Source organism: Budorcas taxicolor, chromosome 15, assembly GCF_023091745.1.
Source record: "Budorcas taxicolor isolate Tak-1 chromosome 15, Takin1.1, whole genome shotgun sequence".
Taxonomy (NCBI): domain Eukaryota; kingdom Metazoa; phylum Chordata; class Mammalia; order Artiodactyla; family Bovidae; genus Budorcas; species Budorcas taxicolor.
The window spans coordinates 75,241,879-75,381,528 of record NC_068924.1 but is presented as its reverse complement, the minus strand read 5'-3'; the positions used below and the strand labels follow the sequence as shown (position 1 = coordinate 75,381,528).

Sequence of the window (139,650 nt, the reverse complement as noted above, 5' to 3'; positions counted from 1 at the left end):
GTATTCCAGTATTCTGGCCTGGAGAATTCCACGCACTGCATAGTCTATGGGGTCGCAAAGAGCTGGACACAGCTGAGCGACTTTGACGTGGGTCAGAGTGATGGAGTGTTAATGGACTGATATTTGGGGCGTGGATTACTACTCTCTTTTCCAGCCACACTGTTATCTGACGCAGTGAAAGTGTTGCTGTTACCCAAGTGAGGTTTAGATTTTTTTTTCAATCTGTGCTGCAGACACCGTGTGGAATCTTAGTTCTCCAACCAGGAAAAACGCGTGCCTCTTGCACTGGAAGCCAGAGCCTTCGCCACTGGATCTCCAGGGAAGTTTTCATGTGGGAAACCGGTTGCCATCTAGTTCAAGGAGGTTAATGTGTAGGCTTAGAGCAAGAGTGACATTACTCTTGTAATTACTCTTGAATTACTCAAGTTCCTTTATATAAAGGAAAAGTAAGACAAACTTGAGGTAGGCAGGTATCTGGAATATGTGTTCACAGGTAGCCAAGTGAAATAGAACAGGGTCTTGGTACTACACTTAGAATCAAAAGCAGTTTACACAGTCAAGAAGAAAGCCCAATTTAGGATTGACGAGACTGTTTTAGACTTTGTTAGAGTTCTGTATATCTGAACAAGAATTAAATTGAAATCTGTTCAGGATAATGTAGAAGAAACGGTTGAAAATTTTATTAACAGTGAAAAGCAAAGTCTAGAAATGAGTGAGAATTTTTAAAGATGCCTGAAACTTAGAATTAATTTCTGGCCAAGGATCTGGAATTTGGCCTCAAACCATCATTTCATTTTGTGATGTTTGTCCTCTTCCCTCTGATTTTCTTTTTAAGAAATGCAGTTCTTTTTGCAAAAGACAAGTGTCTATTTTAAACCTCGTTATGTCTAGGAAGTCAGTTGTGTGGTTCTTATATTTCGCCTAGCACATCTTCTGTTTCTGAAATATCCCACAAGTAATATTTCCTCTTCCAGTGCAGCCTAAGCTCTGGCAGTTTCATGTATCTTTGCCAGAATTAAGAAAGCATCTTCTCTCTTGTTTGGCTCAGAAACAGTCAAATTCGAAAGGAAAAGTGAGGCAGGTTTAGCTATTCTGACTTGGTACCAGTTCTCTGTTCTTTGTACAGGGAAGGAAAGCATCTTGCCCTAATTTGGTATTGGGCCTGAGTTTTTCCATGAAAAGGTCCTGAGGCTTTTTCTGTAGCCGTAGTACTCTGAGCGTGTGCTAAATTGTTTCACTTGTGTCTGATTCTTTGCCTGTCAGACACCTCTGTCCCTGGGATTCTCCAGGTCAGAATACTGGGAGTGGGTTGCCATGCCCTCCTGCCGTGGATCTTCTGACTCAGGGATCAAACCTGCGTCTCCTGAATTGATGGGCAGGTTCTTGACTACTAGCGCCACTTGAGAAGCACTGTTTTTACGAGTTTATTTTGTTAGTGTGTGTTTAGTAAATCATGCTCTTGGAGTTTTGTTTTGTTTTCCTTTTTCTTCTCTTTAAATACTTATGTAATTTATTTGGCTACACCTAGTCTTCGTTGCGGCATGTGAGATCTTTTAGTTGCAGCCTGCGAGCTCTTAGTTGGAGCGGGAGGAGCTAGTTCCCTGATCAGGACCTGGGCCCTGTGCTGGGAGCGTGGAGTCTTAACCACTGGACTACCTGGGAAGCCCCTCCTTTTTCTTCTTTTAGATGTGAGTTTTGTGAGTTACCCGATCAGTATGTTAAACTTAGCAACAGGATCATCTGAAAGACGCTTGTTAATGTTAATATTTCCAAGTGTTAATTAGAAAGAGAAGTGAATGGGAAGTTTACAGCCCCATCCCCCAAAAATCAACCATTTTAATTTCTGCCGACGAATAGGGTTTTGCTTTTATGTCCTGTCTCAGTGACACTACGATAGCCTAATCATTCTTTTCTTTTCTCTTCCTTTGTAGCATTACCAGGAGTGTGACAAGGCTGAGGTATGTTGAAGCCGGTGTGTATGCTTGAGCACGTTTTCCCCTCAAGCCGCTGCTGTTTGTTGTCCTCTTTAGGAAAAGGGACAAGCAGTCAGCTTTCCTTTTATCATGGAGAATGTTTTTATACAGGGTGGCCACCAGTGTGTCCAGTTCTGTTGAAAACCATCACGATAGCGATCTTTCATTTTGATTTCCAGGAGTCAGGATCTGGAAATGTACAGAAAGAAGTTTCATCTTCCTTTGACCGGGTTATCAAGGAGGTGAGATGATTATGATCTCTCTGAATCAGAGCAGAGTGGCAGTTATGGAATCAGGACCATCAGGCCCGTATGTTCAGTGTTCCAAGGGAAATTAAACCTTCGATTTAATACGGGCTTTAGTGCATGCAGAACAGAAAGAAAAACGCATTGCTTGCTGTCTGGAATTGCTGCATTTCCAGGAAGCATATTTTGCCCACTCATTTCATCTTTAATATTGAAGAGGTTTCTATTGAAACTTCTTATAATAGAGTTGAAAATCTCTGGCCCAAAAGTGTTAACATATAGTAGCCAAGGCCCTGGATGTGATGGACACTATATATCTAGAAATGCTTTTACAACATCATTCTGACTTTGAAATGCCCTCATGATTCATTTCCCACCCCTATCTTCTGCCATTGGAGTTGGTTGCATGCCTAACTTAATAATACTCTTTTTTATTTCTTAGTCTTGACATTATTTGATTGTCGATAGTAAGGTCATGATTTTCAGTAAAAGCTGCCTTCAAAAACATACTGTGGCTTTCTGGATGGCACAGTGGTAGAGAATCCACCTGCCAGTGCAGGAGCCTCAAGAGATTTGGGTTCGATCCCTGGGTCGGAAAGATCCCCTGGAGAAGGAAATGGCAACCCACTCCAGTATTCTTGCCTAGGAAATCCCATGGACAGAGGAGCCTGCTGGGCTACAGTCCGTGGGGTCACAAAGAGTCGGACACAACTGAGTAGTGACTGAGCAAGGAGCACAGAGATACACGTATTAATATGTGTTTTGTATTTTCTGAACTGCATTGAGTTCATCCTGCGGCTCTTAGAACTACCATTAGAATAGAGGTGAGGGATCTCTTAACTAAGTGCAAACATGAATGGCAGACCTTCTGTATTTACAACCTACCTCCAAGTACTGTGATTGAATTTTCTCACTAACCTCTTTACAGAATCCTGGGTAAGAAAGATAAGCTGGAATAAATACAGGAGCTCCAGGATACTGCGTAGTTGGTTACAGGGTTTTGGTCGGAAAAAAAAGTTGTTCTGCTGTCCTCAAGATGTTGGTGTTGATTAAACAGAGCCTGACATTTGCCTAATGTAGACATCAGAGTCTCTGAAATCACTCGCAGTGAGAGAGCCGCTTAATAATCTAAACACAGTCCTCCGAGTTTTATTCCAGCCAGGTTACCACACCTCCTGCATTTCCAGCATAGACCGCCAGGGAAGTCCCTTTACCTGTTTCTTTGTTTTTGTTTTTCTTTGAGATGATAGTAGAAATCTGCTTTACAGGGTCGTTCTGAGACATGACATTGAAACCCCTGAGTGGAAGCTGGGCTAGAATGAGGTGGTGTCATACTGCACCCTGTTGGGGCTGCTCACCCTGACTCCAGGAAGGGCCTCCAGGAAGGGCAGGAGTGCTGTGCCACCACTTTCTTACCCTTCAGTGCCCACCCACGTGACTTCTTACAGGAATGTCAGTGTCGTTTTTTCAGATTTCACAAGTGTGTGTGTCGATTGTTTCTAGACGACTCGGGAGATGATGGCCCGTTCTGCTGCTACCCTCATCACGCACCCCTTCCACGGTAGGTGCGCAGCGGGCAGCTGAGATTCGGCTGTTTATCTCTCTCTGTCATGACCTCTCCTGTCTACGTCCATAGGTGGACACGAGAGTTCACTAAAGTGCCTTGCCTGTGTGTTTTTGGTTTGCTTGTTTTGGTTTTTATCCAATTTACCCAGATACCAAAAGTGTCTGTAGGTGGGCAAACCTTTTTTTTTTCAGGGCTATTAAAATTTATCTGGATGTAGGTTAAAAATCTTTCCTCTGTATTCTTTAGTGATCACTCTGAGATCTATGGTACAATTCATTGGCAGAGAATCCAAGTACTGGTAAGTGTTTCTGTTTTCAAGTGTTACGGAGATCTGTTAATGCCAAATACTTTACATGTCTGTGATGCCTTAGAGCTTGCAAAGCAAATTCATATATCTTATATCATTTGACCTACACACCCCCACACACACCCACACCCCCCCACACACACACACACCCCCGAAGCTAGAATTCACCCTGACTCCCTGTGACTACACCCTTAGGTAGCAGTATCTCCCCTTCTGTTTCTGAATTCATCTGTCTTTGCGGAATGAGGAGGGTAGAAAGCGGAGGGGGCTGGGGGTGTGACCTTGTCCAAAGTGGCAGTTGAACCTTGTAATCTGAATGTACTTTACCTTTCCTCCTTCTAAACCCAGTGGACTTTGTGACTCCATAGCAACAATCTATCGGGAAGAGGGCATCCTAGGATTTTTTGCGTGAGTAAATTACTGATTTGTGGGTGTGATTTTTGTGGGAGTAGGAAGCTTTAATGAGAATGAGGACATGACTCCTTGTTTCAGCCTCAGGGAAAATGTACTCTCTGGGTTTATTTCATGTTAAACTGTGTTTTGGCCCCTCTGACTTAAATGTTCTTGCAAGAGATCCCAAACTTTTGCTCTGCACATCTGAAATGGTTGAAAGGAGAGGGTTTTTTTAATTAATAAATTCATTCCAAGTTTCTACCGTCATAGTAAGTTCTCAGTTGCTATACAGTTGATAAGATGAGGAAAGTTCGTTTTGGAAAAATGGAAAGCTGTCTAATAGGCGTCTTTCTTATCCTCAGAGTGTGTTTGTGCACCGTGTTCATTCCCTTGAATTTACTTGAGAGGAACTTAGGCTAAAGTAAATTACTACCTTAGTTCTGTTAATGACAAAAACTGCATTCTTAACTAAATGGTCCTTTTTAATTTTCAGTGTTTCTACATCGTTGATTTTTGTTTGAGTATCATAACTATTCTGGGAAATAGACAAGATAGCTATTATTATTCTCATTTTAGAGATTAAAAAAAACAAAACTGATGCTCTGGGAAGTTGATTTGCTGATAAGTGGTAGAAGTGGCATTTAATCCTTGGTCTTCGGTCTGAGAGGTAACCTTTGTCCCGTTGCTCCACACTGCCTCGCCTAGCTTACCTAGGCCCTGGAAATGTGTTTTCTGATGCCTCTCACCTGTGTCCATGTTTGGGCCATTTTCATTTTGTCATTTTTCTCATGTTTTGCATGGCCAAGTTTGGATATCAAGTAGTCTAGCAGTAATCATATTTATATTTAAGTCTCTTCTCTGAAGTAGGCAAATTATTTGCCTCCCTGATTATAGTTATTAATAGTAAAAGTTGAGCCATTGGCCATAGCTTAGAGGGATGTAGCCTTTAAAATTCTCGTTTTAAAAATGAGAATACAGGTCATTAGAGATTAGCTCCAAGAACAGTTGTATTAATTAGAATGAACTGGTTACGTTCTGGTATTCGGTTCCTTTCGGTTCTCTAGAATGTTTTAAAATCTGTTTATTTTTTAATTGAAGGATAAATAAATTATTGTATGATTTATATAAATGAATATAAATGAGTGGATTATCTTTCAACTGATCAGCCCTCTTGGTGCTTGTTTTTGTTGCTTCTTCATGCAGGGGTCTTATTCCTCGCCTCCTCGGCGACATCATTTCGTTGTGGCTGTGTAACTCGCTGGCCTACCTCGTCAATACCTATGCACTGGACAGTGGGGTAGGTTGGGCTCCTGATGAGACGCGCTGGCACTGACTTCTCAGTCCCTGCCTGGCAGCTAGCTAAGATGGCAGTTGGTGATATGAGACTCACCATTATATAGCTAAATATTAATGGTCAGATTTTCAGAGGCTAGTGGAATGATCTACACTGCTTACCTCAGAGAGAGGCACCTGGAAAGGGTCTGGCAGGGTGAACCTAAGCTTCTGCAAGGAGATTGCTTCTTTATTGATGCCTAATGTTAGAGGACACCATGAAGCAGAACAATTCTATCGTATATTCAGGGGTTTCATCTAATTGGAAATGCTAAGGGACTCTTACATTGCACTTGGTTACTGGAGTATAGAGCCTGATCTTCCCCACAGCGTCTGGGACACAGCTGGGGGTATACAGAAGGAGTGACTTGGCCCTAAGAGTACCATCAACGTGGTTTCCGGGAGATGTATTTCTAGGACATGGGAAAAGATTCCCAATCTCACTTCCTGGTGCTTTTGAAATCCTGAGGCCATTGTATTAGTTCCTAGAAGCCATCCTAGTCTTACATGAACTTGCCTGTTAATGTTAAGTCAAGGTGATCATTTTGACCACTTCTAGCCAGTCTTTTATGTTTTCATCCTGTAAATTAATTTTCAGGTTGTCAAAGAACTTGAATTCTGAAATAGACTGTTTTGATATGGGGAGGACAATTAGCTATTAATATCAGCTTAATTTTCTCACTCTTTCTAATAAAGGCTTTCTTCCTGTTACAGGTTTCCACCATGAATGAAATGAAGAGTTATTCCCAAGCTGTCACAGGAGTAAGTTTTTAACCTCTTAACCTTTGAGTAGTAGTTTTGTTTTCTTTGAAATTCAGAATGTGTCATTACTGTTCTTTGGTCAGAGGTATGAACAACCCAGTGTCCCTGCATCACAGGAGCAGAAATAACAAACCCACATGGTTTGGCGCTGGTCAGCTTCCAGTGGGGTCAGCGGGCATTTCTCAACGCAGACCTGCCCCTCTTCCTTCTGTGTCCTGCTGAACGTATACTGAGCACTTCAGTCTCTTCACTCATGTGGAGCCTTCCAGTGGTTGACTTTTGAAGTAGCTTCCATTGTCTTTGGAAAGATGTTTATGTTTTCTTGTTTTCTTCAGGGCTGTTTTGAAATGCTTATTGTACTTAGTTTTAAATGTTGAAGTTCAGTTGTATTTGAATGAGGCTCAGTCACAGAATAAGAGAAGTCTTCTGGCCTTTGGTGAAAAGGTTGCATGGTAAGAGGAGAAACATCTCCAGACTCCAAAATGCGTAATTTAGTCTTAACCTGGGATACAGAGAAAGCAAAAGCAGTGTTGGCGCATTTGACCGCAGCGGCACTAGGACTAAGCGTGAGGAAGGAGAAACATAAGAGAGGCCAGGCGTGAGTCGATAACTGAGCTGTTTTTCCCTCTTGACAGTTTTTTGCCAGCATGTTGACCTATCCCTTTGTGCTTGTCTCTAATCTTATGGCTGTCAACAACTGTGGGTAAGTGCCTTGCTTTTCTTATCCTAGTAATTGGCTGCCTGTATGCCTGACAGGCAGAGCAGTCCTGGTAGAAATTTGGCAAGGATAAGTATAGGTGATGCTATGGATAGATTCCTGATTCTTCTCTGTCTGCCCCATACACCAGCAATGCCATCAATTTATATTATAAGCAGTCTCTTCACATCCTGTTTTGAACTAGAGAAGGGCACAAATAATATTTCTCAAGTACTTATAAATAGTTTGCACTTGCCAGTAGTCTAGGTTCTTTTCTGAAAATAGTGGAATAATGATCAGATTACTCTCGCATCCTTTCCTTATATTAATCCTTATCCTCTCTTATGAACGTTACGAAAGGTATGTTAGGGATTGAATGACAGCCTGTACCTGTTTTTCATCAGGGCTTCATGGAAAAAGTGTTTTAAAGTAAGAAAAGCAGAAAATTTGGTTGAAAATGGAAAGTTTCTCGACCTTTCATGTATTGACTGGGAAGGAGGGCTAGGGGTGGGGATGGACACCGCTGATTTCCACATGCCAGGTGACTACCAGGTTGGACAGAAGCACAGTTACCATATTCTGTTTGTTCTGTGATTTGTGGATCGGCTGCCACGTTGTAGCCCAGAGCAGGCGTGAAGGATGAGAGAAGTGTGTTCTTGTCATTTGCAGTTTTTTTAGAGAAGTGGCTTCCCTGTGGCTCAGTCGATAAAGAGTCTGCCCACAATGCCGGAGACCTGGGTTTGATCCCTGGGTCGAGAATATCCCCTAGAGAAGGAAATGGAACCCACTCCAGTATTCTTACCTGGAGAATTCCATGGACAGAGGAGCCTGGTGGACTGTAGTCCATGGGGTCACAAAGAGCCAGGCACAACTAAGTGCCTAACTTTCACTTTCAGAGAAGACAAGGGTAGGAGTTACGCCTGAGTAAGAGCATGTGGTCACCGCAGTTTCACATCACTATCCATTGTCATGTTTGGAGTCTTTTGAACACCACATAGTTTTAAATTCCCTTTCTCAGCTCTTTAATCATATAATTACTATGTTCTAGTAATTAGTAATTAGCTCTAGTAATTAGAGCTTCCCTGGTGGCTCACATGGTAAAGCATCTGCCTACAATGGGGAGACCCGGGTTCGATCCCTAGGTTGGGAAGATCTCCTGAAGAAGGAAATGGCGACCCACTCCAATATTCTTGCCTGGAGAATCCCACGGACGGAGGAGCATGGTAGGCTACAGTCCATGAGGTTGCAAAGAGTCGGACATGACTGAGCGAGCTTCACAGAGAATTTCATTTGTCCACTAATTAAAGCCTAGATGTTTTAGAAAATACATAACTAAAGTTTCTCTTTATGTGTTGAATCAAAACCTAAATGCAAGAAAGTGGGATCTGTTTTGGGTGCTCAGTCTTCCCCCTGTACCAACAGAATTTGTCTCTACAGAACTGTTAAAATTGCTGCTCAGGGAACCTTCCAGGCAGAATATTTTGACCAAGATCTATTGAGCTCTTGAGAGAATGTTTTATAAATATTGACTTCGGTAACTAATCCCTTTTTCTATTTCAGGCTTGCTGGTGGATGCCCTCCCTACGCCCCAGTATATTCTTCTTGGATAGATTGCTGGTGCATGCTACAGAAAGAGGTACTTCTCTCTCATTCTCTCTCTTGCCCTCCCTCCCTCTCTCTGCCTTCCTCCCTCCCTCCTCCTCCCCTCCTCATATTTTCTGGAGTTTTTTTGCTTGTTTTCTTAAAAGTCTCTGGGATCCCAGGTTAATTCTTACAGGTTATCCTTTAGTTACCCCAGTTAAATGCATCCTTCTCAGTGGCCCATATGTCGCTCTGGCATAGCTGTAAAATATGCTGCTTAGAAAGAATCAGGAGGTGAAGAAGGAAGAATTCCTGGATGTGACCTGGAACCCATTTGAGTGGTTGCATTCGAGTTACAAATAAGGTCTGGGCAGTCAGTTATTCTGGTTATTAAAATGATGCCCTGGATTTCAGATTACTTTTTCCAACCTCATCTTCTTGTAACTTGTAAGGATATATTCTGAAATTTATTTTCTAGTATATTTAGAGAAGCTGAGAAATAGTTGTTTGTTTACAACATAATTTGCCACCTTGCTGTCAGTGGAGCTGCTCTCTCGCTTCTGCAGTCACATTAGTGGATACGGTGCCCAAATTCCAGTGTGTTCTTTGCGTTTGCTACGGGGTAGGGCATCTCCAACCAAAAATTCTTGATCAGTCTAGGCAGAGCTTTAATAGGAACCAAAATAATGAGTGGCTGTGCCCTAAATTTAACATGGAGTCACTTAGAGTGGCCATCAGTTGAAAGCTGTTTTTGAGTGGGAAGCACTTTGTAGAGGACTGTGAAGGAAAGTGTTTGAGGAAGCTCTTTGTTGCACGCTGTTAGAGCACTGTGACACCGATGAGAAAGGCCTTTTGTTCCCGGGGCTTAGGCTTCCCAGCCTGAGCTCTGAATGTAGAGGCCTAAGCTGGGGGGCTTTTGCTCAGTGGACCCAACAAGCCCCTCTGTGAACCCAGGCCAGGACACTTGGATGGTTGCCAGATAGCCCTAACATGAACATTCAACCCTCTGCTATAGAAAGAAACCAAATAGAAAATTATTAGGGTATCAGACACTTTACAGTTGAACCTTTAAGTGCTTAAGACAACGGCAAATGTTAACTGATCATTCACTGTATACGAGGCATCATGCTAAGAGTTCTCCATGTTTCAGCTCATGCAACCCTCAAAATAACCTTGTGAGGAGAGAGACTATACTTTACTGTTCCGCCTCACATATGAAGAAGCTGGGACTCTGAACAGTTAAATGATGCCAATTGTGTAGCCCACGGCCACACAGCTTGTATTTGGGGGAGCAGGATCTACGTGCAGGCTGTCTAACTTAGAGTCTGCTCAATTAAACTCACAACAGGACTGCTAATTATAAGATTTTATAAGTACTCCCTAGAGATCTGACCGTTCCGTTCAAAACAAATAGAAGCTGACATGGGGACTTCCCCGGTGGTCCAGAGGTTGACTCCGCACTTACACGGCAAGGGGCACGAGTTCCAACCCTGATCAGGTGTGCAGCCAAAAAAAAAATACAAATAAGAGCTGGCGCTTACTGCGTGTTAGGACTGTTCACGACCCTTGATATGAATTGACACACTTGATGGCCCAGCTAACTAGCAAACAGCAGAGCCAGAATCTGCCTAGGAAGATCTGTCTAAATAAGAAATCCTTGCCTTTATCCACGTGTCAGAATGGTAGGTAGTTCCACAGAGGCTCAGCTTGCGTCAGAGATGACACGTTGCTGGTCATTTCGTCATTTCGTTTCCCAGAAATATGTCCAGTTGGATGTCTTTGCTGCTTTGGACTAGCTGACCTCATTTTCACACTAGACTTTATTTGTATTTATTTTATTTTTCTTTCAGGGAAATATGAGCCGAGGAAATAGCTTGTTTTTCCGGAAGGTCCCCTTTGGGAAGACTTACTGTTGTGACCTGAGAATGTTAATTTGAAGATGTGGGGCAGGGACAGTGACATTTCTATAGTCCCAGATGCACAGAATTATGGGAGAGAATGTTGATTTCTATACAGTGTGGCGCGCTTTTTTAAATAATCATTTAATCTTGGGAAAATGGAGGTGTTTGGTGTCTGCCTTTTTTGTTCTTTTTCCCAGCACATGATTTACCACTGATCCTCCCCCTGAAATGGGACATTTTTACCCTAGGTTATTTTACTTAAGAAGTTGCATTTACCTAAAGGTACCGGCAAGTTGTCACGCAGTTTGAGTCTCAGTGTTTTGTAAAATGAAGAGAGTACAGTCCCATGAAGAAAGAGAAGTAATTCTGTAAAACTTAAGAAAATGAATAAGGCAAATGATACGGGAAGTTATAAATTACCTTTTCTTTGGTAGACCACAAAACTCAGCGGCATCCACTGGAACCTGCCTCCCACCATATTATTCTTAGCACATTCAATTAACCCTGTCTCATACCTCACAGAAAGGACAATACACACCTAACCTGCCCTAGAAAATCTGCACGCTGTTATTGCAAAGCAAGAAATTGTGTTGCCAACAACAAGAAAAAAGGACAGTTACAGAGAATTAGCAGGATTTGGAAAGGAAGTGTAATGTCTCCTTTTTGCCCCTCAAAGAAGTTCTTACTGTCATGTAAAGTATGGAAAGCAAATACTGTAGCGTTACTTGCCAGTCCCTACATTACATCATCATACAGTTCTAATTGTATATAATCTTTTGTTCTTCAGTTTTTTATTTTGTTTGCATTTTGTCATTGCAGAAGGTGAGTAGTTGTTCATTCCTCATGACACCCTTGGAAGGTGTACTTGTAATCTCACGTCCGATGGTGCCGACTTACATCCATAAGATTCTTAGACTATTGACCAGCTTGCATGTCATACCCTCAGTTAGGCATGTTAACATTCATAGTAGGGGAAAAAAATCATTTTAGAAGGAAATAAATTGTCACTCAAACACAAAGCTCTTATTTTACTCAGGCCTTTTCCAAGCAGGTTATAATGCTCTTAAAATGAGAAAGCATTTGGTTTTACTTATTTAAATAATCCACTGGGTTGTTGCCAAATGAGTAAACACTTCATTTGCTGTTTCTCAGAAGAATTCGCTACTTCCCGTCAAAGCAGCAGCACCCACAGTGTTAGACTGAGCACGCAGGGTCTCCTCTCCTCACCCCCACACCCCGAGTTTAAGAATATAGCCTGAAGCTCGTGAGTAGCATAACTTACCTTGAAATGTCTTTGATGTCTCTTTGTCTCAAAAAGCAATGTAAATTTTATATTCTATTCAATATTATCTGCATTTGTTTTAATATAAAAATGTTTTGCATTACCTACTTTTTTCCCCCCCCCCCAAAAAAATCTTCAAGTAAAGACGATCTAGGAAACTGCCATGTTTATGACCCGTGGCTTCTGTCTTCACACACGCCTGCCTAGTTGGGGAGCTGGTCTGACTATGAGAACCAGTCTTCCACCAGAGGGCGCCAAGGCTCCGGTTTTGCCTTTGAAAGTTGGGCAAAGTTGTGGAAAGTTTCACGGAGGCCTGGGATTAATCAGCACACTGGCTGATCCAGCTCACTGCATCCAAGCTATCCATCCGATAAGGGTGCTACACCTGTGCCTAGTTGTTCGGTTGTGTCCAGCTCTCTGTGACCCCATGGACTGTAGCCCCCCCAGGCTCCTCTGTCCATGGGATCTTTCAGGCGAGAGGACTACATCTCTGGTCCTCCATGAAATTTTATAAGCCATTAACATACTCAGAAGTTTATTCCGGGGCTGGTTAATGCAGGTAGGTAGGTGCTCTTAAGATACACACAAAAGAAATAATGAACTGACTCGTATGTAAATCGTGTAAACCTAGATAAGGATTATCTTGTAGGCTGTACTTGTGAAACTGGCACAGCTGGTTTGCCTTGGCGGGGCTGGGCTCAGTTGCCAGGAAATATTCCCCCTGGGGAGTGTGCTGGTCACTGAAGCTTGACTGAAGGAGAGAATGTGGGGTTTCCTGGAACTTTGGGTGCTTGTAAAAGTACCAGGCTATACAGACAACTTTAGGATGAAAGAAACTTTAAACCCAGTCCTGTGTCCCAGCTTCTCATGTTGCCTAAACATACCATAATTCTGCTATAATTTCCTCCTCTAGAAACGTCCTCCTTCCCTCTCTCCCTTGAAGTGTTCCCTATGTGGTAAAATTCAGTTCTAGGGCCGTCTCTTTGTGAAGTCTCTCTTAAGTCCTCTCAGCTGGACAAGAACTTTGCCTTCAAACGCTTCCTCCCCCAAGGCTTGTAATGATATTGCCAACTAAGCTGACAGAAGGGAAGCTGCACCCCACACTGAGTTCAGGGCTTACAGAGCAGTGGCGTCACTTCCCTCTGATCTGAAAATCTGTGGGAAAAAATTATATTGATCCCTTTAAAACAGGCCCACAGAAACAGCAGCCTCCCCGGGCTTTGTAGGAAAAGTGTAGCTGGTGAAGTGAGTGTGTGAAGTTGGTCAGTTTAAGGTGCCGTGCGTGGCAGACAAGGGAAGCGAGGAGAACAATGGTCGTGACTGTCCCGCCTGCCGTGTAAGCTTTTGGTACAGTAGGTATCTCCACTTTAGAAATAAAGAAAATGAGACCCAGGTAACTCATTCAGAATTATATAGCTAGTATGTTTCAGAGCCAAGTTCAAACCTGAGTCACATTCCAAGGCATGTTTGCTGCTCCCTAGGAGCAATGAAATGCCGAGAGAAAGTAGTCAGTCAGCCGAATGGTAAGCCGAAGGTAGTCAGTCATCTGAGGACAAGTGCCCTCCCTCTTAGTCAAATCAGTGAACCAAAGAAAAGAGCCTTCTGCAGAAAAGTGTAAAGCAGTCTTTGATCAGAAGAGACCTGTTTTTTTGCCTCTGCAGAATGATAAATAGGTGAAGCAACTGAACACAGAAATGATCACCATTGCTTTCCTAGGCTACTGGGATTTATACAGCTCGGACACTTACTGTATGGGAAGGCTTTATTCCTATGGGTACATCAGTCCAGTGTATTGGAACTCCTACTCCATCTGAAGGCTAATGGTTTTTGAAAGTGATTTATTTACATGTCAGCTCACTGGATTCTCTTTCTTTGCCTCGGCTCATGGGATCTTAGTTCTGTAACTAGAGGTGAAACCTGGACTCTCAGCAGTGAAAGCATGGACTCAACCACCAGACCACCAGGGAATTCCCTCAGTGGATTCTTCCGAAACATACTTGCCTATTGGATGGGTTCATTCATGCTGCCTCCCTAGGTGCCATGGTAATTTGTATCTTTGGACTTCTGGGGTGGGTTTTGTTTGTTTTTCGTTTTAGTTTTGGTGGAGCCATGCAGCTCTGGGATCTTAGTTCCCCAACCAGGGATCAAACCTGTGCCCTCGGCAGTGAGAACACAGAGTTCTGATCACCGGACTGCCAGGGAATTCCTCTGGAGTTTGTTTTTAAAAGTAGACAAAGATGTGTGTCTTATCTCCTCTGAAGTTTTTTTTAGGATTAAGGATGTCACATGTGACATCTCGTTTTTTTCTCCCTCTGTTGATCCCTCATTTTATTGTCTCATCAGACTTGAGAGAATCAGAATCTTGAACTCTGATTTTTGTCCTAGAGAGGAAGTTGCAAATGAAAGGTCCTTTTGCCACCAATGCCCCCCCCACACACAATTGCAGAAGAATATCTTGGCTAGTAGCAGCAATTAGTTTTCTAAAGCAACTGCTTTCCCTTCCAACCAATTTTGTCCGTATGAGTCAGCGTCCTCCTCTGTTCGCTGCCTTCCCACGCTGTCTTGGGGAGGCAGGTCTTCCAGACACACTGTCATGAGAGGAAATGTTGAAAAGCCCATTTGCCTTGCTCTTATAAGTGGATTCCTCTGCAGCCGGGGCCCCAGTCTCCTGTCTGGGATCAGTTAGTCAGATTTTGTATTAAAAACCACAGTTGTTCTGGAACCAACTTACTACCACCCCCGAAAAGAATGTTTCCAAGTAGATTCAGATTAGTACCACACACCAAAAATGGCTGAAGGACAGTGCTTTGGAAAAGGGGGAGAAACAAAAATGTGACCTGGAGGAGTTTTTGAAGACTGGCCAACTACCCGAGGGAGAGTAAGTAATGAAATAAACCCACCCCGTCCCAAATCCAAGAAGCCACCTGGGGTGAGAACACCTTTTGTAGCACTAATTTTTGCCTCCCTCAGGCAGCCAGAAGAATGGACTGTTCCTGGTAATGCCACATTTCCACGGAAAAATCTATTAGGCTTTGCGGTTTTTATTTCCAAACTGAGTAGTATGAAGAGCCAGAGGTGAGATAAGGACAAGAAGCAGAAGTGTGCCTACTGACTTTCCATCCTGTCTGCAGCCCTGCCCTGCTGGCACCCCAGAGACTGGTGAGTGTGTCCTCTGGCTGGAAGCAAAAAAGGAGGGTGAAAACGAAACGACAGAGCCGCACCTCACGTCAGACAGCTCCCCACCTCCTGCAGTCCAGCATCGCAGACCCTTGCTGCCGAGGGGACCACACTGAGAGTTTATACACACAACCGCAGCCACTCAGCGTGCGAAGCCCTGCGCAGGGGCCCTGGGGAAGGTCCTACATCTCCACGGCCCCCTGGGCCTTCCTGTGCACTGAGGAGAGGACAGAGTCTGACGAGAGCATCAGAACTAGGGAAGTTGGGAGGATTAAATGGAACCACGTGTGAAAAACCAGGGCCTGGGAGTTCCCTGCGAGTCCAGTGGTTAAAACTCCACGCTGCCAGTGCAGGGGGGCGTGGGTTTGATCCCTGGTCGGGGAACTAAGGCCCCACACTGCAGTTTTTTTCTTTGAGGCCAAAGAAAAAGTAGCAAACCCTGGTATACTTGCAGTGATGCCAGTTGAAACCAAGCTCCCTGGGATCCACAAGAGGAAGAGCTCGCATCCAGCTGGGGGCACTCCGGGAAGACTTCATGGAGGAGTGGGCTTGGAGCTGGTTCTCTAGGGGCAGGTTGGCGGGAGGGCAGCAATTCCCCCCTCTGTCGCTTGGCAGCCCTGTGACCTGGGACTAGTGATTTGATTGTATTCCGCTTCAGGCTCCTCATCTCTGAGACGAGGGTAATACTCCTCTTACGGGAGCGTAAATTTGAATCCAATGTCATAGTAACTATCTGGAATGTGGTAGCTGTTGTGATTATTTAAGGACTAGAAGGTACGCTGATACTGTACCAGTCCAGATAACGCAGGCAAAGTCACAGAACGAGGGAAGGCCGTGAGGGAAAGTGGAATTGCACCTCCATCGACAGTCCTCACATTTCTTCAGCGCTGTTTTTCTGCGCCATCGCAAGCACCCAGGACAGTCCCTAGCACACAGTCCTCAATGAACGTTTGTTCGGTATCTTGAGATTCGGTGACATCTCAGCCCACCTCCCGAGCCTGCGCTGGTGCTTTACTCCGCACTTGCTGATCACCCTGTTTCCCACGCTGAAAGCCCGGAGGTGACTCGAGTCCTGTCTAGCCCTCCCTCTCCTCAGAAGTCGGGGCTGGATTCCCAGAAGTGCCTCTTGAGTTTGTCATCCTCCCTTTGTTCCCACCGCCTCAGCGCGTCATCCCTGCTCGGCTGTGGCGGCAGCCTTCGATCTCATCTTCCCGCCACCAGCGCAGGACAGTAGGCAGTGAAGCCGGGGCTCCGTGGCGTGGTCCGGTTATGGAGGATGGCTGCACCTTTCCTCTGCCGGAACAGGCTTTTGGCGAGGGACAAAGTACTTTCTGACGTAAGTTTCCTGAGACGTCCTGCCCCAGAATCCTTGAATTCATGCACCTGACCCACGTCGGGCAGGCGGCTCTCCTCCAGCCTCTTCTGCTCTGCACATCTGTCCCTGGCTCGCAGCTGCTCTTTGTATCTGTTCCCTTCCGCTGGAGTCTTGTGCAGGAGGAGCAAAGCCGGGAGACTGGGATATTTATAAATAGAAAGTGGGTGTAGAGTTCTGCAGTGGCAAATGTTTTTTAAAACGGCTAATTCCATCTCCTCCACCATTTGAGCTTTCAAATTCCTGTCCACCTCCTCATCTTTCATCTTCTCCCAAAAGTTTCTGCACTCTCCTTGGTCAAGGCCATGATCAACTTGGAAACCACGGTGGTTAAGAGGTGTCGCCTGCAAAGAGGTGCCCCTACAGACAGCCGTACAGAGTAAAGCTGTCAAGATGGTGTAAGATGGTGCAAGATGGTGCTGGTGGTTCAGTCACCAAGTTGGGTTCGACTCTTCTGTGAATCCATGGGCTATAGCCCGCCAGGCTCCTCTGTCTGTGGGATTCTCCAGGCAAGAATACTGGAGTGGGTTGCCATCTCCTCCTCCAGGACATCTTCCCGACACAGGGATTGAACCTGTGTCTCCTGCGTTGGCAGGTAGGTTCTTCACCACTGGGGGAAGCCGTCAGGGAAGCCCTCCTTACCACCTAACGGTAGAGCATTTGCTGGCGGCCTACTGCATGATCTGCCCATAGATCCATTAGCTTCAGCCCATGAAACAGCCATATACACAAGAAACAGTCCCATTTTATTGATAGAAAAGTGAAGCTCAGGTTTAACTGATTTACCCAAGACCGATAAAGGACAAAACCAGGATCCAGATATGGGCCTGCAAACCTGGGGGATTTCTAATATGTCATGTGCATATACTGAGTTCTGTTTTTCTACATAAAAATAGGGAAACCGATTTAAACGAGGTAAAAATCAAATGATGAGAGAGAACTTGTGATCTTATAACCATGTGGATATATATATATCATTGTATATCATGGTTGCATACTCAGAAGCCCCACAGACTGGCTTAATTAAGAGATGGGATTTAGATAACTTCCCGGCAGTCCAGTGGTTAGGACGCCTCAAGTTCAATGCAAGGAGTACAGTTTAGGCTTTGGTCAGGGAACTAAGGTCCCACATAGCTCACGGTGGAGCCAAAAAAAAGGAAAGAAATTTATTGGCTCAAGCAACAAAAATGGCCAGTGGTTAACCTGTTGATTGCAAACAAAGGCCTCAGGACTCCCACAGGACACATTCCTCTGCCCCACCTCAGCCTGGTTTCCCTCAGGCTCTCTCGACGAGGCAACTAGATGATAAATAGCAGCTTCATTCACGTGGTCACAGAGCTTGTAATTTCAGAGTAAACGTCTCGTAGGGAAGTTCCGTCTGTAAAGCGTTCCATTCGGTATGTCTCGGGGATGGAGTACTCTACTGGCCAGAGCTGAGTCAGCCTCACTGAATCCATAAAGAGTCAGCCCTCTGTATCTGCAGATTCAAGGATCTAAGGGTCACGGGCGTGGTTCGTCACAGGAAGGTTCAGCAGGCACAGACATAGACTGCAGGGTGTCCGGGAGGCCCAGCTCGGCCAGAAAGGGGAAAGAAGCAACAGCATGGTCCACCAAGAACGTACGCTGTGAAAACCAGGAGCCTGAGGTCCGCACGGGATGATGGGTACTGAAAACCTATGCACGGGGGTGTGTGTGAGTGAATAGTTACTCGGTTACCCTGTCAACTCTGTAATATCCCCATTTTTCAAGTGAGAAAAAATGGAAACTCAGAGAAAATTTGCTGGGAAGGGACAGGGCTAGAATTCAGATCTGGATAAGCTTGACTCCGAATCCTGCGTGTTTTCTGTGCAGCAGAATGGCAGCCCCGGAGAAGCCTCTAGGTGAGACTGACAGGTGAGCGCTTGGCAGCTACGAGCCCTCAGGAGTCCACTTCTGCCTGCCCAGCCGCAGGGTGGGGGCTGGCAGCCGCAGTCCCGCGCAGCTCCCTGCTGAGCGCCCTTGATGAGTGCCTCTCCCAGTGGGAGGACGCTCCTACCAGGGAGCGGCTCCGCCAGCCTGATCTCTGACCATGGGAGAGGACCGCCTGGTGCTGTCGGTGACACGTGGTCCGTGGACAGGTGAAGGAAGAAAGGGGCGTGCCGGCCGTGGGATGAGTGGGCGAGACAATATATAATAGGGTCATAGGAAAATAAATGAGAGAAAACTTAGGATCTCACGTTCAGAGATTTAAATGGGAATGTGGCACCAGAGAGAGAGGAGGCTCTGAGATAGAAAATGAGGACAGCCCATCTTCCCTGATGGCTGAGATGATAAAGGAATCTGCTGGCGATTCAGGAGACCCAGGTTCAGTCCCCGGGGTGGGGAAGATCCCCTGGGAGGGGGAAGATCCCCTGGGGTGGGGGGAAGATCCCCTGGAGGAGGGCATGACCACCCACTCCAGTATTCTTGCCTGGAGAATTCCATGGACAGAGAAGCTTGGCGGGCTCCAGTCCATGGAGTTGAAAAGAGTTGGACACGACTGAATGACTAACATTTTGATCTGCAGAAAATCCTCGAACAGGAAAAGGGGAAAACCCAAAGAAACCAGCAGAGCTGTGCAGAGAGCTCCCTAACAGGCTCACAAATGCAAAGGCAGGTGTAAGAGGAGGAAGGTTGAAGTCCTTGGTAAGCTGAGACTTGAAAGAGTGCAGACAGTAAAAGACGTTCTTGGTCACATTCAGAGAAGGGGGAATAAAGAGGATGGGGATGAACGTCTCAGGTCAGCAATTGTTGGAAAGCAGGATACTCAACCCCGATTCTCTTCACTCTTCATCAAAGAGCATTTCTAAACTGGAGTGAGGCAAGAAAATGTGGGATAGAGGAAACTGAAACTCCAGAGAAAAGACAGTAAGTAAGCCCAGACACTCATTTAAACAACTTGTAAGACTTTCCTGGTGGCCCAGTGGCTTGGACTTCGCACTCCCAATGCACGGGGCACAGGTTCAATTCCCTGTTCAGGGAACTAAGATCCCACGTACTGTGTGGTGCAGCCAAAAATAAATGAAATGGTGTTAAACATTTGCAGAGAAGATCCTGGAGCCCTTGCCGCTGCACATGAGAGAGCCATGCAGAAAGGAACGGGCCCCCCGTGCCCGATGGCTGTGAATGTCCTGGTGTGAAAAGAGAACGGTGCATTCTGGAAACTCTAGGTGGGAACACTTCAAGGGAATCCCCAACCTTATTCTAGAACAGAATGAACAGGGTTTGAGAACACCTAGAAAAAGAAAGTGGCAGAAAGTGAAGAGGAACTAAAGAGCCTCTTGATGAAGATGGAAAAGGAGAGTGAAAAAGCTGGCTTAAAACTCAACATTCAAAAAACTAAGATCATGGCATCCAGTCCCATCACTTCATGACAAATGGGAAAAAATGGAAACAGTGACAGACTTTATTTCCTTGGGCTCCAAAGTCACTGCAGACGGTGACTGTAGCCATGAAATTAAAAGATGCTCCTTGGAAGAAAACCTATGACAAACCTAGACATATATTAAAAAGCAGAGACATCACTTTGCTGACAAAGGCCCTTGGAGTCAAAGCTATGGTTTTTCCAGTAGTCATGGATGGATGTGAGAATTGGACCATAAAGAAGACTGAGCACCAGAGAATTGAATTGTGGGTCATGGTTCTGGAGAAGACTCTCGAGAGTCCCTTGGACTGCAAGGAGACCAAACCAGTCAATCCTAAAGGAAATCAACCCTGAATATTAATTGGAAGGAATGATGCTGAAGTTGAAGCTCCAATACTTTGGCCTCCTGATGTGAAGAGCTGACTCATTGGAAAAGACCCTGATGCTGGGAAAGACTGAAGGCAAAAGGAGAAGAGGGTAGCAGAGGATGACATGGTTAGATGGCATCACTGACTCAATGGGCATGAGTTAGAGCAAATTCTGGGAGATAGTGGAGAACAAAGAAGCCTGACTTGCTATAGTCCATGGGGTCGCAAAGAGTCGGACACGACTTAGCAGCTGAACAACAAGAACTGAAAAGAACTGGTACCTTCACTAAAAACAAGATAATACCAACAGAAATCCAGTTTGCTATTATTTCTTTAGAAAGCCCCTAGGAACATTTCCTTGGACGTATTGTACCCTGCTTCCAGTTAGACATCAAATGTCTTTCAATCAAGACAACCAGGAAAACAGTGGCTACTCCTAGACTGCCCATCTGGTGGGCTTCTAGCCCATTTAACCACTGCACTGCTCCCCTCAGGTTGCTTATTCAAGTGACGCAAATCCGAGGAGAAGCCTTTAAGTTCATGCTTCTAGATTCTGCATTTGGTCAGCTCAGAGGTTAATCGTGTCTATCACTCTGGAAATGCGGATGGCACCACTATGGGGAGGGAAAGCTAATATTTGGGTGTCAGAATCAAGACCCTAAAATATCTTAAAACAGTGGGCTGAAACTAACAGGGTGAATTTGAAAGAAGTGGAAAGACCTGTGTTTTTCTGTTTTTTTAAAAAATCATCTGCGTTAGCACAAGATGAAGGCAGTTTGGCTTGACGGTGCATATGAAAAAGGCCGAGGGCTATCAGCTGACCTCTGGGTGAATAGGAGCCAGCAGGAACCCAGCAGCTGCTTAAAAAGATAGTGATTCTCCCTGCCTTTTTAAATGTTAGGTACAAAAGGGTGAAACAGTGAAAAGGATGTCTTTCTCCCATAACCGTTCCTCTTGCCGGGAGGCAACTGCTGTTAATGGTTTCTAGAAGATTCTCTCAGAAGTATTCTATGCACAAAAAAAGCAAATGCATACTTTAAAAAAAACAGAAATGGCAGCATACTGTGCGCTTTATTTCCTTAATATTTATTTCATAATTCATGAACCTGTTTGATTCATTACTCAAAGATATAGACCCAGTGTATACCCAGAAATGGTCATAAGGATCTCTCTCACCTAATAAACTATTACTTTAGAATTACAGAAAAGTTAGTATAATAACTAACAGTATAGCTATAACACTTCCAGCATGGAGACCTGAACTTAAAGCAATTCTCAACTAAGTCTTGAATACAAAATGCATAACATTTAACAGATTTTCCAATATATTACAATGGGTTGGTCCTAAACTCCTCTTCTTGTTTAAGTGGAAACTCATTGGAACTCTTTCAGGAAAGCATCAGTGGAAAAGTGGAATTCTGGTTTAAAAAAAAAATAAATTTTTAGGAAATTTGAGTCAGAGGAGAAAAGAGGTCATCTTATTGAAAGCAAAGGAGGCAAAATTATTTCCTTCCATAAAACTGTCTTCTCTCCATTTATAACAAGGGATGACTTTGAGGGCCAAGTACAGCCGGGGCAGACTTACGGAAAAAGAAGCCTGATGAGTAGTCTAGCCTGTACTGGAGTTCAGATTTTACATGACAGCAACAAAATAAAATTTCCAAACAATACACATGAGGATCTTAGAGCAAAAGACGTAACCAGCATTCATTCAACGAATGTTTAATATGGAAGTCACATTCTAGAGTATATAGATGAAAGATATGTTAGAAATGATAAATTCCACGAGTAAACGGAAAATAGCAAGTTGTTTGCTTTTTTTTTTTTTAGAGGTGATGGGAATAGGACTGGGTTATAGACAGTTGTTAGGAAATATTGTCTCATTTGGTGATGTTCAAGCTAAGACATAAAGGAGATGAAAGACTCTCATGTAGAAAGCCAAAAACAAAAAGCCAGCCAAGAGTTGAATAATACTGTTTTAGGCAGGGGAGCGAATGTGAGGGAGAAGAGAAACGATACATGCAGAATGCAGCTGCTATAATCCACGGCTTGTGGAGGCGATGCATGAAGAAGCTCTGAAAGACTTCAGGTGACCACAGCTTGGCCGGACTGTAGTTCAGCTACATACCAATTGCCTCAAAACAAATGTACACCTTGTTTTTTCCACTTAACAGTAAATCTTAGAGATTATTTCATATCAATATGCAAAATGACTCCCCATTCTTCTATAAAGAGTTATTAGTATTCTGTGTCTCAGAATTTATTGGATGGGTCCTCTGTTGTTATTGCAAACAGTGTTGCAGTGAATAACATGTCATTTCAGATGTGGGTGTATATCAGAACAGCTTTTCAGGAAACAGAATCAAAGAGTTGAAGGGCATGCATATTTTAAAATTTGGTAGATAATGTCCAATTATCCAGCGGTACCGGTTGACCGTCCCACTAAAAGGGTATGAATGTTTCTCCACCTCCTCACCAACAGAATATGTTATAAACCTATTGATCTTAGATAACGTGAGAGGTAAAAAAAGGATGGCATCTTATTCTGAGTTACTTGTATTTTCTTTTTTATTAACTGTTTGTACCCTTCACCCACTTTCCTACTGAGTCTTCTTTTCTCAGAGCTCTTATATAGTAAAGAAATTTGCTCTTTGTGCTATGAATTACAAATATATTTTCCAGTTTGTAGTGTGTCTTGACTTTGCTTCTGGCAGTTTGCTATGTTAATATGTTTTCCTTTTAAGCTGTAGTAAAAAGCTTAAACTTTTTTTTAATGAATTCTGGATTTTATATCATACTTCAAACTTCACTCTGAAATTTTTTTTAATATCACTTGATTTTTTTTGGGGGGGTACATTTTTGGTTTCATTCTTACATTTAAATATGTGATCTGTTTGGAATTTGTTTTGGTATCAGGTATGATATATCAGAACATCTCCTGGAGAAGGAAATGGCAACCCACTCCAGTATTCTTGCCTGGGAAATCCCACGGACAGAGGAGCCTGGTTGGCTACAGTCTGTGGGGTCTCAAAGAGTCAGACGTGACTGAGCGTGCACACGTGTATGTATATAAGATGTATGGATCCAACGTAGAGCTTTCTAGATGGCTGCCTAGTCGTTGCCATACAGTTTATTAAATCATGTGTCCTCTCTAAACTCCCACTTTTATAATATTCCAATTCCAATGTGTATTTGGATACATTTGAAAGAAATTAAAGTTTTTCTTGATATTTTAAATCACTTTTCAAATGAAAGGACTAAATATTCATTGTGGAAAATTTGGGAGATAGAAAACATTTTACAGAGTAAACTGTCCCTGAACCCACCATAACTAACTAGCTGTTTTGGTGTTCATCCAGTCAGTTGCTGCATAGTCGTATTCTGTACCTGACTGATGACGCCGTGTAAGCACCCACTCCCCCAATTTCCCAGCCCCCAAAGGTGGTGTGACCTAAGTGCCCAGAGTGGAACCAGTCATCGTCAATGTCTGCCCCAGGCCGAACTCTTCCCTTCCGGTCTTCCCAGACGCCAGCGAAAGAGGCGGAGTCAACGCTCTTGACTCTTGCAGTTTCTCTACCTGCCCCTCACCTTCTAGTCACCAGGTCCTCCATGCGTTCCCTCCAGAGACTCCCAAGCCCTAAATTATGAAGTCTTCCCAGTGTACATCCACAGAAACCAAGACCCGGGGAGAGGAAATAACTTGTAAAAGTTGGAGTGTTTTTAACCTCAAGAAACAGAGAACTTACTCAAAATGGCTCCACCCTCCTTCCATAGTGAGCGGGCCCTCGGGAGGGTGTGGAGTTACCTGTGCCTCCAATCCCCTCTGCCAACGTGGGCCAAGAAGGACCTGAAACATCAGCTCAGACGAGTCTGGGTTCGCGGGGAAACTCAGTCAGTGTGCTGCCTCTTCAGTCCAACTGTGACACGTTCTAGCTCCGCCAGTGTTCCAACTATCTAAGGCTGTGCAGTAACTCAAAAATTTCTGGTTTAAAACAGTCAGTTCTGTCCCTAGTGGATCTGGAAGTGCACTGGGTCAGCCAGGTGGGTCCCGCTTGGAGTTCTTTCGCCGTTGCCATCAGACTGTGCCTGGGCCCCGAGTCATCTTGAAGGCTTCCGTAGTCGTACCGCAAACAGTGGATGCTGGACCTCAGCTGGGGTCAGGGCCAGCTTCACAGGATGCCTTATACGACTACACAGAGTCCCACACGTGGCCTCTATGCTTGGTGTAAGGCAGTTCTCACCACCTAAATTCTTAATTTTTGAACAAAAAGCCCTGTCTTTCCATTTTGCCCTGGACCCTGCAAATCAGATAACTGGTCCTGCCTCAGGCTGTTGGCCACCACATCTACACACAGCCTTTCCGTAAGGCCTGGGCTTTCTCACATCATGATGGCTGGATTCCAAGTGTGAATTTCAAGAGAGCGAACATCAGACTGAAGCGGCATCACCTTTTACGGGTGAACCCAAGGCCTCTTAGAGGGTAGTGGTGTGGTCTCAGTATAAAAGCAAGGTGGGATGGGAGATGCCGTCACAGCTGTCTTTGGAAAATGCAATTTGCCACGTCTAGTCAGGAGCAGGCCTTGACCTCCCCATCTGCAGAAGGACCTAGGGATCTGCTTCTGGGAAAAGGGCCAACGGAGAGTTAAGAACTTGCTCCTCACAGCCACTCCCAACTTCCCCCATTCCCGGCTCTTTACCAAGTGCTCAGAGGGATTGGAATCAGGCGTCGTGGGGCCAGGAGCCTAGCCCAGGCGCTCTGAACGTCTGCTCCCCTCGGAAGGCTGAAATCTCCCAGGGAGGCAGGGACTCAGCGCCCTGACATCTGTTTCTCCTGCCAGCTTCTCTGCTTGGCTAATGATCCCTCCCCTTTTGTTTCTCCCTGGGGCTTGTTGTTGGCTTTCTCATTAGCTTCCCCTCAACTCCCAGCAAGGTCCCTCGACTCTGAGCTCTGCTAATTCCCCTGTAATCCGTCGGCAAACCAAGAAGCTAATTAAATTGTGAGCTTGTGTGCGTGTGCCCTCTGTGTCTGCAACTCTTCTCAGCCTCTCTTCCATCTGTTTCTGCCCTTTCGTTTCCTTTCTTACTAACCCTGTGTGGTTTAGATTGGACACTTTGAGTAGATTCTTATAGATCTCCCTGCCTCTTCTGTCCCCTGCCTTTCACTCTGTGGCTGGAACAATCTTAAAATACTGCTCTCGGCATTCTCCCTTCTGCTGCAGGTTAAACCGAGCTCCTTAGCTCAGCATTTAAGCCCCACACACCTTATCTGCCGCGTCTCTACACAAACCCTTCCCTCTTCAACTAGCCACACACTGGCGCATCCATGCCAGCTCCACGCCTTTGCTCAAAATTTTAACTTAGACTGGATCCCACTCCCTTACTCCTCTACCAGCACAATGTAAAATCCTCCCCGTCATTTGGAAATAACTCCTGTGACACCGCCCTGATTCCCCCAGGAGGAATTTCTGTACCTCTCTCCTGGTGCTGATCTCTTTTTACCTATTGTGGTTCTTTATACCCAAATCCTGCCGCTCTCCCTAAATGATCAGCTCCTTGAGAGCAGGATCTCTACATCCTATTCATCTCAGCTTCCTCCTGAGTACCCTATTTAACACTGTTTCAGAAAATTTCATTGCTGTCTCCTGGCCCAATGTGGCAACTGGAGCTCCAGCCTTCATGCATACATTCCAGGAAAAGGGAAAAGTGAGGGCAAAAAGAGTGGGCCTAGTCAGTCCCTTTAAACCACTTTCTCTCCTAATAATTTTTGTTGTTGTTATTTTATTTTATTTTTTTTGCCAAGCCATAAGGCATGGGGGATCTTAGTTCTACCACTGGGTATCGAATCCATACCCCCTTGCAATGGAGGCTCACAGTCTTAACCACTGGACCACCAGGGACGTCCTTCCTAATGATTTCTGCTTACATCTCACTGACAAGGCCTAGCTGCAGGAGGCACTGGGTACATTGCCTCCCTTCATACTCAAGGGCTCATTCCTCATTTTACAGATGAAACCTAAGGCCCAGAGAGTATCAAAAAATCAGGAAGGCTGCAGAGGATAGAGATCAAGAACAGGGTTTGGAGTCAGATCGACCTGACTTTGAACCCTCTCTGTGCACTGACTTCCTTACTGCTCCTGTGTGAAACTGGGTTCGTGACACCTACTTCAGAGGATGTTTAGAAATTAAATAAGGGGACTTCCCTGGCAATCCAGTGGTTAAGACTCTGTGCTTCCATTGCAGGGGATGGGTTTCATTCCTGGTCGGGGAACTAAGATCCCACATCCCTCAAAGCACTGCCATAAATAAATAGGAATTAAATAAGGGGTGAAATGAAAAAGCACTTAACATAGTTATGGTTCATTGTCTCAGTTTGAGATCCCCAAAAGTTGACCCTGAGAGATTTGGATACAAGTAGTTTATTTAGGAGGTGATCCCAGAGCAGGTTGAGCAAGTGGGGAAGTGAGGCAAGAGAGGAAAGCAAGCAAAGCCTACAGGGATAAGCAGGTTTTCCCCATGGACGACTTTGGTCCATTCTTCTGGAGTCTGAGACTGGAACACAGCTGGGAATTGAGGATTGTCCCGCTTTCAGGGGGACTGAAAGCGAGAGGATTTACCCGCTAACTCTGGACCCTCCTTGTTGAGGATTACCCTGGAGGGTGTTAATTTCCCACTTCCAGCCTGCCCCACCCTTGCCTCCATAGCTGGGAATGCCTCAGGAGAGACACAGAGCAAGCTCAGGAGCTGCCAGGAGGTGGCCTCCACGTAGACCTGGGGGCTTGAGAGGGGGCCTGGTAGCATGTGCAACACCCAGTGAAAGGAACTCGCTATGAAAATTATTACTGTTGCTCCAACTTGTTCAGGACAGAGCTGGAGCAGGCAGGAACTGCAACTGAGCCCTGGGGCTGTTTGCTCTGAACCCTGCTGCCCCCTAACTTCCCTTCCGGGGCGCCCACCCCCTAGATGCCCGCTAGTACATGGCATCCTCCTCCTCCATATCTCCTTGCCAGTGGCCACCTCGTCCCATCCCTTGACGCAAACCCTGCCTCAGCCACCTGTCTCCACCCCCCACCCTGACTCCTCTGGTGAAACGTTTTGTGGACCCAGGGAGGGTCAAATGGCTTTCAGCCTGAGACAGAGCCCCACTGGGCTTAGCTGTTCTGCCTCTAGAGCCCTGCCTTCTTCCCAGTCCTTCCACCATCAGAATCACACCTTCAAAGCACACCTTCATGATGGCAACCTCAACCTCCTGGTTCAGAAGAGGCACTGATGCCCTAAGAAGGGTTGTGGCTGCCCCAGATCGGCTTCCTGTCTTCCCCAGCCCTCCTAAGCCTCTCCCCACACCCCTCCTAGACCTTTACAGGCTGGTGAGGAGACAAAGGATAGTCTGGAAGGGCTAGACAGGGGCTTCATCCTGTGTTCCCCCGAATACCCTGTGCCCATCCAGAAATGCCTCCATCCATTCCTTTCTGTTCAGGTACATATCCATTCACCTCATCTTTCCCTCAACACCTGAAGAATATTTAAAGAGTTCATCACTGTCAACACCTTCATGAGGACTAACCCATGCTGGATTAACTGGGGTCGTGTAGGTTCTGAGAGCTGCAGGAGAGCTCCAGAGCGCAGGGGGTCACAGAGTGGCTGGGGCAGGACCAGGACTAGAACTTGGGCCTCCTGAGTCTGAGGGCTCCTGCTTCTGGCAGCTGGGAGTGGGCTCTTCACGACCATCCATTCAGCCACTGCATGCCCAGCACAGCCTGCAGGAGAGGACTGCAGCCTCCCGGAGGTGGGGTCCGAGTCCAGGGTGGAAGCGGTGGAAGGGCCCCGCAGAGTGCCGCGGTGGGACGGCAGCTGCTCCCAGCCCGGGGATCCTGCTGGGGCCTGCCCACCCGCCCTGGGCCCAGCTCGGCGGGGTGTAAGTGTCCCTCGGCAACACAGACCCATTGAGGCCTCCTATCGCCTTTCTCAACCCCCTCCCTCCTTGCAGATGCTGTGAAGGCAGCCTTCCCGCCACAAGGCAATTCTGCAAGGACACCCCTCCTTCCTCGCCCCCTCCCCGGGGACAACCCCTCCACCCCCACCGGGCTGACCCTCTGATGCCTAGGAGTTTGGTCTTCCTCCTTCCTTCCTAACCAGCCACGGCCTTTTCCGATTTGGAGGGGAGGAAGAAAACGCGGTCACTGTAAGCCCCTCCTCTCCTGGCGGCACTGACCCATTTATCCTTCTCTTCCCGCAGACCCCCTCCCCTGCCCTGAGCCTGTCCCCGCCGAACTCGCTCTCCCCTTCCGCTGCCCTTGCAGCCCCGAGGCTAGTCCAGTCTCCGCGCCCCGCTCCAGCCCCCTCTCCTCCAAGCAGGGAGGAGGCTGGGTCTCTAGACAGCCCCGAGCCACCCCGGGGCTGGGGACGGGAGTGGGGCGGGGGGGGGAGGTGGGGGGGGGGGCCTCTGCCTCAGTTTCCCCATCTGCTAACTTGGATTCCTGATGCCTGCTCTGCACACCCAGAGGCTGAAGCCCGAGGGAGGTCACGGAGGAGGACGAGGCGGGCGCCCGCGCGGCCCGCGCAGGGGGCCTGCGTGCGGTGCCCCTGGGCCCCGGCGCTCGGCGCGCCCCTCCCTCTCTCCCCCGGCCCGCCTCTGCCCGCCTCTCCCCGCGCGGGCCCGGCGGCTCGCTCTCCCGCAGTCCGCTTTCCCTCGCCGCCCCGCGCCCACCCACCCCGGGGTCCCCGCGCCCCGCCCGCCCCCGGCGCCGCCGCCCCCGCCAGGCCCGGCCCCGCCGCAGCGCGGGCGGCCAGTGCGCAGCCCCGCGCCCGCCCGCAGCCCGGACCGGATCGCGGGCGCGGAGCGAACCCGACCGACCGCCGCCCCCAGCCAGGTGAGGGCTGCTCTGGGGCGCGAGGAGCCAGGCTTCCTCCTTGACGGGAAGCGGGGGCCGGGAATTGAATCCTTTTTTTTTTTTTTTTTCCCCTGAAAGGAGGATCTGGGAGCTTCTTCCATGAAAGAGGCTCAAGGGCTTTTCATCCGAAAGGATGGATGAAGGAAGATCTGGGGGAGAGGCGGGGAGGTACCATTTTCTGAGGGATTTTTTTTTTCTTTTTTTAATGAGAAAGGATTAATTGGCTTCTTCCGTGAAAGGGGGACTCATCTTCTTGGGAGCCCGAGGGGCTTTCAAGGTAGGTGGAGAGGGCGCTTTGGGCAGAGCTTGAGGGAGGGGGTGACTGGGGAGTGGGGTTCGCTGGGAGGGTCTCTGGAATCCCCTTAGCCTGCCATGGCTGCACCTCCACGGTCGGCTCCGGGTTTCTATCCAGCGCACCGTGTCCTAGTTTTTTTTCTCTTCGAAGGTGATTGTTTTGAGCCTCACCTGCACGAAGCCAGGAACAGCCATTTCCTTCCCTGGAGCTGTGACGCCCACCTGACACCCTCTCACCTCTGACCTGCTCCGGGAAGGAGGCTTAGGGAATGATGGGGACCTAGGGATCTGAGAAATGGGCAGGGCCGGGTACCGAACACACAGGAGGGCCCTCAGGCACTGGCAGGGTGCACGAGGCGCAGCCGGCAGATTACCGAGGGTCCAGTGGGCGGATGATCCCGGGCCAAGACCTGATAGGAGAGCCGCACGGTCAGGAAGAGTTGTGATGCTCCCATATTCCCAGGAGACAAAAACGTTAGTTTTTTTGGTTGGTTTTGCTTTCTTCCCCCTTAGCCCTAGATCCCAAGACTCATTCCACTTCTCTCCCCTCCTATTTTTGCAAAAAGGGAAACTGAGGCAGATAACAGGTTGGCTGGACATATCTACGTTTAGAAGGGAAAGGTGGTGGAGAGGAAAGCACACTGAATTTGGAGCCAAAAGGCCTCCATTCAAGGCTCGCCTCAGGGCCCCAGGGGTGACCGCCGGCTAAAACGCTTCCCTTGGTTGGACCTCAGCTTCTCCCCTGTAAAATGGGAGAGGGCCCACCCGCCTTGCAGGTTAGCTGTGACACTCAGATGGGTGAAAGAAGTGCCCTGGGAAAGGGACTGCGATGAATACTGGGAGGTGCAATCGTCACTGCTGCAGGGACCCCCACTCCCCCCACCGCTGCCCTCAACAAGCGACTGGCTAGCCCAAGGGGCACCTTTGTAAGAATGAGGAAAGGTACTGTCTCTGGAAGGAGAGTGTTCAGCTGGGCTAGGGACTTGGGGGTCTTTCTTATGAGAAGCAGAAAAAGGCACACTCCCCAGCTGCAGCAGTTCCACACTGTTGGGCAAATAGGATGCGGGCCGCACTCCAGTGCCCACCTGCCTTCAGGTGAACGTCCTTGTTGAGCACAGCGCATCTGTGCACCTGCTCCTGGCACTCCTTCTTGGCAGGCCCCCAGCATCTCTAAGTGACACAAAGGTACACACACTCCCAGGGCATTTCCTATAGAAGCCCACATGCTAAGCTGTTGCCAGCTCATTTTCTTTCCCGCTTTGCCTCCACTTCAGGGCTTCAGGGAATTCAGTCCCCAGAGCCTGTGCCCTACTAGGAAGCATTATGGAGGAAGCATCTCCCTATCTTCCGAGACAATCTGAGTCAAGTAGTGCCTTCACCAAGCTTCCAGGGGTAAGGGTTACTGAACCCTAACCCCTTATGCCAAGAACTTGATCATCAACTATACTCCAATGTAATTTTTAAAAATTAGATTAAAAAAAAAAAACTTGATCAGATCAGTTTTTCCCCAAAACTGACTGCACTGCCATCCAACAGAGGTGCTCACACCTGCTATCTCAGAGCATCCTCAGTAAGGTTGTTAGGCGGATATCCTCCCCCAGTTTATACAGAAGGGGCCGTGCCCGGAGACATTTGGGAACTTGCCTAAGGTTTCACAGCATGTAGAGGAGTAGCGCTAGGACCTGAGCCCAGGTTTAGCTGCCAGTCTTGTACACCCAGCGCTCCTACCGAGGAACCAAGCTGCTGACCTCAAAGACCTGGCAAAGCCCGCTGGAACCCCTCTGCCACTGTATCCCCAGCAGCCCCTGGCTCTCTCTTTCCCCTCAGGGACCAACCCCAAAGCTCAGAGGAAAGAGTCCCTTTCTCTTCTTACTCTGATTTTGTGGGGGGAGGGAACTACCTCAAAACCCAACTGTTCTGACCTCTTCAGCGCAAGAAGGGCCCCTGGTGATTCTGGAGGTCCAGGGTGGGAGCTGACCCTTCACTGGGTCACAGGCCAGGAAACGGGTCGGTTCAGTTCAGTTCAGTCGCTCAGTCGTGTCCAACTCTTTTCAACCCCATGGGCTGCAGCACGCCAGGCCTCCCTGTCCATCATCAACTCCCGGAGCTTACTCTGATTTTGTGGGGGGAGGGAACTACCTCAAAACCCAACTGTTCTGACCTCTTCAGCGCAAGAAGGGCCCCTGGTGATTCTGGAGGTCCAGGGTGGGAGCTGACCCTTCACTGGGTCACAGGCCAGGAAACGGGTCGGTTCAGTTCAGTTCAGTCGCTCAGTCGTGTCCAACTCTTTTCGACCCCATGGGCTGCAGCACGCCAGGCCTCCCTGTCCATCATCAACTCCCGGAGCTTACTCAAACTCATGTCCATTGAGTCGGTGATGCCATCCAACCATCTCATCCTCTGTGGTCCCCTTCTCCTCCTGCCCTCAATCTTTCCCAGCATCAGGGTCTTTTCCAATGAGTCAGGTCAGGGAGCAGCTATTTCCTGCCAAGATGGGGGCTTAAAAAGCAGCCATCAAGGAGAGTGCCAGTACAGACAGCCAGTGCCTGAGTGAGCGGCATGCTAAGGGCCATGGAACAGACCAGGAAAATGTAGCCGATTGGAAGCTGAAGATAACCCCGGACGCCCTGACCACCCTCTGTGTTTCCAGGGCCCCTGGGTGTCAAGGAGAAGGGCACGTGGCAAGTGCAGCAGACAGGGCATTAGGACCCTTGAACCTGAGCATTTCCACTGGTATCTGCGAAATTTTACACAAAGGGGTCTGGTGGTTACAAAAAGAAAAAATAGGTCACGGATCTAATTGTTCACAAACTGGTGTCTGGACGAGCAGCATCTCTGCATTACCTCGGAGCCTGTGAGCAAAGGAAATTCTCAGGCCTCGTCCTAGACGAGCGGGAAAGGAAATGGCAACCCACTCCAGTATTCTTGCCTGGAGACTTCAATGAACAGAGGGGCCTGGTGGGCTACTACTGTTCATGGGGCCACAAAGAGTCGGACACGACTGAGTGACTAAGCACAGCACATCCCAGGCGAGGCAGGGGCGCGGGCCAACAATGTGTGTTAACAGGCCCTCCAGGTGACACCGAGGCCCACTTAAGCTTTGAGAACCTCTGAGCCAGTCTCGGTGTGTAGAAAACCAGAAGTCCGAGTTGTGGGTCAAGGGGGGGCTGTGCAGGGGGACCCGGCCCCCCGGCCGCCCCTCCACAACCCTCGCCTCCCTCCCCCTCGTGCCTCCCGTCCCAGGCGCCATGCTGCTGCTGCTGCTGCTGCTGGGCCTGCTGAGCCCGGCGGCCTGCGGGGCTCCGGGCCCGGCCCCGGGGTCCGCGGAGCTGCGCTCGGCCTTCTCGGCGGCGCGCACCACCCCGCTGGAGGGCACGTCGGAGATGGCGGTGACCTTCGACAAGGTGTACGTGAACGTCGGGGGCGACTTCGACCCGGCCACCGGGCAGTTCCGCTGCCGCGTGCCGGGCGCCTACTTCTTCTCCTTCACGGCGGGCAAGGCGCCGCACAAGAGCCTGTCGGTGATGCTGGTGCGCAACCGCGACGAGGTGCAGGCGCTGGCCTTCGACGAGCAGCGGCGGCCGGGCACGCGCCGCGCCGCCAGCCAGAGCGCCATGCTGCAGCTCGACTACGGCGACGCGGTGTGGCTGCGGCTGCACGGCGCCCCGCGGTACGCGCTGGGCGCGCCGGGCGCCACCTTCAGCGGCTACCTGGTGTACGCCGACGCCGAGGCGCCCGCGCGCGGGGGCCCGCCCGCGCCCGCGGAGCCGCGCTCGGCCTTCTCGGCGGCGCGCACGCGCAGCCTGGTGGGCTCGGACGCGGGCCCCGGGCCGCGCCACCGGCCGCTGGCCTTCGACACCGAGCTGGTCAACATCGGCGGCGACTTCGACGCGGCGGCCGGCGTGTTCCGCTGCCGCCTGCCCGGCGCCTACTTCTTCTCCTTCACGCTGGGCAAGCTGCCGCGCAAGACGCTGTCGGTGAAGCTGATGAAGAACCGCGACGAGGTGCAGGCCATGATCTACGACGACGGCGCGTCGCGGCGCCGCGAGGTGCAGAGCCAGAGCGTGATGCTGGCGCTGCGGCGCGGCGACGCCGTCTGGCTGCTCAGCCACGACCGCGACGGCTACGGCGCCTACAGCAACCACGGCAAGTACATCACCTTCTCCGGCTTCCTGGTGTACCCCGACCTCCCGCCCGCCGGCCCGCCGGGCCTCGGGCCGCCCGAGCTCTGATCCCCGACCCGGAGAGCCGCTCGGGGTGGGGCGGGGTGGGGCGGGGCGGGGTCGGGGCGTGCATGCCGAGCCCGGACCCGCGGCCCGAACGCCCCGCCGGCGCGAGCATGACGGCCCGCCGCGCGTGGCGGACTCTGCCAATAAAGTGGGCCTGCGCCGGCGCCTGTCTGCCGGGGTCCTGCGCTTTGTCCTCACTGCGCCGCTGTTGTCTTGGGGCGGGGCGGGAGAAGAGGGACCACCCCGGTGGGGGGTCGGCAGGCCGAGGGCAGGATTCTCCCTGGGCGAGCGAGGTGAGAATTTGATTGGACCCTTCCTGTCCGGTCTAACTCCGCGTGGGTCTCCCCTCCATGTCCGTTTCCAGTCGGTCCCTGTAGCTCTTCCCCGTTGAACTCCGATGTGATTTTTAGGGCCCATCTAGTTCCTTTTCTGTGACAAGGGACAACACCCCGCGGCCTCACTGGGTGTATGGGATTCAAGGAAACGGTACCTTCTGGCTCCCCGTAAGGGCGGTGGTGAATGCGGAAGGCAGCTGCTATCTGGTTGCCGATTCCTGCCTTCCCAGGATGGGTAGGGGGGTTTGCTCAGAGTCGCGGTTAACAAACTTATCTGACACAGAACGACACAGGGCTCCAGGAGGCCTGAACAGAACATTTTATGGGATGAGCTACACAGGATCAGAACCACTCCAGCCAGCCTCAATCTCCTCCCAACCTCACCCCCTTCTCTGAGCTTTGTTAGATGGACCAAAAAACATTTCTCACTTCCCTGCCCCCCAAAAGAAAATGTTTCTTCACCTGCTTCCCCTCATTCTTCCAACAGACAACTAAAAATGTCCAGTCTATTCTCCCAGCCTAGATGGGATACTTGAGCAACTTAGGTACCCCCAGAGCCTTGGTTGGGTTTAAAAGAGGTATCTACATAAGATTGGGCACTGGGCACTTAGGAGTTACCTGGGCTAGCAGGGTAGGAGTTGGAGGGTGGGAGCTTCCTTTTCAGCATCTCTTAAACACACTTCTCAAACACACACACTGCCTGCAAGTCCTGCCCTTAGGTCTGTGCCTGCTGGTCTGGGACCCAGAACCTGGGCCCGAGGAAGAAGATGGGGGAGGGGTAGACTGGGGTCCAGTTATACAAGGCAAGCCCAGAGACCCGAACACAGTGGCAAGAACCGGCTGCCAGATGGAAGCCCCTGCCAAAGGTGGGTCTGGCTCAGGTTGGGGCTGGTGGGCGAGGGGGAAGGAGGGATGGCAAGCAAAAGGGGAGGGGTTAGGGGAAGGAGTCAACCATGGAGGCCCAGGGCCCCAGAGGAGGGGGCTGGCCCTGGGGGCAGAAGCCTTTGCACAGGTCCCAGAGTGCTTCCTGTGCCAGGAGGGTGAGCACCTGGGCCCAGCGGCCTCTCTCCTCGGCCTCGCTGGCCACGTGGAGCCGGTAGACACAGGACACGCCTGTGAGGAGCAGATGTTCAAAGTCCCAAGGGCTAAGAGGAGGTCCCTTCCGCAGGTCCTGGAGCTGCTGCAGCCGCTGCTCAGCGCCCTCCAAGTCCCTGGGCACCTGGTGCTGCAGGAGGAGCCTGAGCCGGCGGCCTGGACGTGTGGATGCCAGTTCCTCGTCCTGGAGGCGCAGCTGCCCCACGATATCCAGCTCCAGCCCCGCCCAGAGCAGCTGCAAGGGGAGCCACGTAAGGGGTGGGCTGGGGCCTAGGGAGCAGGTCAGCGAGCAGTATTGTGCTGGGGGCCACAAGCAGGCAGTAGGACCCATGCTGGGTTGCCCCCTCCCCCAGCAGCCCCAGCTTGAGGCATCACCCTTCCCGGCCCTGAGCTCGGGGACCTCTGGATACTCCCACCCCCACGTCCCAGGCTGGAGGAAAGACCTCGAACATCACTTCCGGGGCCTCTGGCTCCTTCGGGCCACCTCCCACGCTGGTGCTGTCCGTGGGCTGCCCTGGGGCAGCAGAGAGGAGTCAGGGCCCTGCCAAGTTCCACCCTGAACACCCCAGCATCCCCAGAGTGCCCCTGAGCTGCCTGGTGGGGGTGCCCAGAAGTTCTATCTACAAAAGAACAGGAATGCCACCCCATGTCCACCTCCCCCTACACACACGCACATAGACATTCACTCTCCCAGGCATCATCCTGAACCCAGATACCATCTCGGCAAATGTCCAGGACTCCTCCTTGAACTTCTACAGTTCCCCTGGCCAAGAGCTCCAGGCCAATGAGTCACAAGACACTTCACTTCCCATTACCCCTCCCTATCATCATCGGGGGACAGCATGACCTGAAACAGTGCCAGTGACCCTCCCCAAAGGTGAAGACCCCTTTGAGAAGGACCTAGTCCTTTCCTGCTCCTCAGTAAGTGACTGTGTGCAAGACGGGAGGCCAGGCAAAGCAGGATGTCTGCCGCAGCTTCCGCATCTCTCTGGGGTGCTGCCTAACCCTTGGAATGTCTGCCCTAAGCCCAGGGCAGTGCAGGAGGTCCTGCTTTGCACATCAGCCGGAAGAAGCCCGAGGCCCGTTGAGAGCACCAAGGGCGAACCACCCTCACTTCACCTGGACCTTTCTGGTTGTGAGTGAGGCCTATCATTCTGTCCCCCACTCCACAGGACAGCCTGGCAGCTATCACACCCACAGTTCCTAAGCCCTGCTGGGCTCAGATAGGACCAAGTATTAACTTCTGTCAGCCACCAGCCTGCCTCAGCTCCCATCCACCCCACCCTAAGGCCCAGGTACCTGCATGGTGGTAGGTTGTAGTCACCCCGGGGAGGAGGCAAATGGCTACCGTCAGCCAAGCCAGGAACTGCACTGTCCCAGCCATGCTCCCCCAGGCCCTCTGAGTCTTGTTCTTCGCAGGGTCTCTCTGCACCTCCATCCGCCTGGCACACACTGGGGCTCCAGCTTTCCACTAGGCTGCTCCAGCTGCTCCCTGCGTTGCGTCTCGTCCTTCAGAGCTCAGCAGGGAGGGGCGGGCTCTGGCTTCCTAGGGGCTCTTTCCATCCCAGAGAAATGTGAAATCTGGTTGTTGGCAGTAGGAGCCTGGCTCCCAGCTTGTCAGGCCCTAAGCCTATTCCTGCCCAGATGGGCGGGATGCTTAGTTAATAGGAAAAAGGCATTTGGTAGCAAACAGCTCAGGCTTGGCCCTCCCAAAGAGGTAGGCGAGACCCCAGGCAGTAAGACTGCCTTACTATCTGTCCTCACCCCCAGAACACTGCAACTGACTCTAGCCTCTGACACTCAGTCTGGCCCAGCCTCCAGGAAGCCCCTCAGTAGCCAAGAACAACAGCCGCAAAGCGTGATCTTCCAGCTGCCTGGTGGGCTGGCTGAATGGCCCCTGGACAGGCAGAGAACTCTTCCCCTCAGGCACTCAGCCACCGGCTGAACAGACCCCAGACTGGCTGGAATGGAGAGTACTGTTTCCTGGCGACAGGTCGGCAGCTCCTGATTGTCTTTGGCCCCAGACTGGGACCCTCCTTTGCTTGTTTACAACATTCTCAGCTCAGACCAGAGTCCAGGAAGGTTCCCTCAGCCCAGGCCCGATGCGCTGTCAGGGTGCAGGACACAGGGTTCGCAACGGGCTGCAGCGCGCCCTGGTCCTGGCTGTCGGCTCTTGGAACCTTGTGGTGTGAACAGGATGAGGGTGGGTGGGAGCTGCCCTACTTTCATGGGCCCCCTGGACCCATGAGCTGCCATGAGATAGTCTGCTGTGACAAAGGGCTTTCTCCAGCAGTGGCCGAGATTCCATGCCACACCCGTCCTAAGCCCTGTGAACTGAGAACTTTCCATTTCAGTTCCAGGATGTCTCAGAAGTATATCTAGGTGTGCAAGTTACCCTGTCCGCAACTGCAGTATTTAGCCCCACTGAAACAGATTCTCAGTTTGGAAGAGTCTCTCTAAGGGAGTCAGCAAAACCCCTGCCTGCACCTCCCTCCTCTCCTGAGTCCAAGCTTCACTTCTCCTTATGGTAAGCATGCAGAAAATGGTGAGTCTAGTAGGATTTTATTTACAGGGACACTCAATTATAGGTAAGGTGCTTTCTAGGATACACATGCCTTCCCTGAAACTACTTGGCTTCAGGTTTCTTGTCTCCGGCTTCAAGCTTGAGATTCTCGGGGGGCTGGCGATAGGCAGGGAAAGCCTCCCACGGGCTGTTCAGATCAAACTTGCGGAACTCTTGAGCCAACTCCACCGGCTCGGCCACCACCCGCTTCACCTCGTCGTCATAGCGTAACTGGAAAAGAAAAAGGCAGGCTTGAGCACTGAGGAAAGCCTGTTACAGCCACGAAAGGCCCGCTGTCCCAAACCTATCCTCAGCCCCTTTACTCCTCCGTCCTTGACTCCTGTCCCAGTCCCTTTTAGTCTCCATCCTCATCTGTGTTACCCATTAGGTGGTCACAACCCAACCACCGTCTCCAATGGCCTCTACCTCAAGCTCTGCCATCACCCAGGCAGGCTTCCCAGCCCATTACCCCACATCCTATGCTCTGAGCTCCTCTTCCACCAGAACTGACCTTGCCCACCTATCCACATACTCCTTTTGGTGGGACCTTCGTTCTCCGACCAGGGATCAAACCTGGGCCCATGGCAGTGAAAGCATGGAATCCTAACCACTGGACCACTAGGGAATTCCCTCCACACACCCTGTAAGTTGATAGTAAGCATTTGCCCAGGATGAGGGAGCAAGTCAGTGGCTGAAAAGAATAAACCTAAGCTGACAAGCACTCAAGTTCAGGCCTGGGGGCCTTGGCATTATCACTGCCAAGGTGCAAGGTAGTAAACGTGGCACGACTTTTCCTGTTACTGGAAAATCAGCAGCTGGATAAGGTGAGGGCAATCCGCTGCTACAAATGGGACCATGCTAAATATAAGGAAACAGAGAGACCTGGGTACTGAAGAGCAAGGGCTGGATTGCCACCACCTCAGCGTTTCTGAAAAGTTACTTTGCTACGAAACCACGGATGTATACATACAATAATCCAGCTTCCTGCTGGAGCCTGCCACACACAGCAGTGCTGAGTAAAGCACTGAAATCCGAGGGCTGAACATTCAGTGTCTTGCCTTCTCCAGAGATCCAGGCAGGGTAAAGAGACACTCCACGTTCAGATTGTGGTGACAAACTGTGTCCTCAAATCTGCCTCGGTCATTAAAATGACCATTAAAACCATTAAAATAATGGGTGACAACAGCTGAGCATTTACAATACACCAGTTTTAAATATACACCAATTAGTTTACTACAAATCTACTGTTGTTAAGTACGACTCTTGTTCCCATTTTGCATATAAGAAAACTGTTGTCAGAGTGGAGCTCGGATAGAATGCAGTATTGATGCTCTTAACCCACCACGATCCACTGGCCATAATTCCTGCCCAGCATCCCTACCAGTCCCTCCCCCTCAAGCCTGTGGCCTACTTCCAAGGCTCCTACCTCAACATAGCCAGACAGCGGGAAGTCTTTCCGGAAAGGATGTCCCTCAAAGCCATAGTCTGTTAGGATTCTTCTTAGATCAGGGTGGTTAGCAAAGAAGACTCCAAACATGTCCCAGATCTAGAAAAAAGAGGCAACTGGCTATCACAGGGGTGAGGGGCTGCACTGCGTCCACTGAATCCAATGCGTTTTGCAACTCTGGCCCAGGTGCAGGGTCCACCATGTGCAGAGACTCACCTCCCTCTCATACCAGTTGGCTGCCTTGTACACAGACACAGAAGACTCAATGGGCGTCAGCTCATCTGTATAGGTCTTCACACGGATCCGCGAGTTGAAGCGCAGAGAGAGCAGGTTGTAAACAATCTAGGGAGAATGGAGGGAGCTGAGGACCAAGATGACCACAGGCTGAGGGGTCTGGGTCAGAAGTCCTTGAGTGGGACCATGAGGGCATAAAGTTCCACCCTGTGAACCTGCCTTCTGTCCTAAAGCGCAAAACCTCAAGATGCTCCAATACTCACAACTACTTGCAAATGCCTAAGCGACACTATAGCTCAGCCTGTCAGCATGCTTATCTTTGCTCCCACTACTGGATGTCTCCCAACTCCTCCTCCCCGCCACCCCACCCCCCATGGGACTAATACCTGGTTTCCTAATTATTCATCAAGAGTCAGCACAAATTTTCTCTCTCCCTTCATAAAAGCCTTCTAGACTGGGCTAAGTGCCCCTCCTGTGTTCTTATAACATCCCATGAATTGTATGATTAGAGTAAACTTTAAAATATATATATATCAATATGTTGAATCTACTTTGTTCTTATAGGCTTTTCTCGAGTGTAATTAACAGTCACTGTATCTGCTTCGTGGGGGTGGTTTAGTCCCTCCGTGTCTGACTCTCGAGACCCCGTGGACTGCAGCTCCCCAGGCTCCTCCGTCCATGGGATTTCCCAGGCAGGAATACTGGAGTGGGGTGCCGTTCCCTCCCCCAACAGTAAACTGCTCTCTGTGTCCTTCTTCCTCACTAGAGTGTGGGGGACTTCTGGAGGGCAGGTATTGGGTGTTACTTCTCTCTCGATCCCAGGATCTGGCAAAAAGTAGGTGACGAGGAAACAACAAGCTAAATGTACTGAGAACGTACTGCGTGCTAGCAACCTACCTGAACCATCTCCATGAATACTCACAACCACCCTGTGAGGTAGGGTGTTTCACACTTTTTAAAGATACTTATTTTGCACATAAGAAAAACTAAAGCTTGGAAAGACCAAACAAAATGTTTGAAGTCACACGGCTTATTAATGGCAAAGCTACAACTAAAACTCAAGGTCTCCCTGATTCAGAGACCCCGCGTCAACTGCTGTGTTGTATTTGTTCGACCTGAACTGAAACTAAGGCGGCCACGGTTCCCACAGGCAGCTGTCCCCCTGAAACTGTTCTGTCCCTTTGCCCTCCTTCACGCTCCAAACCTCAATCTCCTGACTGACCTCAAAACGGTTCTGCCGGGTGGGGATGTCCACCGCCGTCAAGTCAGCCAAGGATTTGAATTGTGCGTTGCTGTGATCCCTGAGGAAAGTCAGCACTGGGATGACCCCGTCAGGATGGATGCAGATCTCTAACTCATTGAAGCAGGACACCTGGCGACACAGAACAGGAGAGGAGAGGGAACAAAGCTACAGCCAGAGCAGGTAACTTCAACTGGAACCTCCTGGTTTAAGGCAGAGAGAGAGGACCAAGCTGGGATGGAGGAGTCTGTGCTTTGATTCCAGGCTGCCCACTCCCACATGCCCTGAGAACACGGCTCTTTCTTGATCTAAATCCAAACACCAGTAGTGAATATTACCTGAACTTGCTGGACATACTTGGGCAGGATTTCAGCCACATACTCTCCAAAAGCTGAGAGCTGCTTGTGGGCCACATCATTCCGTGGTCTGACAGTGGCTGGAAAGAGAAGGCATATTTTGAAAAGGAAAGTAGAAGGCAGCAATCAGCCCTGCAGACTGAGGCCTGAATAGTCTCTTGAGCTTGTGAGGCATGCTGTTCCCCAGTCAGGACTCCCTGAAGAATCCTGAGAAAGGTGGAGATAGAAAGTTCCTCTTCCACGGAACAGGAAGTGATGAAAACGTTGGGGAGATGCTACCTACACGATCCACAAAGACTCACCTATTATTACAGCTGGGGTGTTTACTTCTTCTCAAAACTTACTCCATGGTTCTTCCTTCTCAATGCCTGCAACTCTGCTAAAGCAGCATGGGTCTCAGTTCTCTTACCACACCAGGAGCTCTTTAAGTGTGAGAACTAGAACCTTTATGATTCTCTGTATCTCCTTAACATCTGGCTCATAGTAGGTTCTCAAACTAAGAACTTCAGGGCTTAAAAGTTTTCACAGATTATGTAGTTGAAACTTTTTTTGGCACAGACCAGGAAACTAAGGCCCAGAAAGGGGGAAAGATCAGGTCTCCTGATTCTCAGGTGGCTTATGTTGACTGGAACTTATCTCCACACTCATTCGTGTAACACTAAATCACTGGAGCAACTACAAACCATAGGCTGCAGAGTATTGTTTTCTCCGCCTTTGGCAGCAGGCAGGCCTTGCTTTATCACTTACTAGTGCTGTGATCCTGGTCAACCTCTCTGCACCGTTTCCTACTCTACTGTAGAAGAGCATAACACTATCTACTTCGTAAGATTGTTGTGGGAACTATGATCATTCATTAATCGCTTAGCAAGGTGCCTGGCATACAATAAGCACTCAATTAACGGGAGCTACTATTATAATAGGGCTCAGAGGCCCAGAGTCTATGCTTGTCATTTTAGAGAGCTTACAGTTGAATCAGAGAGAAAGAGAGAAATGGACAAGCGGCAACAGGGCCGTAACAGGCCCAAGGACACAAGGAGGACGCGTGCAGTCAGCTCTCCAAGGACAAGCAGAGGCTTGCCGGGAGGACGCAGAGAAAGACAGTCCAGGACGAGGGCAAAGCAAACATTTGACAAACGGAACGAACGCGGCCCCGCCTGCAGTCCCGAGAAGGGCCGGTCTCGCACATACTCACGGCGCGTGTCGGCCGCAGCGCTTTCCCGCCTCACCGGCAGCAACAGCACCGAGGGTCTCCCGGCCACTGCATGGAAAGACAGAGACGCTGAGGCGCAGGATGAGGCCTGAGGGGCTCCCTCCGCTGGGCGCGTCGCCGCTCCTGCCCCGGGCCTCAGCCGGCTGCCCACTGGTCACCTCTGGCCGGCGCCGCGGACCCCACGAGCCTCTGCCAACAACCCCGAGCCGCCGCCGCCGCCATCTTTACCGGCTGTACACAGGCAGCCGAGGCCAGGCCGGTAGGACACGGAGCCCCCAAGGGCACGGACCAGAAGCGGAAGTGTGCATCAGACCTTCTTCCGGGCGGTCGCGGGGCCAGAAGCAGAGGTTCCAGGTTCCGGGCTTCGGAATGAAAGGAGGGAAGGCAGGTGAGAAAGCGAAGCCCGCAGGTGGGGAGACCTTGAGGCGAATGTGGCCCTAGCTTGGCGTGACAGAGGCTGGAGAGAAGGCAAAGATCCTAAAGAGCCAGTCGGATGAGAGGAGAAGAAGGGACGAGAGGTCTGGGCTCCACATTCCACACCCCTCCCCCGCTCCCCGAGCTAAGCTTTTGCTGAGGGCCGGCGGGCCAGGCTAGGGGGAGGGGAAAGACAAGAACGGTTTCCCTGGCGACCGTTTCCCGGGCGACTCCAGGTGGCGAGGGGACACTGCACGTGGCGATGGGCCGCCTCTGGCCCCTTGCCGGAGACGCATCGAGCTCCGTCTCGCGTTCTGGGACGAAGTCTTGGGGAGTCATTAGGGCGAGCAGGGAAGTGCCAGGGAGAGGCTCAGAAAAGAGCAGATGGGGAGCTGAGAGATGTCCCAGGCTGAATCTCATATTGTAAGGTCTGGATTCCCTGCGCCAGGGAAGAGGAGCCTGGCTGCAAGGACGTTAGGGGTCTTCTTGTCGGGTTCTGCTGCCCGGAGCCTCCACAAGTTTTACGTCCAGGGGTTATTTGGTTGGGCTTTTTAAAATCACAGGCTTCCTCCTTGCTCTCATATGTTGACCTAAATACCAAGCCTTTTGTTACATCATGGAAAAGGAGTTTTCCATGTTTTCTCAAGGAAATACCTCGCGTAGGAAATCTTGATTTTATTAGGTATGTGATGTCACTGTGAGCGAATGAGCCCAGCTTTGATTCAGGGAGATCATCAGAGTTGTCATTAGCAGGGCCAGGACTAAGGCTAATCTGGGTCGACTGTGCCCTCCTCCCTTTTCCCTTCTCTCTCCCTGAATTGGACAGTTAGATTCATAGACTGTGGCTTCCTTCAGTTACTCAAGGTGGTGGTGTTTTACAGACAGCTGGCAGAGAGAGAAGTTGGCTACCACCATGGAATCACCAGAGGAACCTGGAGCATCCATGGATGAGAACTACTTTGTGAACTACACTTTCAAAGATAGGTCACACTCAGGCCGTGTGGCTCAGGGCATCATGAAACTGTGTTTGGAGGAAGAGCTCTTTGCTGATGTCACCATCTCTGTGGAAGGCCGGGAGTTTCAGCTCCACCGATTGGTCCTCTCGGCTCAGAGCTGCTTCTTCCGGTCCATGTTCACTTCCAACCTGAAGGAGGCCCACAACCGGGTGATTGTACTGCAGGATGTCAGTGAGTCTGTCTTCCAGCTCCTGGTCGATTATATCTACCACGGGACCGTGAAGCTCCGCGCAGAGGAGCTGCAGGAGATTTATGAGGTGTCAGACATGTATCAACTGACGGCTCTCTTTGAGGAATGTTCTCGGTTTCTGGCCCGCACAGTGCAGGTGGGCAACTGCCTGCAGGTGATGTGGCTAGCAGACCGACACAGCGATCCTGAGCTCTACACCGCTGCCAAGCACTGTGCCAAGGCCCACCTGGCCCAGCTGCAGAGCACAGAGGAATTTCTTCACTTGCCCCACCATCTACTCACTGATATCATCTCGGGTAAGCAGAGGGAGGGGGAACGCCACACCCAGCTGCGCACGTGTGTGACGGCCGCTGAAAGTTCTCCTCTAGGACAAGGGTACCCTCAGGCTCCTGGTGTTAGTTTCCGGTATTATTCTTGATAAGAATTTACTTAGATACCTTCTGAGAGAGAGATTGAGTTGACGTTTAGTAGTTAATGTCAGAGACAGAGGCCCTTCCAGAGGAAGAGATTAGGAAACTAAAGCAGCATTTCACATTATATGCAAATATCTTTTTTCTTTTTTTTTTTAAAGCTGCACTTAGCCACAAAAGGTAGTGAGGAGCTACCTGCATTTATATTCTAACCTCTCTTGTGCGTAAGTGTTCTCATCCGGTCTACACTTCGCATGTATTTGTGGGACTCGTTACCCGAGTAAATTGACAGTGAGTCAAGATAGTTAGGGGCTTCCCAGGTGGCACAGTGGTAAAAAAAAAAAAAAAATCCACCTACCAATGCAGGAGACACAAGAGACATGGATTTGATCCCTGAGCTGGGAAGATCCCCTGGAGTAGGACATGGCAACCCACTCCAGTATTCTTGCCTGGAAAATCCTGTGGACAGAGGAGCCTGGCAGACTACAGTCCATAGGGCTGTAAAGAGTCAGACATCTAAATAAGAAGCTTCTCAAGTGACTGGCCAACTTTTAGGTAACAATGCTAACCCTGCAAGTGAGGTATAACTGTACTTCAAATGTGAGCTTTATAGCCTAGTAGATTGCTTCCATGGCAAATAGGAGAATATCAAGTCATCCATTTTGATTAAGGGGAAAAAAAGGGCAATTTTAGGTTAATTTCTCATATACACACATACATATATATACATGGTGGTAGTCTAACAAAGAGATTCCCATTTTTAAAGTCACTGACTAAATTTCCCTTGTGGATCCTCAGACTGCCATTGACCATACCTTTCCTCTGACTTGCAGATGGAGTTCCATGTTCCCAGAACCCAACAGAGGCAATAGAAGCCTGGATAAATTTTAATAAAGAAGAAAGAGAGGCTTTTTCAGAGTCACTCAGGACTAACTTGAAGGTAAGGCAGACTTCTTTAGGGTTGGGGCACCATACTATAGATAGATGCATTCCAGCTGTCTTGCCAGCTTGGCCTCTTTGATGGCTGGCAAGTAAGTCTCTGGCTTAAAGCTGATAAGAGCTGGGGTGGAGGACATGTATGTGAGCCTAGAAGCCAGCAGCCTCTGGGCACCAAAGCTCCTTGAGAGAACTGCTTTCATCATTGCATGAATGACTAAAGCACCAACTCATCATAGTTACAAAAAAGGCTGGAAGGATGAGTGTGACAGGTTTTCTGTCCCAGCATAAGGTACCTGAAAGACGGTGATCAGAGGAGAGTCGGGGTGACACACAGTAACTAGAAGGGAGTGGGTCAGAGCGAGATACGAGGGTGTGCGTCTCAGCTGCGCCTTTAGCCTCGAGCTGATAGGTACGGTTTCTGACTTTAATTTCGCCGACAGGAAATTGGGGAGAACGTGCACATCTACCTGATCGGGAAGGAGTCCTCTCGCACGCACTCGTTGGCTGTGTCCTTGCACTGTGCGGAAGACGACTCCATCAGTGTGAGCGGCCAGAACAGCCTGTGCCACCAGATCACAGCAGCCTGCAAGCACGGCGGGGACCTGTACGTGGTAGGGGGATCCATCCCACGGCGCATGTGGAAGTGCAACAATGCCACCGTGGACTGGGAGTGGTGTGCCCCTTTGCCCCGAGACCGACTCCAGCACACCCTGGTGTCTGTGCCTGGGAAGGACGCCATATATTCACTGGGTGGCAAGACACTGCAGGACACCCTCTCCAACGCGGTGATCTATTATCGGGTGGGTGATAATGTCTGGACTGAGACAACCCAGCTAGAGGTGGCGGTGTCAGGGGCCGCTGGTGCCAACCTCAACGGGATCATCTACTTACTGGGGGGGGAGGAGAATGACCTGGACTTCTTTACCAAACCGTCCCGACTCATCCAGTGCTTTGACACCGAGACAGACAAGTGCCACGTGAAGCCCTACGTGCTGCCCTTCGCAGGCCGCATGCACGCGGCTGTGCATAAGGACCTGGTGTTCATCGTGGCCGAGGGGGACTCCCTGGTGTGCTACAACCCCCTGCTAGACAGCTTCACCCGGCTTTGCCTTCCTGAGGCCTGGAGCTCTGCCCCGTCCCTCTGGAAGATCGCCAGCTGTAACGGGAGCATCTATGTTTTCCGGGACCGGTATAAAAAGGGAGATGCCAACACCTACAAGCTTGACCCTGCCACTTCAGCTGTAACTGTCACCAGAGGCATTAAGGTGCTGCTGACCAATTTGCAGTTCGTGTTGGCCTAAGGCTGTTGAGGGCAGGAGCAGCTGGCGTTTGCCCTCCCTCCCTCCAGCACCTCCCTATCCAAACCCAAAAGTCCCTGGAGGCCCCCCCCAACTCGGGTATTATGTTACTTTCTGATACATGTTAGAAAGGCAGCGCCTCAGCCCTTCCCTGAACTCCTAAAAGAGTGTTCTGTCTGGGGCTTTTTAGACTAATGCTACTCAGCTGGCTGCTAGAACTGAGAGTAGGCCAGCCTGTTCGCTACCCCCTTGTAATCCTGAGCCTCACTCACTACAGATTGCTTAGAGCCCGCCTCTTCTCCACCCTTAGGCACAGCCTCCCCTCTCTACCTGATCAATGTTAATAGAAGCACCCCTGATCCTGGGACAGAAGGAAAGATGTCCAGTCTCCGTTTTTTTCTGTAGCCTGCAAAGCGGCTTGTTGGTCATTTTCCCACAAAGACTTAGGTGTTAGAGTTCTCCTTCAGGTGTTGCTTGGAAAAAATGGACTAAACCGAAGGTGTCCTTCACCAGCAAGAGGCTACACTAGAATTCAGGATGTCCGTCTCATCTCTCCGTCAGAAAATGTACACTTTGGTTTTATTTTTGGCTAATTCCAAGGAGTAAGCCAGAAAGAAGTAGAAAGGATTATTTCTGGTTAATAGCAGAAACTTTTTTTCAAACTCAAGTATATAAGGTCACTACTCTTTTAAAAGCTCTAAGATAAATCAAGAGCTAGGAACTGTTCATACAAATAAAAGTTTCTGAAGGGATATATGTGTGTTTTGAATTCTAAAGGGGTGACTTCCTAAGGGGAACTGGCTACACACCCACACACTTCTGAGTCGCAATACTGATGGAATCCCATGCTTCCTTTCTACCTACAGGATGACTGCTCCAAACTCGAGGACAGCCACGTAAGGCCAGTGGACTAGGATCCTGACAGTGGGAAAGAGCCGGGGCTGGATATTTCTCTGCCCTTCTCCTAATGCTAAACGTCTTTGAGTTACAGGGCTAAATATTAGGCACAGCATCAGGTGCACGACAGATTTCTTTGATCTCATAAACCTTCAGCCCAGTCCCATCTCCCCATGCCCCATGAACGGAAGCCACGCTAAAGCTAGCCATACAACAGTGTTATTTCAGGAAAATGAAACAAGACAAAGGGAGCAAACCTAACCACCACTTAGCACATTCCTATTAGGTCAAGTTGGGGCTTACGCCCCTCTGGTCCTGTTAAGCGTTTTCATTCTGCAGGGAGCAGCGCTGGTTTGCGTTCTTCCTGATCCCCCTGGGTCATGTCAGTGATGTGCGATGGATCTCCTTCTTGGCTGCCTCTGCAGCGGTCACCTTGTGGAACTCTTTGAGAACTTCTAGCTGGCCAGGCCTGATGTAGATGTGGGACCGGATCTTGGTGATGGCTCTTATGGCCTCCTCTGGAGTCCAGTGGTACACCTGAAGCGCAGGGTTGGGAAGTCAGAGAGAAGAAGGAGCAGGTGTTAAGGGGTCCTTGAGCTGACAACCGGTGCTCAAGGGCTCTCAGCATTTCTTTAAAAACAAAAACCATGACCCACATATTATAAGTGAAAGAACACTTTAGCCCCCTCAGTCAGCCAGTCCCACAATTTTGTGCAGCAGGCTGGTGGGTTGAGGGGGACACAAGTCAGTCTTTCTACCTAATTTCTTGTTCTGCCAAACCCTGGAAAAATAGGTTGAACACATGAAGCTGAGGTCCTAAATTCATGCAGGCCTAGGCCTACTAGATACCGTCTCTGAGCTAGGCTGTTGGTTACAAGAGTTTCCTGGAAAAGTACACAATTGATGTCATAACTTGTCACTGTGGCTAGAAAAGAGTACTTTTAAAGTTTTTCGAGGAGGGCTATCTTCGTGTCCTCAATTTATTTGTTTAGAACTCAACAGAACCAAGAAAGTAGATTTTTAGTCTGCTGGTTCAATTCTCACTTGGCCCAAAATATCTCCTGACACCCAGTTTCCAGCAAAACAGACTCCTAACGATCAAAGCTTTAGTATTGTTAAATCATATATTCACCAGGCCACAGTAATACAAGGCCAGGCCGTTGATCTTTACATTTCCTTTTACCTTAAAAACTGTCTAAATTACTTAGTCAGTGCTCTTCAGGGGCCTCACAGGTAACAAAAATAAGCTGAGGGTGTGTAACAGGAAATGATGCACTAGAGAGTGCTGGCTTCTAAATGTTTTTAAAAGCATCCCCGCTGCCAATCATCAAATCGATAGGCAAAATTCTGTGGGAGCCACTGTTTCTAGAAACGAATAACCAGGACTGTACTCTGAAATGCTTAACAAAATGTGAGTCCTCTAGAGCTGTGATCAGCACTGTTACCTACAGCACTGTATTTCCTGACATACCGTTTATAACAAAAGGTTTCTAGCCTTTTTGCTTGTATTTTTTGAGTGCCTGCTCTAGGTCAGTGTTTGACATAGTTATTTGAGTTTTGTAACACATTTAGTTTGAGGAAATTGAGCATTGGAGAGGGTAACCCGCTTTTGCCGAAGGTCACACAGGTGGCAGGTTGCAGCCTGTCTGCAAATTTCAGGTCTTTTCCACCTCCCAAAGGCCTAAAATTAGGAACGCGGCTCCTTCCAGCAAGGTCCGCCAGTAGATTGGAGATCTGCTGTATAGGGGACGAGTCCATTTCCTGGTGGCCCAGTGGTAAAGAGTCCACCTTCCAATGTGGGCAATGTGGATGCACTCCCAGTTGGGGAACTAAGATCCCACGTGCTGCAGGGCAAATAAGTCCACCCTGCAATAACAGGAGCTCGCGAGCTACAATGTAGACCCAGCACAGCCAAAATAAAAACAAAAAGAGGGACTTCCTTGGGGGTACAGTGGTTAAGAATCCACCTGACAATGCTGGGGACATGGGTTTGATCCCTAGTTCGGCAAGATTCCACATGATGCAGAGCAACTAAGCCCAAGAGCCACAGCTATTGAGCCTGTGCTCTAGAGCCCGGGAGCTCCAACTACTAAAGCGCCTGGGCCCTAGTGCCTGTGCGTGAGTGCTAAGTCGCTTCAGTCGTGTCCGACTCTTTGCAACCCCGTGGACTGTAGCCCGCCAGGCTCCTCGGACCATGGGATTCTCCAGGCAAAAATACTGGAGTGGGTTGACATGCCCTTCTCCACGGGATCTTCCCGACCCAGGGATCGAACCCAGGTCTCTTAATGTCTCCTGCATTGGCAGGTGGGTTCTTTACCACTAGCGCCACCTGTGAAACCCAAGTACAATGTACAGAGTACAGTGCCTATACTCGGCAATAAAAAAGAGGCCACCACAGTGAGAAACGTGTGCACCTCGATGAAGAGGAGCCCCCACTCACAGCAACTAGAGAAAGCCTGCAGTCAGGAGCGAGGACCCAGTGCAACCAAAAGATAAAAATTTTAAAAATAATAAAGTAAAATAAAAATCAGATTGCTTTTAGAAATAAGGAGGGGCGGGGGGCACCAGTCCAGAAGGCCCTCTCCTACCTGAATGAGATACGCAGCCACCATAGTGGCACTCCTGGAACGCCCAGCCTTGCAGTGCACGTAGACAGACTGGCCCAGCGAGTGGTACTTGACGGCAAACTGGACTCCCTTCTGGAGGTTAGCCAGGGTTGGGACCCCAGTCATGTCGACCGTGCTGAGCCGCAGCTGCTCCACTCCTGCCTTCTCCCACTCCTGGGGCCAGGTCCGCCAGCACAGAAAAGAAAATGAAAAACGCCTGATGTGAGTGGCAGGAAGAGGGACTCCCGTGAGACAGCAAAGCAACAAGGAAGGTTCGTGGTGAATGGTAATATATGCGGTATATGCTTGCCTAAAAAGAAACTTCTTCCAGAAATGTCTTTAAAATGACTGACTTACATGGTCTTTCATCAAACAACAGCAATGCTTCGGAGTTAGAATTATGCCCAAGCTTTAAAGCATTCTTAGTATTTGAATCTTTAGCAACAAAACACGAACTGTATAAAATTCATCTACAAAAGCTGCGTCAAGTTTTTTTTGCGTGACTTTGGCGCTTGTGCAGTGATCTAGCTGCAGGGTTAGACTACTCCATTTTGCAAGGCCTTCTATTTCTCTGCCCATAAGTCTTCTCTTTTTTACCACTTTTTTGGAGAGGGGTATGTGGTAGAAAATAAGAGTTATTTTAAAATTAAAATAACGCACCTACTTTCGTTAGGGCAATATTACTGCTTAGAAGGAAGAAAAGAATCAACAGAAGAAATAAGGCCTCTGGCAAACTGGGCAACTTTTTTATTTTTTGCCTTAAGACTTCAGGTAGACTTTTTGTTATTAATCTCTTCAGCAAATCAGACACATGACTCTGAATGAAGGTCAATATATTACACAGCTCACGAAATCAACCAAAAACAGCAAAATCTGGCAGTGTGTGTTTACACATCAATTACATCAAACACTTGGGGAGCCTGCTACTTAGTCACGTTCTTAGGCAGTGATTTAAAGTTCCTGAGAGTTGTACCTAGGAATGTGCTGTCTTAACAGACAGCTGGATAATGCTTCCCTGGGGCTTCCCTGGGGCTCAGACGGTAATGAATCTGCTGCAATACAGGAGTCAGTCAGTTCAGTTCAGTCACTCAGTTGTGTCCGACTCTGCGACCCCATGGTCTGCAGCACGCCAGGATTCCCTGTCCATCACCAACTCCCAAACTTATGTCCATGGAGTCAGTGATGCCGTCCAGCCATCTCACCTTCTGCGGCCCCTTCTCCTCCTGCCTTCAACCTTTCCCAGCATCAGGTCTTTTCCAATGAGTCAGTTCTTTGCATCAGGTGGCCATGCAGGAGACCGGGGTTCAACCCCCCAGTCAGGAAAATCCCCTGGAGAAGGGAACAGCAAACCACTCCAGTCTTCTTGCCTGGAGAATTCCATGGACAGGAGCCCGGTGGGCTATAGTCCACAGGATTGCAAAGAGTTGGGCATGACTGAGTGACTAACACCACTACTACTAGATAATGTTTAGCCGTATTAAAATATCAGAACCATTGCCTTGGAGATTTCTTTTCCCTAGGCTAGTGAGATAAGATAGCAGATCTCAATGCCTCACACCCAGAGACCAAGCACTTTCTGTGGCTTGCTCCACAGGACCAACCACACTGAGGCTAACAATGCATTTTGGCTAATAACTCCTGAGGTTCTGTGGGAAATCCAAGGAACTGCTATCTATTCTTTAAAAATGTATGCCATCACTGATCAATAGGTTTTAAATGTGAGTCATAATTATTTTTTTAGATTTCAAAAAAGATCTATGGTTTGAAATAACTGCATGTTCATTAGGCTCTATCAGTACAGTAAACAGGGCAGATAATTGTGCAGTGCTAACAGAAGTCAAACACTAGAAAGACAGGGCAACACCTAATAACCATCATGGAGAGTTCCACCAAAAAACCACTCACATCTAACGAAAACTAGGTTTTAGGCTTGAACTGCATTTATCACCATGCTTTGGAGTTCCACTATCATCTCTAACATATAAATGAAATTCCCTCAAATAAAAACCAAATGAATTCTATGCAGTTTTTACAAAGAGTTTTATGATACAGTTATCAGGGATTGGGGGTAGCTTTCTTTTTTACAGTTCATAGGGCCTTCGTCTTGAATATCCAACAGTGTCCGATCCATACTTAGTGCTCATTAAGTGTTGAATGAATGAAAGCAAGGCAGAGAAAAGCTGCCTTTCAGGACTTCCCTCGTGGTCCGATGGTTAGGACTCTGCTCTTCCAACTGCTGGGGTCGCAGGTTTGATCCCTTTATGGGCAACTAATATTCCACAGGCTGCGAGGAGTAGCCAAGAGAGAAACGTTGCCTTTCAAGTTCTCCTTACTGATGTGAGTAACCAAAACCGAGAATACACGTGTGCAGAAAGGAGTAATCAATGTTGGGCAACTCTACTGTGAAATACCTTTCACATCAATTTCTAATTCGCAAATTAGTTTCTACCCTCCTCTAGCCGCAGGACCAGCTCCTCAGAGGCAAAAAAGAGAAAAAAAAAAAACAAGCCTGGGACGCTCGTGTCTGGGGCAAGGTCACCTACAGCACAGCCTCCCCCGAACCCCCTCCGGGCTCGCCCAGACCCCGGAGTGGTAGAGGGGTGGCGGGCGGGGCGCCGGGCCCGGAGCCTCACCTTGGAGGAGTTGCACAGGAACCTCGTCTCATACTCCTCGTTCATGGTGATCACCCCGCGCACGTTCTCGTCCTGGACCAGCTGCCGAGGCAAAGAGAGGGCTCAGAAAGGGGCGGGCGGCCGAGGCCCGGGCGGCGCTCGCCGGGCTCGCAGGCCCCGCCGCGGCCCGGCCCGGCCCGGCTCACCCGGCGCGTCATGCTCCGCAGCGGCAGCGCGCCCAGCAGCACGGTGGAATCGATGCGGTGGTACCAGTCGCGGTGCGCCCGGCCGGGCATCTTCCCGCGGAACAGCGTGTAGAGCAGCGTCGGGTAGTAGAGCACCCGGGCCAGGCCGGCCTCCAGCAACGAGCCGGCCGCCATCCCGGCCCCGCCGGCGCGGCGCAGCGGCGACCCGCCCACCGCCGGGCAGGAGGCGGGCGTCCGCGGGCCGGGCCAGGGGGGCGGCGGGGCGGCCGCGGCCCCCAGAGAGGACGACCCGGCCGGCGCGGGCCTCTCGAGCGTCGCGACCTCGGGCCCGGCCCCCGGGGACTCGCCGGGGGCCCCGGGGACCCACACCATGGCTCGGGAGGAGGGGCCGCCGGCCGCCGTGGGGAGGGGCCCGGGCTTCCCGGGCGGGAAACGGGGCCCCGGGCCGGGCGGGCGGGCCCGTCCCGCGGACCCGAGGCTGCGAGTCCACCGCGTGTGCGGAACGGCGACCCCGCCTCCCGAGGGACGGGCTGTGACTCCTGTGCGGGGCCTGACCCCTGCGGGTGGAGCTGTGACCCCGGCCGGTGAGCCCGGGGCACCTTCGCCAACCACCGGCCAGAGCGAGGGGACGCTGACCCCACCGAAGGGCGGGACAGGACCGGGAAGAGGCTCTCTGCCAGGGAGTCCAGCGCTCAGAGCCGAAGGGATAGTAAGGAGAGGGGCCTGATCCTGGACAAACAGGGGACCTGGGTTCGTCCGGCCCTTCCCACCCCATCCCCACATCTGCCTGGAGTCCTGGCTCCCGCCTCCTAACTAAACTGCAGTAAGTATGTGTGTGTGTGTGTGTGTGTGTGTGTGTGTACATAGTGAAAAATAGATATCAGTTGAGTTCAGTCCGTCAGTCGTGTTCGACTCTGCGACCCCATGGACTCCAGCCCGCCAGGCCTCCCTGTCCACCCCCAACTCCCTGGAGTTTACTCAAACTCATGTCCATTGGGCCGGTGATGCCATCCAACCATCTCATCCTCTGTCATCCCCTTCTCCGCCTGCCTTCAATCATTCCCAGCATCAGGGTCTTTTCAAATGAAAAATAGATATAAGTGATATCTGTTCTATTTATGAAAATATATTAATATTAAAAATATTATCATAGGTAGTTTTCTGGCGATCTAGTGGTTAAGACTCTGCTGCCAGTGCAAGGAGCACCAGTTCCATCCCTGTCAGGGAAATAAGATCCCACAGCCTTGCACAGGCTAGACCAAAAATTAAATAAAGGTTTAAAAATATATATATTATGATAAACATAAAACCTACAACCTGCAAATAAGCAAGAGGAATAGTTGTCACACTGATTATTTACAGTTAAATAGCACTCTGAAAAAGTACATTTTGTGCTTTTTTTTTTCTTGCTCAATCATGTCCCACTCTTTGTGACCCGTGGACTGTAGCCCTCCTCCGTCCATGGCATTCTCCAGGCAAGAATACTGGAGTGGGTTGCCATTTCTTTCACCACATCTTGTGCTTTTTAAAACAGCTTATCTCCTTGTACAAATGACACATATGAATAACAACCGGAACATACAGGAAAGCAGAATTTAATCACCCATAGTCCTACCACCTCAAGCACATTTTTTTCTTCCAACTTTCTTTTCATGTGTTATTAAATTTTTTATAATAGTTTTATTGAGATATAATTCACATACCATACAACTTATTCGTTTACAGTGTACAGTTCAATGGCTTTTAGTATATTTGCAGAGTTGTACAACCATCACCACCATCAGTTGTAGAATACTTTCATCATCCCCCAAAGAAACCCTACACCGATTAGCATAATCACGCCCTGTTTTCCCTCAACCCGCCAGGTCTTGGCACTCATTAGTTTACTTTCTGTTTCTGTCCACAAGTTTTTCTGCGGTCTTAAGTTCTCAATTTTTTGGATGCCTATCCAGGCATGGGATTTTGGAGTCGTATAATAGTGCCGTGTGATTTATGTACACCATTTAAAAAATCACTGGTGTCGTTTTGGTAAAATTTTTGCCACCATGTTTGTTCGCTCGTTCCTTTGATTTGGCTGCTGCCATGGGGTGTGTGGGACCTTATTTCCTTGACCAGAGATGGAGCCCACACCTCACTGCTGCCATGGGGTGTGTGGGACCTGATTTCCTTGACCAGAGATGGAGCCCATGCCTCACTGCAGCGGAAGCCCGGAGTCAAGCCCTGGGCCGCCAGGGAAGTCCCCATAAGCACTTTCAATATCACCACATTATTTTTATCATTTATAACGAACCTAGTTACTGTACCATAATGTGATCATTCTATTCTTAGACATGCAGGATATTTCCACATTTGTATTATAAAATATTTTCAACATGAAATTTTTTCTATTTTTTATATTTAGAATTACTATATTAGGATACGGTCCTAAAAGTGGAATTACTGTGTCAAAAGATAGTTTACAAGTTTTGCTCTATGTAAAGTATATAAACCTTAAAAGTTTCATCCTTACCCCCAAACCCACTCTTCAGAAATACTGATTTTTACATGCATATCTTTTTCTAACATTTTGTGATGAACCTTTTCATAATAAAAAATAGATTCAACAGGGAAAATTCATATAATCACTATCCAAACTCGACAATTCATTTCATTGTTTGTTTTATCACATTCATCCACTAATCCTATTTTTGCTACATTGAGAATACATATATTTTATAAAAATTGACTCATCCTATACCTATTGTTCTATCTCCCGCTTTTTACACTCAACATTATTTATAAGTATTATGTCAATACAGATAGATGTACATTTTCTTCATTCTTTTCAGATGCACATCGTATTCCAATATATGGATTCCCATTCAATTAAACAATATTTATTGACCTATATATTCCAAACAATATTCCAATACTTAGGATATGTCAGTGGACAATATCAGTGAAGATTTTTGTCCTCTCTTGCCTTTCCTATATGAACTATATTTTGGGGTAACCAAATACCTCCAGTTGGTGAGGGGAAGTTATTTACAGCAGACTTCCTGTAAATACATATGGAAGGAATAATGAAATTAGAAACTCAGAATTGTGCATTTCAGCCAATAAATGTGGAAGGAAAGATAGGATTAGAAAGACAGCGTTTTGCAATTTCTAGTGAAATAACTGATACTGTCAACAGTCACCAGTGTATAAAAGCATTAGATAAGGTGATGATAGGAAACTTTCCCGTGGACAGATCAGGCTGATTTACCCAAACCACAGATAAATCTCTGCATTGCTGAAATCAGGACAACCTACCTGAACATCACATTTCCAGAGGTAATGCCGCATGATGTTCACAGCACCAACCTCAAAAAAGTCAGGCCTGACTTTCACCAGGACTCTAGGGCTAAAGTTCATTTGTAGGAGATGTAGGTGATAAGGCCTTCCCAGATGGCACAGTGGTGAAGAACCCGCCTACAATGCAGGAGACACAAGAGACGCTCCTTTGATCCCAGGATTGGAAAGATCCCCTCGACTCAAGTGTTCTTGCCTGGAAAATTCCATGGACAGAGGAGCCTGGTGGGCTATAGTCCATGGGATCACAAAGAGTCAGACATGACTGAGTGCACGCACACACACACACGCACACGCACACGCACACGCACACGCACACGCATAGAAGTGATAGAAAAGTGAAAGTGAAAGTTGCTCAGTCCTGTCTGACTCTGACCCCATGGTTTCTACAGTCCATGGAACTCTCCAGGCCAGAATACTGGACTAAGTAGCCTTTCCCTTCTCCAGGGGAATCTTCCCAGCTCAGGGATCTAACCCAGGTCTCCCGAATTGCAGGCAGATTCTTTACCAGCTGAGCCACAAGTGAAGCCCAGGAGTACTGGAGCGGGTAGCCTATCCCTTCTCTAGCAGATCTTCCCCACCCCGGAATCGAACCAGGGTCTCCTGTATTGCAGGCAGATTCTTGACCAACTGAGCTAAAGCCTTAGGTGATAGAAGGGTAAGTGAAATGTCATCATAGTGGAGCAACAGACAAATCCAGAATTTGGGACACCTGACAGGAACAGCTGACTCAGTTTCTGCACCAAGTCAAAAACATGAAAAAAAAAAAAAAAGCGGGGGGAGAGGGGAGTATAACTGACTCACTTTGCTGTATACCTGAAACTAATATAAGTTTGTAAATCAACTATACTCCAATGAAAATTAAAAAAAAAAAAAAAGAATGAGAGAGCAGCTACCTCAGATTAGGAGTCCTAGAGGCAAGACAACCAGAAGTTAAACACTTGAACCGTTTAGATCCTAATTCAAATTAATCAGCTATTAAAAGTCATTTTTCGAAATGATGAGACAATTGATTACGGACTGAAATAATACCAAAAAATGACTGCTAACTTGTTGATGTCATCATGGCATTGTTACAATGTAAGAAAATGTCTCTAAATATATTGACTACACGCTTACTAAAGTAAGTAGAAATAGATGGCATATGTGGGACTTGCCTCAAAATACTGCACCAAGGAAAAAAGATGGATTAGACAAAATGGCAAAATATGAATCATTGTTGAGTCAGAGTAACGTTCTTTTAAATTTTATTAGTTTCTGTTTACTGGGGCTGTACTGGGTCTTCTCTGCTGCCCGGGCTTCTCTCTGGCTGTGGCGAGTGGGGGTTCCTCTCTAGTTGGGGTGTGCGGGCTTCTCCTGTTGCAGAGCGTGGCCTCCAGGGGCTTCAGCAGCAGCAGCAGCAGCAGCTCTAGAGCACAGTCTCAGTAGTTGGGACACACGGGCCTACTTGCTTCTAGGCACCTGGGATCCTTCCGGACCAGGGATCGAACACGTGTCTCCTGCATCAGCAGGCGGATTCTTTACCACTGAGCCACCAGAGAAGCCCCAGAATGATGTTCTTTGGGGGTTCATGATGCCCTCCTGCCTATTTTTTTAAAAAGTATTTTCAAACTACAAATTTTAAATAGGGTTTTTAGCACATCAATGTGGCTTAATGAAAATGATAGCAGATAATCTTGTGTGACTTTTTCCATTAAAGATTCCACCACATTGTTGTGTGTAGGTACTATTCATTCAATTTTCCTGCTCTCTAATCCATTATATGATTATACCATCATTTACCTCCCCATTCTCCTGTGATGGAAATTTAGATTGGTGGAGAAGGAAATGGCAACCCACTCCAGTATTCTTGCCTGGAAAAGTCCATGGACAGAGGAGCCTGGCGGGCTGCAGTCCATGGGGTTCCATGACTGAGCGTGTGTGCATGAGGGTGGAGGGTGATGGGTTGGTAGCAATAAACGGGTAGAACTAAAAAAAAAAAAAGAAAGAAAGAAATTTAGATTGGTTTCCATTTTTATTAATGAAGAATGTATCAGTAAGTAGTTTCACCTTTTACGTAGTCAAATATTTTTTGTTGTTGTTATTCTCTCCACCCTGGATTTGCTTTTTAGTTTCTGATTATAATAGTAACACATGCTTATTATAAAAAATGCAAGCACTTCAAAATTACATAGTATAAAAAGTAAATGTCTGCTGCAATCTCAGCTCCAGAGAAACCCACTCTTATATGCATATTCCCCCAGGGATTTTTTTTTTTCCTTTTTAGGAACTGTCCACCAAAATTCTCTTTTTTTTTTCGGTCGAGCAGTGTAGCATTTGAGATCTCACCTAACTAGGGATTAACCCATGCCCACTACATTGGGGACCCAGAGTCTTAACCACTGAACCTCCAGCGATACAGGAATCAGTTCTACCTCCAGTGGAAGGTGAGCACAAGTAATGTCTGCAAGGACGAGGACCAGCGGATCTGGCCCGTAAATCCTCCACAAATCTCTCCCATACCGTTTTTCTCTTCTTGTGAGATGAATAGCAATGATGATGGCTAGAATCATCATGCCAGGAACCAGTTACAGGTGGCAGAGTCCCCATTAATCTGGGTCACCAAGAACTACTTAGAGCAGAAGCCACCCATCTTCATCCTCCGACTAACCAGGAATATCTGCTCTCATCTGTTAAGGGAGAGAGAAATAAATTTCTAATTTGTTTCAGCTATTTATTTTAGGTCTAACTGTTGCAACAGCTTAACTTATCCCAACGTATGTGCATTACTCAGTTGCAATGTGAAGTCCAACTTTTTTTTTTTTCTTTTTACTATACCAAATATATGTACTATAAAATACACCATTTAAACCATTTTTAAGTGTACAGTTCATTAAGTATATTCACATTGTTGTTAAGCCATCACCACCATCCATTTCCAGAACTTTCCTCATCTTCCCAAACTGAAACTCCACACCCATTGAACAAACTCCCCACGTCTCCCTCCCCTCAGCTCTTGGTAACTATCACTGTAGCTTCTGTCTCTATGTATGACCCTGAGTACCCTAGGTACCTCATATAAGTAGAGTCATATAGCATTTGTCCTTTTGTGACAGGCTTATTTCACTTAGTATAATGCCCTCAAGCTTCATCTATGCTGCAGCAGGTGTCAAAATTTCCTTCCTTTTCAATGCTGAATAGTACATATATATATATATAGAGAGAGAGAGGGGCTTCCCAGGTGGCACGGGTGGTAAAGAGCCTGCCTGCCAATGCAGGAGACAAGAAATACAGGTTTGGGTTTGATCCCTGGGTTGCGAAGATCCCCTGGAGGAGGGCACAGCAACCCACTCCAGTATTCTTGCCTGGAGAATCCCATGGACAGAGGAGCCTGGTCACATTTGTTCATCCCTTCGGTTGTGAATCCCAGCCCTTAATTAGCTTGGGCAAAAAGCTATATTGAATTTTCTTCTTCTTCTTCTTTTTTTTTTTTAATATTTATGGCTATGGTGTTGGAGAAGACTCTTGAGAGTCCCTTGGACTGCAAGGAGATCCAACCATTCCATCCCAAAGGAAATCAGTCCTGAATATTCATTGGAAAGACTGATTCTGAAGCTGAAACACCAATACTTTGGCCACCTGATGCGCAGAACTGACTCATTGGAAAAGACCCTGATGCTGGGAAAGATTGAAGGCAGGAGGAGAAGGGGACGAGAGAGGATGAAATGGGTGGATGGCATCAGTGACTCAGTGGACATGAGTTTGAGTAAGCTCCAGGAGTTGGCGATGGCAGAGTCGGACACGACTGAGCAACTGAACTGACTGGTGGGTCCGCACTGCAGTGCACAGGCCGTCTCCAGCTGCAGCAAGTGGGGCGGCTCCCTCTCTGCGGCGCTCAGGCTTCTCATGGCAGTGCTTTCTCTTATTGCCGCTCACGGGCTCTAGAACTCTGTGGGATCTTCCTGGATCAAGGACTGAATCCGTTTTCCCTGCAGGGGAATTCTTTACCACTGAGCCACCAGGGAAGCCTGAGAGACTATTTTTAATTTTAATAACTACTGTTAAATTTTCTTCTAACATCACTATATCTGTATACATCAAGCGCCTGTTGTATGTTTTTTCACAATTCTAGCAACCTTCTAAATTTAATTATTTAATTTAGAGGACTTCCCTGGCAGGCCAGCGGTTAAGACTCTGAGTTTCTATGGCAGGGGATTTGGGTTTGGTCCTTGTTTGGAAACTAAGGTTCCTACATGCCCTGTGGTGTGGCCAACAAGTTTTCTAAAAGTACACATTGTTTTAATTAGAATACCTTAATATTCACGAGTTAGGTTTGAACATCTTACCTTTGTCACTATTCCTGTTCTTCCTAGGCACTGTGTATTTCTTTCTTTTGCAGGTCTGGCTAATGGGTTGTTTGTTGTTACCCTCCCTGGCCATAGAACCTGCACAAATTCTAAGTGTATGGCTTGATAAATTTTACATATCTACACACCCATGTGAACTCTACCCAGAATAAGATATAAAACATTCCAGTGCTCCAGAAAACTCCCTGGAGCTCTCTCCAATCAATAGTCAATGCCCTCTCCCTAGCAAAGTGGAAGTGAAATCCCTGAGTTGTGTCCGAATCTTTGGGACCCCATGCACTGTAGCCTACCAGGCTCCTCTGTGCATGGGATTTTCCAGGCAAGAGTGCTGGAGTGGATTGCCATTTCCTTCTCCCGGAGATCTTCCCGACCCAGGAATCGAACCTGGGTCTCCCGCATTGCAGGCAGCCGCTTTACCTTCTGAGCCACCAGGAAGATCTAGATGTCCCTAGCAAAGATAACCTCTGTTCTGACCTTTCCTCCTTTCTCCCGCCCATATTCAAATTTCAGTTGAATAAATTCATACAGCGTATGCTCTTTTCTTGTGATTTGCTTTGCTCCATTTTATGTCTGTGCAGTTCATCCATACTGTTATATACAGTTGTGGTTTGTTCCTTTTCATTGCTATGTAAGTAGCCTGTTGTAAGTATATTCCATAATTTATTTATCTATCATTTCCAGTTTGGGCTATTATTAATAAAGGTACTACAAACCATTTTTTTGGGGGGGGGTGGGAATAAGTATTCACTTGTACTGGGAGCAGAACTGCCCTTGTCACGGGGTACAAGGTCATTTAGCTCGTTGAGTTTAGTGAAAGTCGCTCAGTCCTGTCCTTTGCGACCCCATGGACCATACAGTTCAGTTCAGTTCAGTTCAGTTCAGTTGCTCAGTCGTGTCCGACTCTTTGGAACCCCATGAATCGCAGCACGCCAGGCCTCCCTGTCCATCACCATCTCCCAGAGTTCATGGACCATACATTCCACGGAATTCTCCAGGCCAGAATACTGGAGTGGGTAGCCTTTCCCTTCTCCAGGGGATCTTCCAAACCCAGGGATTGAACCCAGGTCTCCTGCGTCTACATCACAGGCTGATTCCTTACCACTGAACCACCTGGGAAGCCCATATGTTTGACAAGAAACTTGTATTCAAAATATGTAAAGAGCGCCTCCAAAACAAGCAAAAAGACAGAGAAAAGAGAGAAAAAAGATTGAATAGGCGATTCACATACACACACAAATATCCAAATGGTCAGTAAGAATTATGTATGTAAAGTAGGCATTAGGGGGAAAAAAAATTAAACCACGATAAAATATCACTCCACTTGTACCAGAATGACTAAAATTAAAGGACTTGAAAGGGGCTTCCCTGGTAGCAGAGTGGTTGAAAAATCCACGTGCCAATGGAGGGGACGCTGGTTTGATCCCTGGTCTGGGAAGATTCCACATGCCTCAGGGCAACTGAGCCGGAGTGCTGGTGAGCCCGAGCTGCACAAGAAGAGAAGCCACTGCAACGAGTAGCCCTCGCTCGAGGAAACTAGAGAAAGCCCATTCGCCAACAACAGAGACCCAGCACAATTTTTTTAAAAAAAATCTTAATTAAAAAACACAGAAAAAAATATTTATTAAAATATTAACAGAGCCTCCTACTCCTCACTTGGTATGATCATCCTTTTTAAAAAAAAATTTTATTTTTGGCTTCAAGTCAGTAGTTGGAACACTCAGGCTCAGTAGTTTCGGCTCACAGGCTTAGCTGCTCCAAGGCATGTGGGATCTTCCTGGACCAGGGGTCGAACCTATGTTCCCTGCATTGGCAGATGGTTCTTAATAACTTCCCTGGTAGCTCAGATGGTAAAGTGTCTGTCTACAATGTGGGAGACCCGGGTTCGATCCCTGGGTCAGGAAGACCCCCTGGAAAAGGAAATGGCACCCCACTCCAGTACTCTTGCCTGGAAAATCCCATGGACGGAGGAGCCTGGTAGGCTACAGTCCATGGGGTCACAAAGAGTCGGACACGATTTCACTTTCACTTTCTTAATAATTAGACCTCCAGAGAAGCCCTCTTTCTGGGTTTTATCTCTTTTTCTCAACAAGCACACTCTCTAACAAAGATAGGATCTTAGTGTACCTATTTGTCACCTGTTTTATTTATTTGATTGTGTTGGATCTTCGTTGTGGCACCCAAGACCTTCGCTGCATCATGCCAGAACTTTCATTGCCGTGAACGGACTCCCTAGTCGTGGCCTAGCTGTGATACACACTCAGGCTTAGTTGCTCTGCAGCAGGTAGGATTCCTAGTTCCCTGACTAGGGATTGAACCCAAGTCCCCTGCATTGCAAGGCAGGTTCTTAACCACTGGACTACCAGGGAAGTCCTATCACCTGTTTCATTCACTAAGTATGTGTCATGAACATTTGCCCACAATTAAATGTTTTTTCTGTATTATTATTTGAAAAAAGCATATATATATGTGTGTGTATGTGTGTGTATATATATATATATATATAATATTCTAGGCTATGGATATATCATACTTTATCACTTTTTGTGTCAAATTTTATGCAATTCTAACAATGTTATGACCCCTCTCTAGTCTTATCCTGATTATTTTCTCAAGAAATGCTCCTAGAAAGATATGTAAACTTTCAGATTCCTCCAGACAATCTGAATTTTACTCCCACCAGCACGTGGAAAAAGGCTTGCTTCCCTGAACCCTCATTAACATTTTTAAAAACAAATCTTCCTCAATTTGGAAGGCAAAAAATTAAATGGGAACTTTTCATCCTTGTTTACCTCACATCAGGCTTTTTTTGCATTTGGACTGTTGAGTGTTTTTGTCTATATTGGGAAGCCCTTTGAAGTTCAAACAATCTGTAGTCTTCACGTTCTGCCGCCCAGCTCTGGGCTTAGTGGTAATTAGAAAGGACTGGCCCTACGTCCAGCGGCAGATAGATGGGGAAAGATTCTGGTTGCCCGTCCAGAACTGTCTATGGAGCTGGACACTGTGAGAACCAGAGAGAGAAGAGGTTAGCAGGCCAGGTGTGGCCGAGGCTCATGGCAGGGTGCAGGGCTGACTGAGGGGGAAACTGGGTCTCGTTCTGATGGGCGGGGCCATGCTCAGTAAATCCTTAATCCAATTTTCTGTTGATGGGCGGAGCTGTGTTCCCTCCCTGCTATTTGCCTGGGGCCAAACTATGGTGGGGCAGCGCCACTTCAGACACAACTGGAGATGCTCAGAGAGCTCAAACAAACCTCATGCGCACAGGGGCTGAGACAGAACTGTGTTTGAGCATCTCCTGCAGAGGTACGGGCCGGCGGTGGTCTGCCTCGGGGACACGGGCTCTGGGTGCAGCAGACTTGGGTGTGGAAAAAGCCCTCTTAGAGGAGGTTGCCATTAACCCCACCGTAGAGCTGCCAGAACGTACACAGGACTGGGAAATAGGCTCTTGGAGGGCACAAACAGAAGCCTGTGCACCAGGACGCAGGAGAAAGGAGAGTGACCCCACAGGAGACTGCCCTGGACTTGCCTGTGGGTGTCCGCGAGTCTCCGGCCGAGGCTGCTGCAGGGCTGGGGGCACTGAGTGCAGCAGTGCATCACGGGACCTTCTGAAGGAGGTCGCCATTATCTTCACTACCTCCACCATAGTTTGGCCTGGATAAATAGCAGGGAGGGAACACAGCTACACCCACCAACAGAAAATTGATTGAAGATTTACTGAGCATGGCCCCACCCATCAGAACAAGACCCAGTTTCCCCCTCAGTCAGTCTCTCCCTTCAGGAAGCTTCCATAAGCCTCTTATCCTTCTCCATCACAGGGCAGACAGAATGAAAACCACAATCACAGAAAAGGAACCAATCTAATCACATGGACCACAGCCTTGTCTAACTCAAAGAAACTATGAGCCATGCCCTGCGGGGCCACCCAAGACGGGCGGGTCATGGTGGAGAGGTCTGACAGAACGTGGTCCACTGGGGAAGGGAACGGCAAGCCACTTCAGTATTGTTGCCTTGAGAACCCCATGAACAGTATGAAAAGGCAAAAAGATAGGATACTGAAAGAGGAAAGCCCCAGGTCGGTAGGTGCCCACTATGCTGCTGGAGATCAGTGGAGAAATAACTCCAGAAAGAATGAAGGGATGGAGCCAAAGCAAAAACAACACCCAACTGTGGATGTGACTGGTGATGGAAGCAAGGTCCGATGCGGTAAAAATATGGCATAGGAACCTGGAATGTTAGGTCCATGAATCAAGGCAAATTGGAAGTGGTCAAACAGGAGATGGCATGAGTGAACATCAATATTCTAGGAATCAGCGAACTAAAATGGACTAGAATGGGTGAATTTAACTCAGATGACAATTATATCTACTACTGTGGACAGGAATCCTTAGAAGAAATGGAGTAGCCATCATGGTCAACAAAAGAGTTAAAAATGCAGTACTTGGATGCAATCTCAAAAATGACAGAATGATCTCTGTTCATTTCCAAGGCAAACCATTCAATATCACAGTAATCCAAGTCTATGCCCCAACCCGTAATGCTGAAGAAGCTGAAGTTGAAGACCTACGAGAACTTCCAGAACTAACATCCAAAAAAAGATGCCCTTTTCATTATAGGGGACTGGAATACAAAAGTAGGAAGTCAAGAAACACCTGGAGCAACAGGCAAATTTGGCCTTGGAGTACAGAATGAAGCAGGGCAAAGGCTAATAAAGTTTTGCCAAGAGAACGCACTGGTCATAGCAAACATCCTCTGCCAACAACACAAGAGAAGACTGTACACATGGACATCACCAGATGGTCAACACTGAAATCAGATTGATTATATTCTTTGCAGCCAAAGGTGGAGTTCTACACAGTCAGCAAAAACAAGACCAGGAGCTGACTGTGGCTCAGATCATGAACTCCTTATCGCCAAATTCAGACTTAAATTGAAGAAAGTAGGGAAAACCTCTAGACCACTCAGGTATGACCTAAATCAAATCCCTAACGATTATACAGTGAAAGTGAGAAATAGATTTAAGGGACTAGATCTGATAGACAGAGTGCCTGATGAACTATGGACAGAGGTTCATGACATTGTACAGGAGACAGGGAGCAAGACCATCCCCAAGAAAAAGAAATGCAAAAAGGCAAAATGGTTGTCTGAAGAGGCCTTACAAATAGCTGTGAAAAGAAGAGAAGTGAAAGGCAAAGGAGAAAAGGAAAGATATACCCATTTGAATGCAGAGTTCCAAAGAATAGCAAGGAGAGATAAGAAAGCCTTCCTCAGTAATCAGTGCAAAGAAATAGAAGAAAACTATAGAATGGGAAAGACTAGAGATCTCTTGAAGAAAATTAGAGATATCAAGGGAATATTTTATGCAATGATGGGTTCAATAAAGGACAGAAATGGTATGGACCTAACAGAAGCAGAAGATATTAAGAAAAGGTGGCAAGAATACACAGAAGAACTGTACAAAAATGATCTTCATGACCCAGATAATCATGATGGTGTGGTCACTCACTAGAGCCAGACATCCTGGAATGTGATCAAGCAGGCTTTAGGAAGCATCACTACAAACAAAGCTAGTGGAGGTGATGGAATGACAGCTGAGCTATTTCAAATCCTAAAAGATGATGCTGTGAAAGTGCTGCACTCAATATGCCAGCAAATTTGGAAAACTCAGCAGTGGCCACAGGACTGGAAAAGGTCAGTTTTCATTCCAATTCCAAAGAAAGGCAATGCCAAAGAATGCTCAAACTACCGCACAATTGTACTCATCTCACATGCTAGTAAAGTGATGCTTAAAATTCTCCAAGCCAGGCTTCAATAATACATGAACCATGAACTTCCAGATGTTCAAGCTGGTTTTAGAAAAGAAGGAGGAACCAGAGATCAAATTGCCATCATCCATTGGATCATCGAAAAAGCAAGAGAATTCCAGAAAAACATCTATTTCTGCTTTATTGACTATGCCAAAGCCTTTGACTGTGTGGATCACAATAAACTATGGAAAATTCTGAAAGAGATGGGAATACCAGACCACCTGACCTGCCTCCTGAGAAATGTGTATGCAGGTCAGGAAGCAACAGTTAGAAATGGACATGGAACAACAGACTGGTTCCAAATAGGAAAAGGAGTACATCAAGGCTGTATATTGTCACCCTGCTTATTTAAATTATATGCAGAGTACATCATGAGAAACGCTGGGCTGGATGAATCACAAGCTGGAATCAAGATTGCCAGGAGAAATATCAATGACCTCAGATATGCAGATGACACCACCCTTATGGCAGAAAGTGAAGAACTAAAAAGCCTCTTGATGAAAGTGAAAGAGGAGAGTGAAAAAGTTGGCTTAAAGCTCAACATTCAGAAAACGAAGATCATGGCATCTGGTCCCATCACTTCATGGGAAATATATAGAGAAACAGTGGAAACAGTGGCAGACTTTATTTTTGGGGGCTCCCAAATCACTGCAGATGGTGATTGTAGCCATGAAATTAAAAGGCGCTTACTCCTTGGAAGAAAAGTTATGACCAACCTAGACAGCATATTAGAAAGCAGAGACATTCCTTTGCCAACAGAGGTCTGTCTAGTTAAGGTTATGGTTTTTCCAGTAATCATGTATGGATGTGGGAATATAAAGAAAGCTGAGCACCGAAGAATTGATGCTTTTGAACTGTGGTGTTGGAGAAGACTCTTGAGAGTCCCTTGGACTGCAAGGAGATCCAACCAGTCCATCCAAAAGGAGATCAGTCCTGAGTGTTCATTGGAAGGACTGATGTTGAAGCTGAAACTCCAATACTTTGGCCACCTGATGCGAAGAGCTGACTCATTTGAATAGACCCTGATGCTGGGAAAGATTGAAGGCAGGAGGAGAAGGGGACGACAGAGGATGAGATGGTTGGATGGGATCACCAAGTCAATGGACATTCAGTTCAGTTCAGTTCAGTTGCTTAGTTGGGTCCCACTCTTTGCGACCCCATGAACCTCAGCATACCAGGCCTCCCTGTCCATCACCAACTCACGTAGTTTACCCAGACTCATGTCCACTGAGTCAGTGATGCCATCCAACCGTCTCATCCTCTGTCGTCCCCTTCTCCTCCTGCCCTCCTTCTTTCCCAGCATTAAGTTTGGGCAAACTCTGGGAGTTGGTGATGGACAGGGAGGCCTGGTGCGCTGCAGTTCATGGGGTCGAAGAGTTGGACATGACTGAGCGACTGAACTGAATTGAGGTTGCAGGAAGTTTCTGAAGACTAGACAATTCATTCTTTTTTTTTTAATACTCAGTACCTTGATATGTCTTCTTGTTAATTCAGCAATGTTTATTGATGAATCGGGGAGCTGGATGAAGGTGGTCAAAGGTACAAACTTGTTATTATAGATACTAGCAATATAATGTACGAGGTGATGACGATTGTTAGTTGAAATCTGAAAGTAGTTAAGAGAGATCTTGAGAGTTCTTATCACAAGAAAAAAACATTTTTTCTTTTTCTCCATCTGTATGAGATAATAAAGTTAATTAAACTTATTATGGTAATCATTTCACAATATATGGAAATTTAAAAAAAATACAATATTTATTGATCACCTACATGGCATTATTTTAGGCCCTGAGGATGTGAAACAGACAGAATTCCTATGCCCATAGAGTTTACCTTCTGGTGTGGGAAGAGTACAAATAAGTAAAATATGAAGTACAAAATATACTATGTTGGATGGTGATAAGTGGTTCAGATAGAAGATAGAAGCAAAGCAGGAAAGGGGGATTGGAAACATGGGGGTATGTGTGTATATTCTGAAATAGGGTAGTCAGGGAAGGCCCAACTGAGAAGGTGACATTTAAATCAAGACCTGAAGGAGGTGAGGAGGTGAAACACATGGATATCTGGATGATTCAATGGTATACAAAAGAATGGAAAAGATTCTCTGCTTAAACGGTTTCTACAATCTACAGCAGCTGGGAGACAAATATAAAAATAACTGTGGTAGTGTACATGACTGAACAACTGAAGAACAGCAACGTATGACAACCTTCTATAAGCTGTAATGGTCTATAAATGGAAGACGTTTTCAGTAAATTACACATAAAACTATTAACAAGAACAAGATCATATATCAGCATTATTTGTTGTCACTAAGTCCTGTCCGATTCTTTGCAACCCCATGGACTGCAGCACGCCAGGCTGCCCTGTCCCTCACTATCTCCCTGAGTTTGCTCAAGCTCACGTCTGTTGAGTCGGTGATGCCATCCAACCATCTCATCCTCTGTTATGCCTTCTCCCGCCTTCAGTCCTTCCCAGCATGTCTTTTCCAATGAGTCAGCTCTTCGCATCAGGTGGCCAAACTACTGGAGCTTCTGCTTCAGCATCAGTCCTTCCAATGACTATTCAGGGTTGATGTCCTTTAGGGTCGACTGGTTTGAGTATTGGGCTTTCCTGGTAGCTCAGAGGTTAAAGCGTCTGCCTGGAATGTGGGAGACCCAGCTTTGGTCCCTGGGTTGGGAAGATTCCCCTAGAGAAGGAAATGGCAACCCACTCCAGTACTCTTGCCTGGAGAATCCCAAGGAGGGAGGAGCCTGTTAGGCTACAGTCCATGGGGTCGAGTTATAATGTATATAAAATGATAAACTATACAATACAACTAGAAAATCTGATAGTGTACAATTTAAGGGTTAATTGTTTAGATCTACATGGTACTAGAAACACTGTGACTATTTTTTTTTCCTCCTAAGAGAGGAAAGAGGTGCTTCCAACACATGGGAAAACCCTTGAGGCCTGTGCTTGGGAGTCCACTTATTTTTTTTTTTGTGGTAAGGTAGGGTATAATCAGTATTTGTGGGTAGAACAGTTATTGCTCTGAGAAGCCAGATGTTTCGGAGAAATCATTTGCAAACCCATGAGTTATTTGCATGTTGTTGGGGTCAAAAGGTCTTAGAACTAAGTTTTCTTTCTTTCTCTGCATTTTACTGTCCCACAAGATGTAGAACTTGTGGGAATAAATGACGTTGACCTTTTAAACAAACAAACGAAAGAAAGAACAAACTATTGAACTATTTGCATTCTACCTAGATCCGGGGATTTCTGGGTCACTCTGAAGGAGGTCTTCAGGAACCTAGCCTTGGTTACAGGAAAAAAAAAAAAAATTTTTTTTTCACCGGAAGAAGCAGGTTAGGGCTGGAAAAATCAGTCTTTTAGTAGAACTCTTATGAGCTTCCTGGCGCTCCAAGGATTTTTGCAAGGTTGTGAGTTCACCCAGCTGATCATCCTGCCAGAGGGCTTTCGTCTAACTCTGAAAGCTTGCAGTACACTTACAGTCCACGTCTCAGCAGACAAGGAAGGCCCTGATCCCGTTGCTTATCGGCTGGGTTAGGAGGGAGGGTGTGTCAGGTGCCCAGCGCCGGCCAAACACCATCCCATTCACTCACCCATTCATTCAGCAAGTATTTTATTATGCGCATATTCAGCGCCAAGCAGAGGTCGGCGCCCGCCAGTTCGTCCGGAACTCTTGCGGGTGAGGGGCGCAGAGCCGAGAACTCCCAAGTTTTCAGGCCGGGGGTCTTCCCCGCGTCTTCCCTCCAGCGGAGTAACGAGACAAAGAGACTTGTCCTCGCCGGAACCCTCGGCCCCCAGGGCTCCCGCGCGGCTGCTTCTCCACTCCCCCGCCCGAGGGGGCGCTGCAGCGCCGGGCGCTCGGCCCGCCCCTGCGCCGGGCGCCGCTCGGCGCGGCGCTGCGGGCGGCACCGCGGTGCTACGTTCCCGCGAGCCGCCCTCCCCCTCCGCGTCGGCCCTCCCCGCCGGTGGGAGGCGCCGGAAGTGCCGCCATTTTGGGGTGTTCTGCTCTGGCGGCGGCGGCGGCGGCGGCGGGACGCGGCGGCTCCCCCGGGACTCGGCCTCAGCGGCGAGGCGGCGGCGGCGGCGGCTGCGGAGGCGCGGGCAGCAGCTGAGGCGGCGGCGGGCTGAGGTGCAGCCGCTGGTGAGTGCGGCGGCCGCGGGATAACGGGCCGCGCGGGTGGGAGGGAAGGGGCAGGAGGGAGGCGCCGCGGGGCGGGTCCGGTCCGGGCGGCCCCGCGGGGTCACCAGGGCCCCTCCCGGCGCGGCCGCTCCGGCTTCCCCGCGGCCCCTGGAGGCAGCTCCGCGGTCTCTCCCCGGGTGTCGGGGTCCTCCGCTGCCCGGGTCCCGGCGCGTGCCTCGGCGCCCAGGGGGACCCGCCCTCCTCGTGGCCTTGCCCCTTGCCCGCGCCCTTTGCCTTCCCCCTCGGGGCTCCGAGGGCTCGGTTCCCTGCCCCGGGGGTAGCTCCGTCCTCCTTTTTTCCGGCCGCCGTGCCAGACCGAGGCTGCCTGCCCGGGACACCCCTTCCCTGCGCCTGTCGCCCCACGTGTTCTCGGTGCTTATCCTTGGGGTAGGGGTGGGGTGTGCTCAGGACCCCCGCCTCTGGAGGGCCGCGCTGCTTCTCTGGAGCTTCGGGAGCCCCCCAGTTCCTCGCCCCAGATCCGCTAGGGCCTTGGCTCACCCTCCCCCCACGTCAGGTGCTCACCCAGTCATGGCCTAGTAGCTGGGCTGGATTCTCGCACCCGGGAGCTTTCTTCCTTTGCTAAAGGACCTGCTTTTGGAATTGAAGCTTCTGGCGTCTTCGGTTGCGGTTCTCCGGGCAGGATGTTGTTTTAATTCTCGAGGACGGTTGTCCAGGCTCGAAGCAGCTTCTCTTTGGTTTAGGCTCATCCTCGTAGTGGAGGGGCAGGTGGTAGGGTTTTGGTCGGAGGAGGCTGCTTAAGCAAAATGGAATCCTTTTTTTTCTTTTTCTCGCCAGCAAAGTTAATGCTGTACTTTTATTACCTTCGAGTGAGAAGGCTGCCTAGTAGTGTCACACAGCGTGGAGTGCTTTATAATGCTTGCAGTGTAAGAGGTTACAGACACCCGATGAATCCTTTGCGAGAACTTCACCCTTAATAAAGGTCTTTTAGCTTTCTTTGATGCTCTGTAGGTTGAAGAGGCTTTAGTTGGATTCTCTGGCCTTTTCCACAAGTGTGACATCTCTCGGAGGGGTATTGCCAAGTTTCAGTGTCTTCTGAAATTCTCGCTGAGGAAGGGTCGTCTCTGAGAACCACCAAGGGTTCTTTCCACTTTAATATTCACGAGTCCACTTGGAAAATAATCCAGTTGCCATAGCGTGTATAAACTATTGCTCCAGCTCCCTCCCCTACGGCTGTGTTGTTACATTCTTCTAACTTTACTTATAAGTCTGCGGTTTCTCCTCGTAAGTTAGCAAAGATTGAAGCACTGCTGGTAGGGAAGCGAAGCCGGAGCTTTCAGCTGTTGCTTCAACCAGGAAGTTGAGTTTCCCCAGCGGGCTCTTTGCTCTCGACTGTCCACAGCCTCTTTCCATTGAAAATGGCCCTTGACCCAGAGCACAGGCCTCAGCTTCTTTCCAATTATTCATTCATTTTTGCCCACGGGGTTTTCTTCTCCTCAGTTGGTATCTAGACTTAAAATCCATTCGCTGCTGAGGCTAGATGAGCTGGTGAGATAGAATAGCTTTTCCAACCACTTCACTTTTCAGATGAGGAAACGGAGCCTCAGCTTCCAGATTACTTGCTTAGGACAGTTTCAACATAGATTTAAAATATATATATATATATATATATATATATATATATGATGAGCAGTAATGCAGATTGCTCTTTAAGATGTGGTGGAACGGAAAGGACTTGAAGTTGGAAGGCCTTAATTGTCATCCCTGCTCTGTTACTAGCCGTACAGCCTGGACCAAGTGTCTTGCTTTGCACCTCAGTTCATTCTCGTCTGTGAAATGTAGGGAATCATGACTGTTTCACATGGTACCAGTTCAGCTTCAGTGCAGTAGTGTGGTATCAGAGGCAGACAGTGAAATTTTAAGCCAGAATGATTTTTTCTTCTGACAGTTATATTTCTTATAAGTTACAAATGCATTATTAAAAATGCAGATGTGCCAGAAAGGGAGAGCTTTACCCTTAGTTCCACCACTCAGAGGTGATTGGTAATGTTTAGTCTCTATGTCACTATCTCTTTTTATATGTAGTAGAAAAGTTTACTACCTTATCAAAATAGGCTTACCCTAGTTAATAGTTTTGTGATGTGTCTTTAGGATTTAATAATAGGTGATAGGCATTAGCAGCTGCGTATTAAACGGTGCTGTGTTTATAGCCCCAGCACATGTGAGCTAGGCCAGGGGCTACCCCAGCATGGGAGCTGAGGATTTGCGCTTTCAAATATGCTGGGCTGAGGAGAGGAGAGGAAGGGCAGAGACCTGACATTTATTATATGTCTGCTGTGTGATTTTTTTTTTTTCCTTTTCAAAAATATTTTGGCTCTGCTGCTGAACGTAGAATCTGAGTCTTGAATTCTGTGCCCTTTCCTGTGACTGCCACTGTAGCTTCTTTACCTTAACTTTCCTGGGAGGCCAGACAGAATACATAATGAGGAACTGGGAGGTTAAAGGTGGTGGTGATGTGCCTTGGGGAGGGAAAGAAAAGGGCTGTCACATGGAGGCTGGGGTGAAGAAGTTGGAGGAAGCAGAAGCATAGGATCCTCTCTGAGCTCCAGGATCTGGGTGCTTCCAACATATTGCTCTCTTTTCTTAAACCAGCAAATGATAGAATTTGGTTAAACTTTGTTTCCTCTGCTTTTTTTTTTAACAGCTTCATTGAGATGTAATTCACATACTGTACAGTTTTGTAGTTTTAGTATATTACATTATTTTAAAAATTGTGATAAAATCTAACACAGTTTTGCCATTCTAATCATTTTTTTAATGTGGCATAAAGCACATAACCTGAAAGTTACCGTCCTAATTATTTTTGAATGTATAGTTTTGTAGCATTAACTTGTGATTGCCAAGTGGTGTCTGACTCTTTTGCAACCAGATGGAATATAGCCCGCTAGGCTCCTCTGTCCATGAAATTTCCCAGGCAGGAAAACTGGAGTGGGTTGTTGCCGATCCCCCCTCTAGGGGATCTTCCCAACCCAGGGATTGAACCCATGTCTAATGCAGAGAGGAGAGTTATTTACCGCTGAGCCATCAGGGAAGCCCCTGGCATTAAGTACATTCATATTAATGGAAAATAGATCTCCAGAACTTTTTCATGTTCTAAATCTGAAACTATATATCCATCAAACAACTCCCATTTTCTTCCTCTTCTCCTCACCCCAGCTATTCATAACTGCCATTCTGCTTACTACTTCTGTGAATTTGACGACTTTTTTATTTATAAGTGGCTATTTGTGACTGGGTTTTTTCACTTACTAGAGTGTCTTTAAGGCTCATCTGTGTTGTAGCACGTGGCAGGATTTCTTTCCCTTTAAAGGCTGAATAACCTGTTACGTGAATATGCCACACTTTGCCTGTAGATTTGTCGATGGACACAGGTTGTTTCCGCCTCCGGGCCATTGTGATTGGCGCTGCTGTGAGTATGGCTGTGCAGTCTCTTCCGGCTGGTGCTCAGGAGTGGGTTGGCTGGAGCGTGCGGTGGTTCTCTGCTGAAGTCTTTGAGGAGCCTCCATACTGTTTTCCAAGGATTGCACTGTTACACCATCCCACAAGCAGTGCGCAAGAGTCCATCCATCTCCCCAGGCTCCCCAGCGTTTGTTTTCTTTTTTTGGCCACACCATGGGGCATGCGGGATCGTAGTCCTCCCCCGAGACTGAACCCTGCCCCGTGGCTGGAGCACAGAGTCCTTGCCACTGGATGCCAGGGTTCTTCTCTGACTATAGTCATCCTAACGGGTGTGAGGACTCCCTGTGGTTTTGATTTGCATTTCTGACTAATGATCAACATCTTTTCATATGCTTGGTGACCATTTCTATATCAGCTTTGCAGAAATGCCTGTTGAAGTCCTTCGCCCATTTAAAAAAATAAAAAAATTTGGGTGGTGGTGAGGTGAAGCTCTTCATTTGCTCTGAATGTTGGCCCATTAGCAGATGTCTGAGGCTCACACACACTTTCGCCCGCGCCTTTCCACTCTCTCGTGTCCTTTGTTTGGGCTTTTGTAGCCTGTGCTTTTGGTGTCTCATCCCAGAAACCACTGCCCAGTCCAGTGCCCTGAAGCTTAGCCCCTGTTTTCTTCTCCGAGTTTCACAGGTTTAGGTCATTCTCACCTGTTTTTTTGGCTGCTCCATGCCACTTGGCTTGCAGGATCTCAGTTTCCCGAAGAGCAGTTGAACAGGGGCCACAGCAGTGCAAGCCCGAAATCCTCAGCACTGGGCCGCTAGGGAGCTCTCCCCGGTTCAAGAGTGCAGTGCAGCGGCACGGAGCACGTGTGTTGCGCGGTCGTCGTCTCTGCCTGTTTCCAAAGTGCTTCTTCAGCCAAGCAGAAATCTGTGCCCATTAAGTAATAACCATCCATCGGTCCCTCCTCCTAGCCCCTGCTAACCTCAGGTCTACTGGCAGCCCCTGTGAATTTACCTGTTCCGGATATTTCATGTAATTGGGATTGTGCAGTATTTATCCTTTTGTGTCTGGCTTATTTCATGTAGCACAGTTTTCAAAGTTTGTCCATGTGTAGCAGGTATTAGGACTTTCTGTGGTTGAAGTCCTCTGCTGATTGAAGTCAGGGACATCTCCTTCATCTTGGTATCTTGCCCTCTCTTGATGCTCCCTAAAGGCTCTTGAATTGGTTAGAATGCTTGCTCTTCATGGGAATTGCCAATTACAGGGGGATGTCCACAGATTCCCTCAGATCTTTGAAACATATCAGTGTGCCTAAAAGTATGTAACAGTAACCCAGGTCACGATCATCAGCATCACTTCTAATTTGTGGTTTATATGTACAGGAGAAGTACTGCATGAAGAGAAAGAAAAGGCAAGTTTCTGCTCTCACTGTGTAACTTGCACGAGTGCTTTTTGTTCCAGGAGTGGGCTGGTATCCCGGTGGTGCATATTGTGTAGAGGAAAAGTCTATAGACCTGGCGTTTAATGGCCTACTTAGAATTAATAATGAATACTTTAAGGGTTAGAGCCCTCTGAAGGTTATCGTAAGCCTCCGAGTCTGTTTCTGTATATTCAGAGTATTCTCACGGTGAAAGGCTTTCTTCTTATGATGAGCTTTTCCTTGTTTATTTGGAGGCTTATAACTGATTTTGAGCTGCTTGACTGTCTACTTTTCCTCTCTGCTTTTTGGACGTAGCCTCCAACTCCTTTTTTCTTCCTCTCCACTAACAAAAGGAGCGTGATTAATATTAATTCTTGGGACGTGAGATGAACTGGAAGTTTTATTTGGTTAACTCTGTTGTTCTGAAGAGGTGTTACAGGCTTCCCAGTACTTGATGCACGGGATTTTACTGTAGTGTTAGCGAGGAATTTATATACCCCTTTTTTTTTTAATGATTTATTTAGGGTCATAGTTGCTGCGCTCAGGCTGTCTAGTTAGAGAGAGCAAGGGCTACTCTTTAATTCTGGTGTGTGGGCGTCTTGTTGCGGTAGCTTTCCCAGTGGCAGAGCACGGTCTCTTGGGCACACAGGTTTTGATAGTTTTGGCTCTCGGACTCCAGGGCACCCAGTAATTGTGGGCTTAGTTGCTCTGAAGCATGTGGGATCTTCCTGGTCTAGGGATCAAACGGGTGTCCCATTCATTGCAAAGCGGATTCTTAATGACTTAACCACCAGGAAAGCCCCTTACATTCCTCTCTTTCAAACAATATGAACCATTTTTTTGTTCAGAACTATTCCTTGATTCTTGACTATTTTTGGTAATAGTTAAAAGTAGACTGTATCATGGAAGTTCAAGTATTTCACTATATGTTTGAAATAGCAATCAACTTTATATGTAGGCCTTCTTAGCAGAACTTACAAATTCTGCTAATTGATTGCTATTAATATAATCTTGTATTTACCTGCACATCTCTTCCTAGAGGTGCCATGGCCTGCTGAAATGTTCAGAGAGCAAGTAAAATACAAACAAAATTTTTATACTAATTTTTTAATTGAGGTATGGTTGATTTACAGTATTATATGTTTCAGACGTACGACAGTGATTCACAATTTTTAAAGGTTTTGCCCCATTTATAGTTATCAAATATTGACTGTATTCCAAAACAAGAAATTTTTTAACAAAACGTGGAGAATTAATCTCATAATTGAAAGTCGATTCTAGGATTTTGGAGTTTTTAAAATTGGTTTGAAATCTGTGGTTTGAAAGAATGATGTGACTTGAATAGGGTTTATGAGCAGAGCCTGGCAGGGGTAGGTTTGACACCTCCAGCTCTGGGCCTTAAATTGGTAATATCACTGTGTGACCGTAACATTTCTGGGCTCCCCCCCATCTTTAAAATGGAGATCACCTGGAGTGGTGACGTGAGGATTGATTGAGATAGCTTGAGCCGGGCGCTGAGTCGTGCCTGGTACAGTGCTGATAATGCTGTTTCCTTTTTTCATCTGTAAAAATGGGCCTACTGCTCCTTCGTTGCTCAGTAATGCAGTTAAGCCGAATGAAAGACGCAGTTGGCATGACTCGTGTGGCTCGTGTGCCGCACATAGACGGTAGCTATGCCAGCGCTCCTTCCTTTCCCCCCTTTCAGGTGTGTTCTGTTGCACACTTTCCTTTGTTCATTGTGGCTTAGGGATACGATTGTTTCCGAAAGCCTAATTTGTGCATCTGAATTGTTTTGCTGGCAAGAGTGTGCTTTCCTATGGAAACTTTCAGCTTGTTGTCCCCTGTGGAATGCTTGGCTAATGTGGTTCCGTGACATCTTCACTTTGTGTACTTCACATGGAGTTTGTTAATAGGGAGTCTTCTGTGTTCATAGAAAACTGAAAAATACAAATGAGTATATTACTGGATTTGCTCTAGGGACACCTGGTTATAGATAACTAGTTTTAGGCTTGCGGAGAGGGTGGACTCTAATATTTAGAGTTGTAATGACAGAGGATGAGATGCTTGGACGGCATCACCGACTCAATGGACATGAGTTTGTGCAAGCTCTGGGAGATGGTAAAGGACAGAAGCCTGGTGTGTTGAACACCATGGGGTCACAAGGAGTCAGACAGCTGAGTGGCTGAATGAAGAGATGAAAGAGTTAATTGGTTGTAGCTATTTGCTTAGTAAACTATTGTATCAAGAATCCCTATCTCAGTTTGTAATTTACTGAAGACAGTTTTCTTGATGAGATCTTTGTAATTGTAACTTGTCCTTGCCTTGAAATTGGCAGTTGGCAAAGTCTCCTTAAAGTACTGGTTTTCTAACAGAGTTAATCAACAGAACTGTTGTGTAGTTTGTTTGGATTTTCTGGGGGGTGCACGCAGCTTGTGGGATTTTAGTTGCAGTTGCCCAACCTGGGATGGAACCTGGGCCCACTGAAGTGGAAGCCCTGAGCCTGAAACACTGGCCCGCCAGGGAATTCCCGTGCTCTGTAGTTACTGTTTAACCTGCTGCGCTGTGGAAGCCACGAGCATACATTTATTTTTAACTTCTTTGAGTTCCAGACCTGTAAAAATTTTCAAGAATGTTTTGTATCCATGAACTCCACATTAACTTAACACATTCTTTCTGCTAAGGAAATCTTTAATTCTTCAAAAATGTTACCTCACAGGCTAGAAGGATAAATACCAAAGTTTTTTTGGGGGGATTGCAACATGAGCAGTTTTTCTTTTCTTCATACTTGCCATTGTTTTTAAATTTTCATACAGAGAACATGACTTTCATAAAAGTTACATTAAAATTAGCCTGTATGCTCAGGAGATGAGAAAGTCTAGTTTGGGGAGACCGAGTATAAAATATCTTACATTAAATGATTTTAAAGCATTTCAATTCTTAGAACTTTGTGAAGTTCTGATGTAACCCTCAATCAGCTGACCTTTTCCCCACTTTACAAGAAATGGACTCACTTTTAGAACAGCATTTGAGTTGTAACATTTTGATTTTTCTTTTACTTCACTTAGAAAATGTGGCAGAAAATAGGAAGAGGAATGGTGAGTTCTGGTTTGGAGGTGGCAGTGAGATCTAGTGGATCTCAATTAATTGGTTTTAATATGCCTCTGTGGGGATGTGCTTGTAGGTTAGCGGTGTGGCTTTAGAAAGAACTGTTGGCTAGCTTTTTCTGACCTCCATGGCTGTGTTCAGCTTTGAAAAAATGGAGTTAAATATCACTTCCCCCTCCACATTGAAACTCCATTGAAATTTTATCCCCAGATTGGGAAATGTCTTTAGTTTGGGGATTATACAAAATGAAGTTTTCTGGTTCTAAAGCTGTTTGATTTTACAGTGTTAGACGTTTAATTTTGATAGGTCTGTAGTTTTCATTTACATAACATTGTTACTCTTCACCAGAGGAATCAGTGAATTAGAAACTGTCACCACTTTCTCATTGTTCTTTTTACCTTTTTGTTTCTTGTGAGATTGAAGCAAGCTCTCGCATGTGGGAATGTGTGATATTTTGGTGATAATGTAGGGTAACTAATAGTCTACTGTGAGCAGACTGTCTTTTTTAACCCAGTAGTTTTTGGACATCTGTTAAGTTTTTGCTAGTTTCTGTTTTGTACAAATAATTTAGGCTTTTCCCAGTTGTTTTGTGCTTATAGCTTTTGTATGTGGGAACCATTCCTCTTTTCTGTTCCAGTCCCCTCCCCACACACTACTGTCATCCAGCTCATCCTGAGTTGTCTGCGTGGTAACCGTGCTGGGTTGGGTGGGATATTACCAGTGAGACACCTGTGCTGCCCTAGCGGCCGCCTGAGCCAGAATCTAGGGGGTCCCGGGGGTGACAGGAAGTCAGGGTGGTGGTGACAGGCACCTTGAAAATGCGTGACCCACGTTCGGCAGCTGGCGGGTCACTGCTGCACTTGACGCAGGACTGCTTTGCGGCCATATAGTCCTTTTAACCCTTACAGCACGCTTTCAGCTAGGATATTCCACAGAAGGTCTTTATGTGGCAAGAGACTGTCTGTTCCTTAGGTCCCTAATTCTTAGACGTGTCGCCAAAGCGAGAGGAGCAGGCGCTGCGTTTTGTGCCCCTCGGCCCTCCCTGAACACGGCTCTATTTCCGTTTGTTGTTTAGTGCACAGCTGGCCTCTGTCATGAAGCTGTTCCTGCCCGTTCATTCTATAGTGTGTCATAGGCTATTATTTAGTATTAATATATTTTTTCAGTGAGATTTTAAGTTTCTTTTTGAGGATGCAGACTGCCTTATTGCTTATTTAGTGTATTACACATCTTCTGAGGAGTCAGGCATGCAGTCCCTACACTCTGTGACCTAGCTCTTCTTTTAACAGTTTACTGGACTGTGCGCGCGGGCAGGCACTTAGCCTAAGCTGGGCAAATCAGTTTCTCCTAGGAATTTGAGACTGGAACTGAGACGCATGCCTTCAGGGAACAAACAGGTCCACCTGAATTCAGAGAACTTGGAACAGATAGGCAGATGCCAGGGTACTGCCAAATTCAGGCTTATATCTGTGGAAGCAGGGAGGCCAGTATGGAGGGGGTGGGGTGGGGGGTGGGGGGTGGGGGTAAGATTTACCCAGAAGGAAGCGCTGCTGAGAGGCTTATATCTGTGGAAGCAGGGAAGGCCAGTACAGGGAGGGAGAAGTAAGTAGATTTATCCAGAAGGAAGCGCTGCTGAGAGGTACAGCCCTGGAGAGAGACCCACTGCAGACACGTGTGGAGCGGAAGCCTGGGTGTATAAAGGCTTTCCAGGTGTGGCCCTGTTACACTTCCTGCTTTTGGGTCCTGTCTTTTCAGTTAGTGCCTTTTTTGCTTAAGATAGTTTGGAGGAAATTCTCCTTAATTACAACCGAAAGAGCTTTGGCTAAGACGCTTACTGCAGAGCCCTGCCTAACATTTCTTTTTTTTTTATTTCAACATTTCTTAAAGTCATTTGAATCTTAGGATAGTCAAGCCTGGGATCATGGCTCTTTGGAATGTTGCCTTTTCCCCTCCACTCCCTGCCCCGCCCCCCGGGCTGCTTGGGCCTTTTCTTCCCCACCGGTGTGGTGCAGACATGCATTTGTGCTGTCCCTTCTGGTGCAGAGTGCTTCTCTCGTGCTTTGCCAGCTCAAGATGGAGGGCTCGGGCTTTTTTAAAAAACAAGTTTCTAATGATTATTTGTTTACAACTCGTTCTTAGGCATGTAAGACTGGTAATAAAGTAATACTGCTATTTAAGATAGGAAATTTAAAGTGAGCCATCATTTTTAAAGAGTTTTTTGTGAGGCATATGAATTAGATCCTTTATTCATTTTCTAGTTAAATAACACATTTGCTTGTTTCCTGATTGTTTTCTCTTTTGAGAAAATTGATGGACTTGAGTGGAACACAATAATGTGGGTTGAACGGCAGTTGAGACTCTAAACAAAGGGTAATGGTGAGTGGCTGTGTGCCCAGTTGATGGAGTCTGTCTGGTTTCAGCTCAGTTAGGAACTTCATGAATGGTCTGTAATGGGAGCATCACAGTGATGTTTTTCTGTTTGAGAAATGTTAATGAGGGGGAGAGGGAAGCTCTGAGAAAGACAGTTTAATGCTTCTAATTTGACTTCTTTTTCTTCTGCGATCATTTGGTTTCTGTTAAGTTGAAAGACTTTACACCAGAGAAATGTAACATTGCTCTATACTATTGAAACAGCAGTTAAAAAGAAATGTGGATTTGTATACAGCCAGGAAGGTATATAGATGTGCAGGGTAGGAAAAGCTGAAAGTCATTATTTTACAGTGAAACCCAAATTGTTGCGAATACAACCTCAGTAATGCTGTGCCTTCGCCTTGTGCCACAGCGTGTGTATAGTACTGAGCCAAGCGCTGTTCATAGAAGACGTTTACATTTTTACAGTCCAGAGTGCTTACTGGTATAGGGCCCTTGCACAAAGTAAGTAATCGGTAAATATTGAAATACTGTATATCAAACGACAATTTTATATTTGAGACAGTTCAGTTCTAAGGATTAGAAATAGGAAGGAAACTTTTAAGACTGAAATTCTGTGGCTCCATTTCTTTAAATCATTGTCTTCTGAAAATTGTCAGTACCTTAAAGCTCCAGAGAGTTTTCTGGGGGGAAAATAAAAGTCACTTTACATTGAAAGAATATTAAGTTGGCTGAGATTTGTACTATAAAAGCCTTTGTGTATCCTAAAGCCTCACGCCGTATGCTGCCTGGACAGAGTCAGAGGCTCCTTGACAGCCCGGATTCTGGCTCTGTTTTCTGCAGCTCCAGAAAATAAGAAAAGGAGAATCTGATACTGTTGGCAGTCTGTGCTCTCTTGCTTTTCTGGGCCAAGACATGCATTTAAAAATAAAATCAAGGAAATTGTAAACCAGTAGTAAAAACAAATAAAGCACCCAAGAGTTTGCCTCTTCTCAAGTCCTGTGACCTGAGTCTCTCTCTGTCTCTGGATGTCTAATAGTAAACTAATGTGTCAACACTCTGCTTTGGGCTTGTCTTTTGTTCTTCCAATTTAAAGTTTATGGGAAATGATCACGGAAAGACGCCATGTTTACTATTTCATTATTGTTTGTATCGAATGCCATGTTTCTTCAATAGCCTCTGGATGCAAGTCTTTTTTTTTTTTTGCTTGCAAACTTTACTGAAATAATCTGGGTTGTAGATTGTGGAGACTGGATTGGGAAACTGCTTAAAAATAACCCTCTTGGACCTGGTCTAGGAAAGCTTGGGTGAGTAAATACATCAAAACCGGATGGAGTGTTTCTGTGGAATATCCTGATGCCTGTTGTTTACTTTTAGTTGATAGTGTAGCTTGTCTCCTTAGGTCTTTTTTTTTTTTTTCCTCTTTAGACTTGTAAATTTGTAATTTGTTTTTTAGGTTATGAATTCTGTTTCAACACATTTTATCTTACTGGTGTTTATATTTAGGTTTTTCAATAATTATTAGTGTGAGATCAAAGAAAGATTTTTGTGAGTACAGGGACACGTCTTCAGCTTTTTTCCAAGTACCTTGTGGCTCTTGGGGTAATTGTGCATCAGGCCTCGGGTAGGTGCAGTTTCAGACTATTACTGTGAAATCAAGTGCTATTTTTATTAATGTTAATTTGTCTGGTGTAACTTTGCTTTGGGTTAAGTAAGGCATAGAGAAATGTTTTATTCTGAATTCTGATGGCTCCTCTTTTCTGATCAAACCGGATCCACAGATTAGCCTTGTAAATGACCTTCTTTCTTAAGGTATCTTCTAACAGAATGGGTCTCGGGGGAGCCTGAGCCCCAGCACACACTTAGCTGGGAGTGATAGTCCATCTCCCTTTGTCCATACACAGCAGTTTTGGAGGCAGACCTGCAATTTAAACTCTGTTCTGGTCTGAACAGTGTGATTTATTTGATAATAAGTTTTATTTTTATGATTATTCTCTGTGATGTATTTCTGACAAAATCGTGTAGCGAAGCTGAAATTTCTTGAGAATCTTGATTTGGAGAACTTTGAAGTCTTGATGGGAAAACACTAAATACAGCTCACGCGGTGTGGTGATCTGAAAAGAAACGAGAGCATACACAGGTCATGAGACTTCAGTGGGCTTGTGTTTATTTGCTTGTATGAATAGAGAGATTAAAACTTGACTATAACTCATAAGAGTGTCATTAAAACAGGTAATATTTTGTCAGAATTGTATGCCACTTGGGAAATGATCACAGAAAGACACCAGTGTCTCTTCTATCGTTATTGCTTTTATTGTGCCATTTTTAATAGCCTCTGGATGCACTTACAAGTCTGTTTTTAAGAATGTGTGTTCATTTTCGGCTGTGCTCAGTCTCTGGTGAGGTGCACGGGTTTCTCACTGTGGTGGCGTCTCCTGCTCTGGAGCCGGGGCTCTGGACTCAAAGCTCCTGGGCTTCAGTAGGTGCAGCTCCCGGGCTCTGGAGCACAGGCTTGGTGGTTGTGGCGCGTGGACTTAGACGCCCCATGGCTTGTGGGATCTTCCCAGATCAGGGATTGAACCTGTGTCTCCTGCACTGGCAGGCTGATTCTTTAGCACTGAGCCATCAGGGAAGGACACCCCCCCCGCCCCACTTTCTTTTTAAAGCTTGCAAACTACTGAATTAATCTGGATTACAGATTGTGGTGATGGGATTGGCAAACTTCTTAAAAAATAACCCTTTTAGACCTGCTACATTTCTTAAAGGCAGCTTGCCCGAAGAAAAAATAGATCAGGCTTTCTGAATTGGTAGATCCAGACCATCAAAAAATACTCTGACCAAAATGGGGGGAAAGCCTGCTGGATCCCCCCCCTCCCCCCGGGAATCCTAATGGGTCCCCATGGTAACAACCTCCTTGCTTACAACTTGTCATTGTAACTGTCACTGGAGTTCAAGAAAAGCCAGTATATCAAGAACTGTGTGGCATTAACTACTCTTTGGCAAAATGCTGTTGCACATTTGCAACAAGCCAGAAATAGAAAGTTAAAGGTTTAAATTTCTGTGTTCCATTAATTAGATGCTTTAAAAGGCTGCCTAATTATGGTAAGGTGCAGTAGTGGGAAGGTGGTGGGTGGCCGAGGCAGGCATAGGAAGCCGTAGGCTCAGAATGTTAGGATCTTCATTTTCTTCTCTCAGTCTTTCATTTTGAAAGAGGAAAGTGAAATGCCTTATTTAAGTTCACATAGAAGTGGAAGCAGGATTCCAACCCGTGGCTTCTAATTTTCCAGCGCTGTTCTGCTGTCTCTGCCTACACATCACACTTGCTTTGCTTCTACTTTTCAAAAACCGAGTCTCAGTTTCTGAGGTTAGGAAAAGACCTTAGAGGTCATGCAGGGAAATTTTCCACCCAATGGAGGAATCCCTCCTACAGCATCCTGAGCAGGTGGCCTCTGCCTCTTCCCTCAGCTGGGGTTTACCTGTCTAGTTAGCGACAACCCCACTTCCTAACTTCAAAGAGAAGATAGTTTTACATGGCTTTCCCATTTTAAAGCTATAAGCTTTGTTTTTCTACCTTACAAAATAGCAGTGGAAAATCAGACCTGAATGGTTTTCATTAGCCTGTTTATCTCCAGTTAAGTCATCTTGTCAGTCATGACAAGACAGAATAATTTGTTGAAGAATTATGTCGTGCCTAAATCGTAGAACTTGGAAAAGATAATGCCATATTTGGAACAAGCTAGTCCTTTAACAGCTGGGAGGGAAGAGATAATAAATGCTATATTCAGCTTAAAGTATTTTATAATATGCTTATTAATAAGATGAAATGATGGTGAGCTGAAGAGTTTTGCTGTTCTCAGAAGGCCTCAAAAGAGGCCTCAAAGTATTTTAAAAGCAAAATCAAGAGCTAAATAGGCAAGGTGTTTTGTGGGGGTTTTTTTGGTGGTACATTTGTGACCATTTCTGTCATTGTTTAGAGTAGATTCATTTACCCAGAAGTGAGTTTTGGATTCAAAACCAATATTATTTTGGTAATTATTAATTGCATGTACCAAAAAAGGATTTTTTTAGGTCTGTTTTCTGGATATCGTTGTTGCTCAGTATGCCAGTCATTTGATGTCCCATCAGTAAGTGCTTCAGCTTTTATTTCACTTTTCTTCTTTCCTAACTACTGGAAGGGTAGTAACAGGTAAACATTTAAGATTATTAGCCTGACGTTTTGTTTTTTTTAATACCTTTTAAGCAAAGCATAAATGCATATTTTCTAATAAAGTATACAAAAATGATTTGTTTCTTATAACCATGGATATTTTTTCCTCGAAGAATTTAGCATGTCTAAAAATGGAGGATTTGGCTCCAGTGTTAATTTTTCTTTTTGTCTTACCAGAAAATTAAAGTGAAAATGCTGTTGGCAGTCTCAGTAGAGAATGCTATAATGAAAATGTGGCTGAGTTTTTAGTATTCTGGAATTTCATGACCACCAGCACCTCTTGGTTATGCAGCCAGGATAATTAAGGTAATCAAATATTTTAGTCATTAGCAGGTGCGGCCTGGCTCTGAGAGACATATCTAGTCCCAGCTTCAACCCAGTGCCCTTTTCCCTCATTTACTCCAAAACATATTGTTTTTGCTGGTTCTGGTTCTTAATTCGACCCGTGGGCTTTTGCATGAAAGTTCACTGCACCGTTTTTCCTGATAAGAAAGTACGCTGGATTACAGCGTAGTGATCGAGACTAGCTGTTGGACCTCGTGTTTCGGGTGGGAGGTGGGGAATGAGAGAGGAGGGAGGAGAGGAGGAGAAGGATGAGACAGAGAGAGAGGGAGAGATGGCTGCGTCTGTGCCGAGTTGTGGGCAAGAGAACTTGCGTTGGGAACCTCAGTGAGGAGGGTGACTCATTTGGGGCATCCAGCTATCAAGTGGTAGGTCAGGGCGGGACTTTGAGTCCACGCCCCAAATTCCGTGCCATTTTCCTTTGCTTTTCTTGCTTTTAGAGGCTCAGACTCATAAAAATAATGAAAAAATTTATTTTTATAACCACTCTTTTTCATGTGGCAGTAAATTTTTAATTGTTAATCAGTCATGTAAGTTCAGTGTCTCATTTTAGAAGTTCTTACCTTGAGTTAAGGGGGAAAATGGGCATATCTGTGAACTGCTCCGACAAGGTTTGTTTGTGTACCTTACCTAAGCTGTTTTTACCTGTTTTCTTGTTAAGAAGTAGGAGTAGTTTAACCCTAACAGAAGTGGCATGGAAGTAATGGTTTTAAGGTAGGTAGCATTCATAGCACCTTCAGGTCTTTGCAGAGAAATGTATGGCATTCCTAAGGGCAAATAAATGAGGGCATCCCTCCCACGGGTCATTTACTAGATGAGAAAACTAGAAGTTGCATCCTTATTTGGTTCCTTATGAGAAATGGTGTGGCATGAAAGGCTGCTGTCTCCCTTCCCCCTTCTCCCTTCTCCCTAAGGTCTGGCCCTGATCTCTGCTCCCAGGCCCACAGCCGTCCTCTTGGCTGTGACATCACCTAATCCTAAACAGCCGCCTTCCACGAGCTCCTAGAGAGAGAGAGATGGCCAGTCTCTCCTGGCTGGCTTGCAGCCAGTGCCGCCTCACCAGGTGGTCTGCTCTGTGGCCGTGTCCTCTTGTGGCTGGGCCCACATTAAAGCCTGTCCCAAATGCCGTCTTGATATGTATGTCCTTGCTAGCAATCTTGTTTTTTAAGCCTCCGTTTACAGGTTGATTCCCAGTGGGGGCAGAACCATGTTCAGAAACTTTCTGATAGCCTGATTTTTCTTGTCTTTCATCTCTTTGCTTCTATTTATGTTCTTTGTGCCTCTTTCTTGAGCTTGCACCTTCTGCATAGCTGACTCTATTATATCATCTTTGAGGCTGCAAAATAAAAGTTGGAAGATTTGAAAGTTAAAGTTCCCAGAATAATGTTGTCGCCCACATTGCACATATGTCACATTTTGAGTTTACTAGTTAAGCCTCTAAATATGCGCTTTATATACAGTATGTGCAGTGTGATGACTTTGGTTGCCATGAGAACCTAAAAATTTTAGGCTTAAATGGTTCAGTAACAGACATATTTTTTTTCTCTTTCATTGTCTTAGAGGTAGACTAGCTTTTTCTTTGATCTAATGTACTTTTTACAAATTGAGGTATTAGTCAGTGTCTGTTCTCAGGTATCACCTCTTGCTGACAGGGTGGGTAGCTTCTTTGTTTCTCTATTATCAGTCTCCTTTATTCCAGTTTTCCATGCTCTAGTTTTTTCCCTGTCTGTCTCCTATTACTTTGCTACAGGATAGAATTAGAAGTAGGAAACTGGAAGCCTTGCCTTCTTAGAAAAAACAGTATACCTGGTAAGAGAGGAACTGTCTAGTGGGACAGCCCTAAGCACATCTACCGAATTCCACTCTCATGTAAGCCTACTGTGATAAGCTGTGGTGGTAAAATTTGCTTAAGGGAAAAAAAAATTTTTTTTCCTGAACCAATGTACCAGACGTCTTCTTTTTTTTTTTTTTTGTAATTGAGGTATGGTTGATTTACAGTATCTTGAGAATTTTTTAAAAAGAATTATGATGTTAGTCTGTCATCTAAAACAATTCAGATTCCACTTGAATTGGAATATATTATTTTGAATAATTTCTTGGCCAGAGTGACTTGTTTATTTTTGACTAAGTTTAGTCATGAAGATTCCCTTTTTTGGACTAGGAAGTAGAAGAGGAGATGACAGTATGTTAACAAACTATATATTGTTTGCTCTTTGATTCTTAAACCTGTTTTGCATCATAGACCCCCTTTGATAGTTCATGGAACTATTTCCCTACAAATACAATTTAAGTACATAAATTTTTTTGCATATATATGTAAAATTTTGTACATAATATAGTAAAATTTATGGAATCCATGAAATACCCGGGAATTCTGTAGGTCTGTGGACCCTAAACACAGACTCCTGATCTGGCCCAATGCCAGTTTTCACCTGAGAATGTGGGTATCAGGAAAGAAATGACTTGCCAAAGGCCAAACTATAGGTGTGTTTAGCCACAATCACCCTTGGTGTATATAGTTGTGATGTTTTGCATTGTGTTTATTTTTACATAAGTAATCTTAATGGATAATTAAAGCTGTGATGTCATCCAGAAAGTAGCATATTAGTCCACAGTACGCTACATTTTGGGAAATCAAAGTTCCTGTAATAGGCCCGGTCAGAATAAATTAAGTGTATAAGCCACCAGCACGGCTACGAGGTTTTTAATGAAACGTTGAGCAGTTGTGCATCTGCGCTTTGTGGGACATGCCTGGACTGCCTCTGCTGCTGGGATCCTGCTGCGCTCTTCTGCAAGCACATCAAACAGGGTGTGGACAAGGTTCTGCCTTGCACTAGGGCATCCAGGAGGTGGGATTGAGAGATCAGTTTATCTGTGATTGGGCCTTTTGCTCATCAGTACTGAATTATGTACAAAAGGCACAGAGAAGATTTCAAATGGTTAGTTTGCTTATGAAATACAGTAAAGTAAATAATTACGGTGGACCAATTAATTTTAAGGATTTGAAAGGTTTTCCTTTTTTGAGTTTTAGGGAAAGCATTTTGCTGGGGTGCCACCCAGTATGTTTGAGTATTTATGTCCCATAAGCTGGAGGATTGTGCACACACGTAAAGCAGGCATTTCAGTGATGGAGAGGAACTAGGCAGTGCTGTCTTCTCCAGAGCTCCCCTTCATGGCTGGGTGACTTAGCAAGTGTTTCGTCATCAAAGATATTAAGTAAGATACACACTCAGTATTGCTTGATTCATTGAGAGCTAAAGTACAGAATCTTTTGAGGCCATCAACAATGCATTTCTTTCATTCTCTGGCCGTGCCCCCCCCCCCTTTTTTTTTTTTTAAACCATGCATTTCTTATCTGTGGAGAGTTTACTCTGGCCACAAATGAAGCTTTTCATATATGCTTTACATTGAGATGAATGTGAATGAGTTGTTCCAAGTAGAATAATTTTTAGAACATAAACATTTGATGTTTGGGAAATACATTTTAAAAGTTATACATTGTAAAAGTTATATCAGGATTTATTTTAACTTGTAAATCAGAAGAGCACAAGAGACCCGAAACGTAGTCTGAGAGTTGGAATGAGAGTTTCATGCTGAAGACACCAGCCGAGGGGCCTTCACACAGATGCGGAATAACGTTTTTTGCATGTTAAATTCCAGAATTTAAATGACCAATTAAACCTTGTGGTGGCTGCTGCTGATCGGGTAAGACGCTGCCCTGCTAAAGTGCTCACAGTGTCTTTCCTGTCTCCTGTGGCAGGGGGATTCTTGATGTATAAGTGACTGAAATTATTGGGAGGTTCCTTGGCTGAAATAGAATCTCAAACCTTTCTTCAAGTAACAGCCTGTGTGTTTCTGTTTTTTGTCTGGAGCATGTGAACACAGTGCATGTGTGTGAGATAATTGGGCTTTCACTGGCGGCCCCCTTTCAGCAGCCATGTATGGATAAAGCTGTTCAGGTCCCTGCTCCTCCCTCCGGCGCAGGATCTGTTCTGCTGAAGCTGCTGCTGCGCTTTTCAGCTTTCTATATTTGTCCCGCAGCGGCAGGGGCAGCCCATCCTGGCTCGGGCCGGCTCAGGGCCCAGCCGCGGCTTGCAGCATGTGCTCTTACCTGCTTGCATCTGCCTTTGTACGTTTCTGTCGGGGACTGAGTTTTCAGATTAAAGAGGTGACCTGTTTGCCTTGTTTTGTATTGTTTTGTCAGTTATAAATGGTAAAGAATGTTTCAGAATCTTGAGGGTGGGGTGAGGAGGAAAGATTTGTATTATTTAACAAAGTATATTAGGGAGAGGATGCCAGACTGATAAACATAGTGTCAGAAGTGACTTTGTTCTCTTAGAAACTTTTCTCATACTAAAGTAGTAGCATTTTTTCCCTTGCGTTTTTCAGTAGTCACAAAGCCCAGTTCTTCGGGGTGAAAGTGAATTCTTTTCCTGGCACGTGAATTTCCTGATGTAAGAATTGAGTAAAAAAGGCTGAGACATCTACCTCCTTATGAAATGATCTCATACGCATCTTTCTGTAAGAGGGGCTCCCCTGTGCCTCAGACTGTAAAGAATCTGCGTGCAGTGCAGGAGACCCGGGTTCGATCCCTGGGTCCAGAAGATCCCCTGGAGAAGGGAATGGCTACCGACTACAGTATTCTTGCCTGAGGAATCCCATGGTCAGAGGAGCCTGTCGGGCAACAGTCCATGGAGTCTCAAAGAGTCCAACACAACTGAGCGATTAACACTTTCACTTTTATAAGTAGGGGCTAAGCCTCTTCCTTTGACCTTTTCTTGGAAAAGGAACTGGGAAATGCCCCATTTCTCTGGGCTTTGCAGTGACGATGCTGTTTGCACCGTTTCAGAGGGCTTTGTCTAGTCTGGGCTTACAGAAGGCTCGTGATATTTTTTTGGTGTCATGTCTATTTAAGGACATGACATGTAGACAAGAGTTCAGGTTATTCCAAAGAGTATTGGGTTTGTTATATATTTAAGGAGTACTCTCTTGCTTTGTTGTAAGGTATTCTAATTAGCCAGAAATACATACCTCATTCTTGGTCAACTCAAGTCTAAATTCAAGTTGGTTTCTTTGTTTTACACTTGCCTTTTACTCCCCTCCCCCAACTCCCCATGAGTCATAAGCATGCCAAGTTGGGAATAGACCTTGTCAGCTGAGTAGGGATGAGACACTTCTCTGCACATATTTGTAACTGGCTGGTGAGGAAGGTAGAGGACTTTAAATGCTAGAGAAATGCGTTCACTGAGGCAGCTGCTTCTGTGGCTGTGTAGTGTGGCTGCAGGGTTCCGTGTGACTGTTCACTGATGCAGTCTGCCTTTCAGTCCCTTAGGAGTCTGTTGTCCTGTGACTCATTTGCCTGTGACTTGTCCGTTGTTGCCTTCAGGGGTGTGTATTTGTGTAGGGCCTAGGACCTTGGTACTTTCTGAAATTCTGTTGAGTGTGTCATTGAGTCGGCTTCACCTTCTCCTTGGCAACTCTTAGTCCCTGTCTCATTTTACCTTTCTACTAATGTTTTCTCAGTTATACCGTGAGTCACTGTATACTCTCTTTAGGGGCTGTCACCGGAGATTAAAATCAGTGGCAGCTCTCAGATTTTAGAGCTCAGTCTCAGTAAAGGACACCATGATTTAGCACATCTCTTATTTCAGCTTTTCCTTGATCTTTTAAAAACTTTTAGAATTTCCCTAGTCTCGTTTTATTAGTTGGTGTTTTTTCATTGTATGCTTCCATAAACCCTTTTTGGTATGATGAGGGTAATAAATAAATGTTTATAAATAAATAAGTGCTTTAGAACAAGGGGTTCGGTCTTTTGTAAAGAGGGTTACACTGACACTGGACTCCTAACAGACGCAGTTGGAGATTTGTCTGCCAGTCTTTGCCTTCGTACCTCCCTCCCTCCCTCTCTTTCTGACAGGTGTTTCTGTATAATCTTAGGTGCTCCATTTTGCTGGGGTTGACATCCGCACGCTGCAGTATCTAAAGTAGATAACCAACAGGGATCTACTGTCTAGCACAGGGAACTCTGTTCAATATTCTGTAATAAACTGGATAGGAAAAGAATTTGAAAAATAATAGAAAAATATCTCAGGTGCTCAATTTTGAAGAGAAACAGTCCTGTCCTACCATAGGCGCCAGCCTCAGTGCCTGGGATAATCATGATAGCAGAAGTTTATTGAGTACCCTGTGTGTGCCAGGCACGGTTCTAAATGCTGTATATACATGGATTTTTAAATTCAAACAAACATCTTCTAAAGTAGATAGAGTTGCTGTGACCATTTGCCAGATGAGGTAACCTATAAAAAAGCTAAGCAATTCACCCAAAGCTAAACGTGGCTAGTAACGTCGAAATTGGGACTAGAAAGCAGTGGTGTGACTCCAGAGTTTGAGGGCAGGGTGTATTACTGGCTCTTAGTCCATATTTGACTATTAATTTTATTAACATTCTGAATTTTATTTGGAGATTTTTGAATCATGAGTCATCTAACCCGTTTCATTTTAGAATTTCCTTCTAAAAATGACTATAATATATGACTTTGGTTTTGCAGGTCACTGTCAGCTAATTCATTTATTGATAAGAAGCTGGAAGGCAAGTAAAGTAGTGAGCCGGCAAAGCACACCCCAGATTACTAATTTATCTCTGCTAGTGCCAGACTGTGTGTTGAAGATACTGAAAGCAGAGTTAATTTTAGCTTCTTTAACTCTGGGGCCCTACACTACCCGTCTTTAAGAGATGCCTTCGTAGGGGAGCATGGGGAGCGAAGCCTGGCAAATTTTGCCTGATCCATTAGCTGTAATCTATGTGATGGTAACAGGATAATAAATATATTTAAAAGAAATGATGATGGTAGAATTATTGGTAGGCAGAGTAATTTCAGTGGAGGGTAGCAAAAATGTTCTTCTAATCTTAGACAGTGTGATTAACTAGCGCAGAAGTGTGATTTAGACAGCAAAGGAAGAGCCTGCTCTCCTGCAGTGTTTGTCTCTCTTGAATTGATGACAGATTTCCCCTGACCATATATGCTTTTCCCTTATATATATGCTGTCCGGCGTTTGTTGTTTGCATAAATCTTGTCTTCTGAACAAGGACAAGGATTGGACCTTTTTTGTACCCCCTCTGCTTCGAGAGTTAAATGTTCTCTATGTGCATTTTTTGATGGATAGCTCTCACATTTTGTAAGGAGCTTGTTTTTGTAAAAATGAAATCAAAGCACTGACAAGTTTAATTTTGTGGAACAGTGGGATTTTTTTAGAAGTGATTTGAAGGAGGTGACAGAGATCATATAAATGGGTGTTTAAATGTGAGAAGCACTTTTAGGAGCACAGTTCGAGAGTGATGAAAGCATGATAATTGAAGCCGCTTTTTTAAAAAGTGACAGTATTAAAGAGATATATAGAATTTGCCCTAGGGCTGCACATCGTTCGGGACGCATCAAGCCATGCTGAACACGTGCCCTGATGGGCTGAAGTAAAGGTATGATTTTCGTATCTCAGGGAGCATCTGCACGGAACGAAGTGGCTTCTGGTTTTGTAGAATTATGACCTTAACAGAGAGAGGCTGCGTGGAGTTTCCTGCTTTCCGACAGAAGAGGACACGCCTCCTGAGACAAGGCCGTATGGAGGCGTCCTGCTCGAGCGCCACGTGCTGAGGTTGAGGTTGGGGCAGGTGGTGCAGGCAGGGCTCCTGGCCGCTTGGTCAGGGATTTTGGAGATGGTAGGAGTTAGATGCTAGGCTGTGGAAGGACCGTTGAATGTGATGCATATTGGGCATGTTTGCCTAAGAGTTGAAGTGAGCTCAGTGAGAGACTATTGATGTATTTGGGAGTGTGGGGATAAGATAAGGGAAGAGATAGGAAGACGCTGACTTCAATGATACCTCAAATTTGATCTTAACCTCCTGAGATTAGGAAGAAGGAGACAAGATACGGTGTGAGAAGCAGGATTCCAGATCCCTGGCCTCACTTGTTCTCTAGAGACTTCAGGTAAGGTACGGCAGGACTGTTCAGTTGAGCCCCTCAGTTGTGTCGACTCTCTGTGACCCCATGGACTGCAGCACACCAGGCTTCCCTGTCCTCCCAACTTCTGGAGCTTGCTTGAACTCATGTCCATTGAGTTGGTGATGCCCTCCAACCATCTCATCCTCTGTCGTCCCCTTCTCCTCCCATCTTCTCCTCCTGCAGGACTGTAGGATTTTTCTATTTAAGCTTGAAGCTGTTTTGATCCCTTTTTGAGATACTAGGCCAAAAGCTGTATTTATAGAACTTGTTTTGACATATTATCTCACCCTGTCCCTAGCCTTCCTTACTGGAATCCAGCTAATGTTGCACTCTGCCTGGCAGGAAGGATTGATTGAAGAAATGTACACATATATATACAGCTGAGTGATTGAAAATAGCTCCAGACTTTGTAAATAGGCCGGCTATAAGGTTTGCAGTCAATTAAGTTGCTGGAATAACTTCACATGGTGTAATTCCTCAGCTCACACGTGGTGGGTGTACTGCTGGTTCACCTGGACATTGGCTGTTTCCACATGTTTCTGGAAAGCAGGAAAAAAAATAGAAAACAAAATGCTTGGTTTGTAACAGATTGAGTTAGGATTTTTCTTTACTTTGTCCCTCATAACTTCCCAGAGTTTTCTTTAAAAAAAAAAAAAATTCTGTAGAATAGATACCACGTGTCCATATGTGGGTGATTCAGTCAGTATTCCACTGCTGCAACCGTGCTAGCAATGTTTCTTCATCTTTCGAGAGATGCTCTATTCTGTTTTATAAATATTCTATTTATTCTTTTTTTTTTCCTTTGGTCAAACTGCGCTGCTTGTGGGATTTTAGTTCCAGGGATTGAACCCAGGCCCTGGCGGTGAAAGTGCCCCTGGACACAAAGGAGTTCCCAGTCCTCTCCTGTATAAATACACCCTCCTGATCAGTACTTAGTGGTACACTGAAACTACCTTTTCTGTTTAATAGCTACAGAGGTATTGTGTCTCTATACTACTGGCAACCCACTCCAGTACTCTTGCCTGGAAATTCCCATGGGCAGAGGAGCCTGGTAGGCTATAGTCTATGGGGTCACAAAGAGTCAGACACGACTGAGTGACTTCACTTTTCACTTTCACTACAGTTTATTTAACCAGGATCCAACTGATAGGCGTATGTGTTTCCCTTTTTTTTTTTTACTGTTATAAACAATGTCCTTATGAATGGCCTTTTGTGTATGTCAAGTATAAGTTTATTTGGAGGCTGTATTTCTGGAACTGGAGTTGCTGGATTCAAAGTACATATATAGTTGTCAATATTGATATACATACTTAAGATCAATTTTTATATTTTGCAAGTGATGTCTGTTGAAGACTAGAAAGATTTTTAAAAATTTTTATTAAAGTATATTTGATTTACAGTGTTGTGCTGATTTCTGCTGTACAGCAAGTGATATATATATATTCTTTTTCATATTTTTTTCTATTATGGTTTATCACAGGACACTGATTATAGTTCCCTGTGCTGTATACAGTAGGACCTTGTTGTTTATCAGAGTAGAAAGATCTTAATGCAGTGGCAGTCAAACCGCTAGCCCAAACAATTACTGGAATGAAGAGCATATGACCTGAAAGGGAAGATTTAAAGAGACCGTCCTGAGATAAGCTGATCTGTCAAAACCAGCAACCATTATTGCTGGAGAAGAGCCACATTGCCTAGAGCAGGCAGGTGTAGCCCCTCCTTTTTTAAAGTTTTTAGGAAACATGGTGATGGTAGCTGAATCTGTAAGCCAGATATATTTCTTTTACTCTCAAAATGTTAGTTTCACCCATTTATGATCTCTGCCTTAGAAAAACATTTGTGGTCCATATCTCATTCAGTCCTTGTCTCTTTCACCTACTCAGGTGGATGTCATGAGACCAGTCACAAGAATCAGCCAATAAATTCCAAGTAGTTGTTATACCTAAAGTTTAATAATCACCTCAGAAAATAAAAGCAAACTAATATTTTGAGTGTGCCCCCTCCCCCCACAAAAAAAACACATTTTGCAAGCAGGTGTATTTTTCCAAATAAAGCCCTGTGAGTCCAGAATGTACAAGTTTCACTGGCTGGCTGTGGAACCTGCGTCACTCAATCTGGTATCTTCACTTTAGTTTCCTCGTCTGGAAAATGGGACTAAAAATGCTGAAGAATCTCTTTTGAGCACCCAGAAGATTAATTATAAAGTCATCTCCAGAAGGTTGTGTATTACAGAAATGACTCTTCAGAGACATCAAGATTATAAGGTAATTTAAAAAGTAACTCTTGACAGTGTTTTAGGGGAAAAAATCAGTCACATTCTGCCTACATGGTACTAACATATGGCACAGCCCTCATGAGCTGCACAAGTGGGCTGAAATCAAAATGCAGTTGGAGAGAGGAGCAGCAGTGACTCACTAGATGAGACAGATATGGCCTTACGGCAGGGCAGGGGAACCAAGGCGGAACTGGTGGGCTCCGAACATGCCAGATTTCAGCAGAGGATACACGAGGATTCCAGGGCAGGAGAAGGGCTGAGCCCCGCGATTCGGTGCTCCTGCAGTGAGTCAGGCCCCGCGGCCCTCTCTCCCCAGTGCCCCGACTTCTTCCACACCGTGGGGACCCTGCGCTGCCTCGGACTGCTGTGTCTTTGGAGGTGGAAGCCACTTGGGGCTTCCCTGGTGGCTGAGATGGTGAAGAAGCCACTAGGCAAATATTTTAACACTGTTATCACTGGAACATCGGGTTCAAACTAGAAAGACATGTAGAAGAGTTAGCAGTTCTGCCCGGAGAAAGCTACACGGAAGCTCAGCCACCATATGTCAATTGCTCCTGCTCCATCAGGCAGTTCTGTTGGCCAGGACTGACAGTGCTGCCAAGGAAACAGGAGGAGCTGAAGCCAGAACGAGATTCTTATTCACTGCCCCCACCCTCCCCAAACAGAGAGCTGGGTGGGGAGGAGAGGGGAGTGCTTAATGGGGATTTGAAAATTACTTAGAGATAGAGGTACTTGGGGAGGAAGTATGAAGAGGTGTGTGTTGTTTTTTTTTTTTTTTTTAAATGTATGTTGCATTTCCTGTCTGCCTCACCAGAGCACCTCCAAAATGGAATGGAGGTGAACTCTTGTTTCCATGTGTATGTAATCATGTGAGAAGGTCATGTGACTCAACAGGAGATGAAACTGCAGATCAGGGGAAGGAAGAGCAGAGCCCAGCTCACCACCATGCAGCTTCTTTTTTTTGGCGCCGTTCTGTTTTGTGGACCACTTTTTGTAACAGTTTCAGAAGATTTAATCATTATGTTGGCTTTGTCAAATAGATGTTATATTTATTGATTTCTGCATACAGATGATATTGGCAAAGTCAGGCTTTATACCAATTCTGACTCTTAATTCTTAAATATGTGCTACTCACAAGAAAATGTTTATAACTATCATGTTTTCTTTTTTTTTTTAAGTGTTGCTATATTGCATAATAGTGTTAACACTACTGAAAGTGAAAGTGAAGTGGCTCAGTCGTGTCCAACCCTCAGCGACCCCGTGGACTGTAGCCCACCAGGCTTCTCCATCCATGGGATTTTCCAGGCAAGAGTACTGGAGTGGGTTGCCATTTCCTTCTCCAGGAGATTTTCCCAACCCAGGGATTGAACCCGAATCTCCCGCATTGCAGCAGACGCTTTACCATCTGAACTACCAGGGAAGTGTATACTAAAAAATGGTTAGATGGTAAATTTTTTGTTTTGTTTGACCCTGCTGTACCTCACAGCATGTGGGATCTTTGTTTCCTGACCAGGGATTGAGCCCACGCCCCTCTGCATTGGAAAGTCCCTGTGTATGTATTTTTTACCACATTTTTTTGTTTTCAAGCTGGAGAAAAGTTGTTGCCTCTAAAGAAAAGATGAGCATACTGGCCAGTGGTGAAGGAGATGAGGTCGAGATCTGTTTATAAACTTCTCTCCTAGGGTCACAGAGAGGACACACACAGATGACTCAGTCAGTAAAGAATCAGAAATCCCAAACTTGAGTCTGAATCATGGAAATAGTAGCCACAGAGCAAGTGTCGTAAGGTGGGGAAATGGTTTTTATACACCCCACAGAGAAAGTGTCGAGTTTATCCCTGCTGACCAAGACAAGTCAGAACTCAGCCTGATATAGTGCAGGACCCAAGCTGTTTAACATGAAACAGTTTGCTTTGTGGAAGGAGATGCTCTGGGAGTGAGGAGAGTGACAGGGGGGCATTTTTTTGGTGTTTCCGTGCATCTGTTTAATTTACCTAATCACCTCTGTTTTACAGATGAGCGAAACAGTTAGTGGTTAAATAGTTTCTCAGTCTTGTGTCCACCTATTTGCTGCTGAGTTCTTTTACACATGTTATTTAATTGAATGCTCAGATCACTGAGGTGGGTTCTACTCACTATTGGTTGTGGCATGTGTGCCCAAGGTCCTGGATTAGGATCTGGTGGCAGCTGCCGTCCCCCTGCTACAGGTTCCTGAGGAAAACAGAGCGGCCAACCTGGGCAGACCCCGCTGGATTCAGCGCTAATCCCGGTGGGGCTCTGCATCAGGGAGAGCTTGGTTGGGTAGGGCAGCTCCCAGAGTCGATCCTTTCATCTGGCTATTGGCTTTTTAGGGTTTGGGGGTGGAAGAACATGCAGTTCCAAAGCAGTAAGCCCGACGTTCTTAGTGACCCAGCCACACGACAGGAGAAAGACAGACAGGAGGGCATTGCATGCAATCTAAGAAGTGACAGACATTTTTAAAAGGAGCACAATTTTTGTAAGTCATTCCTATTATTTGTTTCCTCTTCCACTTAGAGACTTGTACAGTGACTTGGTTATATTCTGGGCATCCATTTGGTTCCTTTTGAGGGGGGGTAAAGTTAAGTTCTTTTACAGGTGGGGAGACTGACCCTTAAGAGATGTTAATGAATTTGATCAGAGTCACACGTCTGAGTAACAGGAAGTTTTCACTGTTGCTGCTGCTAAGTTGCTTCAAGTCGTGTCCAACTCTGTTCGACCCCACAGATGGCAGCCCACCAGGCTCCCCGTCCCTGGGATTCTTGAGGCAAGAACAATGGAGTGGGTTGCCATTTCCTTCTCCAGTGCATGAAAAGTGAAAGTGAAGTTGCCCAGTCGTGTCAGACTCTTAGCGACCCCCTGGACTGCAGCCTACCAGGCTCCTCCATCCATGGGATTCTCCAGGCAAGAGTACTCCAGTACTCTTGCCTAACCCCAGTCAAATCTGTCAGGACCGTTGAGACTTTGGACGTTTACCTACTTACAAGATTTGCCTTAGAAAAATGGTCAGATTTGGCTTTAGGGAGCTCAGCATTTACGAAGTCTTTTCTGTGGTTTCTGCACGGGATCTTCCTTATAGACAGCTGGAGTGAAGGAGAGGCTCTGGGAAAGATGGGACTTGGAGACGAGACTTGACGATGGGTTTCAGTGTGTCAAGGGTCCAACCACCTCTCTTTATGTTCCATCCAGCTCCGTTATTGCCTGGATTCATGTGATCTTGAGAGTTACTGTGTTCCTTTGTGCCTCATCTTGTCTGTAAATGGAGATAGAATAGGCAGGAGGATTAAGTATATAAAGGACCGAAAAGCACCACATGGTGTACAGTAAATACTCAGAACGTGTTAACTTCTGTAATTGTAGCCTCTTGTACATGACTGGACATTTCTCCCTACTTTCTGGTGTACAGATTTTAAATACATATCCCATTGGTTTGAGGATGCACACACTTACTGCCATTGATGGCATCTTAAATTCCTTGATTTGTGATAACCTGTTAGATTCAAAGAGAAAAATCTGTTCAAGAAACTATTCATCTCAAAGCTAGACATAAAATTGGTGAATTACCTATTGTTTTGAATTATCCAGGCCTGTTAATCAAATTTTCCAGGAGACCTAGGGTTACCCTGAGGGCCAGAATAGGCAAACAGGTAGGATCTGCCTTGCCTCTGTCTGTCTGCCACCTGAACAGCTTTACGTTTATGTTTATGGGGAAAACACTTCATTTAAAAACATTTCAAAAATTCCTCATCTGGATCATTGTTCCGTTCTTCTTTAGCTCCCTGCTGTATTATTAACATATTAATCATGTCCAGGTTTTGTTAAGAGCACTTGCTCACAGTGGTCAGTTAGCGAGTCGTGCTGGTGAGGCTGGAGTCATGGGTTTAGGCCTCATGCAGGTCTGAGCGTCACTGAGCCTGGTGCCAGCCTCTGTACCTGGAGTCTGCCTCAGTGCACACGGTGTAAGAGCCGTTGGTGGAGATTGAGTCAGTTGACTGTCTGTCTTCCTTTGAAGGACTGTGTTCTGTTCTTCAACATACAGACCAGCAGAAAACTCTAAGAAATAAGGTTCATTACCTTGCCTACACTATGGGAGGTGTGTAGGAGATCTGAGACCTTTCCTATCAGATCTCCTTGTGAGAGGAGATACTGTTCATTCACTCTTGCATCCTTGAAACATGTCACGATCATATAAAAGTTCCAAGATATATTCCAAAACCAAATATAAATGCTTTCCAGATTGTGTGTTGTGGGATAAGTACTTTGTTTTTCAGAGTCCTCTGTCCCATCGACTTACAAAGTATAATTTTAACTCGAGCAGGTCATGCTTTGAACATGTGAATATCACAAGCAGACAGTCCTGCTCGTTTCCCTCAGTGCTGTCTTGCCCCCATCCTTGTCTCTTGCCCCCTCACCCCAACCCCACCCACCTTTTTGGTACTCCTTTTCTCCCTTGACTCTTCTTCTTTACCCCTCTTTGAGACTACTTCTGTGCCTCCACACGTGGTGATTGAGAATATGAAGATAATGTTAATGGAAACAGACTTTGTGGAGCCCCAGGGAAGCATAGAGCAAAGGCAGTTCAGGCTTCCACACAGCTTGCAGTGCATTTTGTTTGGTTCCCTACATAAACGAAAGATGTAGAAAATTCAAACCTAGGGACTTTTCTGGTGGTCAAATGGCTGGGACTCCGTGCTCCTGAGTTCGATCCCTGGTTGGGAAACTAGATTCCACTAAAGAGTTCGCATGCCACAGCTAAGACCCAGCACAGCCAGATAAGTGCGTAAATACTAAAAGAAAGAAAGAAAAAGAATATCAGTTAAAGAAAATCCCTCAAACCTAAAGCTTTTAATTTCCGCATAACTTTCCTGTCTCCCCAAAGCGTTTCTGTTCTTTTACAGACAAGGCAACAGAATGTAAGAAAAGTAAAACTGGAATGACAAAGCTTTTTAGAGAAAACACCTTGTGTATTAATCTTCGCACTGTCCTCCTTCAAGTGATGAGGGCCTGTGTGGAGGAAGACAGTGTGTCCTTTTTTTGTGCGCTTAAGTTTCCTTTAGAAAGTCTTTGGGTGACTTAGTAGGATGATTAATCTCCTACTTATGTGTGTCTGTTTAAATAAATAATTCCGTTTTCCTTCTCTCCTGGCTCTGCACTTAGGTGTTCCTAGTCCCTGCAGGGCTGCCATGCTCGCTGGGGCCTTGACGTGTGTCCTTCCTACTTTAATGTGATTGCTCCTTCTTAACAACCCCAGCCTGCGTTTAGCTCTTTGTGTCCTGGAGGTTCCCCAGCCAGCATGCAGTGTGGGTCTGGTCTCACAGGGTCACACAACAGTAGTGTTTCTCAGCTGTTCCGTGCAATATATCGGGAAACATGACTTTTATCTGGTCTTTTATCTGCCCTTTATATCTTCCAGAATCAAACTGACAAGTAGACATTTAGCTTGTTCTCTACTGTCTTAACAAGCACCCAGAGCAAGCTCAGCACAGACACTGTCTCTGTGCAAGTCTGTGCGGCCTGGGTGGGTTCTCTGTTTATCAAGAGAGATGGACTGTGGGCTCTGAAATTAGAATTCCTCATGTATTCAGTAGATTACTTTAGCTTTTGAATTCCGAGAGTAGTCCCCACCTTGGAATGGCCATAATGATACAGGATTGAATGAGGTGTTATGAACTTCCTCTTAATAACTTTTGATGATGTAGGCAGGTCCAGGAGAGTGCTTTTAGTTTTGTGTGTGTGTGTGTCTTAATGTAAACTTTACATTAAGATGGTTGGAAGCATCATTACTTCATTAGCAAAATTGGAGACTGGTTAAGTCTGTATGAAGCGTCAGTTAAGTATTCATGCACCCATTTTATGCCAGTGAAGAAATGTCTTTGAGTTCAATGAGGGTAGGTAGAGTGCAGTGTCTCATGGTGAGTTCTGGTTCTGGCTTTGTCTTTCAGAATTCTTAACACTTTCCAGCGTAGACTTGGTGACTTTCTGCAGTTCTCTGTAGCCGGGGCCAGACAGAAGTACAGCTGGCAGGAGTTGTAGATGGACTTTTGTAGGAATTTGGGCAACTTTTATAGAATCAGTCTTTACTTGCAAGATTGTTCCATATGTGTAAAAATGAAGTAGATTGGTGTTTTGGTTCCTCTGTTTGCTTTTACCTTCAGTTAACTTCCCCATCTTCTGATTTTTTTTTTTTCTGGTTTCAGTGGTTCACCACTTTCCTGGGGCCATCAGTATGCATTTACAAGGCAGGAACTGCCGGTTACTTTTGAAGAGTTTTATACCTAGCACCAGCCTGTTCAGGACGATTGTTTTGGGGAAATAGCATGGCTTCTTCACATTAATAATACGATCTTTAACTGCTCAGGGCTTGCCTTGTGGCTCAGCTGGCAAAGAATCCGCCTGCAATGCGAGAGACCTGGGTTTGATCCCTGGGTTCGATCCCTGGGTTGGGCAGATCCCCTGCAGAAGGGAAAGGCTACCCACTCCAGTATTCCGGCCTGGAGAATTCCATAGACTGTATAGCCCATGGGGTCGCAAAGAGTCTGACACGACTGAGCGACTGTCACTTTAACTGCTAAAAGGATTATACAGCCTTTAGCTTTGTGGTAGTTCCCACCCAAGAGCAGATGCTAAAAGTGATTGTTTCAGTGACCCAGATGTGCTGTAGTTCAATCTCATAAATTCTAGTCATTGATTTGCTATTTGTGGTGACATTTTGGGGTAAGCATCTTTTTAATAAACCTTTTAGCACTTTAGTTCTCCTTTTCTAACTAGATGGTGTTCTTAAATTAACTTGGAGGTGTTAATGTGATTGTGTGTTGTGTGCTTTCACATTGGGAGAGGGAGTGTTTACCTTCAGTCTTGGTGACAAAGGGGCTTTTGTTTGAAAAGAAGCTATGTATCTGAAATTGTGAGAAATACAGGCATGGTCCACTTATTTTTCTCTCCTTGGTTTTTTAGAGTGAAGACAGTAGTCCAGAGAGGGAGGTGGAAAGCTACAGGTATGGGCTAACTGCTGGGTGGTTGTGCTCTGGTTAGCTTTTTAACCTTCCTTTTTGCATGAGGCCTGTTTTGCAGATGTGAAAAAATTGCCTTCAGAAAGGTGATGGCTTTTTTTCTACATTTTGGGATTAAATTTCCTGTTCCTGGGAAGCTAGATTTTTTTTTTTCTCCTTCCCAACTTTCTCCTTAGCTGTTTACCAAGGCAGGCTTATCTCCCATTTGAACTAGCTTCTGCCTAGTTCAAATAGTTGGAGCTAGGCGGAGGGTGGAGAAGGCGTGGGGAGAGAGGGAGGGCATGTATGTATATGTGCATATATCTACACACAGCAGCTGCCTGGCTGGCTTCCTTTCCCCTCTCCACTTCACAGCTGGAAAAGGATTCGTTGCTCAGTGCTGTCCGATTCTTTGCAACCCCATCAGCTGTAGCCTGCCAGGCTCCTCTGTCCATGGAATTCTCCAGCAAGAATACTGGAGTGGATTGCCATTCCCATCTCCAGGGGATCTTCTCGACCCAGAGATCGAACCTGGATCTCCTGCATTGCAGGCAGAATCCTTACCATCTGAGCCACTTCATAGTTAGAAGACCCTAAAAGTGAAAAAGTGAAGGTGCTCAGTAAGTGAAGTCCTCCCGACCGAGGGATCGAACCTAGGTCTTCTGTGTTGTGGGCAGACGCTTTGCTGTCTGAGCCATGGTGGCTTATTGGAAGACCCTAAGTAAACTAGAACAAAGATGAGGATAAAACTCATTGAATTTCACAAAGATGATACAACCCTCTTGGAACCAGAATTTGTTCAACATACTGATTTTTAAATCAGCACTGGAACCTAAATAAAGCTTCAGCTTACAGTATATTGTTATCAACTAACAGTTATACTTAAATTCCAGAACTAGTTGGGGACCTGAAAATATGACCTGATTTAAGGGGTGGTCACAGTTTGACAGGATGATTTATTTGGTCAGGTGTGTCCCAGAAACTCCGTGGACGTCTCTGAGCTGACACTTTTGCTGAGAGAACTAAGCATAGCAGAATGTCTTTCTGCTCGGACTTTGATGCTGACTGGGGAGGAGATAGGTGATTAAAGACAGGGAAAGGAGATGGAACACTTTTAGATTTCAAAAGTAAATATTCCTCCCTTCAGTCGTGTCCTATCTTTTTAGTGTACCATATATAATTTACAGGCAAACAGTCTTAGATGTAACAGTTACTAAACTTAGTGCTTTTGGTCTTACTGTGATTTTAGATTTGGAATAGAACTTTTTGTTTTTTAAACAATACTTCTATTCCTTCTTTAACCCCCTAATTCCTTCTTTAACCCCACCACCCCCCTCTTCAGAATTTTTTCATTGTCTAGACTCTCGTGGAAACCCAACAAAGGTTTTCTGTTTTAAGATATGCTCAACTCTCACATGTTTGCAAAAAGTCTCCCACAAAGTGAGATGTCACAGAGATAATTAGCAATTTAGGTCAGTGTATTTTTGCATATGCAAAGTACTAGCTTGGGAGTTTTAGGAGACCTACTAATTACATTAGAGGTACTAAACTTTAGAAGTGAAATTCAAGTCCAGAAAGATTTTAGGCTAAATTTTAAGTTGTTCTGGTTGGTTATTTTCAAGTAGTATCAGTTCGTTGCTTCTGAGGGGATATCCAGTCCACTTCACTGTGTTAGGTTATGACTTTTCCCTGGATTTTTGCACTTTTCCTTAAATAGACTAATGACGGAGTTTTTTTTAATAACATAGGCTCTCTTTTATAATTTAGTAGTAGGCTCTCATTTTCCCTATGCTCATATAACCAGACTTCACATTTTTGCCTTTAAAAACACATTTAGGTTATTGAGGTGGAAGTATAAAATCCCTTCACCTGTCATTGAACTCCTGGTTACATCAGTCAAGATCGACAGCCTGACATTTGCACGTTCCGTGTGGGCTTTTTTGCTTAACTATACTTTGCTCTTTCTTTTGACAAATCGAATGCTGTGATTCTAGCATTTCTGTCTTCTAATCCGGTTTTTGAGCTGTTTATTCCCTTCTGATGCTCTAAATGCAGGGTGCGCTGCTCTTTCGAGGGTGTCCTGGATCCTCTGGTAGTATCCACAGGGTTCCATAGGAACACAGGGCAGAGCACCTGAGGGATTCAGGAAGGCTTCCTAGGAGAGATGATGTGTGTGTGTGTGCGTGCATGTGTGTGTGTGCGCCCTAAGGGATTCAGGAAGGCTTCCTAGGAGAGATGATGTGTGTGTGTGTGTGCATGCGTGTGTGTGCATGCGTGGGCGCCCTAAGGGATTCAGGAAGTGTGTGTGTGTGTGTGCATGCGTGTGTGTGCATGTGCGTGTGCACCCTAAGGGATTCAGGAAGGCTTCCTAAGAGAGATGATGCGTGTGTGTGCGTGCATGCGTGTATGTGTGCGCCCACGTGTGTGCCCTAAGGGATTCAGGAAGGCTTCCTAGGAGAGAGGTGTGTGTGTGTGCGCGCGTGCATGCGTGTGTGCGTGCCCTAAGGGATTCAGGAAGGCTTCCTAAGAGAGATGATGCGTGTGTGTGCGTGCATGCGTGTATGTGTGCGCCCACGTGTGTGCCCTAAGGGATTCAGGAAGGCTTCCTAGGAGAGAGGTGTGTGTGTGTGCGCGCGTGCATGCGTGTGTGCGTGCCCTAAGGGATTCAGGAAGGCTTCCTAAGAGAGATGATGCGTGTGTGTGCGTGCATGCGTGTATGTGTGCGCCCACGTGTGTGCCCTAAGGGATTCAGGAAGGCTTCCTAGGAGATGTGTGTGTGTGTATGCGTGCGTGCATGCATGTGTGTGCGCACATGCGTGTGCGCGCTGTGTCCGACTCTTTACGACCCTATGGACTGTAGCTTGCCAGGCTCCTCTGTCCATGGGATTCTCCAGGCAGGAATAGTGGGGTGGGTTGCCATGCCCTTCTCCAGGGGAACCTTCCGACCCAGGAATCGAACTCACGTCTTCTGCCCGCGTCTCCTGCATTGGCAGGTGGATTCTTCACCACTGAGCCACCTGGGAAAACCCCAATATTTAATGATTTGGGTTCTTACTGTTATAACAGATAACAGACTGATTGTTCCTACCCTCACATAATCAAGCCTTAAATTATTGCCCTTAGGAAAAAAGAGAATATTCAAGGCCAAGAAAACTGAGACAGCCAAGCAGGGGAAGAAGAGGAAACCATGCGTGTAAATTTACAGACGTGGTTAAAGAGAGACTGAGGGAAGGTTAGGGCCTTCTGTTGCAGTGGACCCTGGATTTTAGGCCTAGGCTGTGTTTCTGATTAAGAACTTTTAAACAACTGCTTACGGATAGTTTGCTATGAATAACTTTTAATTCTCCTTTTTAATTTCCCTCTGACAGCTGCATTTTTGTATTTCCATAATTGTTTTTATCGTCACTTTGTGACCTTTTTCTAAAATGGAGTGACTTGTGATTAATTTCTGTTCTTTCTTTTCCTACAAGCATGTTGAATTTAATTATACTGAGATAATTCTTGTGACCTGTTTAAAGAGAATTCCCCCTCCCCCCATGTAATAACATTTCCACCTTGTAGGTTTTTAAAACATTGCAGCCTTATCCATCATAAAATGAATTTTAAAACGTTACAACCTTTGACTCGGTAAAAATTACTATGAGGAGTACACATCCTTTGATACACTGGCCAGTACTCTCGTTATAGTTGTGATTCTGATTAAAATAGAGATGTAGTTAGGAGTCATGCATTTTTGGTGAATAATAAAAGCATAGCAACCAGTGGACTTCCTGAAAACTTGATTGATTTTTAAAGGAATCCTGGAACTAGAAAATCTAATTTGATTAACTGATCTCACACAGTTACTCCTTAGTCAGGTGCTCCCCTATAGGAAGAGGCGTGTGATCGGTTCCAGTGCTCTTAGAAACGGACCAGGCGCTCCGCCAGCTCCAGCTGGGGCTGCCTGCTTTCTCTCTGGCAGTCGGGCTCCGCGAGCTCTGGGTGCCGGTTGCAGGCTCCTCACTGGCAGCCTGGTTCTGCTTCCTCAGTTAATAGGGTGGCAGAGAGCTCCTGTCACTTCTGTCTCTATAGGAGATCGGGTGGGCCAGGGTCTCTGACAAAATGGAAAGAGCAGTTACCTACTATTTTAGTTCTAACTTTTGGGTGGTTGTGTCTGGATACTGGACAGAAGACACAGCTTTTACCTTTCTCAGTTAGATGTAGACAGGTGTCAGCCTTTGTTAGACAGACTGGAACATTTAGACCTGTGCCGTGACATAACTGCCTTTCATTATTTTTTGTTTTAACGTCATTCTGTATCTTTCGTTCATTTGTTTACCTCTTTACATAACTTCTTTTTTTCAAAGTTCCCTATATTGTGATCTGAGCTTGAGTGAAGTGAAACCTTTGAGGTAAGGCAACCCTAATGGTAAAAATGGAAAGAAGTCCTGTGAAATTTGGGAGCCTTCAGAGATAGTTTTAGAGTCACTGCCTAAATATTGAAATGCCACCATTTGTTGTTTGGAGGGATGTGGAGCTAAATTGAGAATGAGAGTACCACATCTGCCTTGACTGCTAAGTTTATCTATCTCTGCTGCTCACCCATAATAGAATTTTTCTGTGCGCATTCATTAATCTTGGTTTTAGGAACAGTTTAAAAGAGGGCAGACAGTGAAGAGGCTTGGTCTACATTCCTCTCTCCTTTAAGTATTTGAGCGTTTGTCCCTGGTAGGCCCCAGGTCTTCTTCACTATCATCACTGTGGTGGCTTTTGTTTGTTTTTCTTTTGTTTCTCTAGAAAGGTCAAAATACTGAATAAACTGTTTCTTAGTACTCTGTCAAGAGGCAGAATATACTATTTTTATTTTTTGTTTTTTAAATTTTCTGACAAATTAAGATTCAGAGTTCCTAAGGAAGTTTTGCCTTGTGCTCCCTAAATGAACGCCACCGCAGCAGCAATTCTTAAAGCCCTCACTGCGATAAAGACCATCAAGAGGCAAAGTTGGTCCAGCGCAGAAGGTAATATTAATATAAGAGCAGTATGCTTCTGGTGGCCAGTTCTTCAGCCAGCTTGTCTCTGGCCTGCTTCTGATGGGTGGTCTGAACCATTTAAGGAACTCCTTAAATGACTCTTTGGAGGTTAGTTTGGAACCCAAACAGTGCGTTCATTCCAAGGCTAACCCACCCAGTTCTTTCTAAAACGTTTTCAGACTACATGACGTGAACTGCGCCCCCCTTTTCCTTGTGCTCAGGTAGTTCCAGCTTGGGGGGTTCCTCAGAAGCTGCTCGGCAGGGAGCAGTTTGGAAGATGGAAGCAAGTCTGTGTCTCTTCTGCTCTGTTAGCCGCTGCTCTCTTCATGGGTCTGACACTGTTTATCTGACAGTGCGCTTAGTACTGCTTCGCCAGGGAAAATCACACAAAACCAGCCTGGCGCATCAGCACTTCCATTGTGTGCGGGGCTGAGCCTCCCTCCACATGCTCACACCCCCTGTTTAATCCCCTGCTCCCTGCCCCTTCCCCAGTCCTGCCTGCTTCTGTGGCACTCACTGCTGGCGTCCCTGAGCTCCTGTTTCCACTTTGTGTTTTTTGTGGGGCCCAGGAAGCTAAAGCTGTGTATATTTGTGGATCAGACAAGTGCAGCAAGTTAATATCGTTGGCTTCTGAAGGGGAGAGTGAGGTGATGGCTGCGTTTAAGTTGGATTTCCTTCCAGAAATGATGGTGGATCATTGCTCTTTGAATTCCAGTCCTGTGTAAGTATTTTTGTTGTCTAATATTTATCATAAGTAGAGGACTTGGGCTGTTTTCTTTGTTACTTGATAAAATGAGTCCCTTTGCTTAAAAGAGGGAAGAAAAAGACTGGGTGAGGAAGCCAAAGTCCGTACTATTGTTATTTTCCTATTGTAGTCTGATTCTCTCATTACTGCTGACTTCCTGTAGCTGTAACTAAGTTTTGTACATAAGGATGCATTTGATATATGACCAGCAACATCAGCTCAAGTGTGCTGGGCTGTTAATTCCTTCTGTAGTTTTCCTATCTGATAGATTCTAAGGTATTTTTTTAAACCTTAGATTTATTGCTTTGGGTTGGGTATACAATTTCAGATCATCTTTTGGGAAGCTATTTATTTATGTATGTTTTATTTCTAATGATCTAATTTTTATACTCATATCACAGAGTGATAGCTAGGGTGTATTTAGCAGTGTATACAGAATACTGTATTGATGTGTAAACTAACCCTGAATCTTGACCCTCCCCCCCACCAACTAATTGAACACGCAGCACACTGTGTGGTTTTGGGGACATCAGATGTGCCCCACCCCAAGGACGGCAAACTGAATTAATCTCGATTGGCAAATTGCCTAAATAAATTTTGAACGTAAAAAATGAGAAGCCTAATCAGTTTGCGTTATTGTTCACCGTTGTATGCAACTAAAATGCCAGCCTGGCTCTGAGTTGTACCTGTAGGGAGCCTGAATTCTGGGCTCTGTATAAAAGAGCACACTTCTAACCCTTGATTTGAGTTACTGTCACCAGGCTTCAGAGTACCTTGTAACCTAAGTGAAAGAGACTTAAGTCATTCAAAGCCAAGAATATTAAATGGTAGAATACCCCCTAGATCACAGGGGGAGTGCAAGTCTTTGACATTAGGCCTCAGTGTGCAGATCTGCCTTGGGATTCGGTGTAACAAGTGTGGTGGTAGCAGATTCTCAGCAGTTCTTTGTGGGATAGTTTTGGGGGCCTCAAACAGAGTTGGCTCGCTCATTTGAAATGGGTCCTGCGCCTTCTCTGTAGTTTCCAAAATAATGGTAATTTAGAAGTGTCTTTTTATGAGAGTTCTCTTCACTGATAAAATAAAACTTTAGCAGTAGATTACAGGTGAAATCACAGTGAATGCTGTCATAAAAACTTACTATATAATAAAAATATTCCCACATACCAGATGGACGATCCCTAGAGTGAGTTAGCTGTCTCCCGTTGTCTGTGCATTGCCGTTGCCTGGTGTTCCCTCCTCCGATCCAGTGCTCTTCCTCAGCCTGTTTCCTCATCTTTTACTAGGTCGGCCTAATTCAGTATCCCATGAGATCTGGATCATGGACCACTCTGTAAAAGTCACCTGGAATTAAAAATGCAGGTTCTGGACCCACGCACTGATAATTCTCATGCTAGAATGGGCCCAAGAATCTATTTTAATAGTGTCCTGTGTGGTTTTTATGTACACTGAAATATGAAAACTAATGGACTTAGTACAGTGCTCATTCTGAGTAGAAGAGAGTACTCTGTTAACATTATTATTTTTTTCCAAGAGCATTTGCTTTTGTTTTCATCATCCATCTTCACAAAAACTTTGTGAGGTTAATTGGGCATAGGCTATTGCCCCTATTTTACAGATGAGAAACCCAGCTGAGAGAGGCTATGGCTGACTGAACTGAGGACAGTTGGTATCAACCTTGAGCCTAAAATACAAGTTTGATGGTAGCCTCTTTGTTCTTTGCCTGCGGGACTTGGCTTCCTCGGGTGCCATTAAGCAGTTGTCCCCCGCTCTTCTCATGACTGCAAGCCCTCTGGCCCACTCGCAGGGGCACCACACGAGTGGAAAGAAGAAGGTTCTGGAGAATGGTGGGTGCTTGCCACCTCTTGGATTCTCAGCTCTTCTTTTCACTCAAATTGGTTTAGCAGTTGGCTCGATACCACTGGTTTTCTCTCTGAAGTGACACTGCCTGGGAGTAGGACCTAGCAATGTATCTGTTCCGCAGTTTCAAATTACAGCAGACAAAAATTGCTGCAGGAGCTGTGGAAGGGCTGAGGGGGCCCGCTCCCTAGCTCCCTTTCTTGTTTATGGAAAGAGGTGTTGCCGATACCTACTCTGTGTAATAGAGGAACAGGGAAGCTGAGGGGCACTTGGCTTGCGCCCTGGGACAGAGGTGTTCTCTAGGCTGGGGTCATCTCTCAGCCCTGACCTCTTAGCGTCCCTGTTGTTTAAGGGGGCACTGGTGTGCTTCTCTGATCCTCAGATCTTTATGACTGTCCCCTGATGTCCCTTGAGTTCTGTGTACCTAGTCTCGTTCCCATAGAGAACAGCTGGTAAGTAACTTAGGCCGGTGTTTCTGGGTCCTCTCCATGCTGATGCTCTTCTGTGCACATTGTGAGCCAGAGGGCCAGGTCAGGGCCACAGGTGTCTGGAGACTGGGGTGCAGCGGGTGTTTACGCCTGCTGGCGAGGTAGACGGAGTAGTAAGCATGTGAGATTTTTCTGCCTGTGTGATGAGCAAACGGAGGCCACCGGGTAGTAAGAAGGGAAGAGGGGAAGTGAGTGAGTAAAGATTTTGGAAATGATTTTTGAACAGTTGTGAAGGTAGTATTTGCCAGCTTATTTGGCTACAAGGAACAGATTCCACTCAAGCTAGTATATATGAAAGGCTCTTCCTGTAAGGATGCAATGGGCTGGACTATAATATATCAGGAACTCTACCCCTCAAAGACGCGAAAACTCCAGCTTTTGGAGCCAGGGCACACGTTCGGCTGTCTGCACGTGCCTCTGCTGTTCATCTCCTGGATGGTTTTGGTTGCAGTGTGACTTGGCTTTGCCATTGCCTTTCCAGGATGTCTTGACACCGCCCGTGTCTCCCCCGTCCCCCCCCGCCCGCCCCGACCGTGCAGGTATAATTAACACAACACAAAGTTTACCCTTTTAAAGTGCACAGTATCAGTGATTTTTTAATTTATTTTTTACTATATCCATAAAGTTCTGTGATTATTACCACTGTCTAATAACAACTTTTTCATCACCCCCAAAAGAAACCCTGTACCCTTCAGTGAGCATGCCCTCCCTTTCTCTCCGCCTCTAGTTCCCATTCCCAGGCAACCACTAGCCTGCTTTCTGTCTCCATAGGTTTGCCCATTCGTTTCACAGACGTAGAATCACGCAATATGTCACTTTTTGTGATTGCTTAATGTTTTCAAGCTTCAGCTGCGTTGTAGCATGACTCCAGTTCTTTCTTGCCACTGCCCTTTCATCTTAGCTTAGCTCTGGCTGTCCTGAGTTGCAGCTTTTCCTCTTGCAACTTCATCACTGACTGCCTGTTTCTGTCAGTGGGTTCTAGGTTCTGTAGAGCAGTCCTGGGCAGCAGAACTTGCTGTGACGTTAGAAATGTTCTTCTGAGTAGTCCCTGCTGGTCCAGTACTTAGGACTCCAGGCTTTCACTCCTGAGAAGCTGGGTTCAACCCCTGGTGAGGGAACTAAGATCGTGTAAGCCACACGGCATGTCCCCACCCCCCAGAAAAGTCTTCTGTCTCTGATATCCTGTGTAGTCGACACTAGTCACATGTGGCTAGTGCCAGTTGAGAAACTGGATTTAAAAAATTAAATAGTCACACGTGGCTGGTGGCTGTTGTCTTGCTCAGGGCAGCTATAGGGTCTTGCCTAGCCGGCCTGTGCTTCTGTTTTAAGCATAGGGCACAGTCTTGGGTTTCTAGCCAGCCGGTGGACCATCTTGTTAGGTTAAGATCCGCCTCCTGGTCTCGTCATCAGGGGCCAAGGGATGGGAAAAAAAGTGGAACAGAACATTAACTCTGCCCTCTGAGCTGGGAAGTTTTGATAGGAAAAGGTGAAGACAGGGGTTAAGAGTTTTGAATGGAAGTGTACTTTGGCGACACAGCTCTTTGGTTCCCTGCCCCGTCTCTTCCAGATTGGGTTTCCCTTTTCTGTGGCGGGTTCCATCTGGAATCAGGTAGACAAGACAGCCTCTTGTCCTGATCCCTCCTAGTTTCTCATTCTTAATGAGTCGCGAGTTGCTGCCAGAGCCAGAAAGATAAAAAGAAGCGGATACCATGCCTCTTCCCTGAGATGCTGGCTGCCTTCTCGTCTCCCTTCTTCCCCTGTTGCCGTGGGCCTGCTCTCCTCTATTCCACCCCACTCCCCGGTCAGCACTCCACTGGCTGGCAGTGCTTCCACAGAAGATAGGAAGGTATCTCCACTGACCGGCCTCTTAGGAATGACAGGGACGTCATAGGTAACTTCTCCAGGGAGTTTGTTGAATTCACTGATTCTTGAATGAATGTAATAAATATGTTTAATTTATGATTACTGACTCTGAGGAGCTCTCCATCAGTGGGCAGGTGAGACACAAATTTGAGAATGTAGTAGGTGATGTGCAGAGTAAATGCCATACCTGGATATTGTGGGATCCTTGGCATGTCACGCTGGGAGTCTCATCCCCAGGTGACTTTTTTATGTAGTGGTTACTTCTAAGGACAAGTATGTGTCCTTCTAAGGACTAGAAGTATGTGTGGAAGGTTGAGAATGGAAGAGCATTGTTGCTCATCTCTTCAGACACAGTAACAGTTGATGATGAAGTTTGTGACTGCTTACTACATGCATATGTGGTTGCTTTTCTCTTTTTTATCTCTAGCTGATACTGGCACTTACATTTCTAATTGTATCTTCGTGTGCTCCAGAGAAATACCCCGTGTTTTCCTTATTCACTGATGCATACCACATCTTGAGCTCCCCTTGTAGCTCACTCAGTTGGTAAAGAATCTGCCAGCAGTGCAGGAGACCTGGGTTCGATCCCTGGGTTGAAAAGATCCCCTGGAGAAGGAAATGGCAACCCACTCCAGTGTTCTTGCCTGGAGAATCCCATGGACAGAGGAGTCTGGTCGGTTCCCAGTCCATGGGGTTGCAAGAGTCAGACAGGACTTAGCAACTAAAGCACCACTACCACACCACGTCTAACACTGTGCTTGCGCTGTGTGAAGAAGAGCTCAGTAGTAACAGGAGGAAGAAGTCAGTCAGTCCATAACTCCAGCTGGATGATGTCCACTGCGTCTTGAGCGCGGCCTGATCATTTGCTGTGCTCTAGAAGTGCTTCTCAAACCAGTGAAGGGCCATGTCCCATCCTCCCTCCACCCAGCTTGTAAAATACAATAAGATAATTTCATAGAAAAACAAAATAATGAGGTAAAGGCTTACATTTTGCATATCTTCTTAATTTTCAGTTAACCATATGTAAAATTATGGAGTGTGATTCTTGTAAAAGTTTTCTCATGGTTAAGTTTAAAGATTGCCCAAAGTTCTTAGGGGAGTCTTCTGGTTCTTGGATAGGTATACTCAGGGGGAAGGGTGATTCAGGCAGAAGGTGGACATGAAATGAGCGGGGTTTGGAGAGTAAAGAGAAAAAGGAAAGGCACTTGTCTGGAATGCTGAATCTCCACTGAACTTTTGGATAAATCACAAATCATATAGATCGACTACATTTATGCTTTTGCACTAAAAAGCAATGTAAAAACTTAAAAGTGGTACACAGATACAGAAGGAGGGGACAAACTGAGAGCCTCCAATGTTATACAAGCTAATGGGCTCCTGCCTCTTCAGAAATAGCTCTCTGCTTCTTTATGGTCAAAACATTCTAAGCACCATTTATTTGGGTGCTGTGAACCCTCCCTGGAATAGAGATGTGATTAAAAATTAGCAATATTTTAATAAAATATTAAAGTGAAAGTAAAGTCACTCAGTCGTGTCCGACTCTTTGCAACCCCATGAACGGTAGCCTACCAGGCTCTGCCGTCCATGGGATTTTCCAGGCAAGAATACTGGAGTGGGCTGCCATTTCCTTCTCCAGGGGAACTTCCCAACCCAGGGATCGAACCCGGGTCTCCTGCATTGCAGACAGACACTTAACCGTCTGAACCAAGTGGTAATTAGAGTTGTGAAGCATGGGTGGTAGGAAGTGATTCCCATTTTTTCACTGGTCATAGGACTTTAAAAAAAATTCATGATAGAATGATTTCTGTTACAACATTGGGATTAATCTTTTAGAAGTAGCTATATTTCTGCAGCAACTTGCCAAACGTGGTTTTAAATTAAAAGGGAAAACCAGTAAAACAGTGTATTCCAAAATGCTTAAAAGGGGGGGAAAGTAGATTGTTCTATGACAGTCAAATAGTCACAGGAGAGAATACCTGCTCTCTGGTCTGTGAGCCCTTTGTGCACAGCATTCATTTTTATCAGGCTTAGGTGCTTAAATGGAATTGTTGAGAACAAGAAGTGCTTCCCACCCCACATCTGGGTAGTTACTTTGAACCAGGCGCCAGTCCCAGGTGTGACTATAAGAATACGAAACGAAACCGCTTCTGCCCTCGAGGAGCTCTCAGTCTTGCTGGGAGAGGTAGCTGGAGTCAGAGCGTGCTAAGAGCTGTTCAGTCCTGTAACCGAGCTGGAAATTCGGTGCTGCGTGAGTCTTGATGGAGCTGACTAGTTAACCTGGGGGAGAGTGTGGGGAACCCTCATAGACAAAGCAACAGGGATTGGTTTATATGAGGTTTATCTTACACTTTTTGATGTTTAGTACCTAGACATGAAAATAGCCCTGTATTCAGTTACAAGAGGTGTAGAAATTAGAGGACGAACCACTAGATTCAGCATTCTCAAGGATTTTCAAATGCTAGTCAGAAGGCAGCAGTGTGAGAAAACGCGCTGCTGCCAAGTCGTGTCAGTCGTGTCCGACTCTGTGCGACCCCGCAGACGGCAGCCCACCAGGCTCCCTGTCCCTGGGACTCTCCAGGCAAGAACACTGGAGTGGGTTGCCATTTCCTTCTCCAATGAATGAAAGTGAAAAGTGAAAGCGAAGTCGCTCAGTCGTGCCGACTCTTAGCAACCCCATGGACTGCAGCCTACCAGGCTCCTCCATCCATGGGATTCGCCAGGCAAGAGTACTGGAGTGGGGTGCAATTGCCTTCTCCTGGTGACAAAACTTACTGTTTTTCTTTTAAAGAAAAGTGGCGTTTTATTTGAGGTTGAACATTAGAAAGAATGGATGAAAGAAAGAAAGACACATTTGAACATGGTGATGTAGTTTTTGGATTTATCAAACACTGACAAAAGTTAACCATGCTAACTATTTGGAATGTCAGGTGTTACTAGTTTGGATAAATGCTCAGAATAAGATTGTGAAAAGGTGGTAGGAGAAGCACTTTGATTCATTCTGAATGGAAACTTTTAATAGTGTAAGAGTTTCCCCCATGGTTCTTGACAGTGTCAGGGGTAGGAATGAAGGCATTTAAACAGGAGTGTTACAGGTTTGTTGCGATCAGATTCGAGGAATTTGTGGACATTATAACAGTTAGAGTTGGTAAGGGAATTAACTGGTAAAATCTTGGAGAAATAGCAGCAAATCGGATTACTTGGAAACAGAAGACCCTAGAATGATGACATCATTGTTTATATAACAATCGTTTGTAAAAGTTTAAGAGGTTTTATTTTGTTTTGATTGGAGGGCCTCACTCAAGAGTACCAGGATTATGCATGAGACAGCAACACCCAAAGATTAATGTTCTAGTCAGTTTTTAGGGCTTGGAAGTCCTTTGCTTCTGTTCTGACATCTACTGAGAGAAAACTTTTCACCCATCATTGTGTAGATTGAGAATCCTGAATCCTACCCATAAGCAGTAGTCTTTTGTGATTTTGTGGACATTTTATAAAATTTTATTAGCTCTACTTAAAAATGAGTAAAGCTTTCTTTAGGAACTTTACCTCTTAAGTTCTTCTGAGACTTCTCTAGCTAGACAAGGAATGACTGACATTCGTTACATTAGTTAAAGCCCAGGGTATCCTAATCAGAATGGTGCCTTTAGTTTGGGATCAGATGGAAGGGGTGGCATAGTGAGGGACGGCTGGGGAGCTCTGGTAAATTCAATGTAAGTAGTGAAAAGAAGTAGGTTTTTTTCCCCTTACTTCTTCAGGAAGTAGTTGAGACTTTTAAAGAAAAGAACTTTCTCTTAGAAACAACATGAATACATAATAGAAATTTCATTTTACGCAGCTCAAAGAAAATGAACGGCACCCTGGACCACCCAGATCAACCGGATCTTGATGCTATCAAGATGTTTGTGGGCCAGGTTCCAAGGACCTGGTCTGAGAAGGACTTGAGGGAACTGTTTGAACAGTATGGTGCTGTCTATGAAATCAATGTCCTAAGGGATAGGAGCCAAAACCCTCCACAGAGCAAAGGTAAGGGCTTTGGGTTTATGTGTATTTGCAGTCACGCGCGTGCTCTGTCTCATTGCCAGAATGCACTTGTGGTCATGGCGGGGGTGTTGGCGGGGGGATCTGACTGTCTTTTTGTTGCAGCTATATCTCCCAGTCCAAACATGTTTAATGGCTTAAAAATAAAAGAAAATCCTCATGAGTGACATCGTGAGGATAATCTGTAAGTTGGATCTTGGGCAGTCATTTTCAAGATCTGTAAAGTCGAGAGACAGACTCATGTGAGTGTCTCATTTGATCTTGGTAATGGAATGACAGAAATAAAGTTGAAGTAAACCAACCATGTAGGTGGTTTTTTAGTATTTTAGCTAGGGTAAGTGAAAAGAGAAAGACTGTCCAGGTACTCGTGGGTTTTTGTTGGTGTTACAGAGGCCTTCTGGGATGGCTTAGCAACTAGGAGGGGCTTGTTTATAGGTCACCTGGTTGTTACAGCCTACAAAATGATCAGGAGAAGGAAGGCAAGCTGCCTCTAGAAATACCCAGCAGAGGAGAGGGTTTATAGGACTGATAGTAGATAAGGTGTTAGCTTTGCCCCTAGACACGTGCAGATATACACTTGTTTACCCAGATAACCCATTTCAGAGTGATTTTCTATGGAAGCTGTCCTCTAGTACAGAGGTAAGCAAGCGTGATTGTCGTGCTTAAACCAGCTTAATAGCGAAGGGTCTAGAGCCGAGGAGTTACTTTCTCTTTGTGGCGTAGTTAGCCAAAAGTAAAAGGCATTATAGTTTCCGAAAATGACTGTCAATGTAATATACAGTAATTTAAAATCTTAATTGCAGGGTGATTTTAAAAGAAATCTATATCATATCTTATGGGACTGCGGGCCTAAGATTTACAAAACATACCTATGCCCTCCGATCCCCAGTGAAGACACAGAGCACAGAGTCCCAAGGTCTCCTCAGTCAAGTGCTGTTGGACATGTAATTATATTTGATGAGAACTAAGAGTCCAAGAAATAGATACTAAGAGATCCTTGCTCTTAAGTCATTTTATAATTTAATAAGTGATGACTGTGTTAAGGCATATGGTAGAAACTGGCTGCAGTGTAAGGCTTGTTCTGAGAAAGGGGGAGTTGTAGACCACAAGCTGTAAGAGGGCAAGGCTGAGTCTTCGTGCCCAGCGCACTGCCTGGGCAGAGGAGGGCGGGCTGAATGGCGTGGTTCTGTGACCTTTGTAAGGACAGCCACCTTGCCAGAGAAGCTACAGGAGCAGCTAAAGAAGACAACCAGGTGCCGATAGCAATAAAGAAAATGGTAGAAAATCTCTTTTTTTTTTTCTCTTCCTTGTTAGATTTTCTCCTTCTCCCTCCCTCCCCTCTCGCCACCCACCCACCCATTTGAATAAACCCAGCCCTGGCTTTTGACTTTCAATGTATCCCTGGAGGAGGGAGTGCTCTCGTAAATTATCTGCTTTCAAAGGACTGGTTTGATTTCATTAAGTATTGTTTATTGCAGGGTGCTGTTTTGTTACATTTTACACCCGAAAAGCTGCATTAGAAGCTCAGAACGCTCTTCACAACATGAAGGTCCTCCCAGGGGTAAGAAACTCCTACTAGTAAGTGGAACCGCGGTGGCTTTGACGCGTGGAGCACACTTACGGGGGGGAACAGGGTGACTGCCACAGCAACTGATGCAAAGGAGGAATAAAGGGAATGTTTCAAGGAAGATAGATTGAAAGTGATTCTCAGCCAAGAGAATTTTGACTTGTTGACTCACATTCTGTTTTGAGGTTCTGTTGAGGAGCGATAACAAGGCAGGCGCGAGTTCAGAGACAATTCTTCCTTTCTTTGGTGCGTCGGGTCTCGGTTGGTTGTGTCATTGCGGCGTACGGACGCTGGTTGTGGCGCATGGGGTTAGTTGCTCCAAGGCATGTGGGATCTTAGTTCCCTGATCAGCAGTTGAACCCACGTTCCCTGCATTGCAAGGTGGATTCTTGGCCACTGGATCACCAGGGAGGTCCCCAGAGACAGCTCTTAAAGCTCGGTTTTGGTATTTCCCTGAGAGTCCTCATCTGTGTTTCTGAATGCCTCCAGTGTGTGTAATGCTAATAGTCACGTGTCTTCCCTTTTAGATGCATCATCCGATACAGATGAAGCCTGCCGACAGCGAGAAGAACAACGGTAAGCGAGCACGTGAGCGAGTCCTCCCCGTATGCGGTTCCTGCGGGTGTGTTTGCTGTCCTCATGGCATTTGGGTTGCATTGTGCACTGATTGCCCTTCTGTGGAGGTATAATTGGCACATGATATGTCAGTTTCAGCTGTGCAGCATGATGATCCAGTGTCTGTGTGTGCTGTGGAGTGACACTGCAGAAAGTCTCGATCTGTCACCATGCACAGTTACCAGAGTCATTCTTCTTGTGATGAGAACTCTAAAGATCTACTTTCTTGACAACATTGAAACGTGCAATGCAGTATTAACTATAGTCACCATACATCCTCGTGACTTATTTTAAAACTGGAAGTTTATGTATAATAAGCTTATTAATACTTCTTGGCCTCCTTTCCCCATTTTGCCTGCCTCCTTTCCCTTGCTCCTGACAAGCACCAGTCTGTTCTCCATGAGCTCAACTGTTTTTTTGTTTGAAATATTCATATTTAAAAGAGAGCAATGCAGTATTTATCTTTCTGTGACTTAATTCACTTAACAGAATGGCTTCACGGTGCATTCCTGTTGTCACATGGGTCCACATTTCATCTCTCATGGCTGGAGAATAATCGTGTGTGTAAAATACCCCTTTTCCTGTATCCCTTCCTCTGTTGATGGATACTTAGGTTGCTTCGGTACCTTTGCTGTATAAACATGGGTGTACATAGATCTTTTGAAGGAAGTGTCTTCATGCTCCTCAGATGAGTGTCCCGGGTGGGGTCGCTGGGTGATACGGCGGCACTCATCCCGATGTTCCGGAGACCTGTGCTCCTTTGCATAGTGGCTGCGCCACATCGGTCCTGCCAGCAGTGAACAAGGGCTCCCTTTTCTCCACAAACTCACCAACACTTGTTCTTTTTTGTCTTTTCGATAATGACCATTCTAATATATGGGATGATATCTCGCTGTGGTTTGAGTTCCCTTTCCCTGATGGTTAGTGGTATTGAGCGTCTTTTGTGTCTCTGTTGACCCTGCATTGGAAGTATGGAGTCTTAACCACTGGACCGCCAGGGAAGCTCCTGGGGAAGCTCTGTTTGTTTGTTTTTTTTTTTGCTTTTGGTGTCGAATCCAAAAAAAATCATTGCCAAGACTCATGTGAAGGAGTTTACCAAGCCCAACTCACCTAGGAGTCTCATGGTTTCAGTTAATCTGTTACTTACTCAGAATTAATGCATTTTGAGTTAAGTTTTGTGTCTGGTAGAAGATAGTGATTCAGTGCTGTAAGTAATCTGTCATCTGAGTTCTTTAAAATAAGCATGGTAAATAGAGGCGATAAATAAGAGTTGACAGGGAAACATTACAGGAACGTCTGAGAGTGAACTGGAATGCCTCTGATCTGCATAGTTCCTTACCAACCAGAATAAGGAGGGGAACTGAAGAGATTCCCTCCCTAAAAAATTAGGAAGAAAAGCTTAGTCCTCAAGAAGATAACCAGAATATGAAAGTGGACCATTAGATTCACTGAGTGTGTGTTCTGCTTCTTTTGTCTTATCAGTTCAGTGTGAGCACTCATCCTTTGGTACAGCAGTGTTTCTGGTGAGAGCAGACCTCGCTAAGTACGAGGCAGGATGCTGAGTACTTGGTGTTTAATACCCACAGCAACCTCCGAGGTGAACCAAGTTTCCTCTAGTAATCACACGAGGAAACAGGCACAGAAGGGTTAAGTAACTTCCATGAGACCCTGAAGCTACTATATTTCATCTAAGTGCTCCCGGTTATGATTTATAAGAGCAGGTGCTAAGGTATGAAACAGAATGCATCTTAAAGTCCGTGCGGTAGGCTGGAAGGCACAGCGCTCTGCTGCGCCGCCGCCTGCAGCAACGGCCAAGCGTTTGTGTTCACTCTCTCAGCAGTGGAAGACAGGAAGCTGTTTATCGGGATGATATCCAAGAAGTGCACTGAAAATGACATCCGAGTCATGTTCTCTTCGTTTGGACAGATTGAAGAATGCCGGATACTGAGGGGACCTGATGGGTTGAGCCGAGGTGGGTACACTTTTAACTTTTAAAAGTACCTTTAGTACCTTTGAAAGTACGCATCTTAAATTTGGAGTTATTTTTAATTGGATCAGTGGAGACCAGTGATCTCCAGCTGCCGTGAATGATACTATCAAGATGGAGAGGGTTGAGTATGGTGTTGTGTTTCTAGGTCCCGTCATGATTCCTGTCAGTTGATCCCAGTTCCCCCAAGGAATCTGCATTCTGCACTTAAGTGTCGTGCATTAAAATTCTCTGTTTCTGTCCTTGGAGAAATTCTGTGCCAAAGTGCGAACACCCCTTTCACGAGAGAAACTAGAGAATGTGATTCCTCCTTTATCTGTCAAGCACTTTCTCTCCTGTTTGTGCTTCCCTGATTTCTCCCTGAAGCGTGTATCGCCTGGTGGTAACACATCACCTTCCCCACTAGATCGAGAACTCCTGAAGGCAGGAATCACGTCTCTATTGGTAGCATGGCACTTGGGCACATAGTAGGTGCTCAGTAAATGTCGGTCAGATAAATCAGTAAATGAATGGATGAGCTGTTGACTCTTCTCTCACCAGGTTGTGCGTTTGTGACTTTCACAACAAGAGCCATGGCACAGACAGCTATCAAGGCGATGCACCAAGCACAGACCATGGAGGTGGGCGCAGGCGGGTGAAAGGGAGGGCTCCCCAGCGCCAGAGCGCCAAGGCCACTGAGCGCCGAGGCCCGGTACCATGTGTAGCATTTGCTTGCCCTGAAAGGTGCTGTGTGCGAAGTCACTCTAGTCACGTGCAACACTTTGCAGCCCCGTGGACTGTAGCCCACCAGGCTGCTCTGTCCGTGGGATTTTCCAGCCAAGAGTACTGGAGTGGGGTGCTGCTTCTTCCTCCAGGGGCTCTTCCCGACCCAGGGATCGAACCCGGGTCTCTTAGTTCTCCTGCATTGGCAGGTGGGTTCTTTCCCACTGATGCCACCTGGGAAGCCCTGAAAGGTAAGCCAGCTAAACATCTGAAACACTGGTGCTTTCTTTAAAGTTAGCATAGTGCAGCTAGTTCACCCTTTCAAGTTACCTTTTGCCACTTGTGTCTGTCAAAGAGGAGAATCATTTGGCACTGAATAAAATGAGAATGCAGCCCATGGGACCCTGGAAAGGAGGGTTTCCCTTCACCCAGAATGAGGAATTTGACCCTTTGGTTTTGGTGTTTTCGTAGGGTTGCTCCTCCCCCATGGTGGTAAAATTTGCTGATACACAGAAGGACAAAGAACAGAAGAGAATGGCCCAGCAGCTCCAGCAGCAGATGCAGCAAATCAGCGCAGCCTCTGTGTGGGGAAACCTGGCTGGTCTAAACACTCTCGGACCCCAGTATTTAGCAGTGAGTCCTGTGGTTTGCTTTCTGCAGGCTGTGCAGGCTCCCGGCTGTTTCTTCTCCTGCTGTCCCTAGCTAACACATATAATAGCACTCACAGCTTTTAGCGTATCCCAGGTTTTACAGAAAAATTCAGGCAACACGGTGTTCCTTGTCACGTTAGTCTCACGTATGCACTGGCTCGCTCTCTCGTCACACATCGTTGGTTATATTTTGAGCTTCTGCTCCAATTAGAGTGAATTCCTAATTTCCTAATACAAAGATTTGGAAACATGTGTCCCTGTCCCCAAGGAAAAGAATTCCTGGGGAATTCTTAGCTACCAAGTATCTCTCTCCATCTCTTTCTTTAGTAGATGTAGAGGCCATCAATAAAATTCTTCCTGAGCCTTCCATGAAGAGTATGACAGTAGATTTTCCCATTGACAGAGAGGTCAAGAGATTAACATGGACATTATTAAATGAGTATTACAGGTGTCTATTTGAGTTCACTAAATAGTAAATAGATTTCCTTTAATTTGAGTTCTCTCTTGTCAGGTTTGAGTCATATAATCCAAAAGCAGGCTCTAATTTGTTAGACTTTATTAGGTCTGCAGTGTATGTTACAGGGGATTATCACTGCTTTAACCCTCAAAAGAATCACAGATGGCACAAGACACTTAAAACTGTCTCATCTTAGAATCAGAAAGAACAAGTCATCTGTGAAGCTACCAAAGAAGGAAAACAAATGGTGAAGCCACTAGGTTAGTATGGATAGCCTAAGAATACACACAGAAGTGTAGTCATTCATTCCTCATCCTTTAACATATTATTTTACATGGAGACAGAAGAAAGGCAGTGGTTTCTGCCCTCGGTGCCAGGTTTTGGCTAATTTGATGCCCTCTGGTTTCTATGTTTCTAAAATATTAGAAGAATTATCTTTGCTGGTATTTCTCTGAAATCAGAAAGCCTAGATGGTGGTTCTATTTCTGCAGATTAAATTGTTCCTTGGTGCTAGAACATTGCTTATAAGTTGAGAAAATTCTTAGATTTTAGTCTTCTGCCAGAATGATAATGCTTTGGAAATTATCTCCATGGCGTGTGCTTGCTTTTCTTAGAGGGTTTGGCACCTCCTCTTAGGGAAGACTCACCTTTTTGTCGTCACTACCACATCTAGCGGGCACATGATGGTATATGTTGAGAGCTGTGGCCCCTTTGTTTCAGTTAAACGTGATCCCCGCGCTCAGAGCTGGTCTCATTTAGGGAGCGAGTGCCAAGTACAGTATGTGCAGCCCACTAGTTGGGACTGAGCCCGCTGGCCAGGACACCGAAGAAGACAGAAACAAAGACGTGTGAGTGATGGCCTGCGGAAGTGATAGCACGCCATCATTAATTAGGAGGCGCTAGAATGTGTCAGCCTGAAACCAGGGCAGTAGTTCTTAAATCTTCCAGGTTGTGGAGCCCTTTGAGAAGCTGAGAAAATTCTGTGTGTGCGCACTTTTTCATCCTACTTCTGGAACTTTGTGAACTTGCCTGAAATGCCTGTAGACTGGAGAGATTCATGATGACAGAGGAGCCAGGTCAGATGTTTGTAGGAATGGGTAACAGATTGAACCGAGGATCCAGAAGCAAGAATACCAGCCATTCAGTGATTGGGTTTGAATGGAACAAAAGGTTCCAGCAGGTTGTTTAGATCAGGGTTCCAGTTTGCTAGGTACAGGGTAAGGCCGTGGAGATTCACAGCTTACGGACAGGTCCTCTCGTTGTATTTGTTACGGAACACTCACTGAAAGAGAACGTTCCGTGGATGAGTGCAGCCTGCGCCGTCATTTGGTCATCTGCAACAGTGAGGTGAATGGGGCTAGATGAACGCGTAGTATTTTAGTCACAACAAGGTTGATCTAGTTACAACTTCATCGTGGCTGGTAAAGGATACTCTGAGAAAGAGCCTGAAATGGTCCCACTTGGCATTTTAAGTAGTCGGCTAAAGTAGAAATTAGGTCTCCAGATGGGAACAGCCTATAAAATAAGGTGTATGGACCTGATCAAGGAGGATTTGGGAGAGAAGTTAGACATGGCAGTCGCTCGTCTGCAGACGCTCCTGAAGTGGGCTGCATGGCTGCCTGAGCTGAGCTCGGGTCTCCCCTCGCGCTCTGTCCTCTGCTGCTGCGCTGTGTTGCCAGGGACTCGGGCCTGGCTTAGGACGCAGCTGACATGGCCGTCCTCTGCGCCAGGGCTTCAGCTGGGTTGTGCTGTCGTAAGCCTCATGTTTTTGTTGTGTTGGCTTGGGTTCTTGTCTTCGACTTTCTTCTCTCTGGGGGCCTCTGCACTCTCGCTTTGCTGTGCTGTAGAGTTATCCCAGATGCAGAACCAGCCCTCACTCTCACTCTTGTTCTGTTTTTTGGTGTAATGTCTAGCTTTATTTGCAGCTCCTTCAGCAGACTGCCTCCTCTGGGAACCTCAACACCCTGAGCAGCCTCCACCCGATGGGAGGTAAGTGTTTCACTGCTGCGGAGGAGCAGCACCAGCCAAGCCAACAGACGCAGCTAACAACAGTCTTGAGAGTTTTCTACTGTTCGTGCAGGAAAAAAAAAATTCCCACTCATTACATAAACTTGACATTAGATGAACACCCTGGGACTCATGCCTCCTCTCTCGAAGGCGGCCCGTTTAGTTACTGGTGTCATAATGCTCTGCAGCTGTCTGCTCCCCACCCCTGTAAGTCTCAAGTAAGAAGAGCTGTTAGTACCTGCAGACTGTCTGCAGCCACTTTGATAAGGAGAAAATTGCACGAATTATTTCCACAATAAAGTGACTTTTCCAGTGATTCTCAGAGGAAAAGTATAAGATGGCTTCTGTGTGTGTGGCTTGCCCTGCAGCTGCTAGAACCTCGAAAGTTAGTGTCTGATACATGTTATTCCTTAGGTAATTACTATTTTTGGTGTTAACAAACACCAGAAACTTAACTGACAGATGCCCAAGTTGTTAACAAAGACGGCTCCACAGACAAACCCGAGGCAGGGACAGGGCCGCTCCAGAGCCGCCCAGCCCCACCCCCCCAGCACTGGGATACGGCTAGGCAGGTGCATCTGAGGAAGGGCTACTCCTAGGTGAGGTGCAGCGTGCCACTGGGGAAGTCTGATGGATTCATTTTTTGTCCCCGGGACTCAAAGGTTGCTGTGTTTTCAGAAAGTTGCCAGATTGTAAATCTGTGCTGCAGCCTCTCTCTCCTCGTTAATTCCCCACCCCTGCCCATCTGCCTTTCCCCTACCTGGTGAATCGTTTGCCGCACGTTGGTGCAGTTCAGATTTTTTCTCTCCTTTTGCCAGTGTTGCTGGGTTCCACTTGGAGGTCTTCTCCTCGGAGTTTGTTTTCTCTTGTTTTTCTGATGATTAGCCTGCTATTCAGGTGGTGGTTCTTTCTTTGTTCTCTCTACTGTTGCAGTTTTCACATGTCATCCCTCCATGGTCTTCTGGATCTCTGCTACATTTTCTGCTTGGTTCGCCTCCATTGCAGAGCAGATCCCCTGTAAAGCATGAGTGAAGGCTCAGATACAGATGCATTCTCTGCCTTGGGCTTTGCCATTGTTCTCTTCAGTCTGCCTGTCTCCATGGTAGACCACAGAATCCACCCCTTTTTTTCTGATTTTCTAGTTGCCCATCCATTTATTAATGCTCACTCACTTGGGCTGGCCTGCTATTGTATTAGACATGTCTTATCTGAGGAAATGTCTAGTTTCTCAATGAGTTGAATGGTACCTGAGTCTTTTTGGAGCTCTATAGTATTGCCTGTAAGGCTTATACCTCGAATAGTTCCACTTTGGGATGAGCCTTCTGCCAGTCTGCACGGTCATTGCCGGAGTGGATATAGGGCACTCTTAGCTGCTGGCTGATCGCGTGCTTTGGATGTTGCAGGGTTAAATGCAATGCAGTTACAGAACCTGGCTGCACTGGCTGCCGCAGCTAGTGCAGCTCAGAACACACCCAGTGGTACCAGTGCTCTCACCACGTCCAGCAGTCCCCTCAGCGTACTCACCAGTTCAGGTAAGCATGTGATAGCGGCCGGGCGCCCTTGTGGGCCTTGGGCAGAATCCTACCTGAGGATTATGTTGTTCTGGAGAATAGTTAACCCCCATTTCCAAAGGGGTCAGATCATGAACAGTAAAGTCTCAAATGTCTTCTTCTGAGTTAAGAGAGCTCTCATAGTTTTCAGTTAGTTGTAATCATCGCTTCTGTGTACTGCAGGAGCGTGTTGTTTCCAGAATCATTCACTGGGGCGAGCAGAGGGCGGGGGACTTGGTAACCGAAAGCCCCCCTATAAAGAGAATGAAGAGTTGAGTGACACGGCTTGTGCTTTGGCTCCTGTTGACACGGGAAGGCAAGTGTTGGTTTGAGTTTAACTGGTGGGTGTCTGACAGCAGGGTCCTCACCGAGCTCCAGCAGCAGCAGCTCCGTCAACCCCATCGCCTCCCTTGGAGCCCTGCAGACATTAGCTGGAGCAACAGCAGGCCTCAACGTCAGCTCTTTGGCAGGTGAGGGCCAGTCCCTGGAAGTCATCCAGTCACTCTGTGCAGGTAGCACATTTTAAACTGCTCTGGTAGGGACACTTAGAGTGAATGGTGGGGGTGGCCCAGTGGAGTTAGAAATGAGCGTGGGGTTTTGAGTCAGACCTGACCCTGTACCTTAAGACCACCTTTCTAAGGGCATTTTCTCGTCTGTGAAGTGGGACTAGAGTTCTCTGAGGATTGTCAGGTAAAATGAGAATCCAGTGCAGTGCTGAGCACATCACCTAGTACAGCGTCTGACCGTGGTACACGCAGTAAACGTTGGCAGCTATCCCGATGATGGGATTCACCCACATCTATCATACAATGTATGCACTTGTTTTAGGCCCCAGGCCTGGGACTATTTTACCACATTCCATTCTTAGGAGAAAATGGCAGCGAATCCAGAGAAGAAGTGGGGCAGGTCACGTGTCAGTGGTATCGCTTCTTGTGCAGGTTGGAGGATGAGCTGCCTCTGGGTGTGGCCGTTTAGAATGTCCCCGTTAGCCATGGGCCCTGGTGACAGTCCTGAAACCTGACCCGTCAGATGGCTGTTCCTTCTCAGGGAGAAGCTAAGGAGGAGATGACAAGGTGTACTTGGGCATTTGTCTTTCGCATCAGTTGAGTCTTTCCGATTTGTCGATCCTCCTCCCCCACCCCCACCCCCACCCCCACCAAGGGATGGCTGCTTTAAATGGTGGCCTGGGCAGCAGCGGCCTTTCCAACGGCACCGGGAGCACCATGGAGGCCCTCACACAGGCCTACTCGGGGATCCAGCAGTACGCTGCCGCAGCACTCCCCACCCTGTACAACCAGAGCCTGCTGACACAGCAGAGTGTCGGCGCCGCTGGAAGCCAGAAGGAAGGTGAGTGCGGGGGGACTGGAGTCAGGGCGGGGTGGGCACACTCTCTGCACCAGCACTGAAGGGCAGGCAAAGCCCAGGAGAGCTGTTGAGGTGGTGAGGCCAGCACTGCTCTTTGGCATTGTCAGGGGTGGACTGAGAAACTGTGGTCTGCACTGGAATGTGTTCTGGTTGTGGCTCGTCTCAGAACCTGTGTACACCCTCCTCGAGTGGGGCTACAGCTTTCAGGCGAGGAAACATACTGGCCTCACTGTGTCTGGTGCCATTTGGCAGTCTGTTTTTGAGAGGAAGTCTTCTCTGTTAGAAGTCTGCTCGAGGATGTCTTCTCTCTTAGAAGTCTGCTAGAGGAAGTCTCTCTTAGAAGTCTGCTAGAGGATGCCTTCTGTCTAGGTGTCCCCTTAACCCTGTCATTTGGCGTTTTCCTAACTTTCTCATCTGTGCTTTTCGTTACTGAGGACAAACCGAAGGACGATGAGACAGAGTTACAGCCTGTGGGCTGATGGAGTGGGGAGTAGGTGCTTTGACACAAATGGTAGTAAGTTCAGGAGAGGCTTTCTAAGCAGAAAGAAGCCTGAAAGTGGTTTGTGTGAGTAGAAAACGCTGCTGACATCTCTGTGCTCTTATTTGATGGGTTTTCATAGCCAGGAGCTGGCAGGATCTAAGCGTTCATGTAGGAAAAGACAAGCATCCTCTCTTGCTTTAGCCCCTAGGAGCCCTGGTGCAGCACGCCCTCCCTGCTCTAAGCTGGACATTTACCACCTGCCCTGGGCTGTGTTGACAGGGAGCTCCTGGAACCCTGGAGACAGGCGGGGAGCAGAAGCGTGAGGTGTCCCAGTGGTGCTCTGAAGAATAACACACAGGAAAGCAGAATAGAGTGCCAGAAGGGTAGCATTTTCCGTAGAGGTTTCTCCAAATGGACGTTTTAAGCGCAGACCTTAGGGAGGGAAGGCGCGAGCCGTGTGTGTATCTCGGGGAAGAAGAGGAATGGGGCAGAGGGGCAGCAAGCGCAGAGACCACGAGGCACCGTGTGCCACAGCATCTGACGACAGCAGGGAGGCCGGGGCGGCTGGAGGCTGGCTGCACTGCCGCTGTAACAAGACTCTTCTTGAGTGCGTGGTGCGTGTATGCAACAGGCTGTACCCAGCCGTTAGAGAGAATGGAGCAGTGCCATTCTCAGCAACATGGACGGGCCCTAGAGAGCATCGTGCCGAGTGAGCTACGGCAGAGAAAGGTCAATGTGGTGTCGCTCTGAAACGTGCTGCGGATGAGCTTGCTCACAAAACAGGAGGAGTCACAGATGCAGAACAAGGCGGGAGGGCTAAGGAGGGGCGAACAGGGAGACTGAGGCTGACACACACACACCGAGACACGTGAAGCAGACCAGTGCGGACTGCCGTGCAGCACAGGGAACTCTGCTCAGTGCTCTGAGGACCTGTATGGGAAAAGAACCTCGAAAAGTGGATATACGTGTGTATACGTGTAACTGATTTACTTAGCTGCACAGCAGAAACTAACACCACGTTGTAAATCAGTTATACTCCAGTAAAAATACTTTTTAAAGCTTTTCTTTCATTGGGAAGTCCTTGAGTTGAAGAGGAAAACATATTCTGTTTTTGAGCTTTGGTTACTTATATAGTGAAAGTCACTCAGCCGTGTCCAACTCTTTGCGACCCTGTGGACGATACAGTCCATGGAATTCTGCAGGCCAGAATACTGGAGGGGGTAGTCTTTCCCGTCTCAAGGGGATCTTCCCAATCCAAGGATCAAACCCAGGCCTCCTGCATTGCAGGCAGATTTTTTACCAGGTGAGTCACAAGGGAAGCCCAAGAATACTGGAGTGGGTAGCCTATCCCTTCTCCAGCAGATCTTCCAACCCAGGAATCGAATCAGGGTCTCCTACATTGCAGGTGGATTCTTCACCAACTGAGCTATCAGGGAAGCCTGATTATTTATCATAGGCATGTATTTTAAAAATACATGTTTACTGAGGCACAGTTTACTTATGGTAAAATTCACCCTTTGGTGAATATAGCTCTGTGAGCTCTGATGAGCACATGTAGTCACTTTCCTGCCACCATAGACGTAGAGTATCTCCATGACCCCTAGAAACTCCCTCCTGTCTCTCTGTTGTCAGTCCCTGCCCCACCTGACTGGCGACTACTGACCTCTTTGCTGGCCCTCTAGTTTCTAGGCACTCTTTTGAAACCCATTTTACATATAATCTCTTTCTACTGGGTTTTTTTTTTTTTTTTGCTCCAAATGCAAATCTGCCTGCTACTATCCCAGCATGCCATCCTCCCACAGGGTCAAATTCTGCCCTCTGTCGGTGAGACAGAGCATGAGAATGGTGAACAGGAAAGAGGGGAGGAACCTGTTGCAGAGATTGCCCTTCAGCTCTCTGTGTGTTTGGAGAATCTTTTTAGTTCTCCAGACACATTTCTGTGTTTTGGGGGATGCTGAGAGTTTTAACACAGGTGGAAATGGGGCTCAGCTGGTGCGGGGGAGAGTGTGCTTGACCCTGATGCCGTTTCAGTCAGTGGGAATCTTGCAGGTCCGGAAGGAGCCAACCTGTTCATCTACCACCTGCCCCAGGAGTTCGGAGACCAGGACCTGCTGCAGATGTTTATGCCCTTCGGAAACGTCGTGTCTGCCAAGGTTTTTATAGACAAGCAGACAAACCTGAGCAAGTGTTTCGGTATGTTGGTGTTTCTTCTGGTGTGGGGAGGGTTGAGTGTCCAGTGAGCGAGAAAGAGAAGGGGCTGACAGCAGGAAGAGCTGAGTTTGACTTTGTTTAGGTTTAGTTTAACTTTGCTTTGAGTAGATTACATTACCTCGTTTTGAGCCTCAGTTTATTTTTTCATTTCTCTAAGTGGGAATGGTGATTTGTACCCACACTGTCGCTCCAGGGGTAAAAATAATGTATGGAAAATGGCTTGGCCAAAAAATACTTGAGGATACTGTGTAGATGTCAGCTGATACTGTTAGGAACCTGATTTGTTGCATGTGATGTAATTTCAAGAAGTCTTCCTGCTGAGAAGAATTGAGATTTGAGACTCAGCTCATGTAAGGATCCTGCTGCATAAGGAGGACTGAGGCTGTCCTTGCCTCTTCACGCCCCTCACTGGGTTTCTGCTTGGACACACAGGTTTTGTAAGTTACGACAATCCTGTCTCGGCTCAGGCTGCCATCCAGTCCATGAACGGCTTTCAGATCGGCATGAAGCGGCTTAAAGTGCAGCTCAAACGTTCGAAGAACGACAGCAAGCCCTACTGAGCGTGCTCCCCTCTGAGACTGGAGTGAGAGGGTCTTCTGGTAAGTGGGGGAGGAGCACCCTAATGATTCGAAGCCCTAAGGCTGTGTGTTGACAGCCCTGGACCCTGATCCCTGCCACTCTCGCAGGCACAGCTTGCCCTGAAGACTCAGCTACTGCCTTCTGTGGGAATTTCGCTTCGTACAGAGGACAAGTTTGTGCTTTGGTTTCCAGTGTTTTACTTTGGAGTTTAGGTGCCATATCCTGAGTTTTTTTTTTTTTTTTTTTTTTTCCTTTATTTAAAAGTTTGCTGTGTTTGTAACCAGTGTGTGTTGAGAAGGACCAACATCAAACTGCCCTGGGGGAGGAGGGGAAATGGAAAAACATTAAGAAAGAGAATCAGAATTTGCCCCAAACTATCCCAAGAAAGAGGACGAAGTTAGACGAAAGTGGACCCCCAGAATCTTCCTGAGCACGAGAGTGGGTGACGTGAGAACTGATACCCAACAGTTTTTGGGGGCATAGCAGGTGGGGTTGGCTTTGGAGAAGGAGAGTGACTTGAAACCCGGCAGCCCTGGGAGCTGGAGGCTGAAACTCCTCTGTAACCGCCTTCACTGGAAAGTCTGCATTCTTGCCAGCGATTTTTTAGATTCTCATCTAGGATTTCTGCCCGCTTACCTAAGAAGGGGTAACAAGTCTCTGGAAATAATGCACCTATTAAATTAGCCTAACATGCAAAAAGCAGGGATTTGTCATCCGTTACCCAGCCAGCCATTGGTGTTGGATCAGCCCTTCCTTCCTGGCTGGTGGCTCTTAGGAAGAAACAGCCAGTCAAAGGGGTCGTGTATAGTTTATTTCAACACCAGACCGCTAGACCACGGCCCATGTCTACCAGGTCCCTTTAAAGAAGGCCTCTCGGGAAGACACTGTTGGGTTTCCTGTTTTGGAATTGACCACAGCAAGGAATGTCACTTCCACCCCCAGCCACAGTTTTCTCGTGAGGGTAGATCCAGGAAGGGCTTATGGGATCTGGCAGAAGGGAGCACCTCTCCTGAGCAGAGCGATTAAAAGCCGTCGCTGGGGGAAGAGGAGCCTGCTTCTCAGTGTACCTGAGTCCTAGGGTTCCTTTGAGCCGGTGCTGCATTTCCCGGTGGCCAACACCCAGTTCTTAAAAGGATTAAGCAATCCGAGGTTGCCTCCTTGGTTGAGATGGCCCAGGCATGGCGTCTGGGTGGAGACAGGCCCCTCTTCTGCCCCTCCACCCCCGTGCTCTGCTCTTGGTGACAAAGGCAACGGCAGGACGTTTACAGCCTCCATGTGCGCTCAGTGTTCATTTACCTCAGTAGCACCCTGTTCATTTTCGTCCTCGTGCTTACAGTCAGCTCCCTGCTGCCTCCCACAGGTCTCACTCCTGCCTGTGACCCACACAGCCTCCGGGCTCAGCCTCTGCTCCAAGAAGTGCTGGTAGTGGGGAGGCCCGGGAAGGACCTGGTGTCGGGAATGTGTCCCTGGGCAGAAGTGGCCCTGTTAGGATATGACCCGCAGCCAAGGCCAGGGACCGTCCCTGGGGTCCTCAGCCTCACAGACGTCAGCCGTGCCCCCTAGTGGCAGAGGCGAGATCACAGGGGTTGGTTTGCTGTCAGTCAGACGGGGGCGGTCTCCTTGCCATTCTGTCCTCGGGCCTCAGGTGAGCGTTGACCGGCTTGCTGTTGTGCGGGTAGTTGGTGGTGGTGGATTATCCCATTGAAGCTGGGACAGCTGTTCCCTTCTCATAGTGATAACTTGGGTCTGTTGTCCTCTAAGAAACATGAAACATACTTCTTAAGCTGAACCACGTAAACTTGAATTCTGCGCACTGGGAGAAATGTGTCCTGTGTTTCAAGGATAAAACTGTTCCAAAGGCTTCCAGGGTCATGATGGGATTTTTTAAATAAATGCAAAAAATAAAAATAAAAAAGAAAAAAGAAAACAAAAAAAAGAAAAAAATGCTAGGTTGGGGAGGCGCTGTTCTGAATCCCAACCGGCTGGAACCAAGAATGTCGTTTCTATTTTTATAGAAGTTTTATACAGCTCCGGGGTGGAGAATATTTATTACCTAAATTATATCTCTGGAAAAGGCCAGGATTTTATAGAATCCAGAATGTGATTGTTGTACACACAGGGTGCTGTGTATGATTGAAACTACTGACTTTGTGGCCGTCTGCAGCCCAGCCAATCTGCCTGAGGGGGAGGCGTTAACGCTGTGAATTGGCGGAGGAGAGAGCTGTGCTCCCCAGGTTGCTGCCGGTCTCACCTTCTGTTCTGTCTTCCTCCTTGGCCCGCGTGGGGTTTTCCAAAGCCCGGAACTCCACTCTGTGCCCACCTTTGTCCCTGTCCCTCCCTCCTCCCCCATTTCACTGTTACTTGCTTACCTATTTGTCCTGGGCTCCGGAACCCCTTTGCTATTGGCATGAAAGTTAAAGGTGTAATCCGCCTGCCTCTGATACCAGACCCCGAGGTTTCCTGCCTGCTGTGGGTTCCCTCGGCTGCCCCGGCCCCGCGAATTCCCACAGCAGCGCCGCCCTCGAGCACAGTTCTCTCCCCGGGCCAAAGGTGGTGTTGTGGAGAAGCTGCTCCCCCTACAAGTCTCACGGTGTGAAAAGGGTTCAGCTCGCAGAGGGGAGACTCGCAGTCAAGTCTTAAGCAGTGCTTTTCTGTTGTGGGGGTCTCACTTACATAAACGTGTTTTCTGCTGTAGCTTTGTTTCTTCCTTGGGTTTCATCATGAAATTGATTTGCCTTGAATGCAGCCAGACACTGTCTCCTGGGTCCCGCAGGAGTGGCCAGGGCCCTCGTGGAAGCTAAGAGCTTGGATTTCTGGCAAGAGGGCCATCCCTATAGGAAGGGGGAGAAATTCTGGCCCTCTCCCCCAAAGAATTCGCACCCCCCGCCCCCCCCCACAAGCCAGCAGCTCCAGCTGTCTCTCTGAGTCTCGACCAGGAGTGAGACTCGGGAGGCTGAGGCTCTGCTCCGCCCGAGAGCTGCTTTTCAGATGCGCTTGGGCGCTTCTGGGGAAATCCAAGCCTTAGGTTCCCCGTGTCTCTGGCAGTTGGATGTTTTCTTGGTGTCCTCCATGTCCTTTTTGACTTTCCCGTGTCCATTGTTAGCATGTGCAAGAGTTCCGTCATTGCCCAGCCTCCCCTGCCCGCCTCCTCATTTCAGGGCTGTACACAGTGAGTGTTCCTGTTCTCTCTCTCTTTGTTTGGATGTATTGCTCTGTGTAACTCAGTGGGTCTCCCTCTTTCTGGTTTGTTTTTTTTCTAGATTCCTGCCGTTTGTTCATCGTTGTGCCTAAAGCATGTCGATGTGGCGTCAAGTACATCGTCCAAATCCCTGTCTCTTCAGCTTCTCTGATGCTTGAACTCTCACCTTTGACCTTGTGTTGACCTTTGATGCTGATGTGTATTTTTATTATGTTTGTTTCTTTCTTTGTTTTTTCTTTTTTCTTTCCTTTTTTTTTTCTTTTGTGCTGCCAAATTGGTTTTGCTAGAACGACTGCTGAAGGGGAAATATTTAAACTTGCATTTGAATATAAAAAAAATCTATTTTTCTAGAACTTCATAAGATAACCACTTGATTTTGTGATTCCAATTCTTTGTAATTGTCTTCAGAGCAGCCCTACTAGCACATACCGCGTGGTGTTTGTATTTCTGTGAACACACAGCCAGTCCGCTTCTAGGCTTTGTTTCTTGGTGTGTTTAGTTTTAAAGACAACTTTGGAGTAAACAATGAAATAAAAGATGTCACTAAAACCTTTGAGGCTCCTGAGCACATTTTGCTGATACAGTTTGTAGGGCTTGAGGAGACTGCATGTGTTCCTATTTTTGTTTTTTTCTGAGTTCGCAACTGCAGAAAGCCCCTGAACCCTTTTTCCTTTCTGACCACCGGCTGCAGCTGGGCCCAGGCAGCCCCCACCGCCTGTGGCCCTGCCGGGGAGCGCCCTTGTGGGGAGCCTGCGGGCCCCGCCCCCCCGGCCCCGCTGCGCCCACCCCACGCCTATTCCTGCCGTCTCCACAGCAAAATGTGATGCTTCGGGTTTTTTCTGTTTTTGTATTGTTTTTGTGTTTTTGTTTTGGATTTTTCCCTTCCTACTAAGATTGTGCCCAGAAACCCGAGCTCTGCGTGTTTCCTGCTGTTTCTTCACACCTCCGTGTTTATCACCTCCACCTCTCTGTTTTCTATAGTTTGTGCAAAAACTGACCGATTTAAAAGGGTTTCAAAGAAGCTGTTTTAAATTGTTGTGGGGTTGATTTTCCCCGGGTTGTGCTGTTGTGTTCTGAAGCGGCAGCTTCCTCCTCTCTCGCCCTTAGAGCGCGCGCCTGTGCATTTAGACTGTCTCCCCACCAGGCCTGCAGGCCTCGGGGGGCCTCCGGGGCCGGCTGCTCTGCTCAGAGACGGGTGGGAAGGGGGTCCAGAGAGGCACAGGAGCAGAGAGAGCACCCCGGGGCGGCTGTGGGCAGCAGGAGGCTGAGCGCACTTAGGGGCCCCGGGCCTCCCTCGCCCCCGGAGGCGGAGAGTGCCCTGAGCCTCTCAGAGGCGGGCCATGCCTGCACCAGGCGCCAGTGCCCCTGCCAGCGTGCTGTGCAGCCCCCGGCCCCCGCCACCCCACTCTGGCTCTTCACTGCAGCTCTGCTCTTGCTTAGCTGTTGGGGTGGGGGTCGGGGCGGTTTTTTTGTGTTTATTTTTTTTAACTGGGTGAAGAGCCAGATAGCTACTGTCCCCGGGTGCCAGGCAAGCCCCGGTCCTTGGTTCCCTGAGGGGAGCCTGCCCTCCTCTCTTGGGGCACCATCCAGCCTCAGGGTCTGCAGGGACTTGAGTGAGAATGTGCATGGTGAAGGGTGAGGCCAGAGGAGACGTGAGGTCGCAGGGTGGGTCTGTGGAGGTCAGAGGTTTGCAGGGGTGGCGTTTGGGATAGCTTCCACCCAGGCCTGAGCGGCTGGTGGGCTGGTGGGTGAGTGAGCGAGCTGGGAAGCAGGGCTGTCCAGGGAGGGGCGGGGCGGGGAAGGTAGAACGCTGTCCGCGTCGTCCTCGCTGCAGGTGATGAGGAAGGGTCTCGGCAGCGTCTCTGCCCCGGGACCGGGCAGGCAGCCTAGTGTTAGCTCGGGGGCCCCTTACCCAGAGGAGAGGGTGGCCAGGTGGAGGCCCAGTGGATGGTAGGCTGCTTCATTTCTTCAGAGGGGTGAGTGGATGGAAGGAGGCCAGGAACCCCAGCCTGAGCGAGACCGCCGCGCACCCCACAGTCTGACTGCACAGAGCGGCCTCTGTGGGCAGAAGGCGCCGAGGCTCCCCTCCCTGTGTATTCAGAACCCATGTTTGCCAATATATTTTGCTTTCAATTCCAAGAGGAGCTCTGGGAAAACCTGTGGATAAAACCAAATGCCAAATGTTGGACGTTGTTTCCTTTTCCTTTTTCTCTCTCTGATTGTTTTAATTGTTTTGTGGTGGTTTTAATGGATTTGAGACCCTGGAGCGGCAGCTGCCTTTCTGATTTCCAGCTGCTTTTTGTGAATAATTTAAAAAGAAAAAAAAAAAGAAACTTTACATTTTGGAGACAAACCTGTGTGAGTTTTTTATTGGTACAAACGTTGTATTTAACACTAGGGGTTTTGTACAGTTTTTTGCCTTTTCTACTAGAAAACAATGTAAAGTGATTTCACAATGTGAAGAGAAAAAATTGCCACTATGACCAAACGCACAGTCTGTTCTGCAGCAACAACGGGATTCAATCAACTCAAAGTCGTGATTCAGCCGTAGAAATGCTTTTTCTTTACCTTGTTTGAGCTTTTCCTTTCTTTCCTGTTTTGATTTGCAAAAGAAAATGTCTTTTTTGTGTGAACTTGTGTTGTACTATGTAGAAAATTATGGATTTTACTTTAATGGTTTAAAAAAAAAAAAAAGGCAAGAAGAGCCCCTGTAGCTTTTCTGACCTGATCACAGAGTTTGTGTAGTGGATTAAAAAAGAAAAAAAAAATTGTTACAAGTTTGGAGCAAGGGAGTATGTGTTTAAAAGGAAATCTTCCTTTTTTGTGTGTTTTTCCTTTTGTCCCAATGGGGAACCTAAAATCTGTTTTAATTGCACAGACACACGGACAAAAAGTCATTTTGTATCTGCCAAGTGTGGTACCTTCCTTTGTTTATTTGCTATTAAACTGTTTGAGAAGAACTGCCGTTGTCTTCTGTGTTACTGATTGCTGGGGCAGGGGTGGCCTTTGGGGCAGATTGGCCTTCCTGAGGAAGGGGTGGGCACTCTGGTGTGGTTTCATTTTGATGTGCCTGTTAGTATCCAGTGGGACCACCGCAGACTCCTGAAAGAACAGGATTTCTTTCAGAAAAGTGCCTTCTGTATGGATCCTGCGTTCTTCTCAACGGACCCACTAACCAGGAGGCCCTTACACAGCTTTTCGGCACCCTTCATTTCTGTGCTTCTTCCATCGCCAGTAGTGGCCGCCACCCTGCAAGACTGGCCCAGACCTGTGAGTGCAAGTCCCTTCCTTGGCTGCGGGGTTCCTGCCCCCAGGGAGGCAGCCAGCGAGCACCAAGGTACCGCGTCGGGCCTTCTCGCTCCAGACTAAAGTGCGTGGGCTCTGTTTCCCCTCTTTCTGACCTTAGGACAAGGTCACATTTCTAGGGTTTCTTGGGTTTACCTCTCAGTAATTTTAGATCACTTTCCGAGTGAGGCCCCTACCGAGGCTTCCCCTCCTGCCTCTGTGGACTGTGGATGCAGTCAGCCCCTGGGCCGGGAAGCTCGCCCCCTGGCTGAGGCATGAGCTTGTCTGCCCCTTCCTACCGCGGTCAGCCTCACTCCCCTGGGAGGCCCATCCTCGTGAAGCTGTCGCCTGTGCAGGGGCCTGCAAGCAGCTCTGGCCAGTAGGTGGGCCAGGCCTCAGCCTTCTCATCAGGCTGGCTCTGTGTGGGGTGGGTGTGGAGTAGCGTTTGCCACAGTGGGTTGTACTGGGTGCTAGTCCACCAAGTGTTTATGCAGTCATTGCCCCAGCTCGTGTTCACTGACCGCCATCCTAATGCTGCAGGGAACGCTGGATGCGCTAAGCGCTCTCGTCTTTATAACCCCTGGGGGGCCTGCTGTTCCCATCCCCACTTAGCGGATGAGCAAACTGAGGTTAAAAGAAATTGGGTTGTGGGCCTCTCTGGGGATCCACCGGTTAAGACTCCACGCCTCCACTGCAGGGGGCATGGGGTTGATCCTGCACGCCACATGGCATGGCCCCCAGGATAAATAAAAATAAGAAAAATACTGAAGAAAAATTGTATCGGGGTAGGGGGGAGCATTAATCCTGCCCTCTGCAAAAAAGATAATTCAGGTTTATTTACAAACATCTAGTATGTTGAGTTCAAGAGTTTGATCCTTTTTTCAAAGAGATTGCACCTCTTAAAATGCTCCCCTTCATATCTGTCTCCTGAATTCCCCACCCGGCCCCAGCCATGCCGCACAGCTTTTGGAGTCTTACTTCCCCAACCAGAAATTGAAGCCCAGGCCCTCAGTGGTGAAAGCGCAGAGTCCTAACCGCTGGACCACCGGGAGTTCCCTCTTGGATTATATTTCAGGTCGTGAGTGTCTTGCTATGCAGGTCAGCAAATCCAGATCCAGGCTACAAAGTTCACAGCTAGTAGCTTCCACTTGTTTTCCCCCGAAAGTGGGGAAATCTTCCCACGGACCGCAGAGGTTAGGGCCCTCCGGACACTCTGTCCCAGCGTTGCAGCGCCGGTGGATCTCTGCAAAGGTCTTGGAGCCTGAAGGTGGAAGTGACCGTGGCCACCCAGCAAGACCGCCTTTCCCAACCACCCCATCCCCCTGTGTCCCAAGTACTGCCATACTCCGTTGAGTCTTTTTGTCCTATGCACATTTTAGAAATAGAACTAGGATCATACTGAAAAAAAGGAGACACTGAGTTGCTCTTGGGAAGTGGTGTGCACCAAAGAGTCAAACCAGGTCTGCCTGACTTGCAGGCCCTCATCCTAGAGAAGTAACTCCGTAAAAGCGACTGAGTCTGCTGTGCTTACCTGTGCAGACTCACCACGTGTGATCAGCGTGCTGTCCTCTAGGCTCGAGGGGAGGGACCCTACATCCCTCTGACTCCCTCAGTGGTGCATTTATCTCAGCTTTGTCCTCAAAGTGACTCTCAGTCACTTTAAGGGATTCACTAGTAACTCAGTCTCCAAATTGTTGGTCAGCATGCCCCTGCGAGGTGCCACTTCCCTTGAATACTGGGGTGCTTCCTAAACGTCATTCCTGCCACACAGTTCTTTCTTTAGATCAGTTCAGTCACTCAGTCATGTCTGACTGTTCGCGACCCCATCAGCCGCAGCATGCCAGGCCTCCCTGTCCATCACCAACTCCCGGAGTTCACCCAAAACCATGTCCATTGAGTCAGTGATGCCATCGAGCCATCTCATCCTCTGTTGTCCCCTTCTCCTCCTGCCCTCAATCTTTCCCAGCGTCAGGGTCTTTTCCAGTGAGTCAACTCTTCACATAAGGTGGCCAAAGGACTGGAGTTTCAGCTTCAGCATCAGTCCTTCCAGTAAACACCCAGGACTGATCTCCTTTAGGATGGACTGGTTGGATCTCCTTGCAGTCCAAGGGACTCTGATCTCCATCACCTGTTGCCACTTAAGCTCATCTTTACCTTGTGTTTAATTTTTTTTTTTTTTTTTTTTTGCATTGTGGTAAGTTAACAATTTCCTAGTCACACCATTTTTAGGTAAACAGTTCAGTGACATTCAGTACATTGACAATGTGGTACTACCATAGCCACTTAATGTTTTAAGTCAGCTTGAAACGCACCTTTTATAACTTCACCTCCTTCGGGCCGTTGGTATTTGTGAAGTCACAAGTTCGATGCCCTAG

The 139,650-nt window shown here is 46.8% G+C and overlaps 7 protein-coding genes across 25 annotated transcripts in view; 4 read left to right on the top strand and 3 right to left on the bottom strand.

Moving 5' to 3' along the window:
- MTCH2 (mitochondrial carrier 2) overlaps positions 1-12,201 on the top strand; it is a 17,290-nt gene extending 5,089 nt beyond the window's left edge. The window contains exons 4-13 of the mRNA XM_052652497.1: positions 1,932-1,958; positions 2,153-2,215; positions 3,722-3,779; positions 4,032-4,083; positions 4,441-4,500; positions 5,689-5,782; positions 6,532-6,579; positions 7,215-7,282; positions 8,837-8,912; positions 10,708-12,201. Of these exons, the coding sequence (XP_052508457.1) occupies positions 1,932-1,958; positions 2,153-2,215; positions 3,722-3,779; positions 4,032-4,083; positions 4,441-4,500; positions 5,689-5,782; positions 6,532-6,579; positions 7,215-7,282; positions 8,837-8,912; positions 10,708-10,794 (633 nt within the window). The 3' untranslated portion in view covers positions 10,795-12,201. The remainder of the gene's footprint in view (positions 1-1,931; positions 1,959-2,152; positions 2,216-3,721; positions 3,780-4,031; positions 4,084-4,440; positions 4,501-5,688; positions 5,783-6,531; positions 6,580-7,214; positions 7,283-8,836; positions 8,913-10,707) is intronic.
- A 20,568-nt stretch (positions 12,202-32,769) lies between these two features.
- C1QTNF4 (C1q and TNF related 4) lies at positions 32,770-33,753 on the top strand. The gene has a single exon (XM_052653302.1). It carries the CDS (start codon positions 32,770-32,772, stop codon positions 33,751-33,753), a length of 984 nt encoding a protein of 327 aa, XP_052509262.1.
- Positions 33,754-34,398: 645 nt separating this feature from the next.
- On the bottom strand, positions 34,399-37,606 carry FAM180B (family with sequence similarity 180 member B). 2 transcript variants are annotated; one of them, XM_052652411.1, is made up of 3 exons: positions 36,480-37,606; positions 35,624-35,694; positions 34,399-35,415 (listed from the first exon to the last, which is right to left on the bottom strand). In XM_052652411.1, the coding sequence occupies exons 1-3, from the start codon at positions 36,616-36,618 to the stop codon at positions 35,020-35,022; spliced, it is 606 nt and encodes a 201-aa protein (XP_052508371.1). In that variant the 5' UTR covers positions 36,619-37,606; the 3' UTR covers positions 34,399-35,019. The 2 variants fall into 2 exon arrangements, with proteins under 2 accessions (XP_052508371.1, XP_052508372.1); XM_052652412.1 differs by lacking the exon at positions 35,624-35,694 and having other exon boundaries at positions 36,480-36,613.
- A 120-nt stretch (positions 37,607-37,726) lies between these two features.
- On the bottom strand, positions 37,727-42,514 carry NDUFS3 (NADH:ubiquinone oxidoreductase core subunit S3). The gene is made up of 7 exons (XM_052652410.1): positions 42,389-42,514; positions 42,213-42,278; positions 41,003-41,100; positions 40,647-40,796; positions 39,407-39,532; positions 39,170-39,289; positions 37,727-37,974 (listed from the first exon to the last, which is right to left on the bottom strand). Exons 1-7 carry the CDS (start codon positions 42,450-42,452, stop codon positions 37,807-37,809), a joined length of 792 nt encoding a protein of 263 aa, XP_052508370.1. The 5' UTR covers positions 42,453-42,514; the 3' UTR covers positions 37,727-37,806.
- A 60-nt stretch (positions 42,515-42,574) lies between these two features.
- KBTBD4 (kelch repeat and BTB domain containing 4) lies at positions 42,575-47,249 on the top strand. 2 transcript variants are annotated; one of them, XM_052652254.1, is made up of 4 exons: positions 42,575-42,618; positions 43,526-44,146; positions 45,094-45,200; positions 45,640-47,249. In XM_052652254.1, exons 1-4 carry the CDS (start codon positions 42,600-42,602, stop codon positions 46,498-46,500), a joined length of 1,608 nt encoding a protein of 535 aa, XP_052508214.1. In that variant the 5' UTR covers positions 42,575-42,599; the 3' UTR covers positions 46,501-47,249. The 2 variants fall into 2 exon arrangements, with proteins under 2 accessions (XP_052508214.1, XP_052508213.1); XM_052652253.1 differs by having other exon boundaries at positions 42,609-42,748.
- A 348-nt stretch (positions 47,250-47,597) lies between these two features.
- Positions 47,598-53,190, bottom strand: PTPMT1 (protein tyrosine phosphatase mitochondrial 1). The gene is made up of 4 exons (XM_052652255.1): positions 52,819-53,190; positions 52,634-52,714; positions 49,983-50,174; positions 47,598-47,931 (listed from the first exon to the last, which is right to left on the bottom strand). Exons 1-4 carry the CDS (start codon positions 53,188-53,190, stop codon positions 47,773-47,775), a joined length of 804 nt encoding a protein of 267 aa, XP_052508215.1. The 3' UTR covers positions 47,598-47,772.
- A 17,154-nt stretch (positions 53,191-70,344) lies between these two features.
- On the top strand, positions 70,345-136,939 carry CELF1 (CUGBP Elav-like family member 1). 17 transcript variants are annotated; one of them, XM_052652636.1, is made up of 16 exons: positions 70,345-70,448; positions 102,586-102,626; positions 108,199-108,350; positions 116,418-116,605; positions 118,099-118,181; positions 118,715-118,763; positions 120,643-120,774; positions 121,330-121,409; positions 121,963-122,124; positions 124,512-124,587; positions 126,009-126,137; positions 126,515-126,625; positions 127,317-127,502; positions 130,051-130,194; positions 130,645-130,811; positions 134,052-136,939. In XM_052652636.1, the coding sequence occupies exons 3-15, from the start codon at positions 108,280-108,282 to the stop codon at positions 130,770-130,772; spliced, it is 1,539 nt and encodes a 512-aa protein (XP_052508596.1). In that variant the 5' UTR covers positions 70,345-70,448; positions 102,586-102,626; positions 108,199-108,279; the 3' UTR covers positions 130,773-130,811; positions 134,052-136,939. The 17 variants fall into 17 exon arrangements, with proteins under 17 accessions (XP_052508596.1, XP_052508595.1, XP_052508598.1 ...); XM_052652635.1 differs by having other exon boundaries at positions 126,512-126,625; XM_052652638.1 differs by having other exon boundaries at positions 120,640-120,774; positions 124,524-124,587.
- The last annotated feature ends 2,711 nt before the right edge of the window (positions 136,940-139,650 follow it).

Bases quoted from the DNA above. Each gene is read 5' to 3' on its own strand.
- C1QTNF4 (XM_052653302.1), top strand. From the start codon at position 32,770: ATGCTGCTGCTGCTGCTGCTGCTGGGCCTGCTGAGCCCGGCGGCCTGC.
- FAM180B (XM_052652411.1), bottom strand. From the start codon at position 36,618: ATGGAGGTGCAGAGAGACCCTGCGAAGAACAAGACTCAGAGGGCCTGG. The intron at 35,695-36,479 runs GTACCTGGGCCT...CTGCTGCCCCAG, and splicing joins TACAACCTACCACCATGCAG to GGCAGCCCACGGACAGCACC. The intron at 35,416-35,623 runs GTCTTTCCTCCA...CTCCCCTTGCAG, and splicing joins CCCCGGAAGTGATGTTCGAG to CTGCTCTGGGCGGGGCTGGA.
- NDUFS3 (XM_052652410.1), bottom strand. From the start codon at position 42,452: ATGGCGGCGGCGGCGGCTCGGGGTTGTTGGCAGAGGCTCGTGGGGTCC. The intron at 42,279-42,388 runs GTGACCAGTGGG...CTTTCCATGCAG, and splicing joins GTCCGCGGCGCCGGCCAGAG to TGGCCGGGAGACCCTCGGTG. The intron at 41,101-42,212 runs GTGAGTATGTGC...TTCTCTTTCCAG, and splicing joins CGCTGCGGCCGACACGCGCC to CCACTGTCAGACCACGGAAT.
- KBTBD4 (XM_052652253.1), top strand. From the start codon at position 42,724: ATGAGAGGAGAAGAAGGGACGAGAG. The intron at 42,749-43,525 runs GTCTGGGCTCCA...GGTGTTTTACAG, and splicing joins AGGAGAAGAAGGGACGAGAG to ACAGCTGGCAGAGAGAGAAG. The intron at 44,147-45,093 runs GTAAGCAGAGGG...TCTGACTTGCAG, and splicing joins ACTCACTGATATCATCTCGG to ATGGAGTTCCATGTTCCCAG.
- PTPMT1 (XM_052652255.1), bottom strand. From the start codon at position 53,190: ATGGTGTGGGTCCCCGGGGCCCCCGGCGAGTCCCCGGGGGCCGGGCCC. The intron at 52,715-52,818 runs GTGAGCCGGGCC...TTGCCTCGGCAG, and splicing joins TGCGGAGCATGACGCGCCGG to CTGGTCCAGGACGAGAACGT. The intron at 47,932-49,982 runs GTAGGAGAGGGC...CCTGCGCTTCAG, and splicing joins TGGCTGCGTATCTCATTCAG to GTGTACCACTGGACTCCAGA.
- CELF1 (XM_052652622.1), top strand. From the start codon at position 89,442: ATGTGCTCTTACCTGCTTGCATCTGCCTTTGTACGTTTCTGTCGGGGA. The intron at 118,182-118,714 runs GTAAGAAACTCC...CTTCCCTTTTAG, and splicing joins ACATGAAGGTCCTCCCAGGG to ATGCATCATCCGATACAGAT. The intron at 118,764-120,639 runs GTAAGCGAGCAC...TCACTCTCTCAG, and splicing joins CGACAGCGAGAAGAACAACG to CAGTGGAAGACAGGAAGCTG.